The sequence below is a fragment of the Bos mutus genome, chromosome 18 (assembly GCF_027580195.1).
Source record: "Bos mutus isolate GX-2022 chromosome 18, NWIPB_WYAK_1.1, whole genome shotgun sequence".
Classification (NCBI taxonomy): domain Eukaryota; kingdom Metazoa; phylum Chordata; class Mammalia; order Artiodactyla; family Bovidae; genus Bos; species Bos mutus.
The window spans coordinates 54,860,994-55,004,553 of record NC_091634.1 but is presented as its reverse complement, the minus strand read 5'-3'; the positions used below and the strand labels follow the sequence as shown (position 1 = coordinate 55,004,553).

The window sequence follows — 143,560 nt, the reverse complement described above, 5'->3', positions numbered from 1 at the left end:
GAACTGGGAGGTGGGTCATTCAGAGGCTTCTTACTGGTGAACCTTTTGGAGGCAACAAGTGCTTGCCAGGGACCTCCATCGTGCAGTGGAACCCAGCAATCTAGAAGGTTTCAGGCCCAGCTGGTAAGGTCAGGTTTGAGGCAGATAACAAACAGTAATAAGTGAAACCCAGCTGTCAACTGAGCTCCTCCACCACCCTCAGTGCATGTGTCCTATGACATCGCAGATGCTCTTGCTTTTCTGAAAGTATCCACACTCACACCCTTCCTCAATCTCCTTTTAAAAGCAAAACTAAAGAAATTTGTGTGCTTAGAGGAAATGAAAGTTTAGGTGGGTGGAGCAAAGCAGAGAACTTAAAATTAAATGTGGAATATCTTTTAAGATTCCTTTGCCTAAGTCAGTAACATGACTCCACCAGGAGCCCCATGCTGAGACAAATCTCTGGTTCTCCTTCTGCCTTCTTCTTTCCATTTTTCTCTCTCACCTCCTCACTTCTTGATTACCCTTGGGAACTTCAAATTCTCTTCCTTCTATCTTGGAAAATCATGAACCCTCTCTGGTTTCCACTCCCTAACATATCATTGGATTCACTATTGAAAAGCATGTTGATCTGAACCTGGCAATTGCCACAATCCTTAGGCAGAAGTGGTTGGTTAATGACATCATTTCTCTTCTCATATTAGGATCAGTTATCATCTCTTGCTGGGTCTCTCAATCTCCAGACTCCTATCAGTCCAAAACCAGCCGTCCTGAAACGTCACTTTTATCTGCTCACTTCTCAGGCATTGAAGGTCAAAGTTCATCACCTTTTCCCAAATTTTATTTTCTGTCCACATTCCCAGTCCCGCACACACCCATCCAAATGACCAAACCAGAGTATCGGTATCTTCTACTCTCTTCATATCCAGTTGGCCACCAAGACCATTAGGTTCTCCCTCAGAAATGTTTGGTCAAGAATAATGTTCCAGGGGCTTCCCTGGTGGTCCAGTGGTTAAGACTCTGACTTCCACTGCAGGGGGCGTGGGTTCAATTCCTGGTCAGAGAACTAAGATCCTGCATGCTCTGGAGTCCAAAAGTAAATAAATAAATAAAAATAAAATACATTAAAAAAAAATACCATTTAAAAAAAGGATGGTCCAGATGGGTGTTCAATGGAGAGAAGGCAGATGTTATGACTAACCGTTCTACTAGAAATACATGGAATGAGAGAAGGGAGGTTTCCCAAAAGAAGTACGACGGGCAAGCAAAACCCACAATAGCATCTCAGCGAGGAATTCAGGAGCTGTGATGTTCACAAGTCTTGAGAGCTGGCTTCAGAAAAGTATATATAGAGAATCAAGCGACAATCAAATGACACCAGCCCCTGAGAAAGAGGAACTGGAAAGACCAGACTGGGGTAGGCACTGGGAGATGGGGGTATGTCCTAGAGAAAGAGATTGAGGTACCAGTTCACTATCAGAAGTAGGGCAGCCATAACTAAGTACCAGACTGGGTGGCTTAAACAACAGCAATTGATTTTCTCACAGCTAGAGAGGCTGGAAATCCAAAATCAAGGGGTCAGCAAGGTTAGTGTCTTTTTTTTTTAATGCTCACTGAGCTTTCAAACTCCTTGTACCATTTTTTAAAAATATTTATTTATGTGGCTGCATTGGGTCTTAGTCGCAAGCTGTGGGATCTTGCGTTGTGGTGTGTAGGCCTGATTGCCCCATGGCGGGTGGGATCTTAGTTCCCCAAGGATAAAACCTATTTTGAAATAAATTGAGCCAATGGTGCACTGGGATGACCCTGAGGGATGGGATGGGGAGGGAGGTGGGAGGGGGATTCAGGATGGGGAACACATGTACACCTAAGGCTGAGTCATGTCAATGTATGGCAAAAACCACTACAATATTATAAAGTAATTAGCCTCCAATTAAAATAAACAAATAAAGCTGTCCAGGGAAAGTTAAAAAATAAATAAATAAAAGACTTTGTATGGCAGAAAAAAAAATAAATTGAGCCAAGATATTTTTTAAAAATACTATTTAAAAAAATAAAAAGAATGATGGTCCAGATGGCTGGTTCAATGCAGGGAAACCTGCATGGAAGGTGGATTCATAACCACTGGACCACCAAGGACACCCCAGGATTAGCATCTTCTGAGGCCCCTCTCCTTGGACTGTAGTTGGCCACCCTTGCCCCAAGTCTTCACATGGCCTTCCCTCTGTGTATATCTGAGTCTAAGCTCCTCTTCTTATAGGGGCATCAGTCATATTGGACTAGGACCCACCCTAGTGGCCTCATCTTAATTACCTCTTTAAAGACCTGTCTCCAAATACAGGCACATTCTGAAGTGCTGAGGGTTAGGACTTTTGAATTTGGGGGCTGGGGGGTGGGGGACGGACACAATCCAGCCCATTACAAGGGACCACAGTCAGAACCAAACTGTCAGCAGCAGGATGACTTGATGATGAATCTCAGAGAGGAGAGGCCAGAGCTGCTCAGGAGCCTCCAGTGGCCTTGAGCCAAATACGCTCCCCAGGCCCTTCTCATTTATGACACTTTTGTGTTTTATTGACCGACTTCTGAGATGGAGTTGGTTAGGGGCTTTGAAGCATCATCAATCATTAAGGCAGAATTAACTCAGTCACAGCCAACTACACTCCATTCACATTTTAAAGACTGAAAAACCTTTCCGGATCATCTAGAAAGCAGAAGGGCGGGTTGCTTTGGCCACGTTAGCAATTTACCAGGAACTGAAAGCTTGGTTTTTATATCATGAAACTCCAAACCTGGGTAAGATACAGTCTTTCTCCCTAAGACAGAGAAAAGTATAACTGAAAAGGGCAGGTGGCTTTTTCAGGCCCTTCATGATTTTATAACACAGAATTAAGTCTGGTGGAAGAACAAAAATGAAGAACCATCATTTTTGTAGGCCTCTTTGCTTTCATGGGTAGCGCAAACAGGGCCACACTCTCACTGAAGGCTCTAGGAGTAGAATTTGCTCCAGGCCTCTAGTCATCTGCAACCTGACACTTACACATGAATTGCATTTCACGTGGGATGTGGGTACATTTTATTATGATGGATGGGTTGTAAGAAGGTGCATCACAAAGTAGGAGTGCCTAGGGCTTCCTGTGCACATCGGGATTTTAAAACAGCCAGCCTTTGCAGCGTGGCCTCCACGTCAAGAGACTCTACCCACAACACCCCACCTTGTAGAGCTTTTGCATTCTGTGGATTTCAAGGCCTCTATAAAACTGTGCCTTCTGTGGGCTGCCGGCAGACAGGGGGCCCTAATTCACCTTGCCCTCGGAGGCCTTAATATGGATTTCCTGCAAAAATGCGTCCCATTGGAGTACCCCCAGGCTGGCAGCCAGCAGCCTCGCAGGTGCAGAGGAAAGTGGGCTGTAACCGGGTAAATGGCTCTGCCAGGAGCAGCTTGTGGCCCTTGAAGTCAGAGCTTCTATACACCTCCAGGAGGGAGGGAACAGGGAGCCTGGGATGCTACGTTCCCCTGTCAGTCACGGGGAAGCAATTCTTTAGGTCATCAGTCAAGAGTCTCCTTGGAAATGAGAAATGAGCCTGAATACCAGGCCATTTAAAAAGATATTTATTGTGAAATGTGGAGCCAGCAGCGCCTTCCCAGAGTCGAGACAGACGCTCAGCATGAATTACGCCGGCTAAGTCTGCAGAAGCAGGCAGCAGGTACCCGGGCAGAAATCAGATATGACCTCGAAACCATCATGACAAACAAAGGCCTGAGAGGAAAGAGCGCGCGTGTGGGGGGCTCAGGACATCAGGCCTTCCCTAGGCCTGTGGGGCGGAACCATGGAGACCCCATAGCCCAGGGCAGATGGCAGTCTTGGTGGCACTCCCCAGAGGGTCTGCAGCCCTGGGTGAAGTGTGAGGCTAAATTCATTACAGTGCAAATGGAAGATAACAGCTGAAATGACTTGTTGTCTGGAATCTGCTTTGAAATACTCCAGAAAGAAAAATATTGGGGGATGAATAGATAAAACAAGATTTTTCTCCCAACAATTTTTTTTTAATATTGTTTTGGATAAAGCAAGATATTGATGATATTTGTGCTGTGTGCTCAGTCGCTCAGTTGTATCTGACTTTTGTGACCCCACCCACCAGGGACTCTTTGGGACCATAGCCCACCAGGCTCCTCTGTCTGTGAGATTTCCCAGGCAAAAATATTGAAGTGGGGTTGCCATTTCCTTCTCTAGAGGATTTTCCCAACCCAGGTATCAAACCCACGTTTCCTATGTCTATTGCATTGGTAGGCAAATTCTTTAGCACTGAGCCACCTGGGAAGCCTGGTGAGTATTTGGGGTTCATTAATTTTTCTACTTTTGTATAGACTTTGAAAATGTCAATATTGAAAAAAGATTGGAAGCAAATGTGTCTTTATCCTACATTCATGGATCTTATCTCTCTGCAGATCATTTTTGGATCATCATTTGGCCACATCATATATCCTAGGTGCTACAAGAACTTGCAAACTGCAAAATTATATTTTGGAATATACATACACACATATATATATTGTACATGTGAACACATCAATATTATAATTACTATATCTGTAGTATACAGCAGACCAGGTAAAATATCCATTCTATGTGCATGTTATTTAATTTTCATGACAATCACATGAGGCAAGGGACTGAGTAGGTAATCCAAGGTCAAAGAACTAGTAAACGGCAACTCCAGATTTCAAGTCAAACTCTGTCTGCCTTTAAAGTCTGGAATGTTCCTTACCCACCCTGCTATACTAACCCAACTAACCCATGCTCAACTGTGGCTAGGAAAAGCTTCAGGGTACAATCACAAGGCCAACAGAAACAAGTGGCTTATGTCAGTGAGGTCAGGTCAAAGGAAACTCGGCCTGCCTAAACGCTTCTACTTCCCTTTCCACTCCTTGCTTCAACCCCGCCTTCAGTCCTTTAGGCAAATCTGTGCGCCCCTAAGGCCACCCAAAGAGGGCCACGGCACTGGCAGCTTCTGCATGAACTGCTGCTCAGCTTTAGGGTGGCCACTCGCCCTCATGAATCTGCATTTGGCTGTGCAGCAGGACCCCTGAGCTGAGTTTAGGGGCCAGAAATGGGGAGAAGAATGGAGTTATCTTTAAATATTAATAAAACTGGCCATGTTTGATTTTCTAAAGATAATTGGGTTCCACCAGAAGCAGACTTTGACTTAAGAACTTGAGTGCAACCAGTTTGGGGGACTGTCATCATTGGCTGAATGCTGCTCCTGGTGTGAGAAACTCCACCCACATTGGCTGAATACTACTCCTGGCCTCAGTAACTGTGTGGCACTGCTAGCCCCTCCCTTGAGCTTGGGGCTCTACTGACATTTTAAACTGCATGATTCTTTGTGAGGGGGCTGCCCTGGGGAACTGTAAGCTCTTCATCAGCATGCTGGGTCTCTAGCCACTAGAAATAAAACAACAGCTCCCTCACCCTACTGTGTCCACCAAACATGTCTCCAGACATTGCCAAGGATTCCTGGGTGCTGGGGAGGGGAGTGGGGAAAAGGGTAGCAAAATCACCGCATTGTCGAGAACCACTGAGTTATGGTGGCCAACCATCCAGGTATGCCCAGGACTCTCTGATTTTAGCACTAAAAGACACCACTCAAGTCAGTTGCCCACTCAAATATATTCTCTTTGAGAGCTAAGAATAGCTTATGCGCCACTGAAAAGCCTTGTGTTTTTCCAAAAACCTAAGCCCAGACCCAGACAGTGTAGGGAATCTTGGAATGGAGCCATGGATAAAACGGTTTTTGAGACATCCCACCTAAGGGATCAGGGGAGGTCTGAGCACACACCCCACTAGACTGACAGCTCCATGAGGGCAGAAGATCAAGTGTCTCTTTCCCCAGTGATACCCTTAGTGCCCAAAAGCACATGAAACATGATCAGTAAGTATTGTGGTTGATCGAGTGGTGGATGGATGGATAGTTGGATGGATGGGTGGATGATGGATAGATGGATGAGTAGATGGTTAGATGAATTGGTGGAAGGATGGAGAGATGTACAGACAGATGTATAACTCTAACTAAGGGATGACAATTAGGTTGTCCAGCCTTTCTAAACCTCAGCATGCCTCCACCCATCAAATGTAAAAAATAACACCTTCTGTGTAGAGTTGCTGGGAAGATTGAATGAGAAACTGAACTGCTGTGTGTGGCTTCCAGCATCAACATGCTTAATATAGTGCCTAGCACATAGTAAATGCTGGCTCGCTTCTTCCTTTTCTGGCTTCCAGAGAACTAGTTAAATTTAATTAAATGATCTGAAACATGAGGAGAGGTAGGAGAGGCCTCCGCAATGCTCACAACACAGACAGGCAGGGGCAAGGATGATTACAGATGCTCTTATCTTTTATTTTTATCTCATGGTCATCATTTCAAATTGTTCCTAATTCAGATAATGGATCCAATAAATGAGATCCCACAGTGTCCTGCCAAGTGCACTCTGTCTTGCCTGTCCTGGCATCTGGGAACCCTTCATAACCAGCCCTCTATGCATCAGGCCAGTTCTGCCTCTGAGTCATTCGGTCCCTCTCATCGCTTGGATCACAAGGAGTTAATCCTCCCACCCACCTTGCGGTCCAGAGAAAGAAGAGCGCAGAAAGCAATGGCTCAGGCTGTACTCAGCATTTTGAACCTGGGGACTTTTGCCTTGGTTCAGCCAGGGACCCCAAACCTATGTCCTTCTCAAGATCAGCAGGTGACCTTGGACTAAAGACCTCCTTGAACCCTAGCCCCGCCCCCCCAGAAAAAGAGTGGGGGCATGAAGGAGAAAGAGGAGAAGAAAGAAGAGAGAGAGAGATTTGTATGAACTGATTCCAAGTCCATCACTAGGCTGCCGCCCACCCTCGAGCCTTCTCTGGTTTGTGGAACACCCCTGGCTCCTTCCCACCTCGGGCTTTCCTATCTGCTGTTGCCCAGCACAGAGCAAGTGAAACGAGTCATCTCCTCAAGGGAGCCCTTTCTGATTCCCACCTGACCCCAGACTAGAGACCCAAGTACTTTTCCATTGTAGATTTTGTTGTATTATAATTTTAAATGTGTGTGGAATTACATGCTTGATGCCTGCTATGGGCTAAATTGTGTCCCTCACAGCCCCGCAGATTCCTATATTGAAATTCCTAGCCCCCAGTGTGATAGTGTTTGCAGATAGGGCCTTCCGGAGGTGATTAGGTTTATAAGAGGTCACGAGAGTGGCGCCCCATGATATCCTTATAACAAGAGGAAGAGAGACTAGAGCTGGCGGTCTCACATGTGCTTTCTTCAAGACACGGTGAGAAGGTGGCTGTCTGCGAACCAGGAAGACAGCTCTCACCAGGAAATGAATCTTGATCTTGGATGTTCAGACCCCAGGAATGTGAGAAATAAAGATGTGTTGTTTAAGTCACCCAGTCTATGGTATGTTGTTCGGGCAGCCAGAGCTGATTAAGACAATGTTTGCTGACCTCAGAGACACCAAGTCTGTCTTGTGACTGTCCCTTGATCACTCCCGGGCCTCCCGGGAGACCGACTTGATAAGCAAAGGAGGGTTTATTTACCCAAAGGAGTGAGTGTAGGGGATGTAACCCAGAACTTACCACCTTAAGCCTAAAGGGAGGAAGGGAGGGATCATTGGGGGTGCCATGAATGGGAGAGCTATGGCAAGTCAGCCTCCTAGAGAGCAGCAGCGATCACCAGTCATGGAGCTGTACAGGGACCAGAGAGGGAGCCAGAGGAGGAAGCGGCTGACTCCTCCCTTGCTCCTCCCCCCAGGCTCGTGCCAGGATCCCCTACTGTCCAAGCCCAAACAGAAGCCAGGGGGCACTGGAGCCCGGTGCCTCCCACATAGGTCCTCCTTCCGGGTCTGGAGCAAGGTGGGGACAAGTAGAGCACAGGTCTGAAGGGACAAGTGGAGGCTACCTGGAGCATTCCCCTCGCACTCGGCACAGTTATGAGCACAAGTGTGAAATCAGTATTGTGAATGAGTGACCATTCTGACCCCGGTCTTCTCTCCTGTGCCAAGTCTGCCAGTAAAGGCAGGTCTTACAGGTTTCATGTACCTTCCTTTGCTTTAAAGGAGAAGTGCAGACCTGATTCCCATACTCCAGTCTTGCTACCCCATGCCTTTTGACAATCAACACCGTTTTGGTGAAAAACCACAGGAACTGCCACTTGCTCCAAAGCCATCTGGTTAGTGTTCCCGATTTAGACGAAGATAGACACGTTTTCTTGGGTACCTGTCTCTGAGTCAAGGTCTCCCATATGTCTGCTCCACATGAATGTCATCTAAAGAGGCCAAACTCTCTCCTTGGAGAGATCTGATTTCTTCCCCTCCCCAACCACCTATTCACCCCACACGTATTTATCTAAATACATTTCTCTATTCAGGGCATAGTGGGTGAGGGCCAAGCTGGGCTTAAGGGTATGATGACCATGGAGACTCAGTGCTCAGACCTTCTGCTGTGGAGACAGTTGACCGACAGCTCCAGCAGCCACCTGTGGAATGTACCATGTTCATCTTGAGGCCACACTTTTCCCAGGCTATACCCCCAATGACTGGGCGCAGCACAGTGCAAGCCCTTTCCCACAGAACATGCACTTTATCTGGAGGATTCCTTACTGGCCTGGCCTAAATGTTCTTAGACCTGTACTGTGGTCTGGGGCTCTTCCTCCTAATTCTCCTCTCAAAGGTGTCAGTCTTAGACATCTAACCTGAAGGTTCGTCCTACCTCTTACTGCTTCCTCCCCTTGTCACACCTTCCATGGGCAAGTCCCCCACTGAAGCTTCTGCTTGTCTGCTGCTGCTGCTGCTGCTGCTAAGTCGCTTCAGTCATGTCCGACTCTGTGCGACCTCATAGACGGCAGCCCACCAGGCTCCCCACTCCCTGGGATTATCCAGGCAAGAACGTTGGAGTGGGTTGCCATTTCCTTCTCCAATGCATGAAAGTGAAAAGTGAAAGGGAAGTCGCTCAGTCATGCCCGACTCTTAGCAACCCCATGGACTGCAGCCTACCAGGCTCCTCCATCCATGGGATTTTCCAATCAAGAGTACTGGAGTGGGGTGCCATCACCTTCTCCGTCTGCTTGTCTAATCCCATCTTAATATCTGCTTCTTGGAGATATTGGGTTGGCCAAAGAGTTCGTTTGGATTTTTCCATAGCATCTTACAGAAAAACCCAAATGAACTTTTCAGCCAATCCAACACAATTCATCACATAAGGTCTGGCAGTTTGCCAAATTGAATAGGCTACTGATGCCCACAGGCAGATGTTTGCGTGGGTTTTCAAGCCTGTCAATGCAAGGATGCTTTCATTTATTTTTAATTATTTTTAAGAAAGAGGATGAATGGGCTTGGGGCTTGGGAACTGAAAAGAGCAGGCTGATAGAGGAAACAACATGAGTACCATCTCTTTACCCAGCCTCAGCAGCTGGCTTGAGCCTGCTTGGAAGGAGGGGAAATGGCCAAAAGTTGAAGGAGCTTCATCGAAGAAAGATTGAGAAGCTGAGCATAAGCATGATCAAATGTGGGGAAGATGACAGTCACACACACAGTTGGTCAGTGACCACAGGCACTGGCAGAAATGGCTGCATCCAGGGGGGCAGTGTTTTCACAGAAGACTGTATCCGTTAGCTATTGCTGTAAAACAAACAACCTCAACATGCCCAAATTATTAATTTGTCCTTTTTTTAAGTTTTTTTTTTTAATGTGGACCATTTTTAAAGTCTTTATTGAATCTGTTACAATATTGCTTCTATTTTATTTTTGTTTCTTTGGTCATAAGGCATGCACGACCTTAGCTCCCCAACCAGGAATAGAACCCACACCCCCTCCATTGTAAACTAAAGCCTTAACCACTGGACTGCCAGGGAAGTCCCCTCATTATTTATTATCTTAAAATGACAATAGTTTATTATCTCTCATGTGTTTACAGGTCAGGTTGACTTTGGCTGATTTAGGCTAGGCTCCACTGAGGTACCTTAGAAGCTGGGAGAGGTCCAATGTGGCTGGAGTTCAGAAATCAGGTAAAGGCGGATTCATTTTGATATTTGCCAAAACTAATACAATTATGTAAAGTTTAAAAATAAAATAAAAAAAAAAAAAAAAAGAAATCAGGTAAAGGAGTGAGTTAAAGGGCCAGGGGAGTCAGGACAGACCATGCATGGCCTCCAAAGCCTTTGTAAGATGTTTGATTTTTATCCCGAGAGAAGATGGACTCACTGAAAGGTCTTTAGTGGAGATGTGACACAATCTGACTTGTGTTTTCTTCATTCTCAAGCACTTTGGTGAATGGGTTGGAGCTGATAAGAGTAGAAATGGCAGGCCTATAAGGAGGCAATAGCTGTGTTCCCAGCAAACAAAACGGGGACCTGGAGAAGAAATGGAAGGGACAGATTTGAGGGTTGTTTGAGAACTAAAACCAATAGGACTAGGTAGAAGATGAGAGGCTAAGATCAGGATGGTGACCTCTTAACTCCGGAAGCTGCTTTCCATTCAGAACATTCTAATTTTTCTACAACCCTTATCCAATAGTCCAAGGAAGTCATGGAAGACTGTCTTGGCAGCCAAGAAAATAAAACAGACTCCAAGCTAAAATCCACCCAACACTGACACAAACTTTTTCAATCTGCCAGCACACTGTGGGATGAACTACAAAGGATTGTGAAATCACAAAGACCAGGGTTCTGATTCCACCTCTGACCCTCATTAGCTGGAGAATGCGGGTGACCTATTTTAATTTTGTTGAGCTTCAATAGCTACATCCATAAAATGGGAATTAAAATTCCCACTTCTTGGGGTAGCTTTAACCTGATTGGGTCAGATGATAAATATAAAAATGTTTACAAAGCACTATACATAGACTATAAAATGCTAGTTAATTTGGTACAATTATAAGAAAAATCATTCTCTTAAGAGAGTACATTTATCTAGAACACTGGTTTCTGGCAACGGCTAGTTCTATATTTACTCATCCCCCCAAAAAAGAGATATTGCTCCTTGGGTCTTTGTTGTAATGTTACATACTTAAAATGTAGGGGACAAAACCTCCCTCTGTGACTTGATGGTAAAGCCATTTCAAATAGAAGAGCACAAAGTATCCTATTTTGAGGACAGTTTTCTCCACTCAGAAAACCTGTCACTGGTGACCTGTCGCCTCGTCTACAGTCCCCTTTGATAAATTACACAGGTGTTGGAGCCACAGGAGAGCAAATGTTCAATGCAAAATGGGATCAAAAGAGGCCAAGCGAGGGGCAGGGTTGGTCCTGAGCGTAGGCATGGTATCAGGAAGGGAGCACTTCACTTACAGATGACTCATAACAGTTAAGTAAAAAAGGGAAATTCATTGACATGAAATAGCAAAGACAGGCATTGCTGAATTCTGGGATTTGAACAACATCACCAGCTTCTCTCTATCCTTTACTTCTGCTGCACTGGCTACAGCTAAGACTTTGCTCTCCCAGGGACAAGCCCAGCAGAAAAGAGAGAAATTCTCTTCTAAGGGACTTCTGGGCAAATCCTGGGCTTCACTCTGACTGGACCAACTTGAGTGTGAATCGTAAGTTGGTGAGGCTAGAAGATGCCTCAAGCTACGATGGCCCGCTTCCCCATGCGCAGGCAGGAGTCCTCATTTGAGGTGACCCAATGGATCTCCCTTTCAACACACTTGTAGGCAAGGGACTGCCTTTAGACTTCCAAACCAAGTACCACAGCCCATGTGCCACACCACATGCTGCTCTCTGCTTCCTGAGACTGCCCACCTGCCAAGCATCTCAAGTAATTCTAGAGTTAGAGAGATGAGTGCACTTATGGTTTTGTTTTTCCAGCACCCTTCACACTTCTTGGGGGTAAAGACAACCCCAGTTTCCCTTTAGAAGGATGCATTTTTCTGATTCTCAATCCAGGGGCTTGGGAGAGGTGGACCTCTGCCACCCTCATTCCACTGCTCATTCCCAGAAATGAGAACATGACACTGGTCTGATTAATTATTGTAATGCCTGCCCCATGCTGCAGTGATTAAGTCAAGGATGGGCATGAACCACGTCAGTCAAGGGAGCATCAGCTGAAGACCTTCCTTGAGATTATGGAACAAGAGTTTCTTTCTGCTGAGCCTACTGTGGGGTATTAGAGGACTGTTCTCAGGTTTTCATTCCCTTTTCTCATATGACTTCGTAGTGTATGAGTGACTGAAGTTTGATTCTTCACCTCCAGGTGACTTGTTTTGGTCAAAAGGAAGTGGTCAGATGTGACAATGTGTTTGCTCTAAGCCAAAGCCTTGAGAGGTATCACGTATTTCCACTTGCACTCTTGGGCTCCCACCCTTTGCCATGAGGAGAACATTTCATGGATAGATGCAGATCCAGAGAGAATATGAAGACATATGGAGTAGACCTGAGCCCAGGAAAAATCCCCAAAGAGCAGAGCTGTCTCAGTCAACCAGCAGAAAGCTGTGAGCCAGAAAAACAAACGCTTGTTGTAGAAAGCCACTGAGTCTTTGGACGTCTTGTTACGTAGCATTGCTGTGGCAATAGCTGACTGAGATTCTTGTCAAGCTGGTAAGATATAAACCTAGACTTGTTAGTGGTCATTGCCCCCCAGATAAGAGAAGAACCTACCTGAAAATGAAGTCAACAGAAAGAAAAAGTCAATAGGTAGAAATGAACAGTGTTTGTGTACACATTTAAATAGGGACTTCCCTGGTGGTCCAGTGGCTGGGACTCATGCTCCCAGTGCAGGGGGCTTGGGTTTGATCCCTGGTCAGGGTTTTAGGTCCCACATGCCACAACTAAAAGATCCCATGTGCCCCAACTGAGACCTGGTGCAGTCGAATAAATAAATAAAATATTTAAAAAAAAATAAATTCAAATAACAAATTCTAGGTACCTCCGTGGAGGTCCAGTAGTTAGGACTCCATACTTCCAAAGCAGGGAGCATGGGTTCAGTTCCTGGTCTGGGAATTAGATTCCACATGGCAATCAACCAATGAATAAAAAATTTTTTTAATAAAATTACGTGATCAAATGAGTCCACTCTTAGACAATTCAGTTTATTAATTCAAAAAATTTCCAACAGTTTTATCGGGCACTCAAAACAGGTACTATTCTGTTTTGAGTGTTGGGAAGAGAAGAGTGAACAAAACACCAAAAATCCTGCCTTCGTGGAGCTTACCCTCTACTGGCATATGTAAACAAAGAAAACAATGAAATATATAGCATGTTAGAAAGCGATAAATGCTAAAGAAGAAAATATAAAGCTGAAAAGGGGAATATGAAATCCAATGGGAGGAGTTAGGTTTTTAGAGAGGGTGGCCAAGAAAGGTGTCACTGAGAAGGTAAACATTTTAGAAAAGACTTGAGTAAGTCAGCAGTCCACACAGAGGGAAGAGACAATGCAAAGACTGAAGTGACACCAAGCCTGGCATGATCAAGGAGCATGAGGAGGACAGTGTGGATGAAGCTGAAGGTTAGAGAGAGGACGAGGGTGAACAGCGCCTCCCTCCAAATTTCACGATCACCCAGAACCTCGGAATGTGACCATATTTGGAAATGTATTCAGTTAAGATAGGCCACACTGGATTAGGGTGGATCCTTGATCCAATGAGTGGGGTCCTTAAAAAAAAAAGAAGACACACACAGGGAGACCGTATCAGGATGGAGGCAGAGATTCGCATAATGCAGCCACAAGTCAAGGAACACCAAGAACTGCTGGAACCACCAAAAACTAGGAGAGATGCATGGGACAGTTCCTCCCTCAGCAACTTCAGATGGAGCTTGGCCCTGCTGACACCTTAGTTTTGGACTTCTGGCCTCCAGAACTGTGAGAGAACAAGTTTCAAGCCACCCAGTTTGTGGCACTTTGTTATGGCAGCTCTAGAACACTAATACAGAGAGGGGAGAGGAGACACAAGTTTGGGAAGATTTGGGACACGGGAGTTACATAGCCTGACTGACATGTTAACAAGATTTCTCTGATCATTGTGCGGAAATTACCTGCAGGGGAAGCAAGGGCATAAGCATTCAGAAGGCCACTGCAAAAATCCGAGCAACAGAGAGATGACAGCGACCTACAGGGAGTGCTGAGAATTGGACTCTGGATAGATCCAGAAAGCCAGCCAAGAGGACTTGCTGCCAGTTGGACGTGGGACATAAGAGAAGGAGAGGCATCAAGAATGAAGCCAGGGTTTTAAGCCTGAGTTACAGGATTGATGGCCCTGCCATTAATCAAGATGGGAAAATTGGTCAGAGAGTGAGCTGATGCACAATGCGGGGGCGGATGCATCAGGCTCTGCTGGGACTTGTGTTTAAGAAACCTATTCAGCATCTAAGTGGAGACAGTGCAGAGGCCAGTGGGTACTCCAGAGTGGAATTCAGGGGAGAGGCCCAGGGTGGGGAAATAAATTCAGAAGTCAGCAGTAGCATGTGGATGGGATTAGAACTGTGAAGTTGGATGAGCTCACATAGGAACAGAGTATGAATAGAAAAGAGAAGGTGCCCAAGGCATGAGTTCTGGAGAACTTCAACCTTTAGAGAGCAAGCGAGTACGGACACTCAGCAGAGAAGACTGGTGTCCGGCAACGGGAGGAGGATCAGAAGAGGAGGCTTCCCAAGAACTATGTCAAGGACAAGGGGATCAACCGTGTCTGGTACTACTGATGGAGCACATCAGATAAGGACCTAGATTTAGCCTCAAGGAGGTCACTGCAGACTTGGAGAAGGGCAGATTCAGTGAACAGAGGTAGAAAAACCTGATGAGGGTGGGTTCAAGAATTGAGTGGAATTGGAAGACAGAAAGTACAGATGTGTCTTGAAGGAATTCTTGAACCCATCAAGTTTTTCTTTTTCATTACTGTGAATTGCTTATCCAGGCAAAGGGAGGAGGGATGCAGGAGGCAAAGGAAGGTGGGATGCAGGAGGCAAAGGAAGGTATGGAATACCTATGTGCCAGGAACTACACATACATTATCTTATTTAATTTTAATTTAATAAATGCCCAGAATAAGGATGATTATTAACAGAGTTGTTTATCCATTCATTAGACAAGGTATTTATTGAGCACATACTATGTTCCAGGCATTGAGCTGGGAGCTGGGGATACAGCAGTGAAGAAAGCAAACAAAAATTCCTGCCCTCTTACAGCTTAAAATTTGGTGGGAGAAATCAGACAATTAGTGAAAACAATTATTATTACATGACATTAAAAAGAGCTCAGTTTGTTGGGCAGCAGCCAGGAGGTTGCAATTTTCAAGAGAATGTTCAGGCAATGGCCTCCTGGAGGAAATGTTCTTTGGATAAAGACCGGAAGGAGATAAAGAGGTGAATCATGAAAACCCTTGGGCCAAGAGTACATAAGGCAGAGAGAACAGTGAGCACAGAGGCCCTGAAATGGGGCTTTCTACATGGGTTTGAAGACTAGCCAAGAGGCCACTGGACCAGTGCAGAGTGAATGAAGGGGAAAGGATTAACAATGGGGTTAATTACGTGTTTGTTTGTTTGTTTGTTTTTTTAACTTAATGAAAGTTACATGCCAAAGGTAACTCGCAGCCGCTCTGTCAGCTCACCTGGTGGAAGGAAGCTCACCTAAATGACATTTTTTAAATAACTGCAATATTTTACACATGACACAAAAGCCCTTTGTAAGCCCATTTAAGGGATTGAATCTTTCCCTTTATTGCCAACCGTTATCAAAAGCGACTTCCAGTAGTACCAGTAAAACCCTAATTCCCCAAAGGTGGATCTGGAAACGAATCTCGGTGCACTGTCATGTGGGAAGGAGGGGCTGGATCTCCAGTTCCAACAGACCAGCCTTCCTTTGGCGGTCTGTCCCAGCCACCGCCATGCTGGCCGCTAGGGTGCGTTGCTTCCCACTTAACGCCCTCCTGATCTCTTAGCACAGGAGTCAAGGCCTTTGCAAAGGCGCGAAGGCAGAGCAAAGGGGAGACGAAACATAGCGGACCTGTTGGAAACGTGATCACGTGGGGCCCTGGGCCAGCCCTAAAATCCAGGTCTCGGCCTGCCTCCTTGAAGTAGGCAGCTTGCAGGGTGTATGTATTGACCGAACACATCTCTACTGGGTGAAGACCGCGTGCCAGGCACTGTGCTACGCGGTGGGGATATATTTTTAATAAAAGAGGCATAGATCTTACACTTGAAGAAGAAATCAATACGTAATCCCAAAGTGGAATAGGCCAAATGAAGGGAATCAAGTGGTGTGGAGACGGAGAACTTCAGAGCTTGTGTCGGGCGGCCAGGGAAGACCTCCCTCAAGGGGTCTTCAACCTGAGACTTGAGGAGGAGCGGCCAGCCTTGCAAGGAAGGAAGCAGGCAGGTGGGAACCGGTGTCAAGACGCTGACATGATGGAGAACCAGAAAGACCAGAGGGGCGTCTCGGTAGGCGAGGCAGGGGGCCAGGTTCTCTGTCTGACACAGGAATCTGGACTTGGACCTAAAGGTGCGTTAGGGAGTGCGTGCTCAGTCACGTGGAGAAGGCAATGGCACCCCACTCTGGTACTCTTGCCTGGAAAATCCAATGGACGGAGGAGCCTGGTAGGCTGCAGTCCATAGAGGTCGCGAAGAGTCGGACACGACTAAGCGACTTCCCTTTCACTTTTCACTTTCATGCACTGGAGACGGAAATGGCAACCCACTCCACTGTTATTGACTGGACAATCCCAGGGACGGGGGAGCCTGGTGGGCTGCCGTCTATGGGGTCACACAGAGTCGGACACGACTGAAGCGACTTAGCAGCAGCAGCAGCAGCAGCTCAGTCGCGACCCTTTGGCCAATGGAATCCGGAAGAAGGTCCTTAAGCAGGGAGGGTGCCTCAATGGCCCCCAGACCTCCATCCCACACACCGCCCCACCGAGAGGCGGGGTCCACGTTCCCAGCGCACCCCAGCTCCGAGGCCGGGCAGGGCCTGGGACCGCTCTCTCCGGCGCCATGAGGGCGGGGCCCTGTGAGACTCTTCAGGACAAGCAGCCGAGAGCACACAGCTCCCGCCTGGCCCCCCGCCACGGCGGCGGGCGCTTGCTCTGGGGAAGACAGACGACACGCTGCGACGCCGCGCAGAGGAGCCCAGGTAGGAGCCCGCGTGGACCGATCCACGTGGAGGGGGGCCGCGGACCCCCAGTCAACAGCCGACGACAGCTGCCAGACGGATGAGTCACGACGCCTTCAGAGGACTCGGGCCGCCAGCCTTGGGGAGCCGCTGGAATTCCTCCCGCACAGAATCCATCAATTCAAAACAAACAAAAAATGCTTGTTTGACACCACTGAGTTGCGGAGGAGAATGCATTTACGCAGCTTTAGGGAACCAGAACAAAGGTCTGTGTAGTGCGTAAACTGGCCGGAGGCATAAACACTTCGACTAGACGTTTCCATTTCCTTGAAGTCTAGAGCCAAAGAACAGGACCCTGAGATAATGCAGAATCCGTTTTCTCCCCGGCCTGAGAGAAAACTTTACTGTCCGAGGACGCCCCCCACCCCTCACACTCGGGCGACTGACCGGCGGAAGAACCTCAACGGCCGTCGGGAGCCGCCCCGCCTCCGCTGGGGTGGGCGGGCCTCGCGGCGAAGGCCCAGGCGCTCCAAGCACGACGCCGTTGGCCCGGTGGCCCTGCACTGCGCGTGCGTCGGACGGGAGTCTTTCACTCGAGCGCTTTTGGTTTATTCGTCCAAGGACGCGTCCACCTTAATTTCATATAGGTAGCCAAGCATTTTTCAAAAGTAATTCTTTTTTTCATGATATGTCGCTTTTCGTCCCTTCAGTGTTTTTGCTTCCTTTTAAATGTCGTTTGCTATTTTGCCTGCTTTTAGCATTTTAAAGACTTTTTTTTAACGCCTTTTCATCCAAATACATCCATCTTAATGGGCTGAAAATCCTTGAAAGGCTGAAATGTAGCTAAGCAATACAAAAATACAACCAACATAGAAGGCTGTTGCTGGCCTTCAAGGAGCAGCACCCTCCTTCAATGTCTCATCTCTGGGCCATAAAATTCAAAACCCAGAATGCAAAATTCATTCCTGGTGGTGATAAGACAAATTAGTCACTTTTTTTCCTTCTATTATTACAAAAAAATGCATGTTGATTGTAAAAACTGTAGAAAATACATAAGCTAAAAGATAAACGAGGAAGAGAAGGAGAAGGGCAGCAAAAAAAAAAAGAACGGCGGGCGAGAGACTAGCCAGAAAGATATTAATTATTACCCAGAAAGATATAATTTCTCAGTAATACATCTTGGTAACCTATCAGGTCTTAACATGCTCATCTGGTGCCAAGCCAATCTCTCTTGTTTTTGTTCAGCCAACTGCTGTATAAATACTGATTAACCATCTACTAGGCACCAGGCTCTGTGTTAGGCAATGAAGCTACCACAGCAAACAGGCAATTATGATACAGCCTGATACCTGCCACGGGATGGGGGGTGGGCACAGGGCACAGTAGGGACACAGGGGAAGGCCCCCGACTCTGCCAGGTTAGGGGGTCAAGGAGAGACATCCATGTAGACTTCTGAGATGGGTAGGAATCAGCCAGCAAGGCAAATGGCAGAGGTGTGGGGGCCAGGTTGGAGGGGAAGCGCAGCAGATGACCCCCACACTGGAGGAACTGAAGGGGGATCAAATGGCTGGAGCCTAAAGGAAGGGAAAGCTGGACACATGGCTGGAGAAACACACAAAGGTGAGATCATGAAGGCCCTTCATCCCGAGAGAAGTCAGGAGGACTCTTCACTCACCACCCCAGCCAGAGATGCTAGAGGTCCATGGAGAGAAGGGAAGAAGGGACAGACTGCAGAGACATTAAGGAGGCAGAATCATCAGGATTTGATGAGTGATTGGATGTGACTGGGGGTGAAGGGAAGAAGGAAGTCGAAAGCGACATGTGGGTTTCCATACAGAAAGTGAAAGTGAAGGTAGCTCAGTCGTGTCTAACTCTTTGTGACCCCATGGACTATACAGTCCATGGAATTCTCCAGGCCAAAATACTGGAGTGGGTAGCCTTTCCCTTCTCTAGGGGATCTTCTCCCCCCAGGGATCGAACCCAGGTCTCCCGCCATTGTAGGCGGGTTCTTTACCAGCTGAGCCACAAGGGAAGCCCATAGAGACATGTAGATACGTGTCCATACAGACACATACATATATATTCATGGTCTTAGTCACTAAGATAATGGACACCAAGGAATGGGATGGGGGAGATTTTGAACACTGGGAGCTCCAGGTCTCTGTGGAATTCCAGCTGGAGCTTCACAGTGGGAAGGTGAAGGTAGTTTGAGTTTCTGTGCTTTATGGATGGTTTTCAGGCCCCCTGCATAGCATTTGTCCCTGTCAAACTTCTCCACCTGGGTAATTAGCTGTTTCTCTGTTTGGATACTGGGTTTGGATTCTCACCTAATTCCGAAGCAAATGGTTGCAGAGGTAAAGCTAAACAACTTACTGTTTTATCCACACAGTATCAACATTCAAAACAAACAAAATCTAAGTACTGGATTCACGTAGGTATTTGATATTATAGACCCTCCACGCAAGGCATCTGCCACCCCAAGGACATGTCCCTCTCCCCTTATTCAAGGAACCCGTGACCAATGGATCCACATCACCAGGTCGGAAACACGCTGGGGCTCAGAAAGCCCCACTGCTTAGTGTCATTCAGGTTAGGCTGAGAATAACAGTCCATGAGGACAATATCCATGTTCTACAGCCGGCTGAAGACTCAGCTCCCAGTGGCTACAGGCATCTTACAAAGAAGAAAGGAAGACTAGGATGTGAAAAGAGGCTGTCAGGACTCAGGAAATGGGCTCTGATGATGTGACAGCGTTTTACTCAAATAGTAGCCTGGGAATGGCACCTTTTTGTGCCAAGAAGCTGCCCTATGTCTGCTCTTTTGTTTCTCCCCTCCCCACCCAGGTGTAGGAGAGACCACAGAAGATTCGTGTTCAACTTTTTTTGACCCCAGGGACTGTAGCCCACCAGGTTCCTCCGTCCACGGAACTTTCCAGGCAAGAATACTGGAGTCGATAGCCATTCCCTTCTCCAGGGGATCTTCCCAACCAAGGGATCGAACACAGGTCTCTTGCATTGCAGGCAGATTCTTTACCATCTGAGCCACCAGGGAAGCCCCAAATATGTCAGACCCTGAGTAATTCAGATTTTGTGGGCACTTTAAGATCTTATAGAGAGATAATATAAATAGATAATTTATATGGGCCAATACAAGTGGTAAAAAAGCCTATGGAAAAAATCCATACTATTAAATTTTAATGCAGGCTAAAGCAACCTTGACACATTATTTTAAACCTGCCAAATTTGGCAAAATTTCACAATACAAACAAGATGTAATTCGGGCCAAGTTGGAATGAAAGTAGAACCTCATTCACTAAGAGTGCCATTATAAATTACAATGACCTCTTTGGAAAGCACTATTATAAGACATTCCTGGAAACTTAATCTAAGCAAAGAATTCAACAAAAGCAAAAAGCTATATGCCACAAATATGTTTATTACTTTTTCAGCTATTACAGGAAAATAACAGCACCTAAACCATCTAAATGTCCAATGTTAGAGAACTGCATTGTAAATTGTGACATATCCACCAAAAATGACATCTGAAAAGCTGAGGAGAATTTTTAAATGCTAATGATGTATAGTCTTGGGGGGAAAAAATGGGATACAAAATTATATGTACCATGCTTTCTCACCATAAGCAAGAACTAAATTTTGTTCCCTATGAACAAAAATGTCCCATATATTTCAAGACAGCAGGAACCAATGATATCTGGGAAACAAGTAGAGGTTTGTGTTGAATTCCATTTCTCTGCTACTTTTTCTCCCTTGCCAGCCATGTAAGAAAGTCACACATTCTAAATCTTGGTTCCTTCCTTAGCAAATTGAAGGGGAAAATGAGTGGAAGAAAGGAAGGAAAGAAAGAAAGAGAAAAATTAAAAAGACAATAAGGAAAACACTTTCCAAACTATAAAGTACCATACAAACAAAATGTTCCAATGACATGGAAATAACAGAAAGCTAAGGGGTGGTACAACAGGAAGTTGGAAGACTAGTAAATAGCAGGGCTGAGGACCTAAGATTTCAAATAACTTCAGGGTGTGTGCATGCGTTTATGATGTAGTTTTGAAGTGAACTTTGCTGGCAGAGTTTTTAAAATTGAAAGACTACATTTAAACTTAATCTGTCCCCTCCAAGGTATCTTTTAACAATGTGAAAAAAGTTTCTTTAATTTCCTATGTTTTGGGTAGTTCTTACATGGTGGCACAATATTCTCAATCAGTTAAACTGTCTGAATAAATCTGATTTAGGGATGTGCAGAAGGTGCAGTTTGGAAGTGAGAGTGAAGAAATAGTATAATTATTACAGTGTCTTAACTCAAATGTTGTTGAATGAATGAGTGAATGAAGGAGCAAATAAATAAATAATGCATGAGGGCCAGGAAGGATTTTTTTTCCTTCAAACTCTGAACTGTGGCCTGTGGGATCTAGTTGCCTAACAAGGGATTGAACCCAGGTCCCCTGCATTGGGAATGTGGAGTCTTGGCCCTAGACTACCAGGGAAGTCCCCCAGGGAGGATTTTTTTAATCACATTGGTGGTCTTATGGATAACCGGGTGTCATGGACAGAGCACAACTTCAGAAATTCCAGGTTAAGATGGTGATTGAAATTGCATCTCAAAAATTCCCAGGCCTGACAATAAGCAAAAAAATAAAATAAAAATTCCCAGCACTGACATCTAAAACAATGAGTAAAATAGTTAAACAAGCAAAAAAAACAGAGTCATCAGTAGTATTCAAATAAGACCAAAGGAGTAAACTGATGAAAGATAAATTAAGAAAAGAAACAAAAATTATGGAGCAGAGCAGAAAGGACAACAAGGCATGGCTCTCAGGCCCCCATCGCCCAGAAGTTCTACCTGTAAATCAACCAAATCCAGGGAAGTTTTACTGAATCCCCTAATTCATACCTTTTTCTCTTCTGATACAGAAGTAGGGGAAAGAGTTGCTGGGAAGAAATAGGGAGACGATAAGAAACAACAGAGGAAAGTGAACAGAGAAAGGAAGGCTCTAAACCTATATGCTGAATTGGAAAACAAAACCAAGGATATTCTAACCCCTGGAGAAATGGCTGTACACCACCACCATCACCACCATCGCCACTGAGAGGAATGAATCTTGATCCAGGATGTTTGGCATAATTTAGAAGAGAGACTAGAGTCCAGACAATTCTAACAGACAGCATGTTTGCTCATCTCTCTCCCTCATCCCCCCCCAGGCCACAGGTAAGTGGATAGAACACAAAATACCTTGCCCTCAAAATACAACTTGCAGAGGAAACAATCTGGTTTCAGATAGGATAAGGAGAAAGTCAAAATGTCATCTACACTTTATAACTGCAAACAGAATGTCTGATTAGTGCTGCACAAGCATAAATAAAGGCTTCCCTGACAGCTCAGTTGGTAAAGAATATGCCTGCAATGCAGGAAACCCTGGTTCGATTCCTGGGTCAGGAAGATCTACTGGAGAAGGGATAGGCTACCCACTCCAGTATTCTTGGGCTTCCCTTGTGGCTTAGCTGGTAAAGAATCCACCTGCAATGCAGGAGACCTGGTTTCGATTCCTGGGTTGGGAAAATCCCCTGGTGAAGGGAAAGGCTACCCACTCCAGTATTCTGGCCTGGAGAATTCCATGGACCGTATAGTCCGTGGGGTCGCATAGAGTCAGACACGATTGAGCGACTTTCACTTTCATTTTCAAGCATAAATAAAACGAAAAGAAATGTGATAGAAAGTGTGCAGACTTACTGCAAAAAAAGAAAAGAAGGAAGAAAGGGAAGAAGGGAGGGAAGGAGGAAGGACAGAAGAGAGGGAGGGAGGGGAAGGAAGGAGGAAGGAGGGAGGGAGAAGGAAGGGAGGTGGGAAGGGAGGGAGAAGGAGGCAGGAATGGGGAAGGGTGGGAGGAAGGGACATGTAAATACAAAATAAAGAACTCAGCCAAGAAGAAAGCATTACTCAAAAAAGAGAAGGAAACCCCTTACAACTACTTCATGCTATATAGCAACAAATAAGAAAATGAATGTCAGTAAAACAAGAGCACCAAACAAGAAAATAAAACAAGTGGGATGCTCTCGATGGAGACTGAAGAACTAAGGGAACAAATTGAGGACTCAGACAACAATATTATGGAACTAACACATAATTCAGGACAGCAAAGAAAAGCAGATCTTGTGCTGAAAATTGAATTAATGAAATAAAAGACGTGCTACAATTAAAATGACAAACATCTTAAAACTGTTACAGAGAAACTAACAGATATGGAAGACAAAAAATATCCAACATATGGATGTTTGATTCCTTAAATTGATAGCCCAACATTTAAGATGTACTTAAAGACCACACGGTACAAATAATTTTCCTGTGATAGAGGAATGATTTTTTAATCTCTAAGAGCACAATCCATGGCAGGAAAGTTTTATTCAGAATGCTCATATATGTTCCAGTTAAACGGGAATTATATAGAATCAGAAAGAATTGTTCCAATAAGTAATGAAGTAAACTACCCACAGTGAAGAAAAAAAAATTCTAGCTATCCTCAAAAAATTCCATAGCAGCACTCAAATGCCAGAACACAATAGGATCCTGTCTATAAAGTTTTAAATGAGAGACAGTGTGTCTTAAGAAGGTTGCACCCAGTCCACGATGTTGTTCAAGCAATACAGAACCCATAAGTCATTCTTGAAACAGTGACTTCAAAATGAAATTTAGACAATTGAGATGACCATAAATAAATTATTGAGGAATGCAAAAGACATAGGAAAGGGGGCTAGTCATAAGCATTGAATCTATTTAAATATAGAACCAACAGTAAATGTGCTTTACTATGGTTACTATTTACTATGGTTTTACTACACCCTGCTTCTTTAACTTACATGTAGAGTAAATGCCAGGCTGGATAAATCACAAGCTGGAATCAAGACTGCCAGGAGAAATAGCATCAACCTCCGATACAGATGATACCTCTCTAATGACAGAAAGTGAAGAGAAACTAAAGAGCCTCTCGTTGAGGGTGAAAGAGGAGAGTGAAAAAGTTAGCTTAAAACTCAACATTCAAAAAACTAAGATCATGGCATCTGGTCCCATAACTGCATAGCAAATAGAAAGGGAAAAAGTGGAAGCAGTGACAGATTTTATTTTCTTGGGCTCCAAAATCACTGCAGACAGTGACTGCAGCTATGTAATTAAGACACCTGCTCCTTGGAAGGAAAGCTACGACAAACCTAGACATAGCTAGGTCTGTCATTAAAGAGCAGAGACATCACTTTGGAACAAAGCCTTGAATAGTCAAGGCTACGGTTTTTCCAGTAGTCATGTATGGATGTGAGAGTTGGACTATAAAGAAGTCTGAGTTCCAAAGAATTGATGCTTTTGAACTGTGGTGTTGGAAAAGAGTCTTGAGACAGCAAGGAGATCAAACCAGTCAATCCTAAAAGAAATCAATCCTGAATATTCATTGGAAGGACTGACGCTGAAGCCGAAGCTCAAATACTTTGGCCACCTGAAGCGAAGAGCGGACTTACTGGAAAAGACCCTGATGCTGGGAAAAACTGAAGGTGAAAGGAGAAGGGGGTGGCAGAGGAAGATGGTTAGATAGCATCACAGACTCACTGGACATGAATCTAAGCAAACTGCAAGAGATAGTGGAGCCTGGCTGCAGTCCATGAGGTCACAAAGAATCAGATATGACTTAGCACTCAACAGCAATGGTTACTATGAGAAATGGATTTATATAAGTGAATATATAATATATAAATACATATATTTACTGAGCGTGAAGCTCAGAAAATTAAAAACAATCATAGTGTAATGTGTTAAAAATCAGGAAGCAGGGGACTTTCCTGGTCGTCCAGTGGCTAAGGCTGTGCACTCCCAATGGAGGGGCCTGGGTTCGATCCCTGGTCAGGGAACTAGATGCCACACACAACTAAAGATCTAGCGTGCCAAATGCTGCAGTGAAGATCTGGTGTGGTCAAACAAATTAATTACATAAGTAAACAATAAATATTAAGAATAAAATCTGGAAGCAAAAGACGTGATAGGAGAAAATGCACAAATATTAATGCTCCCAGCTTTCTTGATAAGGATTAATTATATTAGTTACAATAAAAACCAAAATATGTAGTTTTACAAATCCCCAATCACTTAATTTACATTTCTTTTCTCTCCTTCCTTACCTCCCTTTTTAAAGGAATATTTTATTCTATCTCTTGAAGTAAAGACATGTTTATTTAAAATTCAACAGTTCTTTCCATTTCACTATAATCTCTTGCATTGAATTTAAATAAAGTAAATTATAAAATTGAATACTCTCAATAAAAATAGTATATCATTTTAATAAACTGTATATATGCTCTACTATATACATATACATAATACATAAAAATATGTGCATATATTCACTCTGTGTTCACTAAGGTTAATCCTGAGTGATAGGATTTTGCGGTTTTTCTGCGACCTTTGATCTCTTTAAAATAAGCATGTTATCTGTTTTTGAAAGACAACAGATTGGTTGTATTCGTGTTCTAAAACCTGAAGTGTCAGAGGCGGAGAGAGGAAGCAGGGGAGGATGTCGGTGGAGAGAGAACAGAGGCGAGAAAGGGGCAGGGGGCCAGAAGGAGGAGAGGGCAGGAAGGAGGGATGAGAGAAGGGGAGCCGCAGGGAGCTCAGACCGGGGAAGAGCAGAGAGTGCGGAGAAGTGGGGAGGGCGCGGAGCGGGGCGCTGGAGACCAGCAGGAAGTGCCGCTTGGCCGCAAGCTGACCTACTTTTCTTGGGCCGATTTGTTTGCCGCCAAAGCTACTGTGGAGACAGCCCGGTGCTCGGTGAGACTCGCAGGAAGCCAAGCCGGATGCCGGCCTCGGCCTCCTCCTCCCTCGGCGCAGAGGGCTGTCAGTTTCATCCACTCTAGTTTCCCGGGAAAAGCCGGAATCCCTTCGCAGAGCTGAGGCCAGGCTTCTCTTAGAGATCACGGCTGCTGCTGCTGCTAAATCGCTTCAGTCGTGTCCGACTCTGTGCGACCCCATAGACGGCAGCCCACCAGGCTCCGCCGTCCCTGGGATTCTCTAGGCAAGAACACTGGAGTGGGTTGCCATTTCCTTCAATGCGTGAAAGTGAAAAGTGAAAGTGAAGTCGCTCAGTCGTGTCTGACTCTTCTCGGCCCCATGGACTGCAGCCTACCAGGCTCCTCTGTCCATGGGACTTTCCAGGCAAGAGTACTGGAGTGGGGTGCCATCACCTTCTCCGGGTTTCCTCTATAAACCTGAGTCCCAGCATGGGATCTCTGGCCAGAGAGCAGACTCCCTTCTCCCTGGGGCAGGACTAGACCCTTGTGTTCTGGGACCCTCACCTGATGTCCCCTCCAGGCCCATGTGAGGCCCACGTGGTGAAACGTGTACACACACACACACACACACACACACACACACACACTCTTCCTCCTGGTCCAGCCAGCTTCCCAGCATCTGCTGGAGACTGGTAGACTAACAAGTTCAGGTTGTCAGCTCAGCTATGCCATCTTCCATCTGTGTCCTTGGGCAAGTCACTTGACGCCTTGGAGTCTCATCTTTCTTGGTTTCTTTATTTATTTAGCTGCACCAGATCTTAGTTTCGGCATGCAGGATCTTTAGCCGTGGCTTGTGGGATCCAGTTCCCCGACCAGGAGCTGAACCCTGGCGCCCTGCCTAAGGACTGGGTCTTAGCGGCTGGACCAGGAGGGAAGTTCATGTTTAGAGACTCTTAGAATAAGCAACTCCTGTGATGCAGACGAGATGATGGGTGCCAGAGCTTTAGGTGAAATACCTCTGTTAGCTTCTCAGCAGCAGTCGCCAGGAGGAAAATTGAGACGGATATAAGCAACACAGCTATGAGTAGACATTTGTCATTTGGGGGGTCATACAAGGCAGGGGGGTTCCATGACCCCGTTTATGGTTAATATCTTCACTTCTTCTGGGGAAATTACCTCTCCTGCATTGTGCTGTCTTGGGTGACTGAAAAAGTCTCTCACCCTCCCCAGGCCAAGGAGTGCCCATGGCCCTACTGGCCAATTGGACTTTCGTCCCCCAGGACTTGGAATCACGAAGGGAACACGCAAGGACAGAAGAAAGCAATGATACCAACAATAGTAACAGTAATACCAACAGTGGGGCTTTTTTCTTTCTAGCAGTGGTACCCTGTCTCGGTTACCATTGCGTCCACCACCAGCACCACCATCTGGGTTAACGTGTGTTAGAGTTTCCTTAGCAAGATTCCCTATCTAGTGCAAGCGCTCTGAACCTGCAGTCCCAGGGCTGGGTTTCCTGGAACTTTGTGGCCCTCCGAAATTGTCTGTGCAACTGTGCATCTTTCAGAGAACAGTGGTCTGTAGTTTTAATCAGACTCTGAGGGGTAGATTACATCAAGTAGGTTAAGATTTGCTCACGTAGCAAGTGAAAGTATTTCAGGCATCCTAGTGGAGAAACTCTTCTGAAAACTACCCAAATTCTTTTGTATATTCCAGTCTCATTCTCAGGACTCTACCCTCTGTTAATCAGCTTTCCCGTGTGGCTTGCCTCCAGGGAGAGAATGCAGTGAGCAACTGATGGAGGTCCCTTGGCTCCACTTGAGATCTGTGTTACTCAAAGGAAAAAACAGGGACATGAGGAAAGGAGGGAAAGAATTCTCCTAGGCAGCCCCAGGTGCACAGATCACAGAACATGGGGGATAATAACTATTTGTATTTGTTGAGCCTATGTTCCAGATGCTTTCATATGTTATCTTATTTAATCATAACAAACCAGGGACAGGGAAATTATTACCCTCACTTTTATATGAGGACACAAAGGTTTGTAGAACTTTAAAAATTTCCTCGGGTTCACACAGCTGCATGGCTTCCAAGACCATGTGCTTTCATGCTGCCCAAAACAACCACAAACCACAGCCAAAGAAGGGTAGTCACGTGTTGGTCGTGTGGTAACTTTGGTTATGGTGCTACTGTCCTGATCCCCCTCTCATATTTCTAGCAGTGGACCTGGGTTCAGGACTGTGAACCCAGGCGTGGCTGTCTGGTATTCACCCCCAGACAGAGAGACTGACTGATGGGTGAAAACATGACCCATGTCAGAACCATCAGAGTTCTTCCCTGGATTGTGGAAGTGGGGACAGCCCTTTGCTTCTTGGGTCTTGGGAAAAACTAATCTTCAAGAAGAGAGAATAAAGTCAGTCAGAAACCAGAAGAGATGAGAGATGGGCAGCAGGACTCTAGTAGCTCTGGGCCTCCAGGTCCAGCTCTACAAGTTCTCCATGGCATTCTCCTAAAAGCTCGGACAGATGAGTCAGTCAGTGGAAGCACAATAACCATAAACTCCATAGTGGCCTATCACCACACTTATTCTTGGCATCAAAACTCTAAGGTAAGTGCTATTCTTTTACAAAAAGGAGAGAAATAAGGGACAAAGTGGTTAATCACATTTGCCCAGGATCACACAGAGGCGAGTGGCAGGGCTCCAACTTAATCTCCATGTCACACAGCTTTCCTTCAACATCATGGAGGTACGCACCAGTATCTGAGTCCTACCTGTGAAGGGAGGGATGTTATGCCTCAGTTCGGGGAGGGAGCTGGAAGTAGCTGAGATACCTCCACTGTGGAAGGTTTGTCCCAGAAGAGGGACTCCTCCTTGCTTTCCTAGAGAACCAATGTACTGGTCAGTATTCTGCTGGAATAGACCACTCCGAAAATTTCAGGGGTTTACGACAAAGAGTCCTTCTTGCATCAGGTTCACAGCTCCACTCAGCTCTGATCCATGTCTTCTCACTCCAGGACCCAGGCTGAAGGAGCGGCCAGCATTTGGAATGTGATTTGATGGTGACAGGGCAAGCCAAATTGGGCGAGATCATTGAAAGCTTCTGCTTGGACACAGCCTGGGTCATGTCCACTCACATTCCACTGGCCAAAGCAAGTCACATGGCCAAGTCTGACAATACATTCCATGCACTGGAATAACTCTTGGAAGAAATCTCTTCCACTCACGGGCATCACTCCTGGGAGTCATGTGGCAAAGGGTGTGGATGTATAATACTCTCCTGGGGAGGAGGAAGATGGTTACAAACAATAACGCAATCAGTTATACCGAGAAATGAGCATGTGCTAGAACAACAGAAGACCTGACCAGTCCACCTTCCATCACTGGGAGCCCTCCAGCAGAGCTGATGGGGGGAGGCTCAAAGCTCCCGGACTTCTGAATTGAGCAAAGACAGAGTCTCAGCTGCAGACAGACCATATTTCAGTGGCAGAAACAAACAGTTCCTGAAAGCTAAACTTTCGACATCTGGAGCCCAAATAGAGGCCTCACAAAATGCCAGAACACAATGGCCCAAGGCATGCCTGATGGATGCGTCATAAGAATAATCATTGTCTCAAGGCCTTGGGTTATGAGTAATTTCCCCTTCTGTTTTCTATTGTGTTATTATGCTACTTTCTTAATTATAAAAATGAGAATTTTTTTTTTAAAGACACGTACCCTTGCTGAAATCGAAAACAGCAGGGGCAACAGAGGCAACTGCTTTTCAACACCAAACCTTACCATGTTGAGGAAGGTTTGCATGTCAGATGACGCACCAAGGGTGTGTAAATTCAATCCTGTGGGGCAAATGCTCCTGCTGTCCACAGGAGAAACTGACAAATAGAAAGGTGGTGATCAGATAATCTTGTTCCTTGGGTTCTGTGTGTATACAAACTAGACTTCATTTGCAAAACCTAGATGTTCCAGATGCAAAGAACTGACTCACTGGAAAATACCTTGATGCTGGGAAAGACTGAAGGCAGGAGAAGGGGACGACAGAGAATGAGATGGTTGGATGGCATCACTGATTCAATGGACATGAGTTTCAGCAAGCTCTGGAAGTTGGTGATGGACAGGGAAGCCTGGAGTGCTGCAGTCCATGGGGTTGCAAAGAGTCGGACACGACTGAGCAACTGAACTGAACTGAACTGAGATGTTCCAGGAATTTTCCACTCAGATTCTATCTATGGTTGAAGAAAGAGAATGATCACCTGTTTTGTAGTACTTGGAGATCCTGGATTTCTTTCTGGCCCAAGAAGGGAGATTAGGCAACAAGGGCATTAAAAGGTCTTCTTGTTGTTGTCGCTAAGTCATGTCCAACTCTTTGTGATCTCATGAACTGCAGCGAGTCAGCTCCTCTGTCCTTCACTGTCTCTTGGAGTTTGCTCAAACTCATGTCCATTGAGTCACTGATGCTATCCAACCGTCTCACCCTCTGTTGCCCCCTTCTCCTCTTGCCCTCAATCTTTCCCAACATCAGGGTCTTTTCTAATGAGCTGGCTCTTCACATCAGGTGGCCAAAGTATTGGAGCTTCAGGATCAGTCCTTCCAATGAGTATTCAGGGTTGGTTTCCTTTAGGATTCACTGGTTGGATCTCCTTGCAGTCCAAGGGACTCTCAACAGTCTTCTCTAGCACCACAATTTGAAAGTATCAATTCTTTGGCACTCAGGCTTCTTTATGACCCATCTCTCACATCTGTACATGACAACGGGAAAACCATAGCTTTGACTAGAACTGAATCTGTGAGAAGTCAGCCTTCTGGTTTTGTAAGTTAAATCTGAGTTTGAACCAATGTCAGCCCAATTTGGTGCAATATGCATATCAACATCAGCCATGGGCTTCTGAGTTATTTTTAAACCTTGATCGTGTTGCTTGACAGCTCTTTGAGTGTGGTTAAGTAATTTCTCTGTGCCTCAATTTTCTTCTTGAAAAAATAGCATAATAGTATCTACCTCATTGGGATGTGTTTTTAGGATTAAATACACTCATTTAAAGCTACTGGCACCGTACCTGACATATAGTAAGCAACTAACAAATTGTGGTTTTAAACACTAATGTAATAAGAACAAAAATGACTGATAATGTGTGAGGGGCTTCCCTGGTGGCCCAGTGGTAAAAGACTCTGCCTGCCAACGCAGGAGACACAAGAGATTCGGGTTCAATCCCTGGGTCGGGATGATTCCCTGGAGGAGGAAATGGCAACCCACTCCAGTATTCTTGCCTGGACAGAGGAGCCTGGAGGGCTGCAGTCCATGGAGACTCAAAGAGTCAGACCTGACTGAGCACAAGATGAGTGTGTGTTCATAGCTTTCCCTCTTCTACTGAAGAAAAACTTGGTCAACATTTCCTCCTGCCCCTCTCCACACTCTCTTCCATTCTTGGGGCTTACTAGGGAAATCTGGCTCATCAGTGTGAAAAGAACCAGAAAAATGCAGGTGAGAATTTATAATGGAAAACGGCTAAACAGAACAAAACCAAAATCAAGTAAACAATAAAGAAGAAAGAGAGAGAGAAAGGGAGGGAAAGGGAGAGAGGTGGGGGGAGGGGAGAGGAGGGGAGAATTGGGCTTGGACAGTTAAGAGTATTTGTCAAAATTTTGAAAAGTATAGAAAAATAAGAGAGTGAGAGATTTTGGAGTTGCTGTATAGTGTGAGAGAGGTGGCAACTGAGATCCATCAAGGAAGGGATTGAATTTTATTGATTGGTACATAATTGGTGGTGCTGGTTTAGTCACTAAGTTGTATCTGACTCTTGCAACTCCATGGACTGTGGCCTGCCAGGCTCTTCTGTCCATGGGATTCTCCAGGCAATACTGGAGTGGGCTGCCATTTCCTTCTCCAGGGGATCTTCCAGACCCTCGGATTGAATCCGGGTCTCCTGCATTGCAGGCAGATTCTTTACCAACTGAGCTATGAGGGCAGCCTTGGTACATAATTATCTCAAAATTTGGCAGCACAACACAAAAATGTTTTATCATCTCCCTATTTCTATGGGTCAAGAATTTGGTAGATGCTTAGCTGGGCTATTCTGACAAGGTCTCCAGTAGGATGCTGTGAAGATGTGAGCCAGGGCTGAAGTCCTCTGAAGGCTTTTTATTTTATCTGGCTGCTCCAGGACTCAGTTGCCGTGTGCAGGATCTAGTCCTCTGACCAGGGATTGAACCTGGGTCCCCTGCATTCAGAGCATGAAGCCTTAACCATTGGACCACCATGGAAGCTCCTCCTCTGAAGGCTTGATGGACTGGAAAGCCCTCTTTCAAGACAGCTCATTCATATCGCTGTGGGCGGGAGGCCTCAGTTTCTCACAAGGGCTCTCCCAAGGGCTGCCTGAGCATCTTCACAACAGGGCAGCTGGCCTCCCCAGGGTAGTCCAGGAGAGAGATCAAGGAGGAGTCTGTAAGGCCTTTCACAACCCAGCCTTGGAAATCAGGCACCATCCCTCCACCATAATCCAATCATTAGAAGTGAGTCATGGAAGCCAGCTCACACTGTCAGTTCAGTCAGTTCAGTTGCTCAGTCATGTCCGACTCGTTGTGACTCCATGAATCGCAGCATGCCAGTCCTCCCTGTCCATCACCAACTCCTGGAGTTCACTCAGACTCACATCCATCGAGTCAGTGATGCCATCCAGCCATCTCATCCTCTGTCGTCCCCTTCTCCTCCTGCCTCCAATCCCTCCCAGCATCAGAGTCTTTTCCAATGAGTCAACTCTTCACATGAGGTGGCCAAAGTCCTGGAGTTTCAGCCTCAGCATCAGTCCTTCCAAAGAAATCCCAGGGCTGATCTCCTTCAGAATGGACTGGTTGGATCTCCTTGCAGTCCAAGGGACTCTCAAGAGTCTTCTCCAACACCACAGTTCAAAAGTATCAATTCTTTAGTGCTCAGCTTTCCTCACAGTCCAACTCTCACATCCATACATGACCAGAGGAAAAACCATAGCCTTGACTAGACAGACCTTTGTTGGCAAAGAAATGTCTCTGCTTTTGAATATGCTATCTAGGTTGGTCATAACTTTCCTTCCAAGGAGTAAGCATCATTTAATTCATGGCTGCAATCACCATCTGCAGTGATTTTGGAGCCCAGAAAAATAAAGTCTGACACGGTTTCCACTGTTTCCCCATCTGTTTCCCATGAAGTGATGGGACCAGATGCCATGATCTTCATTTTCTGAATGTTGAGGTTTAAGCCAACTTTTTCACTCTCCTCTTTCACTTTCATCAAGAGGCTTTTTAGTTCCTCTTCACTTTCGGTCATAAGGGTGGTGTCATCTGCATGTCTGAGGTTATTGATATTTCTCCCGGCAATCTTGATTCCAGCTTGTGCTTCTTCCAGCCCAGCGTTTCTCATGATGTACTCTGCATATAAGTTAAATAAGCAGGGTGACAATATACAGCCTTGACATACTCCTTTTCCTATTTGGAACCAGTCTGTTGTTCCATGTCCAGTTCTAACTGTTGCTTCCTGACCTGCATACAAATTTCTCAAGAGGCAGGTCAGGTGGTCTGGTATTCCCATCTCTTTCAGAATTTTCCACAGTTTATTGTGATCCACACAGTCAAAGGCTTTGGCATAGTCAATAAAGCAGAAAAAGATGTTTTTCTGGAACTCTCTTGCTTTTTTGATGATACAGTGGATGTTGGCAATTTGGTCTCTGGTTTCTCTGCCTTTTCTAAAACCAGCTTGAACATCTGGAAGTTCACGGTTCATGTATTGCTGAAGCCTGGCTTGGAGAATTTTGAGCATTACTTTACTATATGCAGAGTTCATCATGAGAAACGCTGGACTGGAAGAAACACAAACTGGAATCAAGATTGCTGGGAGAAATATCAATAACCTCAGATATGCAGATGACGCCACCCTTATGGCAGAAAGTGAAGAGGAACTCAAAAGCCTCTTGATGAAAGTGAAAGTGGAGAGTGAAAAAGTTGGCTTAAAGCTCAACATTCAGAAAACGAAGATCATGGCATCCGGTCCCATCACTTCATGGCAAATAGATGGGGAAACAGTGGAAACAGTGTCAGACTTTATTTTTCTGGGCTCCAAAATCACTACAGATGGTGACTGCAGCCATGAAATTAAAAGACGCTTACTCCTTGGAAGGAAAGTTATGACCAACCTAGATAGCATATTCAAAAGTAGAGACATTACTTTGCCAACAAAGGTCCATCTAGTCAAGGCTATGGTTTTTCCTGTGGTCATGTACAGATGTGAGAGTTGGACTGTGAAGAAAGCTGAGCGCCCAAGAATTGATGCTTTTGAACTGTGGTGTTGGAGAAGACTCTTGAGAGTCCCTTGGACTGCAAGGAGATCCAACCAGTCCATTCTGAAGGAGATCAGCCCTGGGATTTCTTTGGAAGGAATGATGCTAAAGCTGAAACTCCAGTACTTTGGCCATCTCATGCGAAGAGTTGACTCATTGGAAAACACTCTGGTGCTGGGAGGGATTGGGGGCAGGAGGAGAAGGGGACGACGGAGGATGAGATGGCTGGATGGCATCACTGACTCGATGGACGTGAGTCTGAGTGAACTCCGGGAGTTGGTGATGGACAGGGAGGCCTGGCGTGCTGCAATTCATGGGGTCGCAAAGAGTCGGACACGACTGAGCGACTGATCTGATCTGATCTGAGATGAGTGCAATTGTGTGGTAGTTTGAGCATTCTTTGGCATCGCCTTTCTTTGGGATTGGAATGAAAACTGACCTTTTCCAGTCCTGTGGCCACTGCTGAGTTTTCCAAATTTGCTGGCATATTCAGTGCAGCACTTTCACAGCATCATCTTTCAGGATTTGAAATAGCTCAACTGGAATTCCATCACCTCCACTAGCTTTGTTCGTAGTGATGCTTTCTAAGGCCCACTTGACTTCACATTCCAGGATGTCTGGCTCTAGGTCAGTGATCACACCATCCTGATTATCTGGGTTGTGAAGATCTTTTTTGTACAGTTCTTCTATGTATTCTTGCCACCTCTTCTTAATATCTTCTGCTTCAGTTAGGTCCATACCATTTCTGTCCTTTATCAAGCCCATCTTTGCATGAAATGTTACCTTGGTATCTCTAATTTTCTTGAAGAGATCTCTAGTCTTTCCCTTTCTGTTGTTTTCTTCTATTTCTTTGCATTGATTGCTGAGGAAGGCTTTCTTATCTCTTCTTGCTATTCTTTGGAACTCTGCATTCAGATGCTTATATCTTTCCTTTTCTCCTTTGCTTTTGGCTTCTCTTCTTTTCACAGCTATTTGTAAGGCCTCCCCAGACAGCCATTTTGCTTTTTTGCATTTCTTTTCCATGGGGATGGTCTTGATCCCTGTCTCCTGTACAATGTCATGAACCTCATTCCATAGTTCATCAGGCACTTTATCTATCAGATCTAGGCCCTTAAATCTATTTCTCACTTTCACTGTATAATCATAAGTTCACACTCAAGGAGGAGAGAACTGACCTCCATCTTTTGAAAGAAGGAGTATCAGAGAATTTATGGACATATTTTAAAGCCACCAAAAGGATTTAAGAGTGTCACTGTGGACTGTGATTTTAATTCCCTTGAATACTATTTGGGGACTGCTTTTTTTTTTTTTTTTCCCTCTGACTACACAAGTTTTGTTGTTTTGGTTGCTTTAATATGACATGGTCCTTGGATTGGTCTGTATATTTGTTTCATTTTCTTTATGCCTGAATGACATCCCTTGGCATTTTTTGTAATACATGTGTGCTGGAGGTGAACCCTCTCAGCCTCCTCCTTCTGGGACTCTAATTGCACATAGATAAGATTATTTGATATTGTCCCACAAGTCCCTGAAGCTCAGTTCATTTTTGAAAATCTCTTCACTCTTTTTTCTCTTCAGCTTTAAAAAAAATCTCTGCAATAATGATTGAATCATTATTACTCATCTGCCTTCTAGTTTCCTGACTGTGTCTTCTGCTATCTCAAATGTGCTGTTAAATACATTCAGATATTATTCATTCCAGTTTTTACTTTCACTTGTAGAATTTCCATTTGTTCTTTTTTATAGTCTTTACTTCCTTGCCAAGATTATCAGTTTGCTCTAATTTTCTGATATTTGTAATAGCTGCTTTAAAGCTTTCATTTTCTAAGTCCAATATCTGGGCTACCTTGGGTTTAGTTTTTAGTGCCCGCTTTTTTTTTTTTCTAGACTAGAAATCACATTTTTCTATTTCCTTGTATGTCTAGTATTTCTGGACCAAAAATCAGACATTGTGACTAATACATAGTAGGGTATATATTGTAGACTTTTTTATTATCTCCTGAAAGGTGTGGCTTCTGCTGTGCAGTTACTGGCAAACCATTACTTGTTCAAAAAAAACTTGAACTAGTGCAGGTTTAGTTTTACGATGTTAGTGTGGATCTGTGGAAAGCCCAGCCCCTCCAACTCAGTAGGACTCAACTCACATACTCTGCCTTCCAGACTGCAAATCTTGTCAGGACATTATTTTGGGTTTTGTTAGGAAAAGTACAAATTACATCTTACCCTAGGGCAGTGTTCTCAACTAGGATTCTGCCCCAGGGGACGCTTGGCAACCTCTGGAGACATTTCTGGTTCTCACCAGGTGGTGGAGCACTCCTGGCATCTACTGGGTAGAGGCCAGGGATGATGCTTACACACCCGACATGCACTGGATAATCCCACACAAGAAAGAACTAAGGTCAATAATACCAGTGTTGAGAAACCCTGCTCTAAGTCTTTACTCCTAAGGCCTGACCTTTCTAACATCTCAGCTGAATGCCAGGGTATTCACAAGCCATTAATGAAATCTCTGTTCTGGCAGGACTAATATTCAATGATCCCCAGCACTCTTTATCCTCTAGTACCTATTTGTTGCTTGTTGTTGCTAAGTCACTTCAGTCGTCTCCGACTCTGCGACCCCATAGACGGCAGCCCACCAGGCTCCCCCATCCCTGGGATTCTCCAGGCAAGAACACTGGAGTGGGTTGCCATTTCCTTCTCCAATGCATGAAAGTGAAAAGTGAAAGTGAAGTCGCTCAGTCGTGTCCGACTCTTAGCGACCCATGGACTGCAGCCTACCAGGCTCCTCCGTCCATGGGATTTCCCAGGCAAGAGTACTGGAGTGGGGTGCCATTGCCTTCTCCGTCTAGTACCTATATTCTCTAAACCCTGCGGCTGCTATTCTCTGTGAGCATCAGGTGGACTTGTTTGCACATGTGTTTCTCAACCACAGATTCAAAGGGGAAGCCCCCACACCCAGCTCTCCCTGTATGGCGCCCTCCTCTGCAACATCCTGCCCCGTGGATTCCACTTCTTCAGTTGCCCTGAACTCTGATCTCTGCTTCCTTAAGTCAGTGGGACCCCTGTGCTCTGGTCAAATTCCAGTTCTTCATGCCACAGTCAGAATAATGTCCCCAGGCAGAGTGCTAGATGATTATGGGACTCAATCCTCGAGTTTCTCAATTCCTGACAATTCCTGTCTCTCAGGGATCACGTGATTGCTATATTTGTTGCCCACTGTCTGACAGAGGTTGCCTCATACATTTTTGTATTTGCTTGTGGTGGCAGGTTTAATCCACACCAGTTACTCTGTGACGGCTAGAAGTCCAGTCTGTTTACCTTGGCCTTTCTATTTCCACCTGAAGCCCTGTAGAAACTGATGAATCTGAAGAACTATGGTAATACACCCATGCTGTAGGTGTTCTTCACTGGCCGCTCACTGAAGACACTCATAGTTCAGATTCTCATGCAACAGACATGTCCTGAGCCCCGACTATGGGCAAGGTTCTCTTGCAGAGGACAAATCAATTTATCCTCATAACAACCCTGAGCAGTGAAAGTCGCTCAGTCATGTCCAACTCTTTGCGACCCCATGGACTACACAGTCCATGGAATTCTCCAGGCCAAGGCAGAATACTGGAGTGGGTAGCCTTTCCCTTCTCCAGGGGATCTTCCCAACCCAGGGATGGAACCCAGGTCTCCCACATTACAGGCAGATTCTTTGCCACCTAAGCCACAAGGGAAGCCCAAGAATACTGGAGTGGGTAGCCTATCCCTTCTCCAAACAATTCCTGGTCGATTCCTGGGGTTGAACCAGGGTCTCCTGCATTGCAAGCGGATTTTTTTTTTACCAACTGAGCTATCAGGGAAGCCCAAACCCTGAGAGGTATGCATCATCATCCCCATTTTTTATAAAATAAAATTGTATTGGGAAGTGCAACTTTCCTAAGATTAAGGGGGAGATGAAACAGATCCAGGGACAGGATATTACTTCCGCAAGATCATATGGGAACATGTCAGTAGTGCAAATCAGGTCTGTCTGATTCCAAGTTCAAGGTCCTTTCCTTCCTTTCCAACATCCACAGCTGTCTTTCGGGGACTTATCATCTCTCAGAGGAGATCAAATGGTCTCAAAACGTGACTAGCTTGTCCCTTCTCACGCTCATCTGTGGTCTGCTAATTTTATTCACACTTTTCCTTTCTGGGTAACCTGTGTGTGGTGCCGGGTTTCTTTGCTCACATTTGTCCTGGGACATTATCTGAGGCGGGACACCGTTTGTCTTCCAGGGAGCCAGGAATTTACAGTGTCAAGAATGTGTTGTCCAACATATATATCATGCAACTTCATTTCCTCTGTTAAAATCTTTAAAACAAAAAAACAAAAAACCAACTCTCAAATGTTAACCTAAGCAGTTACCTAACTTGGATGAGAGAAGATTTAATACTTTCTATAGAGCACCAGTAACTACTGATCTATTTATTCCTATGTTTTATGAATCAGGAACCACTTTTTAGGTTGCAGATAAAACCATGTCATCTGTTTGCTCTGTAAAATCCCAACAAACAGGGTTGAATGTTGGCACACACAAAAAAACCTATGCCTATGTCCTTACTCCCCAAACCTGTGAATGTAATTTTATCTGGGAAATGTGTCTTTGCAGATGTAATTCAGTTAAAGATCTCAAGATGAGACCATCCTGAATATCCAGCTGCCCCAAACCCGGTGACAAGTGTCCTCATGAGAAACAGAAGAGGAGACACAGAGACCCAAGGAGGAGACTGTGAAGATAGAGGCACAGACCAGAATGATGCCAGCAGCCGCCAGAAGCTGGGGGAGCCAAGGAACAGAGCCTACCCCTAGAGCCTTTGGAAGAAACGCAGCCCTGCCAGCATTTTTATTTCAGATATCTGGCCCCCAAAAGTGAGAGAGAATAAATTCTGTTGTTTTAAGACACCAAGTTTGTAGTAATTTGTTACAGCAGACACAGGGAACTAATACACATGTTCTCAAAAAAAAGAAAAAAAGACAATCACGATCACACTGTGATTTTCCATTAATATTTGGTTTCCTTCTTGTTCATGGGTTTCCTCAGTGGCTAACCTCGCTACTACTACAAATGTTTATAGTACAAATAGGAGAAAAGCTTAAAACTGAGTAAATTAAGAAACACTTAACTTTCCTGATTAGGGAACGATTGCCGTGTGCTTCCATAGCAACCTGTGTGGCACAGAGAGAATGCTTTCAGTGCAGCTTAAACCTCAAGAACATTTACTGGCTCCCATTCTGGAAAAGCAGAAGTGGGATGGGCTTCAGAGCCAGTGTGATAGTCAAAGGATTTAATCATCTCTCCACTCTGCCATTTACAGAGGTGGTTGCTTTTTAAGGCTGTTCCTCTCACTGTTGGAGGAGGGCCGCCCCGGCAAGCAGGACTATGTGCTTCCTCTCTGGAGTCCAGGAAGAGAGTCAGAGAATGACAGAGAGGCTTCCGTAGCCCTCTCCTTAGAGAAGGTGCTCCCCAGAAGACTTCAGCAAACCTTGCCGAGTTTAACTGAACACAGCTGGACCACAGGCCCTTTTCTAAACCAACTGGTGGCTAACAGTGATGAGTCCTTTAATGAGTCCATGCCCCACAAACCTGAAGGTGGGTCAGCTTTCCGGAGGCCCCCATAGGATGTGTAAAGGGAGAGTAGATCCCTAAGTAAAGTGGAGGTTTCGTCAGGAAGGACAGAGGGGAACAGAAGATGGGTGGGCATTAAAGATAAATAATAACAGAATACCGAAGTGGCCACCATCCCATCCGCCTTAAAATAGAAAGTACAGCCACAGGTGAAGATCCCTGCAGTCTCATGCACAATTACATTCCCTTTTGCCTCCTTACAGTTACCTGCTAGTATAAATTTAGGGCTTATAATTCCCATTTATTTCATTCTACTTTTACTATCTACGCATGTATGTCTAACCAATATGTTGCATTCTTTTGTGTGTTTTTATTTTTTTTTTCTTAAGACCCGCAGGGGGTACTCTTACTGCCCCCCCCACCCCCACCCCGCCCCAAGTCTCCTTTTGTGTGTTTTTAAACTTAATACAGGGAATTCCCTCAGGGTCCAGTAGTTGGGACTCCACTTTCTATGCCAGGGGCAGGGGTTCCATCCCTGGTCGGGGAACTAAGATCCCGGTGTGGCCAATAATAAAATAAACTTAATACAAACGGGATCATACTGTACATACTATTCCGTAACGTGCTTTTATTATTCATGATCAGATTAGGGAGACACATCCACAGGCATATGTGAAGTTTCAGCTCACACATTTTCACAGATGTATCCCAACACATGATGAACGTACTCCTTCATCCTCCTGTTCACCACTTCCGATGCTTTTTTTTTCCTTTCACCACTGCAGAGAAAGCTGCTGTGAACATGCCATTGATACCTGACTGGGTGTATTCCTAGGAGGGTTTCTTTGGGGTGCATGAGCAGGAGTGGCGTCACTGACTCATAAGGTACATGCATCTCCAGCTTTCGCTGTTCTCAGCAGAGGTCGTACTGAGCTGTATCTCCACCAGCTGTGCACGACGATTCGGTCCCTCCACACTCTTGCCAACCACACGTCGGATCCAACTTTGAGATGAGTTGGCCCTATAAATCTTTTTTCAATGGCCTGTCGCTCCTGCTGGTCTCCAAACTCTGTGTAGGCCAAGGCAGTGTTTCCGTCATTCACTCCCAGCCCCCAGACAACACGTGGCACTTGGTAGGTTTCATGAGGGAGAGCTGGGCTAGATGCTGAGTTTTTTGAGGGCAGGGTCCCGGCCTTCTTCTTCTTCTCAGTGTAAATCCTTTGCTCTGTTGTTCACAGAAAGGGGGGAGGGTGGGAGGGTACAGTCTGGTGATCGGGATAATCTTGCTGTGGGCTGCATCAGCACACACTCCAGGGATCTGGAGGATGGGGAGAGGATGTCTTTACCTGTGCCCTCAGGCTGCTCATCAGCCTTATGGAGGAGTCCTCCTACTCGCTCCCCCCACCATCCACGGTGCTCAGGGTCACCTAGCCCCTCACTGTGCCTCTTCAGGCTCCCCCTCTGCCTCTGGCTTAGGCTCAGTCACTCAGGCCCATCAGGTATCCCCTTTGATGGAGACAGGGAACAGGGTAGTGGGTGGGAGACCGTGGAGAGGAGGTGAAGGAAAAGGAAGAAAGCGGCTTCCTGGTCCCCACCTCAGCAGTAGCATCTAAGGCAGCAACTTCTCAGATAAAGGGATTTGCTTTTCCCTCTGCTTTTTAAATTCCACCATCTACTGTCCTAACTTACAATGGGCCAAACTCCTAGAAAGGAAGACAAGTGTGCACCACACCCAAGACGTACATCTGAACTTTCTCTGCTTTGTTCCAAATCCATCTTCCTTACAGCGGTTCTCAACCAGGGGCAGCAGCGCCCTCTGGAGGCAAATGGAAACGTGCCGTGAAATTTTTAGCTGTCTTCCTGCTAGGAATTTAGTGGGTCAGGGCCAGGGATGCTGAAGGCTCTTTATGAGCAGCACAGACCCGCAGAGAGGAACTATCTGGCCTAAAATGCCCGTAGCACTCTCGTTGAAAACTCTGTGGGCTCTGGGAGGCTGAGGACAAGTGTGTCCCCAACACTTGGCCTGGGGCCTGGCCTAGTGGGAGCCCCATAAATGCCTGTTAAGAAGGTACTTGTGATCCCAGTATTCTATGGCACTGGTCCACAGAACTCAAGAACCTACCACAAGCACACTTGGGAAACCAGAGTGTTAACTCATCAGTCAGAACCAGACAGGAATCTAAAGGAAAAATGTCCTCCCTGTCAGGAAGCCGGAAGTCAGTGAGATTTTCTCTAGGTGTGGGAAAAGACTGTGTTCCCTGTCCTTGGGAAACTATTAGCCCTATTATAGGACTACATGAGGACTAAATGAGATAATTCAAGTAAAGCATGCTGCCTGATACTTAAGAAATACCTCATCATTATTGGTGAATGGGAAGTAATAAAGCCGCTGACCACCTGAGGGAACAGAACAGATGCTTGTCCACTGATTTAATCCAAGGACTTAAGCAAACCAAAAGAACTTTGTGTTCTTGAGACACAAATGAAGTGATTTTATTCCGCCTCTAAGTCATTTTGTTCCTTTTTGAATAATACAATGTTGTGACTCATGTTAAATGATAATTGTGTTTCTCTATCTCTGTGATGATAAATATTTCACTTTTAGGCCTCTTATGCAAAAAAAAAAAGAAAGAAAGAAAGAAAATGAAGGTCTTTCAGCCAACTTACTCTTCCTTCAAACTTCACAAATTCATTTTTCTTCTTCTCCTCTCCATCTTTTCCCCACCCCAGGGCATTGTTGGCATCTTGCTGTTTCAAGGAGGATGCTGCTGCTGCTGCTAAGTCGCTTCAGTCGTGTCTGACTCTGTGCGACCCCATAGACGGCAGCCCACCAGGCTCCCCCGTCCCTGGGATTCTCCAGGCAAGAACACTGGAGTGGGTTGCCATTTCCTTCTCCAATGCATGAAAGTGAAAAGCCAAAGTGAAGTCGCTCAGTCGTGTCCGACTCTTAGCGACCTCATGGACTTCAGCCTACCAGGCTCCTCTGTCCATGGGATTTTCCAGATAAGAGTACATCTGTGGTTTATTTCAATAACTTTGAACATTGATAATACTAAAAACACTTGGCATCTGTTCTCTGTTGAAATGTGAAAGCTTCAGAGCAATATTTACAAAACCAACTTCCCCAACCACTGCTCTCAGATTTGATTAAGTAACAGTAAAACATGATGTCCCAAATCAGTTACAAGCTGTTCCTGGTCTGTGTTAGGGCCAATCCTTTATATTTTCAAATTTATGAGTATGCCACTAGAGAAACATCACTCACCCAGCTGATCCAACAAGCGTTCTCTCCTCTCACCCCGTACAATACACTTTGGGTCTTCTTGACTCGAATTCCTGTCAAAGCCCCCTGCCACACAATTTGGAGGCTGCCAGTGATGTGGGCATTGCTTCAGTATTGGTAGTATAAGAACCGGGGCATATGCATGAGTCAGTCAATCTTTTAGTACAGTTGTTCTGGCATAAACAAATCAAGGTGGGAGCAGGGAAGTGTGTTTCATACCGAACTCAAGTCCCTATTCTGAAAGCTGGGACAATTTCCCCTGGAGAGCATGTGGGCAGGTGGTAATGCTCATGCATCCAGTTGTAAGGCTGCGTTATTTTGATTGGAAGCTAACCCAAATTATTAAATAGTACTGTGTGTTAGGCTGAAGAGCAGCCCCCAGAGACATTGGGTCCTAATACACGAATGTTGCCTTATATGGAAAAAGAGTCTTTGAGAATGATTAAATTCAGGATCTTGAGATAGGGGGATTACCCTGGATTGTCTGGTGGGCCCCAAGGCAGAGTGAGATCCAAACACAGAAGATAAGGACATGTGGCCAGGGAGGCAGAGCTTGGAGTGATGCAGCTACCAGCCAAGGAGTGTCGGCAGCCACCAGGAGCTGATTTTTCCCTCAAGCCCTCCCCTCGAGTCTCGAGACTGTGTGGGAACACAGTCCTTGCTGACACCATGATTTCAACACAATGAAACCAACCTTGGAATTCTGGCCTCCCAAAACTAAGAAAATAAACTTCTCCTGTTTTAAACCCCTATGTCCATGGCATTTAGTTACAGAGGTGATGGCACAGTAATAAACCACGCGAATAAAAAGCCAATCACAAGAGAGTCCAGAATTTAGCAATGAAAGAATTTAATCCAATCCTTCTGTTCTTGTTTTATAGATGAGGAAGCTCAACAGAGAGGAGGCCAAGTACCACAACCAATCCACACACAGTGGGAGGCAGAGCTAAAATCAGGTCTTCTGAGTGATACAGCTCTTTCCTAAGGGAAATCAAACCTTTGGTGTGCATGGGTACCGTCCTAACTTTCTCAGAATGCTTCCAGCGCTGTATAATACTGTCCAGTATGGTAGTCACTGGCCACATGCGGCTATTCAAATTAATTAAAATTAAATTTAAAATTCAGTCCCTCAATCACACAAACCACATTTCAAGAGTCGAAATATCAATATCCTCAGATATGCAGATGACACCACCCTTATGGCAGAAAGTGAAGAGGAACTCAAAAGCCTCTTGATGAAAGTGAAAGTGGAGCGTGAAAAAGTTGGCTTAAAGCTCAACATTCAGAAAACGAAGATCATGGCATCCGGTCCCATCACTTCATGGGAAATAGATGGGGAAACAGTGGAAACAGTGTCAGACTTTATTTTTCTGGGCTCCAAAATCACTGCAGATGGTGACTGCAGCCATGAAATTAAAAGACGCTTACTCCTTGGAAGGAAAGTTATGACCAACCTAGATAGCATATTCAAAAGCAGAGACATTACTTTGCCAACAAAGGTCCATCTAGTCAAGGCTATGGTTTTTCCAGTGGTCATGTATGGATGTGAGAGTTGGACTGTGAAGAAAGCCGAGCGCCCAAGAATTGATGCTTTTGAACTGTGGTGTTGGAGAAGACTCTTGAGAGTCCCTTGGACTGCAAGGAGATGCAACCAGTCCATTCTGAAGGAGATCAGCCCTGGGATTTCTTTGGAAGGAATGATGCTCAAGCTGAAACTCCAGTACTTTGGCCATCTCATGTGAAGAGTTGACTCATTGGAAAAGACTCTGATGCTGGGAGGGATTGGGGGCAGGAGGAGAAGGGGACGACAGAGAATGAGATAGCTGGATGGCATCACTGACTCAATGGACGTGAGTCTGGGTGAACTCCGGGAGTTGGTGATGGACAGGGAGGCCTGGAGTGCTGTGATTCATGGGGTCGCAAAGAGTCAGACACGACTGAGCGACTGATCTGATCTGATCTGATGCTCACATGGGGTAAGGGGCTACTGAGTTGCATGGCACGCATGCTGCATACTCAGTCATGCCCGACTCTTGGACCTCATGGACTGTAGCCTGCCAGACTCCTCTGTCCATGGTAATTCTCCAGGCAAAGACACTGGAGCGGGTTGCCATGCCCTCCTCCAAGGGATCGTCTTGACTCGGAGATCAAAACCATGTCTCCTGCATTGGCAGGCGAATTCTTTACCACTGAGACACCAGGGAAGCCCAGATACATAAATATTTCCATTATTATAGAAAGTTTTACTGGACAGTGCTGGGCCAGGCACATGGAAGACCCAGTGGACTGCTCATTGAACTTACAACCTCCACGGCTGTTGGTTCATGCTACGTTCCCAGCACTTTACACACTGGCCGGCATGCCCTGGAGATCCCATTATGTTCTATATGAAGGTGCAGAGTGACCCTAGGGACTGTGACCCCTCATTCCTTGTCCTTCTGAGTAGGGGTTTCCTGGATGCTCTGAGGACACTGCAACTTGGACCAAGGACCACATCCTGGGCAGCTCCCTTGTCTGGGCCCAGGAGCAGTACAAGGAGGCTGAGAACCAGACAGTGGGGCTAGACTCTGCTTCAGACCCTCCCTAGGCCCAGCTCGCGCTCCAGCAGTCCCTGCTTGTTCTGATGCCGTTGGGATGCCAACAGAAGCTGGACACTCTCTCGAAAATATCAGTGAGCGTATGCATGGCACTGTGTAGTTCAAAAGCAATGCCACTGTCTTTGATCCGCCCAACAATGGGCGACGTAGAGAACTCCACTTTATAACTGAGAAAATTGGGGTTCAAAGGACAGAAGAGATGACTTGCCAAAGATATGCAAGAAAGCCAAGATTCAGTGAAACCTTGACTCTAAAACTTGCCTTTCACACCACCTTCCTTCTTCTCTCAACACACAGACACACGTTTGAGGCCCTGAGGACACAGGCTGGGCCTTGCTCATCTGTGTAGCCCAGGCAGTATCTAGCAGTGCCCTCCTCAATCAAGAAAACGGTCTTTAAGCTTAGTTTTCACATCTCACTCTCTTCCCCTGGGGGAATTTGAGAAGACAAGTCCAAACGAAATGAGACAAACAAACATGTGGAACTGCACTTCTGAGTTGTCAGCTCCAGAAAGAGGAATTTTGTACAAATGCACTTCAGAGGAGTCAATGCCTTACAGTGACACAAGAAGTTATGTGTTGCAAGTGAGATGGAGTTCTACAGACAGACAGGAGGCATCTGTCTCCAAAGGGCCGTGTTCCTGAGTTTCTAGATTTCTAACACATAGAAACAAGCTAGGATTCTATGGACACTCACAGCATTCCAAGAACATGATCATTTAAACTCTCCACATGGGAGATACAGTCATTTAATCCTCACTACAACTCTATGAGGTAGGTCCTGTTTGACAGTTGAAGAAATCAAGGTTCTGAGAATTTAAGTAAAATTTCCCTTTATCACCACAGTTCATAGGTGGCAGAGCTGGGGTTTGAATATAGGTGTGTCTGATTCCAAACTCCTGATCATGGCAGTATTCTAATAACTCAACAAAGTCTGAAATACACATTTTGGGATTATGGGAATTTGTCACGGGAAATAAAGCCCTGGGGAGAAAAAAAAGCCTTCGGAATAGTTATGAGTAGGTTTCTGTGTGGGCATATATAACACTATGTGAACACATTTCTATTTCACTCCTAGCATTTCCATGGTCAACATTTGTCTTTCTTGAAAGGCTGTCCTTTGTTTTCAGCAGAAAAACCCAGAACCTTTCAGAGTCAAAAAATTTAAGATAAATCTTAAGCATTTAGGAAGAAAAGAACCAATGATACTGAGTCCTTTTCTCAGAAAAGCACATATTTATGACAAATCATACTTCTTGCTGAAATTGCTTCTTGACTCTAAAAATCTAGGACTCTTAAAAACATTTTTTTATTATGGAAATTTTCAAGCATTCATTAAAGAAGAGAGAAAAGTATAACACAATCTTATGAATCTACCATTCAGTTTCAATAGTTAGACTCATGATCAATCTCATTTTTACCTAATACCCTCAAACTCACTTTGTTAACTGGTATTTTAAAGTAAATCCCACACACCCATCACTCCCACTATGAACACTTCCAAAACCCATGTTTGACTGAAAAGGACACTTTTTAAAATATAATCACAATGTCATTATCACACTTAACAAAATTACAGTAATCTCTTAACATCATCTGAAATCCAGTCATACTCAAGAGTTCTCCAACTATCCCCCCAAATGGCTTTTTTTTTTCAGTTGGCTTGTTCCCATCAGAATCCAAGCATGACTCATACTTTACATTTGGTTCTTATGTTTCTTAAGTCCCTTAATCTTACACCACTCACAAATACACATTCAAAATGAATTAAAACCTTAAACATAAGACCTGAAACTGTAAAGTTCCTAGCCAGAGGGGTGGGGGGCAGGGAGAAACAAAAGCTGCTTGAAACCGTTTTCAAAAAATTGAAACAATTTTTTGCATACAGTATCGAAAGCATAAACAAAAGCAAAAATAAACGAGTGGGACTACACTGAACTAAAAATCTCTGCACAGCAGAGGAAACAATCAGTAAAATGAAAAAACAATCAGAATGAGAAAAAAACATTTGCAAACCATATATCTGATAAGAGGTTAATATCTAAAATGTAAATACATAAGAAACTCCTATAACTCAAAAGCTAAAAACAAGCAACTTAAAAATGGGCAAAAGAACTGAATATACCTTTTCCCAAAGACATATGGATGGACAAGTATACAAAAAGATGCTCAACAACGGTAATCATCAGAGAAACACAAACCAAAAAAGCCATAGGGTATCACCTCACATTTGTCTGAATGGTATAAAAAGACAGGAGACAGTACATGTTGGTGAGCATGTAGAGCAAAAGGAGCAAATTATGAATCCTCCATGTGCAGAGCAAACACACCAGTGAAAGATAAAAGCTCTCTATACAGCTCTACAGCCTTCTATACAGAACGCTCCACTTTCTCAATTCTCTACCCTGCAGAGTTGAGTAGAAAGCAAGTACCCTGAGAATTTCACAACGGCTTTGCTCCAGCATTAAGATTTTGCTGTCATAGTCAATATGACAGTCTGTCACATTAACACTTCCTCAATATATCACCAATAGGAATGTTCTCAAAAACCTCAATACAAACGTCATTTCAGGAAAGTGTTTAAAAATTAACTGGAGAAAAAGATAAAGCCAGAGAAGTGGTCAACAGGAGTGGAAGAAGGTTTTTGATCTCAAAAAAATAGCCATTTTATGGAAGGTAATTAGATCAGAAATAGTCTAAGTCAAATTTGTATGTGCACACAAATCACCTGGACATTTTTATTAAAATGCGGAGTCTCAGGAATTCCTTTGTGGTCCAGTGGTTGGGACTCTGCTCTTCCAATTCAGAGGGCATGGATGGGTTCAATCCCCAGTCAGGGAACTAAGATCATGCTGCATGGTGTGGCAAAAAAGAAAGTAAAAATAAAAATACAGATTCTAACTTGGTAGGTCTGGAATGGAGCCTAAGGCTCCGTATTTCTAACAAACCTCCCAGGTGATGCTGAAACTGATCATTATGGACCAGTTAGGCAGCAAGAGTCCAAACATCAATGAAGGCACCTGGAAAAGAAGGCTCTCTTACAATTCCTCTCTTTGCCATGCTCTTCTCACTTTTCCTTTCCTTCCAACTCCTTACTCTCTCGACTCACCCTCTAGGAAAAATTAAAATTTTATGTGTGGGATATCAGTTCTGATAACATGGCTGATTATATCATCTGAAAACCTTCCCACTAAAAAGCTATTATAAAATACCAGAAAAGAGGGAATTCCCTAGTGGTCCGGTGGTTGGAACTCTGTGCTTCCACTGTGGGGAGTCCTGGTTTGATCTCTGGTTGGGGAACTAAGGTCTCACAAGCTGATCAGCATGAACAACAACAAAAAAAAAACAGAGAACATATTTCATTGGGAAGTGGGTTCTTTACCACTCGCGCCACCTGGGAAGCCCCAGAAAACATATTTCAGATGAGGTTTTTAAGTATAGTTGAGCTCACAATAAAATAAAGAAAATTCTTGGGGGTTGAAAGCATTGTTAAACTGGAAAGATAAGAGCATCAGAAGATGCTGTGTATCCTGGACCAGTTCCACTAACCTAGAAATAGGTTTTCATTCATACATAAAAAAAGATGGAAGACACTGGGTCTGTATGAGGAGTGGTGTAAGAAGTAAGAATACCGTATTCTACCAGGACCACCAAAAGGGCACTCACCTCTAAGAAAAGGAAACTAGAATACATTCACTCAGCAGCAGAGGGAGATAGGGGTAAACCCTGACATATCTTGGGTTCTGAGCAGAAAAATTTCACCTAGAATTCATAACACTGAGTCTAAACCTGAACAATTTTCACTACTCAAGTGACCCAGAATTCCCGACCAGAAAAGTTAGCCTCTGAGTCAGTAATACCTCTGGGGCACCTAGTAGAAGCAAATACAGTAGACTATAACCTCAAGTTACACTGTACAAGTTCAGTTAAATGAACCCTGCTAAAGATATGCAGGAGGAGACGGGGACGACAGAGGGTGAGACAGCTGGATGGGATCACCCACTCGATGGACGTGTGAGTGAACTCCGGGAGTTGGTGATGGACAGGGAGGCCTGACGTGCTGCGATTCATGGGGTCGCAAAGAGTCGGACATGACTGAGCGACTGAACTGAACTGAACTGAAAGATATGCTAACAATAATGAAATTAAAAACACACAAAGAAACAATCAACCATGAGGAAGAGATAGCAAACAGACAAAAACTTCAAATAATTGAACTACTGGATTAAAACTATTAAAATAAAACTATTTAAAATAAAAGAATTGAAAAGATAAGAACTATGTTTATGAAAACAGAATGAGTAAACCTGAAAATATATCAAATAAAACTTCTAGAAAGGGAAAATCAGTCACTGAAATAAAAAACTTGATGGATTGTTTGAACAGTGGAGAAGACAAAGCAGAAGAGAGAATTCATAAACTGGAAAACAGATTTAAGAAAATTACCAAGTAGGCAGGACAGAGAGGTTCGATGATAAAAAAAATTTGAAACAGTAAGTCAGAAGATAGTAAGAAAAGTTCTTGAAAATGATGAGAGAAAATGATAACCTAGAATTCTATACCCAGCCAAAATACCATCCAAGGTGAGCACAGAATTAATACATTCTCAGACAAACTCTGAAAGAGTTTACAACTAGCAGACACTGACTAAAAGAGCCTCAGAGGTTTGTTTTTCAGAAGGAAAGTAATTAAAGTTAGAAGCAGTGGGATAGAAGATGGAATGACAAGCAACCCATGGCAAACCTAAACACACACTGAAGTCAAAAACCAAAACAATCACCACTTTAAGGGCTAAAAAAGCTAGAGACATCTCGGGATAGAAAGTAACAGTAAGGTTAAAGTACATTCTACTCAGGAGATACTGATTAATTCCAGCCTTTGTTAATCAGGTGTACATGATGGGTAATGACAGGAAATTCTGGAAAGATGGTGGTGGCTGTGGAGCAAATTTTTTGTAGATCCTTCCAAACCCCCACATAAAAACAGAGAAACTAGATAAGAATACCAAAACAAACAAACAAACAGGCCCATGAACAATATTGACAACAAAACTAGATAAACAGGTAACCCACAAAAACAGAAGACAAATCAAGTGCCAGAGTGCTGTGAGGTACCAGCATCTACTATATGGTAAGAAGCACAGAGAGGCAATAGGGCATCTGAAGCACCCAAAACAGTCAACGAATATTCATGGCAAAGCTTGACAAGCCAATCTGAGACTAGCAGTTGCAACTGCGTGAGTTTTCGCTTACTTCAATAGTGGGTGAGTTAAAAGGGACCCATGTGATTCATGTTGATGGTCGGTAGAAACCAACACAATACTGTAAAGCAATTATCCTTCAATTAAAAACAATTTTTTTTTTTTAAAAAGGGTCCATGGATAGTGTGAAAAGGGGTGGAGCAGTTTAGCCTCTGTGGACTTTCAAAACCCATCCTCCAGGGTTTCTTTCCAGGGTAAGATCCCACCCTGGGGAGGAAATGCAGGAAGCAGGATAAAAGCTGAGCACGATAGAACAACAGAGACATGGAAAAGTGAGGGCTCAGATAAAAATGGAAGAAAGCCAAGGAATCTCAGAAAGCATAGTATTTGTTTAATATTATGCAAAGGCAATGAAGACTTCATACTAAGTCAGAAAAACCATTCGAATCAAGACTCCTTCTTTAACAGTACAGACAAACTGTTATCATCATGCCAAAACCTGGCGAGTACTGTTTCCATGAGACCTTCTTGAGGAATCTGCAAGAACATGTTTCAGACAACAAAAATAACTAGAAATATATTAATAGGTAAGACTAGCAGTGAGCATAAAACACATAACTTATATAATAAAGTACATTAAAAAGGATAGAGGGTAGTATGTGATGGCAGAAAAGGATTTACTACAAGGAAGGTATTAAGTAACACTACTTAGCTATTGAAGGAGATGAAGAAAACTCCCTCCTCTCTCCCTTGCTCACTGTGTGCCAGCTCCAGAGCATTTTTTCCTTCACAAACTCCCTTCCTAGAAGGAGCTGGAAAACTAGAAAGGGTTCATATGGCCAAGGCCTTACGTGTGCATGTTACTGTACAGAAATTAGGAACAGCTGGAATATTCAGGGCAGGACATGAAAAGCACTTCCCCAGCAGTAGAAAGAAGGTTGGTTGTTTAGAGGGAAGTCAGACCAGAGCAAGGAGAGGAGTTCTGAGCGATATTTGTGACCCTCGATTTAGCCTCCATACTTTTGAGGGATATGACTTAGTCCCATGAGTAAAAGTGGTGCCTTATAGCAGTCAGAAAGAGAAATGAAGGTAGGAAGCTGAGATCTAGATGGGATGGAACTTTAAAGGGAAAACGACACAAAACAGCAAAAACGCCCTGGCTAAATTTCCCCTCACAGTCATAGCATTTTTTTAAATTACAAAACAAAGTTTTCTCCCACTGATTACTTGTGCTTTGTCGGCTTGAGGTAAACAGCACCGTATACTAGTCTGAGAACCTCGTTTTAAAATTAAGAGTTGAAATTCAGGCTGAGCACTACTTGAGAAGTCACACAGCCAGGAAGATCCCCAAAGTCCTTGAGATGGCTATCACGGTGTGATTATGGAGAGGAGGGCTGAGGGCAGGAGGCATCTGAGCTCCTGGGACACAAACCCAACCCTCAGGGCAGAGGCGGGTCTCATTTCCTTCCTGATTCACCTGGCAAATGGTTATTCATTCCTCTAAAAACGGCATGCCCCGGACACTCTGGATTCCAGGAGTCCTGGACTGAAGTTACCCTGCCGCAGAAGTCACAACACTCTTGCTTCAGCGTACACCTCAGTTACAGGTACTTTCAACTCGCCAAACACTGGAGGTGGGAAAGGTGACAAGCAGGGGGCAATCAAGGGTGATTCCTTCTGCGGAGCAGTGGATGTTGTGGGGGTGGGTGTCAGCTCAGGAGGGACCCCCGTGCGCACCTCTCTTCCCTACGCCACCTTCAGCTAGGTCAACTGGGTACCTTAAAATCTGCCATGGCAGGACTTTACACCATGGAAAATGGCAAAAGCTACAGATGAGTGGTTTCACTTGTTTGTTTCTTCCTGAGAGTCAGTTATGAAACGTTTACCAGCTTATCACTGGCGACCATGTTAGTGTGTCTGAGCTTCTGGTGCTCAGAAAGAACCTCTTAATTCTTTGTAGAAGAAACAGCACTGCATCCTGCATAAATAGGTATTTATTGCTCTGTGAAAAGAATACTTATCATTTCCTATAGTGCTTCAAGTTTTCAAAGTTTCTAATTTGCCTTCTGGAAAAAAATATTATCACTGTCAGCCTGAGCCCTGAACCTCATTCATTTTCACAGCCTCAAAGAACTTTACTCCACAAATGAATCCTTCTTTTCTGGCATTCTTTCAACATATATCCATTCCCAAGTGCCACTCCCCACCTTCTTCTGATTTTTTTGAAGACCATCTTTCAATACAACACTGCCCTTCTCTTCAGAGCCAAGACTTTTCAAAGGTGCTTGAATCCTCAGCTCCACCTAGGCTTCCACCCACTTCTCCCCACCCCACACTACACTGTTCTAAGGTCACACAAGACAGAGGAACCAAATCAACTGGCACCTCAGCCCTACTTTGACTCAATGAAACTCCCTCCTCCATAACGCCCTTGACAATCTGAGGCACATTTTCCTATGGTTTATCTTCAACTCTATGCCTACTCCTTCTCCGCACACAGGGCTTCTCCTGACCTGAAATATCTATGTAAATGTATAGAGGAAACTCACCCAACTGACAGCTACAGAGACGTCTGGGGCGTCAAGTAATATTGGGGTATAAAGGAGGATGCCTAACTTTTACTCTGTAAAACTTACAAATTGCTTGAATGCTCCATAGAAAGCTGCTACTTATACACGTTTTAAAAAATTAAGTGACCCCAAGGTTTCATTCTGCTCTATAAACATTCACAGTTCACTACGGACACTGGCCAACGGAGCATTAGCTGCCACCTGCATGCTGCCATCTCCCCATTCTGCTCTAGTCTGTGATCCTAATAAGCTCTAGGTTCTAACACTCAGAAGTCTAAAAGCATACATCTCCACCTGGATCCTACACACACATACTGCAAACTCAGCACTGTACACCACACCTCTGTTGAACTCCCTCCCACGCAGGGCAGGGACCATCGGGATGAAACATAAATCAAATGCTGAGGCTGCCCTGGACTCTTCTTAAACTGTCCACCTAGTCAGAAATGCTGATTCTGGGTCCAAATTTCCCTCAAAGCCCTGATCCCCAAACCCTTAACTCAAGCCCTAATTTCTCATTTATGTTGGGGCAAAACCCAAATTGGTCTTCCTGGGTACAATCTCCCATCTCTTTCAATTTATGTCCCAAACCATAACCAAAATATTACTGAAGTACAGAGTTAAAACACATCATCCTTCCAACTAAGGCCCCCCATAAATCCCTAATCATCATTTCTAAACCCCCACGTGGTTATCAGAGCACTGAAGATAAAATTGCAACAGAATTCAAAGCTGTCTGTGGTCTTCCTTTACTAATAGTTCTCGTATTCTGTTCAGGTTAAACAACTTTAAGTTCCTGAGAATGTATTTCATTTTCACTGTCTGCCAAAGGTTATCTTTGCTAAGTAGATTTCTTAGAATGGCTTCTTCCTAAAGGCTGGGCATGGATGCCCTGTGTTTCCATGACACCTGACTAATCATGGTACTTACTATACTACTGTTCTTGTCAGCTTACTACAACCATCTGAAGATACAACGTCTCACTTCTGTACCTGTACTTGTCCTCAGGGAGGCTGGGAGGAGAAGGGGTGATTGAATAAATACTCATAAATCTGAACCTTAAAAGGGACTTCAGAATTCTGCTTCTTCCTCCATATCTTCATTGAATCTCTGTTACCCTGTTTAACTCCCTTGCTAAATGAATGTCCAGCCTTTTCAATGCCTCTTGCGATGGGGAAATCACTAGTAAACACTGATGCTCAACAAGGCCTCCTACCATACATGTACACAGAGTTCACTACAAGGAACTCAAGGCTCAGAGTCTGCTGAAACCTTATCCAACAGGAAGTTCAAGCCCCTGCTGTGGCCATGACTGGAAGCTGGCTTCCAGATTCACAGGTCTCAGAAACACTGCATGGCCAAAGGAACACTGGCAGGATGGCTGCTAGAAAATGAATCTGGGAAGAAGAACCCTGCCCCCAACAAAAAGGAAGCACACAGGCCCAGGAAATAACTGGCACCCAGGGTGGGCCCTTCAACCAAATGGAGAAGCTAAGTCTGCTCAGACTTAAATCCTAGCCAGAAGCAATTTTATCAGTGTTAAACATGTAACCTTTTGGAAAACAGCAGTTTAAAAACAATCAAGTTGGAACATTTTCATAGAGTTAACACAGCTAGGATTTCCCCAAACTCTTGCTGTGCTTTCAATGTTTAGGCTCCAGAACTGCCACACTGCAAAAAGAGAAGTCTAATGGCACCATTCAGCCCTAATTCCAAGAGTCTAAAAGAACAGAGGAAATACGATCAGAATCAATAGTTTTATTGAAGGTTAAGGTACTCAAATGTTAACAGGTCATAGGCAAAGGGAAGAAACAGAAGTCTCAGATGCGTTGGTAGAGGAGGGAGGGTACAAACAGCTCTGCCCGACAAACATTCCAGATCCAGGGTTTCCATACTTCTCCAAGGCTTGATTTCTCATGGGTCACTTTCCATGCAAAAGATTTTAGAGACCAAATGCAACAGGATTCCTTCAGTTACCAACCAAGAGTCTTTGGGTCTTCTCTCAGGCAAGGCATCCAGTGAAAATAAGATCTAGTTTTCAGATTCCTCTGGAGGATTAAAAAGTCTCTTTCGCATTGCGTTGCCAAGCTCCCTGCTCTTGTTCCTCTTTTCCATGTACTAGAAAATAAAAGGAAGGGGAGAGAAAAGAGACAGCAGATTATGTTACTATTTACATACTAAGCTTAGAATATATACACCAATAAAGATATATTTTAAAGGTGCAAGAGGGGTTCTTAGGTAGAGTGGGAAAAAAGTAAAAGCAGATTCAAGTTGAAAAAACTGAGTGTGTGTAAACAGCTGGACATTAAAATCTTTCAGTCATCAGGTATAGAAAGAAGCCAAAAAAACAAAAGATCAGTGGCAGAGCGCTGACCAGGAACTCCAGCTCCCGTCCCCTGAGCCTGACATTCACATCTTTGAGGTACTTACTTGATTTTCTGGGCCAGTTAACCTCAAATATAAGGAGTTGGGCTGGATAATCTTTAAGAAGTTTTCTAAGTCTAAAGTTTTGACTCAAGAGTTCTAACATATCTTCTAGAATAGTAGCAATTTTCAAACTTCTTTTTTTCCTCATCAAAGGGCCACTTCAAATAACAGATGAAGCACCAGGTCTCTTTAACAAAAGCATTCCTTTTATCTGTCCTACATTAATTTTCCTCATAGACTGCTAGGGGGAGAAGGGCATTTTACTGCTTTAAAAGGTTAAAGAAGAAAATTCTAGAACATGGAGGGATACCTGCTCTGAAAAAAATATTTGATATCTCTCTTCATATCATAGGAAGCCTCTAAAATCAGCTTGGAAAGAGGATTCTAAAGGTAAGTCTTCAGAAGACAGTATTTTGTAGCCAATAAAATAAGTCATAGAGCAAATTGAGACAGAGCTTATATTAAAATATATGTTATAAAATCTCCAAAAGGAGTCAAGATGGCCCCTGAATAAAAAAAAAAAAAAAAGATACAAAGAGTGACTATTATGTTATTCACAAAATGCCACCAAACAACGCAGAAACCAAACCAAACAAGTAACAGGAACAAAAGAGGACACTGCAAAAGTAGTATTAGTGATTATTTCAATAAAAAGGACAAAAGCAGCAACACAGCAGCAAAGAGAGGGTCAGAAAGAACTGGCCAGATCCTTTTTCTAGTTAAAAGCTTCTAAGAATGAAGTACTTAAATGACACATGAAGGAAATGGTAGGAGAGCATTAGGAGCAGTAAATGGGAAACTGGGAAGCATTAAAAGCAGAGAGGAAATAAATGAGCACAGGTTTGGAGAACTGGAGGATGAAAGAACAGATAGAAAACAATCTATAAATCAGGAAATGAAGCAACATAAAAACCACAGAGAGGATTAGAAAGTAGTCAAGGAGAAAATCTGAAATTTATACAAAAACAAACTGGGACAAAATAAGAATTTAAAATTTAAAGGATTAAATCTACCAACATTCTTCTACCAAATAGTTCCTGACAGTTCAGGACCACCTGGGTGGGAAATTTTCATATGAAGATATAATCACCAAACCAATGACAAAAATCACTAAACTGTGAGGATAAAAAAATCTAAACTTAGGAAAAAGGCTATCTTACACAACTGAAAGCACGTAAGAAATAAATACCTATACCAAATAAAACAGTATGGGCTTATTTTTCCATAATCTGATTAAAAAAGGAAGAGAGCCCTAGGTTTAGTTTCCATACAAAATACCCTTTACATATAAAGAAAAAGTGTTTCAAAAATTAGTTTAAAACATATACCCATTTGTGCACATGAAGAAAATTATCAGAACTCCAGGAAGTTCTTCAAACAGTAAAGATGCTGTAAAGGGATTCCAGAAAGGAAGGAGGAAAAAAGCCCCAAAGTAGAAACCAGGAAAAAATGATTAAAGATAGATGCTGAATGTCTTCAAATATCTAATACCTTTTGATATGAGGCTCATGGGGGGAGAAAATTCAAAAGTACAGAAAATGAAAATTGGAAGGCAGATTTTTAGTAGTTACATATTTTTAAAGGTTCTGGACAAAAAATTTCTGATGAATAAAACAGAAATGGAATTAAATTTTTTTTCAAAGATTTAAAATGCATTCTGTTCAGTCTGCGGTACCTACAAAAAGACAATAAACTTTGGCTATTTGCCCAAGTCCAAGTCATAGCCTAAAGCTATGTTCAGGAAATGAGTCTTTCCAAACAAGTCAAACTAGATCCCTATGGGCTGTATATACTATAATTATAAAGAAATTCCAAGTTTTAAGGCTGGAAAGAGCCTAAATCTAGCCTCCCATGTTATACAAGGAAATTGAGGCCCAGAGAGTTTTAGTTACCTGCTAGAGCTAAAAGCTGATCAACAATTCTTTCTGCTGTACAGATTCAACTTCTCAAACCTTAAAATTTATCCAGAGGAGTTACAGTGATTATTTTAAGATAGTTGCTTTCATTTATGTGCATGTAAAAAAATCAGCAGTGTTCCAAAAGATTGTCCCCAGAAGACGCTTTCATTTCTCCTCTTGACTTTAGGGGAAGACATACCTATAAAGTCAAGTTTTGGTGTTATATGAAAACTTGCCAAAAAAAAAAAATTAATAATGGTAGTAATAAATAATATTGCTCCAAAATAGTCTTTTCTACTGCTCAACCATTTCCATCCTTTAATGTTTTCCTTACCTCATTCTTCAAGCATTTTCTCATCTCCCGATCAAGATCATTGCAATGACCAAAAAATTTCAGAATGCTGTGCTAAAAGGAAGAAAAGGGGTAAAATATTTCATCCCATAATATGCTAAGGTCTCTGGCTCAGAATTGAAATATTTAATGTGTCACCTTGTCAATAAGCAAATGGCTAATAGTTAATAAAACAGTTAACCCACAAGTACAAAATATACAAATAAATGGGCTTACCCTAGCATTCCTACAAAAAAGGAAGAAATGTTCTATAGGTAGAAATGAAAAATAAAAAAAAGACTTTTCTTTGATAAAAGAGAAGCTTATTAACCTGCCAAAACCTCATAATGCCCTAGTGAAAAGCATTTTATTACCTAATATCTTTTCTTTAGGGGCATGTTATCCATCCTCTATTACAGAGTGATGTCCAAATGCAGTGTAGCCATATTGACAGTAACTTCCTTCATGAGCAAACACTCCTGTCCCATAGAAGAGTTACCTATGAAACGCTTGGTGCCAAAGCCATTTTTCATTTGCCTCTATGTCATCAAAATAAATTAAAAACACATTAACACTAATATTACACAGCCTGTATGGGCCATATAAACAAGTCACTAATTCACAATAAAAGGAAATCAATGCTTAATATTCAAAGTCTGCTCTGCTTTGCCATTAGTGTGTTTGCACATCGCCATTTTCAAGGCCAGGTCAGAGAGCATGGTGATCTCCTTTAATGACATGCCATAAATGCTGAACTTGTAACAATAAGCACTTTTTCCCTTTTCTTTCTAATTAAGGCTTTCATGGAAACCAGACAACACATAATTAGTAATAGTCATGCTATTAGTAATAGTCATGCTATTTCTTTTTTCCCTATTTCTTTACCACTTTAAATGTACTTTTCTTGTCCACACTGAGTAAATGATCAGAGTTTTTCTGGCAAGGATTTAAGGTTTCCTAGTGATTACCTAATGACCTTTTCAGGATAAATAATTCCTGTGCATAAATTACCTCCTTGACAATACAAAGGGACAATGCTTTTTCATACACCTTCTGGCCAAACAGAAACAATAGACAGGATTAAATTTTTAGAATGTAACACAATATTTCATATTTTACTTTATATTTATTGATATCATCCCATATTCATACATCTTATTTTAAAAATTCAAGACAACAAAAAAATTTTAAAAAAAATTCAAGACAAAAGCTAATTTATACTCTCACTTTCACCTCAACATTAAGCCCAAATGAGAATAATACTCTGTGATGTTACATGAAAAACAAACCCACAAATGCCCCAGTGGCATTGATAAAAGAAATATCCATGAATTTGGAGGAAAATGGATACATGTATATGTATGGCTGAGCCTCTTTGCTGTCTACCTGAAACTATCACAATATTGTTAATCGGCTATATTCCAATATAAAATAAAAAGTTGAAAAGTAAAAGAAATGCTCTTGGACTGTACCTCTTTTGTATACCCATGGCATGAGCCTCCAGTGCCTGGTGTCTATTTCTAGAGAGCAAACTGGCAGAGCTACTGATTGGATAAGTGAATCAACCAGGGTCTGGAGGACAGTGTCCCAGCCACTAGGGACACAATAGTGAGCATGGTGGGCCTGGGCCCCACTCTCATAGCTCAGAGTCAGAAGGAAGAGACAAAATATGAAGTGATCACCATACAGCAGCAGTTCTCAAAGTGCAGTCCCAGGACTACTCAAAACCTTTTCAGAAGGTAAAATCCATCTTCCTAATAACTGATGATCTTATTTGTTTTGTTCACTTTCATTCTCTCACAAGGGTACAGTAGATTTTTCCAGAGGCTACATAACCTGTAATATCACACAGATTGAGCAAAGTGGCAGATATGAGAATCCAGCTGTATTCTATTAAACCAAACATTAAAAAGAACTGCAAAAATGTAAAAGCAATGTCATTCTTTTCACCCTTTTATTGTTTTGGAAAATAAGGTCTTTTTTTTATGAAAAATAACTATGAATGTATAATGGTTTATTATTGTCATTTTAAAATAAATTAATATTTTTCAACTTCTCAGTTTTAACTTCTAATTCAACAAATATTGATAGATACAGCCCACATAAACAAAAGTTCTTTGGGGGCCTCAATAACTCTGAAGAATGTAAAGGAGTTCTGAGACTAAAAAGTGTGAGAGTAACTGCCATAAAGTTGGAAATAATACATAAAGTATTACTGAAATATAGAGTAATTATACCAAGGGAATCCAGGCCAAGAAAGAAAAGGAAGAGGAAATGACAAATTAAGCAGAATAAAGCCTGGAGGATGATAAAACCTTATCAAGCAAGTGAGAAGTGGAGACAGTGAGAAAACCTTTAAGTTAAGCAAAGGGAAAAAACAAGTAAAAAAGCCTAGAAGACAGAAACATGCTCCAGTACCACTGCAGACAGAGTGAGCAGGAAGGATGCGGGGCAGGAGGGTGGTCAAGCCCAAGTGTAAGTAGGGGCCAGTACATGAAGGCCTCAAAATACAAAGAAATGTAGAATTTATTCTACAGGCAAAGGGAGCCATTAAAGGGGAACAATGATTAAACTTAGGACTGAGAGATCGGTCTACATGCAGTGCAAGTGAATTAAGACAGAGAAGAGGACAAAACAGTCATGGGATCAGGTGGCCCCAGTAAGATAATGTCAAAATCAACTGTGTTAAGAATAAACATATAAATCAGTGGAACAGACTAGAGAGCCCAGAAATAGGCCCATTCACATATGGGCAATTGACTTTTGACAAAAGCACCAAGGTAATTTAGTGGGGAAAGAAAGCTCTCCAACAAGTGGTGCTGGAATAACTGGGTATCCAGAGGGAGAGAAATAAACCTTGACTCATACCTCACAACATACACAAAAATTAATTTGAATCACAGACCTAAATTTAAAAAACTAAAACTATAAAATTTCCAGAAGAAAAAATAGGAGAGAACTCTTTGTGACCAGGAAATTGACAAAGATCCCTAGAACAACAAAAAAAAACATAAACAATGAATGAAAAACCTAGTAAACTATTACTTATAAGCTCTTTGTAAACACATCTTTAAGAAAATAAAAAAGGACACCACAGACTGGGAGAAAATATTCACAACACACTTTGTATGCTGAATGATAAAAAGAATTCTTACAACTCAATAACAAGACAAACACCCCATTTTTAAATATGGGCAAAAGACATTATGTTAATGGCCAATAAGTACATGAAAAGATGCCTAAAGTCATCAGCCCAAGGGAAACACAATTTAAAACCAAATAATATATTATTACACATCCACAGAATGGCTAAAGTTAAAAAGACTTACAATATCAATTCTTAATCTAGATGTATGGCGGAAATAGTTTGTTGAAAGTGTACTGTCATCAACAACATTCTTTGAAACAATATAAATATCAGACTTCACAGGTCATCAACATTCCTTACTACCTCACTTTTAGTCTTAAAATTTTACTCATTTAAATAAGAATCTGATATATCTACAGTTTATGAAGAACATGAAGGAAATAATGCATCATGCAAAGTTAAAGAAAAACACAAATGCTTCTTATAACTGTCTCATACACCAAATATATTAAAAAAAAAAAACTTTGACATCTGTGAAAGCATCAAATTTAATGCATTGCAAAAATGGGCTTATTTTCTATTTTGGTTTTAAAAATGGAATTTTATTTCCATTCCATTAACCAGGAGGGCATGGCAACCTACTCCAGTATTCTTGCCTGGAGAATCCCCATGGGCAGGGTAGGCTGGCTGGCTACAGTCCATGGGGTCACAAAGAATCGGACAGGACTCAGTGACTAAGTACACAGCAACCATTAAGTAAACCTGCTAAATGAGGCCAGTCATAATTTAAATCTAGTTAACAGGTAATTGTAAAAAATGTTTCAACTTCCTTTAAGCACATAATGATAGATGTCAAGGAAGATAGACTGTAACTACTATGTATCACTTCAGAAGCTCCCTAATAAAACTAACAGGCTTGATTTCTACTCATCATAAAAAGGAAGTAGTTTCTAAAAACAAATCACAAGCATCAACTGCTAATCTTTACTAAGCTAAGATCCATAACTAAGAATTATCATTTCCTTCTATTAATGGAGATAACGTTTTACATTAGTGTATTGTATCTAGGTTTCATTGTTGTTTCAGGGTTATTTTCTGAACTCTTACATTTTTGTGACATTCCTTAAGCAAGTTAATCAAGACGTTGCATTCTTCAGTGTGCAAGTGTGGAGATAAATCAGGATGCATCTTTAGGAGGAGATGGAACACAGCAGAGCAACCTGTGGATACAAGAGTGTCTTGAATATGTGTGACTGTATTTGTTAATGCAACCTAAAATTATTTTCTGTAAGAAACTTCAGTGACCTTTATCAGAAAAGAAAGGTGACCTTAGGTAAATTAAACCTGAGCCTCACCTTCCTATCCAACAACTTAGATTCCGTGGGTTATCAGGAGTATTTAGAGAACACGCAGGTTCAGAAAAAAGCAGACTCAAGAGACCCGATCCTCGAAATAGGTGCTTAACCAGAAACAGCTTGCCTATGTTAACAAGCCTGACTTCAATTATTTTTCCCATACTCCTGAAATAGATTACAACCCATTTTATTCAGGTAAAATCCTACCAATGAAGAGAACTGGCCTATTAATCCTTTTTAAATGTATAAGGGTTAAAGGGCCATTAGTCAGTCTCACATTAGTGTGAATTAATATAGACTGCTTTCTTCCTAAGTAACATCTGGCTGAGAAAAATCTATCTAAATCATGAAGAGAAACAAGAAGCAGATGTGGATTTTTTTTTCAAATTTAGCAGATCTATCCATAAAATGTAATTATTACAATGAAAACAAGAAGCTAAAAATCCCTGAAATTAGGTTTAATTGGTTCATTCACAAAAAAGAAAATTAGCATCCAAGGTCTAAGATAAAATATTATTTTGAGGTATTTGCTATAGTTACATTCACCTATTTCTCTATTCACCCATTTCTCTCTTAAACCAATTCTTTATGACCCAGAAGAGATTACCAAAGGAAAGAACCAATTAACTACTTTAGTCTTTTAAAAGTTCCAAGAAAGAAAACCTAGGAGAAATCATGACAGTAGGTTGAGCAAAAGTGAGTGAAATAAAGTTGCTCAGTCGCGTCCGACTCTTTGCAAGCCCATGGACTGTACCCTACCAGGCTCCCCCGTCCATGGGGTCTTCCAGGCAAGAGTACTGGAGTGGGTTGCCCTTTCCTTCTCCAGAGGATATTCCCGACCCAGGGATCAAACCCAGGTCTCCCACACTGTAGGCAGACGCTTTACCATCTGAGCCACCAGGGAAATCCATTAGGTTGGGCAAAGATACATTAAAATTCATAAAAGAATAAATTGGTTAAAACTTATTAAAATTTTCCATTTTCAAAATTAAGAAAATGAAAAGACAAGTCACCCTCTGGGTGATGACATGTCAATGCAGGCTCATCAACTGTAATTAACATACCACTCTTAGAGGATATTGACTGTGGGAGAGAGGCAGGGTGTGTGTGGGCAGAGGGGGCCTAGGGGGTCTGTCTCTCTGTACTTCCTGCTCAAATTTGCTATGAAACTAGCTCTAAAAAATAGCTAAAAAATAAAACTCCTAAAACTGCTCTAAAAAATAAAAGTGTGTAGCTCCTCTACAAGCTACACACTAAAGGAAAATATTTGCAAATCATATATGACAAAGGATTTGCACCTAACACATATAAAGAAAGTTTACAAACAATCCAGTGTTTAAAATATATCCCCAAAATAAGCAAAAGATTTAAATAGATATTTCACCGAAGAGGATATAGGAATGGTTAATTAAGCACATGAAAAGATGCTGAACATCACTAGTCACTAGGGAAACAGAAATTTAAACCACAATGAGACACTACTATACATCCACCAGAATAGCTATAATCAAAAAATGAGACAATAGCAAGCACTGCTTACAATGTGGTGGAAAGGGATCTCATACAACGCTACTGGGAAGGTTAAGTAGTACGGACACTTTAGAAAACTATTTAGTAGTTTCTTAAGTTAAACACAAACTTAACATATGACCTAGAAATTTCTCTCTTAAGAACACACCCAAGAGAAATGAAAGCATATATCCCCACAAAGATTTATATATGAATGGTCATAGCATTATTCATAGTAGTCAATACTGGAAACAATCCAAATGTCTAACAACCAAGTACTGGATAAACAAATTTGTGTATTTATTCAATGGGACACTATTTAGCACTAAGAAGGAATAAACTTATACATGTGCCAACATGGAGGAATCTCAAAAGCACTAAGCTAAATGAAATAAAGCAGACTCAAAAGACAGTACTGTATGATTCTATTTACATGCAATGTCTAGAAAAGGCAAATTTGTTGAGGCAAAAGCTGATCAATGTGGAGGTCCAAAGGTGAGAGTGAGGATTAATCTGCAAATGGCAAAAAGAAAACTTTGGGTGACAAAAATGTTCTAAAATAGGATTGTGGTAATGATTGCATAATTGTATAAGTTTACTAAAATCACTTAATTCACTTAGAATGGGCAAATTTTACAGTATGTAAATTATGCCTTAATAAAGCTGTGAAAAAAGTTTCAAGAAATTCAAACAGCCTGTCCACGTTCTACTCCTGACAAACGAAATCCTTAAAAATGACTAAACAAATAATTGCAGAGAATTATACCTACTACTTCAGATTTCAACTTATAAAAGTATCAAATCACTGTTCCACTGAGTGACTAATAACCTCAACCCCACCCCCTGCCACACACACAAACATACCACAGCTAAAAATCACAAATCAGGCCATTGTGCCAAGTGAAAACACTTGAGTATTTGAAACGGAAACTGAAAACGCAGCCAAGTTCAAGTTTTGTTTGCCTGTCACTGACTACAATCTTTTTAAATGATATAAAAATTCTGCCTCAGAAAAAAGAGGTCTCATACAGTACAGCAATGTAAGTCATCTATTATACCAATATTATACACCTACACTTATATATAGTAAAGGTTATCTGGCTTCTGCCTTGCTTATTTTTTCTGAAGAAGACGTACACTGGTTTTAGTCATCTAGAAAATGTCTTTAATAATTTTATTTTGTAAGTATATTTAACAAAATATTTTTGCATATATCTATGAACCAGCCCTCAAATGTGTGCTTTTACAGTTCAGAAACAAACTTCTGAGGTACTGAAAAGCCCTCTCTAATTGGCAAAGTAAACACTTAAGAAAACACTTGGGTACTGAGAAAAACACACATATGCACATTGTGTATAAGCAAAAATATATACCATGGTACATGTTTTTCTTTCCTTCCTTAAAAGTTTACTTCAAATATGTATGCTACTCTACACACAGCCATGGTGTACTTCTACCTACTTACCTTCCCTTCTACCTACTTATCCTAGATGATTATACCAAATAAGAAAATGGTTTCATATATAGGAGTTTCCTTTTCTTGTTCTTAGTGAAAGCTACTATTTAACTTAAAGCTCTAAACACTTATCTTATCCCTTACCTAACAAATTCCTCGTTTTATCAATCATTCCCCTCTTGCCTCTACCCCATTTTTTAGTTAGATATTCTCTTCCTCCCCCTTCCTTCCATCCACCAGCTTCGGCTAACTGTTGGTGTATACGCATATGTACTGGGGTACTCCTGGGTATAATATACAAAGTATAACTATAAAATAATAACATTGTTCTTAGAGCACATTTAAATGAGTGCTGACACCTTTCAGTAGTCATCTTTAACAGCCTATTCTAATAACACTATTATAACTCAAGTAACACTTTATGAAATGAACAAAAGTCAAATATATATTCCATATTCTTATTTTCAAAATTTGTTCAAAGCCATAACAATATATTATTACAATAGAAATAATTTGTTGAATACTTACCATGTGCAGGCACAAGTCTCATAATTCTTCCAATAACTGTAGGAAGCAGGTACCTTTTTAAATTCAGTTAAACCATAAGAAATTGCTTTTTTGTAGGTCAAAATATGTGTTACTCATATTTTCATAGCAAAACTAAGCCCCAGGTCACACAGTAAATAACAGAGTTACTACCCAATGTAATCTCTCACTGTGACAGATTTCTCCCACTTTCAAAATAAGAAAGATATGCCTTCCCAGCAGTTTGTGAATGAAATAAATTCAGATAGAAAAAACTACTCCCCAAAGAACCTCTGATTAGCTACAAGTTCAACAGGGACTAATTGCAGGCTGAGGTTCAAAGAAGTCAATTTAATACTATCCTGTATTACTAGAAACAAGAGTATCTGTCTACATCAAGAAAAAGAAAAGTATTGTGCTTGTCCTGATCAGCCATGTCCAGAACACTGACAATTTGAATATCCCTGGGACGAATGCTCAGGAAGGAGATGGCTCTGACATTAGGTTTAAACAGGAAGCCATTCATGAAATTGGGAACATTTACTAACTAAGGGAAACCCACAACAGAGAAAATAGATAAAAGGAACAGCCAGGTTAAGTAGGACAAGTAATGGATTTGAAGGCAGAAGATGTGGGTCTGAAGGTAAAAACTGTGGACACAGCTATTCACAAGTTATATCGTTTTAGCTACTTAATCTGAAACATAAGTCTCTTCTTCCATAAAACAGAATTAGCTCTAGATCCATATCAAGAGTAAGTGTGACAAATGTAGTATCATTAGTATATCTGAAGTGTTCTGTCACCTGATGGGAAAGGCTGAACCGAACTGACTCTGAGATGTGTCCGAAGACAGGACTGGAAATCAAAGTGGAAGTTACAGGGGCAGATGTCATTTTCCTGGAGCTGTCCAACATTGAAACAAGCTGCTGTGTGAACTCATTTATCTGGCCTCCTGTGCCCAAGAGACTGACTAAGTAAGGATGTCACAGAGTATATTCTTACATTGCACCCTTAAGTTTTTTTCTCAAATCTAAGTTCACAATTAAATTTAAGCCATTTCGCAAAACAAAATTTGCACTCAAAGGATAAACACTTGTTACTGTTAAGAATACAGAAAATAGTTTCAAAAGGTAGCACCAAGATAATTACAGACAGACAGACTGTATTAAAAAAAAAAAGTGAAGGAAACATTCATTTGTGGTAAGATTTAGTGTAAGGGTGTTCTAATGAGAAAGAGAGGGATAACTCTATTCAAACAGTTATTATTTAGTTAAACACAAAACTTCAGTTCCATTTGTACACTGGCATTTAGAAACCATCAGAACAGTTTACTTCTCACAATTACAACTCCTCTCTCCCCATGCCAATCCCACCCACTTCCTCAGGTATGCACAGATTGATACCAAAACAGTCTGCCTGAACTCTTAAAAATGTTCATCTGTGACATCTGATATTTTTATAACTGTCTAATAGGTCCCTGCAAAGCAATCGTAACTTTTACTTGGGGGTGAGCTGGGAGGGTCTAAGCAATAGGGAGCTCTTGCTAAAGATAACAAAATTTATAGTTTTATTTTATTCACTGCTTCACCTTATTCTACCAAGACTCTGAGGTAAAATCTAACAAGTAGTCTATGATAGATGTCAACCACCAGGTGGCACAATTTTAGAAGAAAAAAAAGCACAAGCAATATATGAACACTAGTGTAGAAAAGAGAGGAAACATTCTAATAACACACTTCAGCAGATCTATAATCGCAAGCGGGAAACCCTATATTTTAATGCCACTAAGGCTTTCTTTAGAGACATTTTGCTATTGTGTGACCTCACCAGAAAGAAATTCACACTACAGTTACAATTTCTAATGTCATTTTAAAACAAGGCCAGAAAAGTCTCTTGTTCAGAGCCTAAAGAATCTGTTCTCCAGGAAAAAACTGCTCTCTAAAACATATATTTTTTAAAAGTCTAATTTCAGAAAGCTCTGGAATTAGTTAAATTAGTATCTCTCCACTTCACACCTCACTGTATTGAGCAGAAGTAGCAGACACAGCAGGGGACGACCTTCCTCACCCACTTTTACTTATCACAGCTGCAAAATGACCAAATCTAAACAGAGGCTTCTGATTAGGTGACAAGTGCTCGAAGTACAGACCATGCCCCTACTGCTACTGAAGAGCAACCTCACGTCATTTCTTAAGGCATGGGCCCAGTTGTAGCGTTCCCTGAACTAGGATTTATCACCACTTTCTTGGTGCTGAGCCCTCTGTCAAATCACGTGAAGTTCAGAGCAAAAAAAAAAAAAAAAAAATTAGTCCATAACCATCAAACACCACACAGGCTAGTAGGGGAAGAGATATTCTCCTAAATGCACATAGTATATGGCCAATAAATGTTTCCTGAATGCAGTACCATCACAGATTTGAGCACTGATTCAGACCTTAATATAGTTTTTCTTTTTTAAAAAAGGTGGGAAATGAGGGTCGTTTTAAATCAACCCGACATGTGCAGCAGCCTGTATGAACAGGAAAGAAGACACAACGAGTGTCTTACAACAGAATTCCTTTGTCATTGCACACTTCCTTTATGCATTTAAATCAGTACTAGGATTTACTTAACTCTTCATAAACTACTTACGTGAAACAAGCTCGGTCATCTTTAAACCCGATAAAAGGGATCTGCCTGTCACTTTCCTTGAAAAGTCTACATGAGGATCTTACTGGATTCTCGCATCGCAGGACGGACTGGTGGAAAATTTCACTGCAGCTGAGAGGCGCCCTAACAGGCTCCCACAAGCAAACCCTGAACGCCTGGATCCCCAAGAGCAGTAACAAGCATACACCGTAGGAGCGCTCACCGCGTCGGACACGTAGTTAAGCGCTTCTCACAACCTAGGCGCTGGATTACACCCATTTCTCAGGCGAGGAAACCGAGGAGGGAGGAGCCTGCCCAAGGTCACCAGCTCGAGAGTTGTGGGGCAGAAAGCGAAGGTCTACCCCAATCCTGCGCTCAACTACCAGCGCATCCTCAGAGAATGCAACCGGACTGAGTTTAGCCTATCCCGCCCCGGGAAACCCAGTGCGGCGGTGCCGACCCTGAGGGACCTGAGGGGGGTGCCGGTGGGTGTCCCGCGGCCTCCCCGCACTACGCGGCCAGGAAGAGAGCGCGCCTCCGAACGGCCCGGACCCCCGGGACTCACCCGACTCGCGGCCACACCCGGAAAGTGGAAGCGGTATTCCCCGGCGAAGACGCTGCGCCTGCAAACTCGCGGTCTGGGCGCCGGAGCCGGGCCAGCTCCGGGTGGCGAAGGCACGGCGCCCTCCACGGCTGACACCGCTTGGCCGGCCCCCGCCGCTCGCCACCTCAGGCGCCTGCGCCGCCTTGCCTGGACGGGCCCATTTTCAGGCGCTGTGAGGGGAGGGAGAGCAAGTCCGCCGAGGCGCCGCAGAGCCTAAACTTGAAGGGGAACCGACAAGCCAGATTTTGTGGCTGGGATTAAGGCACTCAAAAAATATTCTCTGCTGAGAAGAGTGAGGCGGGGGGCTCGGCGCGTTTCACTTCTGTCGCTCTCCTCACGCGGTCCCCTGTGCCGAGGGTACAGTCCAGAGTTGGCGCCCCCCGGTGGGCGGGGCTCCAGGACGGCGGGACCTGCAATTGGTGGTTTTGAAGGTGCAGCGGGCGGGAACAGTCGATGAGGAGAGAGCCGGCCGGCGATGTGGGTACGAGAACCCGGCGGCGTGGGATCCGGTGGGATGTGGCGGGAGCCTAGAAGAAGCCACGTCCCACGACTCTGAGGCGACTCTCTTGTGACTGCCACGGGTCCCAAGGTGAGGGACTGGTCCTTGCTCTCGGGCCTGAGGCGGGGAACTTCGGTTGAGGCTGAGGCGAAGAGGGCGGAGACGCTGGGTCGTGACGTCACATCCGCCCTGGTGGGGCGGGGTCTTACGTAGGGCCTGCGTCGCGCTGGCGCCGCCCAGAGCTGTCAAGGGCTAAACAGTCTTCGGTTGCTCCTTCCTTCAGAATTTGGTGTTTTGATTTTGGGATAACCTTGGCGTCCGTCCTTTTTAGTCTCGCATTACTCCTGCTCCTTGTGGCAGCTCTTCGGCGGTGTATATTTACAGGGACCTTTTTGGTCATGCTTTCATTCAGCTGTTGTATCTCGTGTACGTACTATATGCCAGACACTGTGCCACGCGCAGCGAAGTAGAGAGAAGTTGGATAATCACAGGGAATCAGAAGAGTTTATTCAAGGGTTTCCAGTTTTATTGATGAGGTTGCATTCCCTCCATTCCCTCTTTCTACCAGAATTCTTTAGAATGACATTCCCATACTTTAGCCAGAATTAAGACTCTAATTGTAAAAATGCAGAAATCTCAAGCACTTCCCCAGCATTCCCCTCCCCTAGTTTAAATCATTGGGCCCAGGAGTCTGCGTTTTGACAACCACCTCCACCTCCAGTGTTTTTGATGGGGGACGTTGGTTTGATATTGTCACTGGCCAATCCTTCCCAGGTTGTTTATCTCCTCAGGCACGGCTTCTTAGGGAGAGTATCTAATACTTTGAGGCTTCCTATTCAACAAGTATTTCCACTAAGACAGTTCTTGGGCTGAAATTGTTCTAGATCCTAGGAAGGCAGGTGTGAATAAGACAAACATAGTTCCTGCCCTGCTGCCGCTGCTGCTAAGTCGCTTCAGTCGTGTCCGACTCTGTGCGACCCCATAGACGGCAGCCCACCAGGCTTCCCCATCCCTGGGATTCTCCTGGCAAGAACACTGGAGTGGGTTGCCATTTCCTTCTCCAGTGCATGAAAGTGAAAAGTCAAAGAGAAGTCGCTCAGTCGTGTCTGACACCAGCGGCCCCATGGACTGCAGCCCACCAGGCTCCTCCGTCCATGGGATTTTCCAGGCAAGAGTACTGGAGTGGGGTGCCATTGTGGAGCTTAATCATATATAATCATATAATATAATCATATGCCATTCAACAAACATTTAAATGGTAGAAATAATTCATAGCCACGATCCTTTTAGGGGAATCTCTTCTGTTTGTCCTTGTGTGTCCTGTAGTCTTGGTGGAAGCGGATGAGATTGACAGACTGACTTCTGCTTCTTGTCATAAACACGGCCCTCCTCACCTCCTCCTCTGTGCCTTTTCACTCTCCTCTCTGGCCTGTCTGGAGGCCTCCTTCTCCCCTTGATGGCTGCAAGGCTTTTGTGCTTGCTGTTCCGTCTGCCTGGAGAGCTCCTCCAACAACCAGCCACATGGCTCACTCTTCCTCCCCCAAGAATTGGCTGGAATGCCGCCTTCTCTCAGGCCTGCTCTCCATTCCCCTCTTCCCCCACCCATTCCCAGCCTGCTCCATATTCACTGCTACTAGCTTCCTAACATTGCTCCCTTTTCTCCTCAGCGCTTACCAGTTTTAACATTTTTTGTGATTTTCCTGTTACCTGTCTCTCCCAGCTAGGAAGGACACTTCCTACTGGCAGGAATTTTTGTCATTTTTGGTTAAAGCTCTATCCCCTGTGCCTAAAAAAGTGCCTGGCACTCATGGGTGGTTAGTAATTTGATACATGAATAAGTAAATGAGTGAATGATTCACTTACTATTGCTATCAAAAGATCAAAATACTCTAGCCAAGAAAGGAGAGAGAATACTAATTTTTAAAAACCTTAAAACATGTTTAAATGTACACTTAAGAGAAAATCCTCTTGTTGAAATACTCCGCAGAATGGCTGAAAAATTTGGGTGTTTGACATACAAATCATAATTCTGGCTAAAATTATGATGCTGAAAATTCACTAACTTGTACTTTTGTGTTTGCTTAATACTTTGTTGTACTGTTTTTATTTTTATTAAAGTGCCAAAGAGATGGATGAAACTCTTGCCGAGTTTTTCAGGAGGACCATCTTGAAAATCCCAATGACTGAAATGATGACAATCCTAAAAACCTGGAATTTTTTGTCTGAAAATCAACTGCAGACCGTAAACTTTCGGCAGAGAAAGGAATCTATTGTTCAGGACTTGGTTCTGCTTTGTGAGGTAACAGTGTTCAAAGTGATTAACCTTGAATATCACGCTACCATTTGGTTTTCCTCTCTCTTTCCTTTCCTTAGTCCAAAAGAGATTTACGTAGCTCTAGGCTGTGACTGAGGAGGGCTCTGTCCCACTATAGTGGAAAAGGTGCTAATTTTTAATTGGATTTTTCAACTTACAAAGAATGCTTACAAACTAGTGAGAAGAAAAAAAGTGAATACCAAGGAAGAAGAAACAAAGAAGTTAAAATAACGAGCAGTATTCTTTTTTTAAACTCTCAGATTGTCAAAGATGAAAAGATAATACTCAAATATGTTGATCAAGTTATGCAGAAAGAGACACTCTCTTTCACATGTATTTATTTACTTATTTGCTTTTTATTTTAAAGTGATTTCAGGCTTTCAGAAAAGTTGCAAGTATAGTACAAAGAATTTTACTATACCCTTATATACCCAGTATACCCTTCCCTCATTCATTTTTAAATAAATATACTTTATGACCCAGCAGTTCCACTTCTGGATATTTAAATATATAAAAAATATAAAAAATAAGGAGGTATATATGATATTATAATTGATAAACATTTATATATCTAGTTATATATAAATGGTTACATATAAATAAAGATGTTAACTAGCATTATTTACACACAAAAAATTGGAACTAACTATACTTAGGAGATGAGATAAAAAATGTTGCATCCACTTAACAAAATATACTATGTGAACATACAAATGTGTATATATAGAGTAGTAGTTCTCAGCTGAGATGGTTTTGCTCCCAGAAGACATGACATCTGGAGATGTTTCTGGTTGTTAAAACTGGGAGTGGGCGCTGCTGGCTTCCAGGGGATAGAGGCCAGGAATGTTCCTTTACATTCTAGGACAGCTTCCACAAGACAGATGTATCTGACTCAAAATGTCACTCAAGCCTGGTTGAGAAATGCTGGTATAGAGGAGGTGTGGAAGGATACCATTGATTGAAAAAACCAAACAGAAAGTTAAAAGTGATCAATGAAGAGTAGATGGTGGGAGAACAGTTGTGAGAGCCCGTACTGGGACATGAATCGGAAGCCATATTTGTTACTTAACAGAAGAGCATAGTTGGGAGACACGTTGTCAGTACAGTATGGAGAGGGCCCTCGTAGTTTGTCCTTAGCAACCCTAAAATGTGCTGTAGATGGAGTGGAACCAAACCTGTCACCATAATTACTAAAAGTATTATTATAATCTCTTTCAGGAGAACCGTGCGAGTCTCAATGACGCAGCCCATTTAGACATCATTTGTAAGTCTTGGTGATTTGTATTTACACTTAACCAGTCCAGTTTCATCAGAGAGGCAGTTTTGTATGTGATGGCTCAGATTTTAAAGTGAAGCTGACCTGGTTTCATATTTCAGCTCTGTCACTTACCAGTCTGTGTCCTTTGCCAAGTCATGTCACCTTTTTCTAAGCTTCAGACTTTTCCTAAATCAAATGGACATAATAACAACCTGTATTTCACAGGATCGTTGTGAGGGTTAAGTAAGATAAGACTTGAAAAGTTCTTATCACAATAATTGGCACATAGTAAATATTTGCTAGGCTTTGTATTATTGCTAACAGAATTTGAAAATATATTTCTGAGAATTTGTTATAATTACAGTGCCGCTTGTAAGGATAAAACTGACTGGACTTGCACGTGGTGTGGTCAAGGGGGTACTGAGTGAGAGAGGCAGGCACGGCTCCGGGGTCTGCATGTGCCACTAGAAAGAAAGTGGACCCCTGACTAAGACAGTGGACACTAGAAGTGGACCAAGCTTGTCACAAAGATCATGGGTTAGTCTCAGATATGTACTATTCAAGGAAATGTCAGCATTTGTACTTAATTCTTTGCCATTTATCATGAACTTCTGCATGGTGTTTAAAAGAATCATTATCAACAAAAAATGATTCATCTCCATTATTAATATAACAACCTTATTCAGAGATCATTTAGCAGGCCATCTGAATTCTGAAACACAGAACCAAGGAAGAATATACTAGAAAGAAACAAAACCCTTTGGATGCTGTCTTTAAGGGCAGACATCATATTGTACCTGATTACACCTGTTTTAGACAAAACTAGATAATGAAGATTTCTCAGGCCATCACCATAAACAGACTGGATAGGGAGAGAACACTAAGGCACCAAAAAAGAAAAAAAAAAAAGACACAGGGCAAGAAAAATAATAGTTCAAAGGCACAGCAGGTTGGTGTCCTTGAGTGTTGGAGCCCACAGTCCCTCTTTTTGGGGTGCAGAGCACCTTGGTCCTAGGTCCAAAGACACGGATGCAGATGGGGGTCAGCACAGGGACCGAGTAAAGCCAGGATGATGATGTGCTAGGACTGAGCTCAATAACTTACTGGATCCATTTTTAATCCAAGATACTCTTAAGTTTGTAACTCCTAAAGGGTGCCTTCTGTATCATACATTCATCCATTCATTCAGTCAGTCATCAAGTACATATATTTAATGCCAGCCAGTACTCTTGCCTGGAAAATCCCATGGACAGAGGAGCCTGGTAGACTGCAGTCCATGCGGTCATGAAGAGTCAGAGACGACTGAGCCACTTCCCTTTCATTTTTCACTTTTCACTTTCATGCATTGGAGAAGGAAATGGCAACCCACTCCAGTGTTCTTGCCTGGAGAATCCCAGGGACGGGGAGCCTGGTGGGCTGCCATCTATGGGGTCACACAGAGTTGGACACGACTGAAGTGACTTAGCAGCAGCAGCAGCAGTGGCTAGACACTGGGAATAAGATGAACAAGACTAAGTCCAGTATGAACAAGACTAAGTCCAGTATCCCATGTGTACAAGCAAGTGTACAAATGAACATCTAAATATATGCTGTAATGTCAGGTAGTGATAAGTGCCAAGAAGGAAACTAGAGCAGGGCAGAATGTTGTTATTGTTGTTCCGTTGCTAAGTCACGTCCGACCCTTTGTGACCCCATGAACTGCAGCACACCCGGCTTCCCTGTGCTTCACCATCTCCCAGAGCTTGCTCAAACTCAGGTCCATTGAGTCGGTGATGCCATCCAACCATCTCATCCTCTGTCGTCCCCTTCTCTTCCTGCCTTCAATCTTTCCCAGCATCAGGGTCTTTTCTAATGAGTTGACTGTTTGCATCAGGTGGCCAAAGTATTAGAGTTCCAGCTAAAGCATCAGTCCTTCCAATGAGTATTCAGGGTTGATTTCCTTTAGGATTGACTGGTTTGATCTCTTGAAGTCCAAGGGACTCTCCAGCGTCTCCTCCAGCAGCACAGTTCGAAAGCATCAATTCTTTGGTGCTCAGCCTTCTTTATGGTCCAGCTCTCACATCCATACATGACTACTGGAAAAACCATAGTGGGATGGGGGCTTCAATTTGGGTAGAGTGCTCAGGGAGGCCTTTTTGCATGGTGGCGTTTTAGTAGAGACCATAATGAGGTGCCTAAGGAGCTAGGAGAAAAGCGCAAAATAAGCAAAGTCGATGGAAACACCAGTGCCGGGAACATGTCATCGCTGGCTTGCTGGAGAGATGCAGCACTCTGTGGAGTAGACCTGTATGGACAGAATAAATGGTCTAAGAATAAAGGCTAAATCTCTACTGTGTTGAGTAATTCATTATAACTTATTTTATTGGAGTAAATTTAACCCATTGAAAATTTATATTTCAAAGAAAAATCTGCATAACTTAATTTGTAAATTATTGTTATTTTCTCCACTTTCACATTATTAAAAATATGTACTTATAAGCCCGTTGCTTGAAAGTTTTCTGACATGCAGTAATAAGCTGTTTCTTCTTCCCTCAGATACTCAGTTTCATCGGCACCAGAAAATTTGGGATGTTTTTCAGATGAGTAAAGCACCAGGTGATGTTTCTCATTTTAAACCAAACACTTGTATTTGATATTTGGGCAATTTAAAAAGGAACAGCAGCATATTCCTCTTAAGTCTCTTCTTTCCAAATGAAGTGATTATTACTCATGTATAGAAAAGTGAGAACTATATTTGGTGATGCTGAGTCAGAGATACTGGCAGTGTTTGTGTGATTCGATCATTATTGTTCTTACCTTCAGGGTCTTTGCAAATGTATTGAAGACAGTGTAGCTCCCCTGATTTTTCTTGATTTTTCTTTTCACTTTGACAGGTGACGACATTGATCTTTTTGATATGGAACAATTCAAAAGTTCATTCAAGAAAATTCTTCAGAGAGCATTAAAAAATGTAAGAATAGAATTTATCTGAATTTCCATGAGATTCAATTTCACGGCACCCATGCACTTAAAATTCATCACTACCTTGTTTTTTTAATTTGCAAGAATTTCAGTTAGTAATATTCCATACTATTCTACTCAATATCAAAGACAAACTCTGCTCATTGTAAAAACTTTCTGCTCGCCTTAGCTTTCAGTTCAGGGGTTCTGCTTCTTTCTCAAGAGCAGCACTGCCCAGTAGGACTCTGCATTGATGGCAGTGTTCTAGATCAGAGATGTCTAGCACCAGCCAAGCAGCTATATGTGGCTGCCAAGAACCTGAAGTGTGGCTGGTTTGACTGAGAATCTAAAAATGATCATCTTATTTAACAATAATGAATTTTACTTAAATGGCCCTGGGTGGCTCATGGCTGCGGTTTGGTCATTGTAGCTCGAGAGCCAAGCACCACTTCAACATCTTGTCATAGGCTGAGGTGATAGCCTTCTCACAGCCTCCCCTGCTTCATTCCCTTCCCACCTGACTCTGCCTTAGTCCTCCTTGCATAGAGGAAGACTAGCAAATGCCCCAAATTCTGTCCTATCCACCTCACTATGCCCATCCTCTGGCACATTGGTGTTCCCTTTTGGAGCATATTTTGATTCTCAAACCCCTTGACTTGTATCTCCATCCCCTTTAGTCCAGTTTAGTCACTCAGTCATGTCCAACTCTTTGCGACCCCATGGACTGCAGCACAACCAGGCTTCCCTGTCCTTCACCAACTTCTGGAGCTTACTCAAACTCATCCATCGATTCGGTGATGCCATCCAACCATCTCATCCTCTCTAGTTCCCTTCTCCTCCTGACTTCAATCTTTCCTGGCATCAGGGTCTTTTCCAATGAGTCCTTTGCGTCAGGTGGCCAAAGTATTGGAGTTTCAGCTTCAACATCAGTCCTTCCAATGAATATTCAGGGTTGATTTCCTTTAGGATGGACTGGTTTGATCTTGCAGTCCAAGTTACTCTCCAGAGACTTCAACACCACAGTTCAAAAGCATCAATTCTTCGGCGCTCAAATTTCTGCATGGTCCAGCTATCACATCTATACATGACTAATGGAAAATCACAGCTTTGACTTGATGGACCTTTGTTGCTAAAATAATGTCTCTGCTTTTTAATATGCTGTCTAAGTTGGTCATAGCTTTTCTTTCAGGGAGCAAGCGTCTTTTAATTTCATGGCTGCAATCACTATCTGCAGTGATTTTGGAGCCCAAGAAAATAAAGTCTGTCACTGTTTCCATTGTGTCCCCATCTATTTGCCATGGAGTGATGGGACCAGATGCCATGATCTTGGTTTTCTGAATGTTGAGCTTTAAGGTTTTTCACTGTCCTCTTTCACCTTCATCAAGAGGCTCTTCAGTTCCTCTTTGCCTTCTGCCGTAAAGGTGATGTCACCTCCATCCCCTTTCCTCATCCTTTAGTCTGGAACTGGTCCTGCTTTCTACTTATCCACCTGTCACCGAACATGTGCCCTCATCTCCTTTCTTACAAGGACCCTTCTGTGTGCTCTGCATTCATCCCCTGCATCCTCATCCAATTTTTCTGCTCTATTTTTCTCTGTTCTCTTTTGTATCCTTACTCCCTTCCCTCATCTGCTTCCTACTCTACTGCTTAGAAACATGCTTAATTCTCAGAGAAAATACATCCTTTCCCCAGGCTTATCCTCAAGCCCTGCTTTTTCTGCCACAAGACTCTTGGAGGGAAATATTTCTTCTTGTTCCTGCTGTGCCCCCCACATGGAAGGAATCCCACCGGCCCCTCCCCATTGCCCCCTTCACTTGTCTCCAGCAGGAGCACAAGCTTAGCCTGAGTTAGCAGCTGCCTGCAGAAAGCACCTACTCTGGTCTACTCCTCCAGGGGCCAGCTCTGCCCTAGCAGGGAGACCACTCACAGTGGTCCTGCCAGTGACCGTGTAGGCAACTCTTCCTGCTTCTGGTTTTGGTATCAGGGGGATCACTTGCTTGGAGCAAACTCCCCATTCCATTAATCATTAGTTTTTAAAACATTTTCATAACCTGTAAGACAAGTCAACCCTACCCCTACCCCCAATTATTTTTCTTTGTCAAAAATGTGCTAACCTTTCCTCCAAATGAATCTTAGAATCATTTTATGAGGTTTACAAAACAAAATCTTCAGCCTTTTGAGGGGGAACGTATTTATAAATTAATTCAAAGAAAACTGTAAACCAAAAGAAGATTTCTCTTTTTTTTTATTATTATTTAAATTTTGTGAATAAGTTGTTATTTTGGATTATATTATTTGAAAACTTGTTACCATGAAATTGTGAACTCTGCAGAGGTTATAGGAGAGTCCCATCTGGACTGTGGGTATACTGCATGCACCTGCTTTTTTTTTTTTTTTTTTAAAAAAAACACAAAGAGCCTCATAATTACAGAATCCCTGGCCAGTTCTCCAGGAATGTTGTAGATATATGGTCTGGACCCTTCTGGAAGCAGCCTTCTCATGAAGCTCAAACTGACTGGCTGACTCCTCTTGCAAAACTGCAGCCAGCACACCCACCCTACTTCACCCAAAACAAGAAAGCTAGAAAGCGTCTCCTCTCTCGGGTCCAGTTCAGAGTTTATGTGCATCTTCCTTCCCAGCACCTTCACTTGACGCCTTCACTTCACTCCCAGCTCCTCACTTGACGGCCTTTCCTGTTCCTCTTTTGGGCAGCAGGGATTTCTGTTCTCTGAACCCCAGGCCACCCCTACCATGCAAGGGGAAAAAGCATCTGAAACACACATTTCCTCCTACTTTGATGCCCTTGTATTTCAGTTGTTAGATCTCTTCTCATCTCTACCATGGTCCGAAAGGTTTTGCCTCGTGAATGAATTTCAGGCACGCTAGCAGGGGCTGGTGGAGAAGGAAATGGCAACCCAGCCCAGTGTTCTTGCCTGGAGAACCCCACGGAGCCTGGCATGCCACAGTCCACGGGGTCGCGAAGAGTCAGACATGACTTAGAACAGCAGCAACAGCATGGCGCTGGGGCAACAAAGGGGCTTTTTTACTGGTCACATCTGTCCTGCTTGAAAGGCCAGCCGGAGAGTGACATGCTGTGTGCGCTGCAGGTTTTAGATGAGGATAAACAGGTAAAGGCCTTGGGTCTTCTCTGTCTGCCCTGTCCCTTTACTCTGAGCTGACCAGCACGTCCTCATCCCTTTCCTCAACCAGCTGAGGTCTCCTGGCTTATCTTTACCTTCCTCTGCATAACTTAACTAGTGGCTAGTTAACCCCACTTTCCCAAAGGCTGATGATGGCGACATCATGCCAAGTAGTATCTCCCGGTGCCCAGGACTGAAGAGTGACTCAGTGGCTGCTCTAGGACAGGTGTCTTAACCTTTTTGTGGCAACGATGTTTTCGCTGTTAGTGAAGCTTATGGACCACTTCTCAGAAGTGTGTTTTTAAATGCTGTAAAATAAAATCTACAGAATCACAGGGGAAACAAATGATAGCTACTGTAAAGGCATTAAGATGGCAAACAGATACAGTAATGCATGTGCTTCTTTATTAACACAATAAATAATCTCATAATGGGTCTAAAAACAACTAGCTTCAAAGTGCTAATAAGTGTAAATGATATTCTTAAGGCTCATGCAACAATTGTAATGTGATAAAAATACTTGAGATTTCTGTGGACAATAAAATAACATCCTAAAATTCTACTGTCTTGATGCCTACTTTCACTCCCTACTTGAAGGGAGATGCTAAATTTCACTTACGAATAAGGGATTGAACCCAGGTGGCCTACATTGTAGGCAGATTCTTTATTGTCTGAGCCATCAGGGAGGCCCACAAGTAAAGATGAAATAACTCCCCCCCGCCCCCACCAAGTCCAGAGATGCCCTGAATTCTAACCATTGACTTCAGGTTAAGAACTCCTTCCCGGAACCATGGGGGAGAGAAGCTGGTATGAGAGGGCACAGGAAGCGTAACTGGGGAGTGCTGGGTGTAGTGTGTGTGTGTGTGCGCGTGTGTGCGTGTATGTGAGAGAGACAGGATTAACTGCACATCTTATCAGATAAAACTCTTCAAAATAGAAAGTTCTTGGGAAAACTTACAAAGAGACAAACTAAAAACTATGTTTTCCAGTTATTAAAGGTAGCCCATTTTCTGTCCCTTTCTACTATTTTTTTCAGGACAAAGCCCAAGAAATTATTGAAAATTTGTGATGTCATACACTGATTGTGGGATTTAAATTCTTTTTTTTTCCTTCCAAAAGACTTTGCAAGGCATGGATGTATCTTTACAAAGCAACCATAAAACACTTATCCAGAGATTTCCCAAATCACTGTAATGAGAAGTAAGAGAAAAACTGCCAGATTTCAGCCAGACAGTGACATCCTTCACCCCTAAAAAGCATCAGTTGTTGGTACAATATGATATGTTAATTAGGGAACTTATGTCTTTTTTTTTTTTTTAAGGTGACAGTCAGCTTCAGAGACGCCGAGGAGAACTCGGTATGGATTCGAATTGCCTGGGGAACACAGTATAAAAAGCCAAACCAGTACAAACCTGCTTACGTGGTATACTATTCCCAAACTCCATATGCCTTCACTTCATCCTCCCGACTGAAGAGCAATCTACCCCTTCTGGGTCAGGTATGGAACCAACCACTATAAGCGGTATTGTTGTTGTTCAGTTGGTAAGTTGTGTCCGGCTCTTGGCAGCCCCACGGACTGCAGCACGCCAGGCTTCCCTGTCCTCCACTATCCTGGAGTTTGCTCAAGTGCATGTCCATTGAGTCGGCGATGATGCTATCTACCCATCTCATCCTCTGCTGCCCTCTTCTTTTGCCTTCAGTCTTTCCCAGCATCAGGGTCTTTTCCAATTGAGTCAGCTCTTGCATTATCCTTATCTCAGGGCCATGTAGGTTTAAACTCCTCAATATCATTTGATGTAAAATACCACCCATAATTCTTGATCTCCTAAAATAAGGAGCAGGAAGTACTATTATTCTGCAAGTGAGAGCACGGCATCAGCATTGGTTTAGAACTCTTCATTAGTGTCTCGAAATCGAGAAGTAATGCACAATTGAGGTAAAAATCCAACCAACGAAGTCTCTAAACAATCTTTTAAGACTTCATACCCCTTTTCCCAATCCCACTCACCCAAAGTAACTGCTTTTAATTGTTTTGCTGGTTCCTTTCGGAAGATGTTTTATTACAGAAACCAGAGTGGTACATAGGGTCTATAATTTGCTTTTTCTATTTGCATTTTTGCATGGCAGTGTCATTGTAGTATTAACAACTAATCATCAAAAATGGTAACATTTGCATATTCATCCTTTATTCTTTTTTTTTTTTTAAAGTGTCCGATCTTCGTGGTTCAACCTTCCTGGGTGCTTTTCTGAATCCACATTTTTGCTGAATAAAAAAGTTAAACCCACAATCTCTTTTTCAATGTCACCCCCTCATCCTTTATTCTTAACTCTCACCTTAATTTATCACAATTCCTAACTTTAAACAGGATCATTCTGGGACTTCCCTGGCAGTCCAGTGGTTAAGACTCTGTACTTCCACTGCAGGGGGCATGGGTTCAGGCTTTGGTTGGGGAACTGATATCCTGCCTGCTGTGTAGTTTGACCAAAACAAAAAAAAATAGAATCTGTTTTCTAAAAATGGTACCAAAGATCTTGCCTTTCTGAGGATCTTAATGCCACTAGCCACTGTTTTTGTTTTTCAAGCTGAGTAACAGACCATGAGATTTAATTGTTCTGGATTTCTTTTCACTTTTAAGTAAAAATTATTCACTGATTACAACTCCTACATTTTGTCTGAACAAGTATTATAAATAAAGAGATAGACACAGTAATGTTATTAATAATCTTGCTAATTTTCACTTCAAGGCACTGACAGTTGCTAGCAAACACCATCAGATTGTGAAAATGGACCTCAGAAGCCGGTATCTGGACTCTCTTAAGGCTATTGTTTTTAAACAGTATAATCAGGTGAGCCCATCTTTGACTCTATTTAAACCTGAGTCTCCATTTTCTCTTTCATGCGTAATTTAGAAGTTAAGCAGGTAGGAAAGTCTACCTCCAACAACAGGAGATCACATTAGATGTCCCTGAAGTGGAGAAAGATTTCAGCAAACATGATAGAAAATAAGATAATTCCTCACTTTCATCTTTTCATAACTGTATTGTTTATACTGCCCATTGGTCATTGGAGTGTATGTTATAGGGCCCCTGTTTCCTAATCAGCTATTCCAATCAGAATTTATTTTCTCTTCAGAGTAACTTGACATTATCTTTTGAAGCTGATTATATTATTCTTTTATGCAAGAGAGAAGCAGAATTTTTTGTCCCACTAGTCAAGTAAGTGATATAGGAATTAAAAGAGGAAGCATTGGTTTATGAATTCCCACAGTTTATTTGTCAAAATTATTTGAGTGTATTGACAGAAAACAACAAAATCCTGTAAAGCAATTATCCTTCAATAAAAAAAATAAAAAAAGTTTTATTAACACCTTTCAGCTATTTACTTTTCACTTGGCAAACATGAAACATTTTCAATACTGAATTTTACTGAGGGCAAATTAATGGTAATTTGTTCAACTGAGTTTCAATAAAATGAGCTTTGCATTTGAATGTTAAAAAAAAAATTATTTGAGTGTGGAACTTCCCTAGCAGTTCAGTAGTTAAGACTTCACTTCCAAAGCAATGGGCATGGGTTCAATCCCTGGTCAGGAAGCTAAGATCCCACGTGCCATGCTGTGTAAGTCAAAAAAAGAAAAAATGTTCTGGTCAAATATCAAGGCATATTATCCTGGGCCAATCTGGTACAAAGGGTATAACCATAATTCCTCATAACTTCATGAGGTGTGTCTAGTGTACTAGGAGTAAAACAAACAAACAAAAAAACCTATGAAGAAAAAAAATTATTTGAATGTATTTTTTCCTTTTAATGATAATGGATCTGGCCTTGCTCCAAGGCTCAGGGTTGTTGTTGTGTTTTTTTTCCCCCCTCTGCATGGCATCTGTGTGCTCATATGTTCAGACTCCTATAGAATTGTTAAGACTGTATATCTTCGAGCCCCTAGGTATGTTCTACTTATGTATTTTCATCTGTTCTAAGTAGAAAGAAGTGATGGCTTTCTGCAAGCTACTCTTTAAAGAAAACAAGCTTAACATTAAGAAGTTGCATACATATACGTTCCCATATGTAAAACAGATAGCCAGTGGGAATTTGCTGTTATGATGCAGGTAGCTCACACCTGGTGCTCTGTGTCAACCTGGAGGGGTGGGATGGGTGGGAGGTGGGAGGGAGGGTCAGAAGAGAAGGGACATATGTATACCCATGGCTGATTCATGTTGATGTATGGCAGAAACCAACACAATACTGTAAAGCAATTATCCTCCAATTAAAAATATTTTTTAAAAAAGTTAGATAATGATTTTCCCCCATAGCACCTTCCCTCTTACCTACCTGCCTCCTACCAAATTGCTATTAATATCAACAGTTCTGCTATGATTAGGTGCATTTCTAGAAAAACTCATCAAATACTTGATTATAAAAACAGTGCTTTCAGTGGGGGAAAGTGAGTGAAGGAGTCTGGGAGATTTAGACTTACAGCAGGAAAGTTATTTTTCTGTAAGCAATGTCAGTGAGGTTTTTTTCCACAGTTATAAAGACATAAAGCTGCAGCATCACATTGTAAAGGCTGCCTTTGATTTCTCTAGCTTTTGGCTCAGCAGCTATAGTTCTTCCAGATACACTTTTATGTTAACAAGGTACAGAGTTCCTCAAACAAAGCAGCCTTGTTGCTGGCCCCGGCAGCCTCTGTCAATATCACTCTAGGAGAAATGCTCAACTCAGTCTGCATAGGGCCTCAAATATCTGTGTTGGGAAAAACGAAAGATAAGATTCGCCATACTTTTGTGCACTAAAACTAATTAATATCTATACTTTGAGGTGATAAAATTAAGAAAGCATTTACTTTTTTCTGTTTTCTTTTTCCTAGAGCTTTGAAACTCACAACTGTACTACATCTCTACAAGAAGGAAGCCTTGGGCTAAATATAAATAGTATGTGTATTTTAAGATAAAAACTGAAATTTGGAAGGACATTCCTTTTCAGATTTCTCTCACCCAGTAAAACATTTCTGTACCAGGATTGTGATTCAAAAGTATCTCCTGTTTTCAGAAAACTGAAAAGTAAATTTCTGTTGAAGTGGGGAAGCTAAGCTAATATAGGTCTCCTTTAGAATTTGCTAGAATGGCATCTAATCATAATCACAACCAAAACAAACAATTAAATAATTTAACTGAGCATTTCTTCTGTGCCAGGCACCATACTAAGGTGTTTATATGTATCATTTCCTTAATCTTCACAGCAGTCCCATGAACAAGCTCTTTTCATGAGAAAAGAGGGGTAGAAAACTGGGTTTCAGAGAGGTTTAGTAACTTGCTGAGCAGAATCACATAACTAGGAATCAGCAAAGCCAGAAGAAAAACCGAATCTGAGCCTGGAGCCCAGGATCTTAATGCATTGGGTAAATTGCTTCCCAAGTACTTTATTGCACTTCGTGGGTATTTCGCTTTTTACACATTGAAGGTTTGTGGCCACCCTGTATTGAGCAAATCTGTGGGCACCATTTTCCCAGTAGCACTGGCTCAGGTCGTGTCTCTGTCACAGTTTCTCGCAGTGTTTCAGACTTTTTCATTTTTGTTACGGTGATCAGTGATCTTTGATGTTACTATTGTAAAAGATTACAACTTGCTGAAGGCTCAGATGATGGTCAGCATTTTTTAGCAATAAAGTACTTTCTAATTAAGCCATGTATATTGTCCTCTTAGACATAATACTGTTGCACATGTAATAGACCACAGTACGATATAAACATAACTTTCATATGCACTGGGAAACCAAAAAACTCATGTGAGTCACTTCATTGCAGTGGTATAGAACTGCACCCACTTATTTCTGAGGTGTGCCTGTAATCAGAGTCGTGACCATATCACCATTCATAGTTGACACGAGTCCATCCATAGAAAACCCAAGAAAATAGAATATGAAACTACTAATGCGGATCAGAAAGTTCGAAAAAAGTGGTGGGGTATAATATACTATAAAAATGGAAATGTTCCTCTTTCTTGGCAGTGACTTAGCAGTAAAATGAAATGGTGCAGCCATTATGAAGTAAACCATGCCTTTCCAATGGCATAGGAACTGCTATTGATTTCATGTTAAGTAAAGAAAGCAGGCTACAAAATTGTGTATATTTTATAAGCCCAGCCTTAAAAATACATATCTTTATTCACTGAAAAAAAGGGTTAGACAAATGTATTAAAATGTTAACAGTATTTATCTTTGTGTGGTAGGATTATGGGTGATTTTTATCTTCTTTCTTATCAACCTATATTTCTAACTTTCTACTTTATAAGAAATGATTACAATCAAGTGAAAAGGCAGTAAATGTTACTTCAAAATTATATGAGCAAGTTGAAAGATTAGGAATGAAAGGATGATACTTTGTGGATGAAATACATTCCTAACAGCTGGTTTCTCTTAAAATCTTCCATCTATAGTGGATTCAAGGATCATTCATGAAAACAAAGTTGAAAAAGAAAGAGTGCAGAGAGTGACTCAAGAAATTTTTGGAGACTATCCTCAACCAAGACTAGAATTTGCACAATATAAGGTAGGATGTTGCTATAAACTAACTACAAGCTATCAATATTTTTTAAAAAGAACTAAAATTTCAAGTGGAAAACAATTCAAAGAAACTTATGTCATTCGTCACTTTAATTTTGTATAATCTATGAGTTAAAATAGACTTCTTTATCGTATTTAGTAAGTTCCTCTGTTGCAAAGGACAACCTTTGGAAATTTTGAATCTGCTTTTTCATTTCACCTTTTATATTAATCCAGTTATGTGTAACCAGCTGTGATCTATATTTTTGAGGGAAAAACAGATTGTATCCTTCTAGCCCATCCACACCTAGAATAGTGTTTGTGCATGGTCAGTGCTCATAAATACTCATTGGACAAAAGATTGAAGAAATCAGTCATTATATAGCCCAGTTGGCATCACATAGGGAAAAAAACAGTAGCCTGCAAACCTGGCTCATTCCAGGAGTGAGTCACTGCCCACCAGGAAAGCCAGGTGGGGGGCAAGCCCTTGGCCACCATTAGCAAAATTCAAGATTTATATCATGACCACTCTAATCTAATAGTCATATTCATATTCATAACACTCTCCTCCCTTCAAACCTTCCAATAACATTCTTCCTGCTTAGAATTTTCTGCAGCTACAGGCCACACTTGAAGTCCACCAGTGATCTGCTTAGTCAGGCCCAACACCTGTTTGGTTTGGTTTGTTTTTAGTGGGAAAAGTTGATTTGACACCTTTCAAGTTAAGTTCCCTGAATGGCGGGTTTTAACCCAGTTCTTTTAAATATACCCTAAGACAGTCATTCTCCAAGTGTGGTCTCTGGGTCAGCAGCATCACCATCACCTGGGAATGGGTAAGAAATGCAGGTTCTTGGCCCCCCATAATCCTACTGGATAGGGGACTCTGGAGGTGGGTCCCAACCATCTGTTTTCACAAGCCCTCAAGCTGATTCTGCATAGAGAACCGCTGATCTAGGACACATAAGATTTAATCCACAAAACTTTGCTTTATACACATCTGAGAATGTGTCTATTCTATAAGTCAAGGTACGCATTTATTCATACCCGCTACTAAATTTCCCCTACCTCTTCTATTTTGAAAAATGCCAAACCTTCAGGAAACATGCACGAATACTTCAGTAAGCATCCATTTCCCCTTTGCTTCAAAATGCGCTCGTTGTTACCATTTAGCCACATTTGCTTTCTTTTCTCTTTCTTTGTTCTGAGCCATCTGAATTAGCGGCAGACATTACTCACCCTCTGCACTGCTTCATGCATGAGTGCTTCAGCATTCTGCCTCTAAATTTTAAGAATCATTTTAAGCAAAAAGCAAAAAGTTGAAGTTAGAGTCTAAGAGCCAAGTACCTATTGAAGTAGCAATACTTGGATATTTGATGATATGAGGAACTGTTAGTAATTTTCTTAGGTGTGCTAATGTGGAGGTGAAGTTTAGAAAAAATCCTTTTTAGGTATATATGGATATTACAAGCAGGATACTATGGTGTCTTGGATTTGCTTCAAAATAATCCAGTGGATATGGGCAGTAGGGAACAGGAGGTGGGGTAATAGATGGAACAAGACTGGTGATTGTTTCAGCTGAGTGATATGTATGGGGGACTCCTTACACTGTGCTCCTTCTATATGTTTCTTAAATTTTCTATAATAAGTTAAATTGTGGTAGTGACCCAAAACACATGAAATTTTTTTACATTGAAATGACAGATTACAAAAAATAGTGCTCATTTTCCATTAAGAATGTAAACCTAATGCTCAAGTAAAGGACATCCTGAGGGCAGGATCTCCTGCATGTCAGGCACTGTGCACCCTCGGCATTTTGTGTGCGATATTGCTGATATCCTGGTTTCCCCCAGTGTTTGCAATTAGCAATTTAAATGGTCCCACTCCCATTCATCCCTGTGTTTCTTGATAACAAGAATTAGTGAAACACATAATCCTGTCTCTTTATATTTTGCCATTGCAATTGATGTATTTAATAGTCATTTATAAATATATCTGATGACAGCTTGAAACGAAATTCAAAAGTGACTTAAACGGGGGCATCCTGGCTGAGAGAGAAGAGCCCCTCCGGTGCCTGGTAAAGTTCTCTAGCCCGCATCTTCTGGAAGCGCTGAAATCCCTGGCCCCAGCCGGTAAGTGGTCAGCTTATTTCACCAGTGGGAATTAACAACACACTACATTTGACCCTCTCTGTGCTGACTAATTGCCTCTCAACTTTCTCATGGCTCCAGCCTGCTATTCCGTCATGCCTCGTTTTGAAAATATTCTGTTTCATTTAACGAGGGTCCATGATCCACCCTCTAATCTTGGCCATTTTTAAACTGATGTTTCATTTTCTTTTCTTTTTTTTTTAATTTTAGGTATTGCAGATGCACCACTTTCTCCACTGCTCACTTGCATACCCAATAAGGGAAAGAATTATTTTAAAATTAGAGATAAATAAGCTATATGTGGTTTTTGTTAAGTACAGCATCCTTGACTGTATTGCATATGAATTTTAGTTAATGACTAGCTGGAGAGCTTCTATCTACAAAACCTGTTTTAGAAATTCATCCTTGATATTGAAGATTTGGAAATGTTCAATGTAATTCTTGGGACTGATTCTTTCCTCCTGCCGCAAAGCATAGCAGTTGCGGGACTAAGATGTGACAGGATGTCTTTTCTTTCACTCCTGTCTCTCCTCAATCCCAGAGAGGTCTGGTTCCATTGGGATTTTCTCTTAAGACTTGGATCACAGAAAGAAGCACCAAGAAACTACACCGAACTCAAAATTTTCTAAGAGAAGCATAAAATTGGTCCATTCAAAGGGCACATTTGGGCCCATTAAGTTATTATTGCAAGAGGTAGCCTACTAGGTGATTCAGTTATACAAAATAATGATTTCATTGTAAATATGATATTTCTCATAATCTATTTTATCACACATATGGCATTCAAACTGACTGGTAATATACCAATTTGTAAATAAAGATATTTAAAAACTGGTACATGAGTCACTTTTAGTGAAAATCCTTCAGTGATCATCACTAAATCACATGTCCTTTTATAATAACACTTTAAAACACAGTACCTATCTTGATCCACAAAGGATTTGGTGTTAAAACAACATATGTTACAATTACGATAGAATTAAAAGTGAGGAAATCTGGGCAAATGAAGGTCAGAAAAAGAAACAGGAGGACAAAATAAAACCAGAGGTAAGATTACCATTGGGCTTCCCTGGTGGCTCAGTGGTAAAGAATCTGCCTGCAATGCAGGGGACCTGGGTTTGATCCCTGGGTCAGGAAGATCCCCTGGAGAAGGAAATGGCAACCCACTCCAGTATTCGTTCCTGGAGAATTCCATGGACAGAGAAGCCTGGCAGGGTACAGTCCATGGGGTCACAAAGAGTCAGACACAACTGAGTGACTAACACTAACTAACTAACCCAGGCAGTCAGACTCAAGTCTGCCCTCTTGGACACCCAGCTGGAAGAAAGAAAAGCCTTATGGATGCTGTCTCACACGTGGGGTTTTTTTTTTTTTTTGGCACACAATACTTTTAAAATCAGAATTAGTTACTCTGGTGAGCAAAACAGTACCCTTCTCAAAGATGTCCACATCCTAGTCCCTGGAATATATAAACCTGTTAACTTTGCAGATGGGGAAGTTATCCCAGGTTTCCTGGAAGGACCCAATGTAATCACTAGGTCCTCAAAAGTTGGAATAGAAGAGAGCAGAGGGAGATGTGAGTACTGAAGAAATCAGAGTGATGTGAAGAGGGCGCGACTCACCATAAATGACTGAGAAGCTGGACAAGGCAAGTAAACAAGATTCTTCCGTAGAGCCTCCAGAAAAAAATGCAGCCAGGCCCACACCTTCATCTTCACCTAGTAGACTTATTTCAGACTTCTGACCTCCACAACTGTGAATAACAAACTGTTTCAGATCACCAGGTGTGTGTGGTAACTTGTTACTGCAGCAGTAGAAAACAAGCAGAGCTGCTAATATATTAAAAAGTTGGGAGTTGTCACATAAAAATCCTGAAAAATAAACATGGCAATACCAAAGACTGGTAGCAGCTGCTCCAGTTAGGCTAGATCTCATTTCCCTGGGGTCCTCACCCCTCCCTTTTAGGTACGCCTGGCCTTCTACACTCATTTACTTGACCTATCTGGTCCCTCTTCCTACTTCGTTTTTGGAGCCCGGCCCTGAGTTACACTGTCTCCCAAAGAGTAATCAGATTTCACCAGTTAAAATACAGGCAAGTAAATCTACCGTCTCTAAAATTATTAACTCTGTCAATTATAACAGTTCTTTTGTTTGTATAATGTGACCTCAGGCTAGTTACTTGCCTCTCTGCAGATGAGGAAGAACTCATAGTATGTACCCGCGAGGGCTGTTTTGAGGACAAAATGAGATACTGGATGAAAAGTGCATTCCCCATGTGTGGTAAACAGATCATTCATTGTAATTAACAAGGTTCGGCCTCTGCTGCTCTTGAACACCTGGTTTATTTCTAATCTTTGGGAAGTAAAGTTCCCGAACGCATTGCTTTTTCTTGTATCCAACTTTTGCCCGAGGTTCAGATTTCTAGGAAGGCGAATGAGGCTCAGAGGGACCTACACGTCTTACCTGTTCCCAGGACCCCCTGTGAAGTTTTACACCCCGCCCGCCTCACCTGGCTGCGCTCCGCCGCAGACGTGCCCTCCGCCTCCGGCAGGGGGCGCCGCCGCCCGGGCTCCGCCGGATGCTAATAAGGCCCCGCCCCCTGCCGGAAGTCGCTGCGGCGGGAGGCGGAGCCGGCTGGCTTGGTCCGTCCGCGGCGCGAGAGCCATGGCGGCATCTGAGGCGGCGGCGGCGGATCCCGCGGCTCTCGCCTCGGGCGCCCCGGCCGTCCCGGCGGCCGCGAGGGGAGCCGCCGCCGCCTCGGGCCCGTGGGTGCCCCCCGGGCGGCTGAGAGGCAGCCGGCCGCGACCGCCGCCGGCGAGGCAGCAGCCCGCGGGTTCGGCGCCGCCGGCCCGGGAGCTTATCCAGCCGTCGGTGAGCGAGCTGTCCCGGGCCGTGCGGACCAACATCCTGTGCACGGTGCGCGGCTGCGGCAAGATCCTGCCCAACAGCCCCGCGCTCAACATGCACCTGGTCAAGAGCCACCGCCTGCAGGTGAGCCCGCCGCGGGCCGCGCCTCCCGGGGCCTGGCGCCACCGAGCGTCTGACGCGGGCGGCGAGGGCCACGGACGTGACCGCCCCGGGGTCCGGCCGGCGGCGGGGGTGCGGGCCGCCGCGGCCCTCAGAACGGGCCGGACCGCCGAGGGGGGACCCGGCAGGGAGAGTGGAAGCCCGGACGCAGGAGGGCACGGCGGGAGGAAAGCCCTGTGTCACGCGCCAGGCTGTCGGGCTCCGACCCGCGGGACCACCGGCGCGCACGCGGCGGCGGCCCGGGCGTTTCTCACGGTCGTGTCGTGAGCTCTCAGGGCACCTCCGTCCTGTTGCAGAGAAACCGGTGACGCTGCCCGCGTAGTGCTGGGCTTTAAACGCGGGCTCGGCTCTATGCCGGCGCTCTTTGCACCACACCCACAAGCACCTCCTTCGGGCCTTTGGGTGCTGCCCAGTCATTAGCAGGGAGCTGCAGATTTGGCAACAAGTTCCACCGCTTTGGTAATATCAGCTTTGCTCAGGAATGAGAGCTAAGGGAAGTCTCCCTCTAGGATCTTAAGAGGGGACATTGTATATAATTACAGGACAATAATCCTGAACGTCCATTCCACCTTACATAAAATGGGGAGGTGATTCTTTTTTCAACCCGAAGTGGCCGTCTGTGGAAAGCTTATTAAAAACCCAGAGGTGCAGCCCCACCCAATACCTCTTAAATCATAATTTCTCAATCATTACAATAGGACATTTCCTTCCACCACTTCTTAAAGTCTTTCTAAGCCAACAGTGGCTTATAACGTAATTTTAAAGTGTGTCATTGAAAGCTACGTTGTGAGTATGTAGCTTTTGATGGTCTGACTTGATTGAGAAGCAAGTTTAAGTCACCTAGTCTCTTGCATGGTATGTCTGCCCTTCAGGTAAAGCTTCCTCAGGAATGTTGTTAGACTCAGACTTCTGATAAGAATTTAACAGAAAGTTTGAGGTTGTCTTCTGTAGTAGGGTAGATACGATGACCATGAAGAGCTGTCCACTTCCAACTCCAGCTGATTAGAGAGGCAACAGGATTCTTAGGAAGATGAGGGAGCCCAATCTGGAAATGTACTGTGGAAGTAAGCTGAGGTGGGTCTGTATTTTCCCTGCAGGTGGAACTGCAGTATTCCATGATAGTTCTGGGTTGCTTCCACACACAAGTGCAGTGACTCTGGAAATGGTTGTTCTCCTGTTTCCTCCTTCATACTAAATTTTAATTAAACACTTCCCTTCCTTAATCATATTTTAACTTGAGTGGATGAACTATATATTTGTAGGAATTCTGCAGCCTAATTGCTGTGTTCTCTTCAGCTCATATATAACAGCCATCACCCACCTTCAGATCATCCCCTCACTGATTACTAAGGCAGACATTACATCTCTAAGCACAACAGAAGCGGCCAGTCTGACGAGGACTGTCTTTACCTTGTTGGCCTGAACGTCATTCTGGCAAGCACCTTTTAACACTTTATATTGTTTTTTGTGGAACTGCTGTCAGGAGCTATATCTCTCCAGATCTTGTGAAGAATCCGTTAAGCAAAAAGATACCATTTATCAGTACTTCTCAGGATTGGTTTGATAGTATACAATTGTTGTTCATTCCCTTTGTCGTGTCTGACTTTTTGCAACCCCGTGAACCGCAGTGCTCCAGGCTTCACTGTCCTTCGCTATCTCCCTGAGTTTGCTCAAACTCATGTCCATTGAGTCAGCGATACCATTCAGCCATCTCATCCTATGTCATCCCCTTCTCCTCTAGCCCTCAATCTTATCCAGCATCAAGGTCTTTGCCAATTAGTTGGCTCCTTGCATCAGATGGCTGAAGTACTGAAACTTCAGCTTCAGCACCAGCCCTTCCAATGAATATTCAGGATTGATTTCCTTTTGGATTGATTGGTTTGATCTCCTTGTGTGCAAGGGGCTCTCGAGAGTCTTCTCCAACACCACAGTTCAAAAGCATCAATTCTTCGGCGCTCAGGCTTCTTTATGGACCAACTCTCACACCCATATATGACTACTAGACAAACCATTGCCTTGCCTAGACGGACCTTTGTTGGCAAAGTAATGTCTCTGCTTTTTAATATGCTGTCTAGCTTGGTCATAACTTTTCTCCCAAGGAGTAAGCGTCTTAATTTCATGGCTGCAGTCACCATCTGCAGTGATTTTGGAGCCCAAGAAAATGAAATCTGACACTGTCTCCATTGTTTCCCCATCTATTTGCCATGAAGTGATGGGACTGGATGCCATGATCTTCATTTTTTGAATGTTGAGTTTTAAGCCAGCTTTTTCACTCTCCTCTTTCACCTTCATCAAGAGGCTCTTTAGTTCCTCTTCACTTTCTGCCACTAAAGTGTGTCATCTGCATATCTGAGGTTGTTGATATTTCTCCCAACAGTCTTGATTCTAGCTTGTGATTCATCCAGCCCAGCATTTCTCATGATGTTCTCTGCACGTAAGTTAAATAAGCAGGGTGACAATATGTAGCCTTGACGTACTCCTTTCCCAGTTTGGAACTAGGCCATTGTTCCATGTCTGGTTCTAACTGTTGCTTCTTGTTCTGCATGCAGGTTTCTCAGGAGGCAGGTAATGTGATCTGGTATTCCCATCTCATTAAGAATATTCCACAATTTGTTGTAACCCATACAGTCAAAGGCTTTAGTGTATTCAGTGAATCAGAAGTAGATTTTTTTTTTTTTTAATTCCCTTGCCTTTACTATGATACAGTGTATGTTGGCAGTTTGATCCCTGATTCCTCTGCCTTTTCTAAATCCAGCTTGTTCATCTGGAAGTTCTCAGTTCACGTACTGCTGAAGCCTAGCTTGAATAAGTTTATTTCTAATTGTGTTTTTAAAATATATAAAGTTCAGGAATTCTGAAGCATACAGTAGACTAAGAAGCAGGAATGTGTTTGAAGCAGGAATGTGTTTGAGGCAAGTGCAGATTTTGACAGTCAGGTCTTTACTTGAACTTTAGCCCAGCTGAGTATCAGTAGCCTCTCCTGCTTAGAATCTGTGTGAAGCCATTCTTCCAGTTCTAGTCATTTCTCAGATTTCTCTTGTCTGAAGACAGCACAGTGCATTCAAGATCTCTTTCTGAACTGAAAATTGAACAACCCCAAAATGGACTCTCCTGAGTTGCCTTCCTAGGTCACTAGAGAGACCTGTTTCAGGGGAAATTTGAGAAACCTCACCCTGAACCATCATTGTTTTTTTTCTTATCAAACAGGCTCACTTTGCTTCCTTGTTCTGTCTTTCTAACCATGTGGCCCCTGAACATCTGCCCTCTTGGTGTTTTAAAATAAAGGTGGCCTATGTGACAAAACAGCCATATCTGCATAGTGTTGCCCAGTGTGGTGAATCTACACTTAGTCAGGAGCCAAAGAAGCAGGCTCTTGAGTTCACACACTACTCTTGGACACGATGTTCTCCACGTGTCCAAAAGAGGCCTCAGCACAGGAGCTGATGGGGAGCTCTCTGTGGCCTTGAAAGGGTTCTGTGTTGGACCAGAGACTCCAGTGTGCTCCTTCTGGCCCTGAACCTGAGTATGTCCGCTTGGAGATGTGCATAGTATTCCATGGAGATTTTCCCTTTCTTCTGTTGATTAGAGCTACTTACGTAATTCTAGTTTCTTTCCTAGTTTTTTTTTTTTCTTTCCTATAGTTTTTTTCTTCCCTAGTTTGTTTTTTTTCTCCTAGATTATGATAATCTTTTCTTCCCTTCCCCATTGGTTGCTGAGATGTTCTTTATTTTATTCTAATCTTTGCTCAGAAGGTATCCTGCCCTCACTGAACTATTCCCTTACAATTAACAAGTTCTTCTGAATGATGATGGATAAAAGTGGAGATAAAAGAGTTGTAAGTTGCAAGGTACATGATACCTTGTGATTTTATGTGGGTTCCTGGTGATTCAGGGGGAAAGAAGAGTAGGAGTAGATGAGCATTTCTTGATTCTTTTATCCCTCGTGTTTGAAAATAGTGAAAGGGACAGGAGGACCATTAAAGAACACCTTATCCAGCAACACACATTTTTAAAGCATGGCTTAGTGGATAAGTCTGCTAAGTTTTATTCTAGAATGTATATAGCACTTAAGAACGAAAATACCACTTTTTACTGCAGTTCATGTTTTACTGTGCCATCACCGTTTCTTTTCTCCCCTGTTCTCAGCTCAGAGCTTATTGTCTCTAAACAGAGTTGGGAAGAAGGTCAGGAACTGGGTAGAGAGGTGGTGTTGGGATGGGCCGAGGAATTGGCCCTAAGAAGGCGGGAAAGTGAACAGCGTCAGGTTGTTGCCACACCTGTAATGACAACACCAAGATGTTGACATCAGCATGGCTGCCTTTAGTGTCTCATCCTGGTGTGTGATACAACTTTGACTTAGGTGACCATAAACATTTACTCTTCAAAAAGATTCCTAAGTGCAACAAATATATATTCCTCCTCTTGAAAACTTTTGGGGAATGTTAAGTAGTTCCATTAGATAACAGGGAAATGACAGAAAAGAAGTGTAGTTTGAAGCTGTTTAGTACAGGACTTTGGATGTCCCAGTGGCTAGAAGAATTTGGAGTGCTCTCGAATATGTTTGAGTGAGGTAATGTTATAATCAGAGCTATATTTTAGAAAGGTGAATCTGGCAACATGTGAATGAAAAGAAAATTGAAGGTTTAGAAATTAGGCTAGTGACAAAGTCCAAACAAAGTCAAGAATACTTGAACTGTTGATGGTAGCAGTGGAAAAGGAAAGATGAGCAGGTGGTAGGAGACAGTATAAAAGAGTAGCTAGCAAAACTTGGAAGCAACCGAGATGTCCTTCCAGAGGTGAATCAGTAGGGAACAGTGATACATCCAGACAGTGGAGTGTCAGCCCTGAAAAGAGATGAGCGGTCAGTCAGTGGTTGTCCGTGCTTACAGAGAAAGGTGTCATGAATAGGCGGAGCACAGCTTTTTAGGGAAGTGAATACACTCTGTGTGATATTGTAATAATGGATAACCATCATTATCGTTTGGCAAAACAAAAGCCATAGAATGTGCAGCACCAATAGTGAATTCTAATATAATCTATAGACTTTGGGTCATAATGATGTGTCAGTGTAGTTTCATCAATTGTAAACAAATGTACTATTCTGCTGAGAGATGTTAATAGTGAAACAGGCTATATTGGAGTGGGATGGGGGGGCTGCATATGGTGTATGGCAACTCTGTACTTTCCACTCAGTTTTGCTATGGAATAAAACTCTTAAAAATAAATTTTATTAATTTTTCAAAAAGGGAAGTGAACAGGTATATGAGAACATGATAGGGAGTTTAAAAAGGGGTAATAAAAGGATTTCTAAGCAAATTGAGAATGTTTTAGAAATAAGCATGAATTTCGTGGTGACCCTGTAAGCAGAGTTTTATAGAACATTTGACAGGCTAAAACACAGAAGAGGGCCGTCTCCTTGGTTGTAACTAAGAAGAATTTGGTAATGGTCAAGTGAATTAAGGCTTTTAGGGTCTTTCTTAATATCTTGTCCACATTTCATTTTTTCTTGCATATTATACACTGCTGCTGCTGCTAAGTCGCTTCAGTCGTGTCCGACTCTGTGCGACCCCAGAGATGACAGCCCCCCAGGCTCCCCCGTCCCTGGGATTCTCCAGGCAAGAACACTGGAGTGGGTTGCCATTTCCTTCTCCAATGCATGAAAGTGAAAAGTCAAAAGTGAAGTCGCTCAGTCGTGTCCGACTCTTAGTGACCTCATGGACTGCAGCCTACCAGGCTCCTCCGTCCATGGGATTTTCCAGGCAAGAGTACTGGAGTGGGGTGCCATTGCCTTCTCCTATTATACACTAGAAGGAAGATAATATAAGTTTAAAAAGTATTTCCTTTAAAAAAGATAAATTGGTGAATGGGATGAGTTTGATGACAGTGTTATTGTCATTTGAGCCTAGCAGATGTCCTTGTTTTAACAAAAGGAGCATTCCAATCATACTTTCACAAGTATAATATTTTCTTTAAGATGAGTCCATAGATTTTCTTTTTTAAATCGAAGTATAGTTGATTTACAATGTTATGTTCACAGCAAAGTGATTCAGTTTTACATACATATACTTTCTTTTTTATATATTTTTTTCTGTTATGGTTTATCACCAGGTGTTGAATATAGTTCCCTATAGTATACAGTAGAACCTTGTTGTCTGTATATTCTGTATATAGTAGTTAGAATCTGCTAACCTGACTCTCAGTCTGTCCCTCCTCCTTGGCTACCCACAAGTCTGTTCTCTATACCTGTGAGTCCACTTCTGCTTCATAGATAAATTATTTTGTGTCATATTTCAGATTTCACATATAAGTGATATCATATGGTAGTTGTCTTTCTCTTTTTGACTTACTTCACTTATACGATCATTTCTAGTTCCATCCATGTTGCTGCCAGTGGCGGCATTTCATTCTTTTTTATGGCTGAGTTGTACTCTATTGTATGTATATACATCACATCATCTTTGTGCATTCATCTGTTGATGGACTTTTGGGTTGTTTCCACGTCTTGGCTATTGTGAATAGTGCTGTTAGGAATGTAACGGTGCATGTATCTTTTTGAGTTATAGTTTTATCTGGATACATGCCCAGGAGTGGGATTGCTGGATCATATGGCAGTTCTATTTTTAGTTTTCTGAGGAACCTCATACTGTTTTCCATAGTGGCTGCACCAACTTACATTCCCAGCAACAGTGTGGGAGGGTTCCCTTTTCTCCACACCTCTTCAGCGTTATTGTTTGCAGACTTTAATGATGGCCATTCTGACTGATGTGGAGTGGTAGCTCACTGTAGTTTGGATACGCATTTCTCTAATAATTAGCGGTGTTGAGTGATGTTTCCTGTGCTTGTTGGCCGTAGGTATGTCTTCTTGGGAGAGATGTCTATTTAGTTCTTCCACCTGTTTTTTGAATGGGTCGTTTGTTTTTTGTTGTTGAGTTATATGAGCTGTTTGTGTATTTTAGAGATTAAGCCCTTCTGTGTTGCATCGTTGCAAATATTTTCTCCCATTCCACAGGTGGTTTTTCCGTTTTATTGCGGCTTCCTTTGTTGTGCAAAAGCATGGAAGTTTGACTTGGTCTGATGTGTTTACTTTGCTTTTATTTCTGTGCCACAAAAACAGTGTTTAATGTATAGGATGAGTTTAGATCAGCTTATTGGCAGAAAGCAAGAGAAGCAACAAAAATCTCCACAGCAGATAACCAGTAGCTGTAATAATGGAGTGATTATGTGATAGCCTTAGTCACTGAGTCATGTCTGACTCTTTGGGACCCATGGACTGTAGCCCACCAGACTCCTTTGTCCATAGGACTTTCCAGGCAAGAATACTGGAGTGGAGTACTTTTCCTCCAGGGAATCTTCCCAACCAAGGATTGATCCTGCATTGCAGGTGGATTCTTCACCTGCTGAGCCATTGGGGGATTATGTGATAAGCTCTGTTTTATAGTACTATTAACTATAATGCTACTGAGTCCTCATCACAACCCTGAAAGTGAAAGTGAAGTCTCTCAGTCGTGTCTGACTCTTTGCGACCCCGTGGACTGTAGCCCACCAGGCTCCTCCGTCCATGGGATTCTCCAGGTAAGAATACTGGAGTGGGTTGCCATTTCCTTCTCCAGGGGATCTTCCGGACCCAGGGATCAAACCCAGGTCTCCCACATTGCAGGCAGACGCTTTAACGTCTGAGCCACCAGTCCTCACCACAACCCTGAAGTAGGTCCTATTATCATGCCTACTTCACAGATAAGGAAACCAAGACAGTTAAGTTTTTCAAGGTTAAAGGAAAGGAGCAATTCAAACTACAGCAGTCCATATTCCAGAATCCATGGGTTTAACCACTGCACCGTGCTTCTTAAGCTCAGCTACACATTAGGATCATCTACGGAGATTGTTAAACCAAAGGGAGTCTTAGCCACATGGTTGTTCATTTCCTCTCTAGGTACACACTGATGGTAGAGGAGGAGGTGGCATGTTCCAAAGGTATTGAATCCCAAACAGCACCTAAGGACTCAAACATCTAGGTGCTGCTGCAGGCCTGCACGCATGTCTGGTTGTTTCCAGTGGCCCGTAGAGAGGCCCTTCATCACTCCAACCCCCACACACCTTCCTCTGGGGCCAACTAGGAGTGGCCAATTAAGAATTAGACTGGAGGCCAGAGGTGTTTCACTCCTGAGGGCTGTGGATTCCTCAAGGGCAATAAGATAGTACTTCAGGCTAAATTAACTCACCAGTTATTTTAAAAACCCCAGTCAAAATGTCAGTCACATACTTAATAACAAAGGATTACTCGGATGAGTTCATATATATATGAGGTGCTTACAGCAGTGCCTGGCACAGTAGTAAGTACTGTGTTAGCGCTGGCCATTATAATGATTACTAAATTTCAGATTAGAGCATGGTGCCTGTATTCATGCTGCCGTAAAAGAGCTGTGTCAGCTCGCTTTAGCTCTGTTAGGGGGCATAGTGGTGATCAGAGAAAGTCACTGTGCTCTTTATCAAGAAGACTTTGATCATAGTCAAAGGAGGTTTCTTTCAGAGGCTCACCCTGATTCAGTGGGGGTGAGATAAAAAAGAAGGGAAGACTTAAGGATGACACTAAGTCTTGAGCCTGAGAAACTCTTACAATTAAAGACATTGGATTAAGTACAGATTTTTAAATCTAGAAGGAATCTTAAAGGAATGGATAGAAGGTTTTTAAACAACATAGTTGTTTTTTGTTTATGTTGTTTTGAAAAATTGTAACACATTAAGTTATAGTTTATGCGCGATAAAATTTATCCATTTTAAGTGAATAATTCAGTTATTTTTAAGTAGATGCACAGTTCTGCAACCACCACTGCAATCCCAAACTTCAGAACATTTTCATCACTCTATAAAGATCCCTTGTGCCCATCTTTAGTCGTTCCTTATTATCACCCCCAACTCGCTCTGATGGTTTTTAAAGATCATTATTTCATTTTTCTTTTGCAGGATGGCATAGTAAATCCAACAGTAAGAAAAGATTTGAAAACTGTACCGAAATTCTACTGTTGTCCAATTGAAGGATGCCCTAGAGGCCCTGACAGACCATTTTCTCAATTTTCTCTCGTAAAACAGGTATTTTACTTGTCTTAACTATATACTTCTCTAGGGATGAAATGCAGATGTCATAAACCCAATGTATTGTAATTACTTGCCAATCATACAAGAGAATTGAGCAGAAAGCTGCTTATAAGGACAGACACCCAAGTCTCTCACTTGGGGAAAAATGAGTGGGTGTGAGCAAAGGCTGGCTGGTTCTCGGGGGGAAGATGTCCAGAGTGGATTTGAAGAGAAGACCAGGTCAGCAAAGTATGATAAATTGGGTGTGCTTCCAGATCTCTGGTGTGAATCTTTCCAGGTCAGAGGAGCAGAGGCATAGGGAGATGTTCTCCCAGGGAGGAAGAAACTGTAGGAAAAGAATTTCAGAAGCAGCTCCTCTAGAGAGGAGCGAGGGACCCAGTCAGTGGGGAAGGTGGTGATTCTGGACTGGAAGACTCTGAAACACTTCCCTGAGGGTTTGCTGGAGGGGGTCCTGAGAACAGCACTCCAAGACTTGTTCTGCTTGCAGCACTTATTTGTAAATCAGAAGTAGGGGTGGATACCATGGATTGTTTCCAAAACAGTCTCAACTTTTCACAAAGATGAGGCATATGTTAAAGGGCAGCTGGCCTGCTTTTACATTCTTTTGATTTGCACTGCTATATTTTGTCATGTAAAATCATTGTTATTTTATGTTGATGACTTTTGAAAGGTTTTGAGCAGTTGCAGATTTTCACTTCGGTCCTTTTGTGTTCTTCCTAGCACTTTATGAAAATGCATGCTGAAAAGAAGCATAAATGTAGTAAGTGCAGCAATTCGTATGGCACTGAGTGGGACTTGAAAAGACATGCAGAGGATTGTGGCAAGACCTTCCAGTGCACGTGTGGGTGTCCCTATGCCAGCCGGACTGCGTTACAGTCCCACATCTACCGAACTGGCCATGAGATCCCTGCAGAACACAGGTAAAGGGCGGGGGGGGGGTGGCCCAAAAGCCAGCAGCTGTGGGGAGAGCTTCAGGCGAAACTTCCTGGAGAGCCGTTAGGCTGAGGAGAGAGGAGGAATGGTAGAGAAAAGATGAGACATGAAGAAGGGACCTTTTGGAAATGGCAGCAGTACTAGTAAATAACCCACATCTACTTGACCCAGTTGTGCTCCTTACGCATTCACCAACTCCTTTTAAAGGTCCCTTATTATTCCGAATTGAAAATTTACTGGGATTTCTTTTTTTTTTTTAAGATTTCTGTATTTATTTGTGGCTGATCTGGGTCTTGATGGCTGCGTGGGCTTCCTCCAGTTGCAGTGCGCGGGGGCTGCCCTTGTGTGCGATGCCAGGGCTTCTCACTGGAGGCTTCCCTTGCTGCGGCGCACAGGCTGCAGTAGTTACGGCGCAGGCATTCAGTAGTTGCGGTGCACGGCTTGGTTGGTCTGCCAGAGGCAGGATCTACTCGGACCAGGGATCAAATCTGTGTCACTTGCATTGAAGGTGGATTCTTGACCACTGGACTACCAGGGCAGTGCCTATTGAGTTTTCAGTTCTTCCAGAACTTTCATCGTTTTCTATTAGAGGGATACTGGATTGTTGAAGAGTTGTTTAAATCATGAAATCGCTTCATTTGAAAGGTCAAATTTATATTTGGATTAATAGCTCCCTATTTTAGACATGATAATCACTGCATTGTATAATATGTTAGCTTCCTGATGCTTGCTGATCTAAGCTGAGTTCTAGTGCTTAGAGCTTTACCCAAAGGTGTGCTTCCTCCTTTCCTGTTGGCATGTTTCTGAACTTCTGTGTAATGGGCCAGGTTACAAACGGGATTTCTTTTCACCGGGCTGAATCTGACCCCTGCTGTAGATGTGAGACATAGAGCTTATAAGTGAAGATACAGTGCCAGGGTTGATGAAGAAAGCCGCAGTTTAAAATCACTTTTCTCTTTTTCACTCTGTCGTCGTTTTCAGGGATCCACCTAGTAAGAAAAGGAAAATGGAAGGCTGCCTGCACAGCCAGAAGCTGTCCAGGAAGACCGTTGAATCGCTGAGCAAGCAGCCGATTCCACGGCCAGACGCTCCACAACTAGAGACTTCAGAAATAAAGCTGGTGGCTTCCTTTGAAGACTCTTGCAGCTCTAATGCCAAACAACAGACTCTTCCAGCAGCTCCAAGGTACCCTCAGAAGTTGCTTTTACCAAAGCCCAAAGTGGCTTTGGTTAAACTCCCCGTCATGCAGTTTTCTCCTGTGCCTGTCTTTGTGCCTACAGCCGACTCCTCGGCCCAGCCTGTGGTGTTGGGTGTCGACCATCAGGGCTCTGCCCCCGGTGCCGTGCACTTACTGCCCTTGTCCATTGGAACCCTGATCCTCAGCCTGGATTCGGAAGCCTGCTCTCTCAAGGAGAGCCTCCCTCTTTCAGAAGTTGTAAATCCTGTTGCTGTTGAGCCAATTAGCACAGGTATTCAAGTGAACTTGGGTAAAAGTCCATTTAGCCCGTTACAAGAACTCGGGAACACATGTCAGAAGAACAGCATTTCTTCCATCAATGTGCAGACAGACCTGTCCTACACCACACCGCAGTTCATGCCGACTGCACAGTGGGCCAGCCCTGACTCCTCTGTGTCATCCTGTTCGCAAACTGATTTGACATTTGGTTCCCAGGTTTCCCTTCCCATTAGTGTTCAAACTCAGACTTTTTTGCCCAGTTCTAAGGTAACCTCATCCATCGCTGCTCAAACTGATGCATTTATAGATGCCAGTTTCCAGCCAGGTGGGATCTCCAGAGAAACTCAGACCAGCGGAATGCAAAGTCCAGCAGATGACCGAGTACAGATGGACCAAGCTGTAATGTGTGGAGACATTTTTGAAAGTGTCCATTCATCATATGGTGTGTCCACAGACAATATTATAAGCAGCAGCTTAGTAGCAGAGTCTGTAACTCATGACTTGTTACCTCAGAACCACGCTAAAACTTTAACTCAAGATATTGAGAAATCCACACCAATAATAAACTTCAGTGCACCAAACAGTATGCTTTCGTCACAGAACATGACAGATAATCAGACCCAAACCATGGATTTACTAAGTGATCTAGAAAACATCTTGTCAAGTAACCTACCTGGTCAGACGCTGGACAATCGTAGTCTTTTGTCTGACACAAATACTGGACCTGACACCCAGCTCCCATCTGGCCCAACCCAGAATCCTGCAATTGATTTTGATATCGAAGAGTTCTTTTCAGCCTCAAATATACAGACACAAACCGAGGAGAGTGAACTTAGCACCATGACCACTGAGCCAGTCTTGGAGTCACTGGACATAGAAACCCAAACTGACTTCTTCCTTGCAGACCCTTCTGCCCAGGCCTACAGTTGTAGGGGGAATTCGAGCTTCTTAGGCCTTGAGATGTTTGACACGCAGACACAGACAGACCTGAACTTCTTTTTAGACAGTAGCCCTCGTCTGCCACTGGGAAGTATCCTGAAACACTCCAGCTTTTCCATGAGTACTGATTCATCTGACACAGAGACCCAGACTGACGGAATCTCCACTGCTAAAAACCTGCCTGCCCTGGAAAGCAAAGTTCAGTTGAACAGTGCCGAAACACAGACCATGAACTCTGGCTTTGAAACTTTGGGGAGCTTATTCTTCACCAGCAATGAAACTCAGACAGCAATGGATGACTTTCTTCTGGCCGATCTGGCCTGGAACACGATGGAATCTCAGTTCAGCTCTGTTGAAACCCAAACGTGTGCAGAACTACACCCAGTCTCCAACTTCTGAAAGCGGAGTCCACATGGGGGATGGATTCACAGTTCCCTTCTGGATTTAGAAGATGAAGAACAGGGACAACAGTATTAACTCTATTGAATGTAGTTGACGATACAGTTACTTCGATTCTTTGAGGTTCTTTGCCTTTTTGTACTTGTAAACATGAAACTTGTGTAAAAATTTGTGAGTGTATTATAAAGTGTAAGATGTTGATCTGAACATGATTGTTTTTGTGTTGCCGACATTTGCCCTTTCAGTGTAGTCTTCCCTTTTTTAAAAAAAAATGTATTTCACACCTTTAAAACCCATCTTGCCATTTAGCTGAAGCCAAGCTCATCAGGACTTAGGGTGCAAACCTCAGATCTTCAAAACATGTTCATCAAAGCATGACTGACTTAAATTGCACCTAAAATACTCTTACCAGTGCTTGTTAAGAGAGTCCTATTCCCTGATAACGTGTAAAGAAGTCTGACGCTGCTCCGTCAGATTTAAACAGCAACAGCTTCGCCTGCTTTGACATCTTACTCTTCCCTAATTTGAAGACACAAAGGAAAACTACTGTTGTCTTTAGCTTCTGAGACAATTTGCTTATAGCCAATGCCATCCCTCTACGTGAACTGTTACTGGTAGGAACGTAAGTGTATAGTACTTTGCTCACAAGACATGTTGCTGTACAATTATTGCTTAAAGTAGTAGCAGCAAGCACTTAGTGTAAATAGTGATCCTTTCAGTCTAAGTGACAGTAAGTCACCCCAACTATGGAAACGCTGGGCTGTAGAATCACACCTGTTAGCTCGTCCTGGAGTGTGTCCTACAAGCCATCCCTCCTGCACCCTACCGAAGGCCAGGGTGGTGCTCCAGAGCTGCTCAAGGTGCACCCCACCCGCTGAGTCTGAGTTTTGTCGCTCTAAATGTTAAAAAAACAATAAAAATAGTAATGTAGGGAGAAAAGGGTATTCCCTGTTACATTTCAGTACTTTTCATAAGCTTGCTAGGGCAAGAGTGCAATCAACTACTAGAGTAAAGTGAGTCTTTTCATCCACCTCTCATTTTTTTCCTTGAATGAGGAAACACATTGGTCTAGCAAGAATAGTGTTTGTGCCTTGAGGATAGCAAGTCTAGAATAGATCCGTCTAAAATACGGCATTCTGCATTATGTTGCTTTGTTTGTTTAGAGAGGGTAATACTGAACGGTCTTCAGAGAAAATGAGGTGAAGATCCAGCACTGCAAGAACATAATATGTTTTGAGATGGCTGAACAGTCAGGTACACTTGGAGGGTTTTTTGTATTTAGAAGATCCTGAGTTCTTGATTGTTGGCCAGCTTTCAGGCAAGTAAAAATGCAGTCTGTACATTTTTCTAAGTTTACCCAAAAAAATGCTCTTTTCCTTATGTGGCACATGCTTTATGCTGCTGAAGACTAAACCCTCAAAATATAACCTAAGGAAGGAACTAATAATTCATTAGAGAAAATCATTGGTGTTGCTACTGATTCCTATCCCATAGAAGAATTGGTGGTAATGGATAAATAACATGTCCTGGGCAGATGAACTCAACCTGGTAGATTAAAGTTTGCTTGGGTCACAGTTGCCTATGAATGTGGGTTTCAAAACAAACATAAAGCCTTAACTTAGTATTTCATTATGTTTCAGAATCATCACTGCCTTAACGTTTCAAACATCTATTTCAGTTCTCCTAGTAAGGAGAAGTGCATGTTTGTTTTGGCTTTTTGTAAATATATATGCAGTGATCTATGGCTTTAAAAAAAAAAAATCTGTGTGTCTGTGACAATGTTTGTTAATTCAGCCAACTGAATTATTTACAGAAAATTGAGCATGTAATAGTTCATGTACCAGTAAGAACTGTCCCCCACCCAAACCTTAGTTCCCTGAATTGTTCTAAGATTATTTGTAAAAGCTGAAAACTCAGTGATTAAAGAGAAGTGAGAATTCTACCTTTTGTGTGAATTCTTCAACGTACTCATAATGTGACTTTGTTGCCTTAACTCTTCACAAATTCATCCTCCTCTGAAAGTCACATGATGAAATGACTGTGCCTAGTTATTTCCATTACCTTTGTTCATGAAAATATGCTAACAGTTTTCCCAGTAGAAAAGAGAAAGACATTCCATTACCAAAGCTGCTATTTTGATGTAAAGTTTTTATTTTTATAAAAACTACCATAAGTTTTTGGAAAATTTTTTCAAAGGAAATTACCCATTTTTTTTTCATCCAAATGTCACCATTTCATAATGGGGTGTCTTTTATCTTTGTAAGTAATGTGGTTCTAGCTTAAGAGCAAATATGTGAGGGTAAAGCTATATGAGTAGTTCTTTGCTCAGTCACCAGCTGTAGGAAAGCCAAATCAGTGTGTTCGATTAGAGATAAAGGGAAATAAAAGAAGAAATTTTTTAGACTTACCTGAAAGATGCAAAGTTTGAAGCTACTTTTGATTGGAAGAAAACATTGTTTCAGTCTAGTTGTGAAGTTGAATTGTTTTAATAGTGGTAACTGACAGGGTGGTTTTTCATGTAATCCTTTATGATCTCAGTTTTAGAATGCTTATCTTAGTTCCAGTCCAAACTTAACCTAATACTGACACTGAAGAGCGCTTACTACTTGAATATTTATTTTTTTTATGTATTTATTTTTTTGTGTGTAATAAAGTTTTATTAAAGTATAAAGGACATAGAGAAAGCTTCTGACATAGACATCAGAAGGGGGTAGAAAGAGTACCCCTACTTGAATATTTAAAGTAATGCTTCTCAGATTTGTCTTCAGAAGGCTCTTAAACAAAGACTGGGAGGAATGTGTAACTTAGAAGCATTTAGGAATGATTCCTTTGGTTCAGTTCAGTTCAGTCGCTCAGTCGTGTCCGACTCTTTGTGACCCCATGAAACGCAGCATGCCAGGCCTCCCTGTCCATCACCATCTCCCAGAGTCCACCCAAACCCATGTCCATTGAGTCGGTGATGCCTTTGGAGTCTCAAATATTGTTTTATATCTCATATATGTGTGTGTGCTTATCTTACATACATTAAAGTGTCACTGATTAGATCTGACACTAGGAAAGGACACAGTCTTTTGACTTACTGGTTACTCCCAACACCTAAAAGCCTTAAAACACATGAATGTTAATTAGTTTTTTCAGCAAGATGTAGGCTAATCTAATGTTCTTGATAGTCAAGAAGATAGTCCTTTAAATACCACTGTTTTGCAGTGCCTAAATCCAAAGTTTCTCACAGTTGTGTGAACTGTATTTACTAGACTACATATCCATCAACAGAGGCAGACTAAAGAGCAAATGGAAAGGACTCAGGTTGTTGGTGTCCTCAAATTAACACATTTGGGCTCTTTATTTTAAAACATGCATGTGTGGGGACTTGCCTGGTGATCCAGTGGTTAAGAATCCCCCTGACAATGCCATGGACACAGGTTTGATCCCTGGTCCAGGAAGATCACACATGCTGCACGGCTAAGCCCATGTGCCACAACTACTGAGCCTGTGCTCCACAGTAAGAGAAGCCACTGCAGTGAGAAGCCCACATGCGGTAAAGGAGACCCAGTGCTGCCAAAAAGAATAAGTAAGTAAATAATACATTTTTTAAAATAGGATAAAATATGCATGTTTGAGAGGAGCAAATGAGGGAATAAGAGTTGTCTATAATACACGGGAAGAGTGCCGGTATTCATTCAGTTCCTTCAACTTGAGGGGGAAACATGTAAATCTATATATTGCCTTACTAATTAATAAGCACATTTGTAACTTTGTTCTAAATCCACAAAATCAGAAATAGCAAAGATTGTCACATGAGAAACTCATTATCAAGGCCCTTCCATTAACTTGGTTCCTTCACCATCTAGCAAGTTAATATTACAGGACATAAAGACTACAAAGAAGAAACAACAGAATTTATAACTTTTAGTTTATCATTGAAACAGTCAAATATTTCCGAAAATAAAAATTTTTTAAAAATTTATCTCCATAAATTCTGAAAGATGTATATATTACCTATGTGAACAAAGACTTTTTTTTTTTTTAGCCTAAAGAAGTGAGATTAGCATAGTATGTGTCAATAAGACCTTGTTCCAAGCTTGGCATCTTCTCACTGCTTTTCTTTTTTTTTTTCACATCTTCTTTCAGCTTTTTACTCTGTTTTCTGATGATCCACTGCTTTTTCCTTGTCCCGGGTGAAATATTTGGTTTTATGATTGCATCTCAAAAATGTTGCTGCTTAGGGCTGAATTTGAAACTGATACTTCTCCTACTTTATCTTCTTTTTCCTGTGCTGTAATGAGAAATTTAGTGACTTCAGAAAATGTAGAGCTTGTGCTGCAATAAAAATTTGGCAGAAGTCAGTGCATCTGAGTTAACTTACCACAAAAGGATATCTAACCTTAAAATGCTCCTTAAAGACTTCCCTATTTAAAAAGTGAGCTCTCAAAACTTAAGATTTTATAGTTTGCTTTTTGAGAAGCCATCCAAACTTTGGCAAATGATATTTTAGGAACTGTTTATATTGTCTTAGTTCAGTTTGTGGTAATAGTTTTTGTTTAGCTATATTTGAGAGTCTAGTACTTATTAATGAGTTGTAGGCTGGTATCTTTTTTTTTTTTTTTTTTTTCCACCTTTTCTTTTGGTAAGATATGGTATATTTTAGAACCGTTTAAATCCCGTTTCTCTGATGACATATGTGTCTAAGGAGTAAGTTTTCAGATTTCAGGTTCTCCCATTAGCTACTATAATGGTATCTCCCTAACATTCCATTTTCCTGGGATTACATTAGAAAAGTCCATCATGAGGATTTGGTGAATGGCCACAAAACAGCCCGAGCAGAGTCATGAACAATATCGGGACCAGTGGTTTTTATCTTGTTAGTTAGATTTCTACTTCTCTTCAGAGCACATGCAGATGTTAAATGAAATTGCTAACAGTTCTTTCACATTTTACAGTAAATAGTCCTAACCCTCCTGTGTTGCTGGAAATAAGGCTACTTTATGTTATATCTTCAAGTTAGCACTCCTCAAGTTTAAGTAAGTGAGAAATTGTTTCATTTTAAGATACATAGGGAAGCAAGGCTTGTAGTTTGAGCCATATGGGAGGAAAAAAGCCATTTTCACATATATAAAGTATCAATTTTCCAGTGGCTATTAAGGAGGGTCATACATACTGGGCTGCCTCTCAGTATTCACACTGATTTAGTGCAGTGAATGTGAGGAGAGTACTGGTTGAAAAGTAGAGAATTCTGAATTATGCCATTAAATGTAAACACATCAATTTAGCATCTTAGAATTTTCTTGAAAACCTTGCCAAAATAATGCACATTCTCCTAAAGAGAATCAGATTATGCCTACAGCTGTCCCTGGCTCTGACTAAATGAGCCCTACTGTTAACTCTGAGAGAAATGGTCCCAGAGAAAAGCAGGCCTGGAGGGAAATGGAGCAGGTGCCCCCAGGAGGCCCTGAGGGACCAGGTCAAAGCCAAGAGCACTCGTGCTGCCCAGGATGAGGCAGGCGGAACTAATCCCACTTGCCCTTTGCCTCTGTGCCAAGGCTTCTGCTCACTCTGGAGCAGAAAGCAGAGCTGTCAGAGAAGCTGCAAACAGGTATTGGATTCTAGATGATTAATTCCCTAAAGCACCTATTCTCACCTGGGCCCTTGTGGCACTTGGCAATGTCTAAAGACATTCTTGATTGTCACAACTGTGAGGGGACCATTGGCATCTAGTGCATAGAGGCCAGGATGCTGCTGTTTCCCTTTATGCACAAAACAACCCCACACAAAGAACTACCCATCCCTAATGCCAGTAGTGCCAAGGTTGAAAAGTCCTGCCCAAGGGATAGGGCCGGTTGGTGAGGTGGAACTTTAAGCATTGCTGTGGATGCAATGCTTATTTCCAAAGATGCTCGGCCACTGAAATCTTTAAGAAGTGTGTATATTGCAGTGTGATCCCTGGCCTAGGAAGATCCCAGATGCCTCGGGGCAACTAAGCCCATGCGCCACAACTACTGAGCCCGTGTGCAGCAACTACTGAAGCACACCCACCCTAGAGCCTGTGCTCTTCAACAAAAGAAGCCACAGCAATGAGAAGCCCCTACTTGCCGCAACTAGAGAAAGTCCGCACCCAGCAACGAAGACCCAGCATGGTCTAAAATAAAATAAAGCTTGTATGCTGTTTAGAAAGGATATATTAGAAAAGTTGAGTTCTGGTGGGTGCTTAGTTATATCTCTTTGCAACCCCACGGACTGTAGGCTCCTCTGTCCATGGGATTTCCCAGGCAAGAACACTGGAGTGGGTTGCCATTTCCTCCTCCAGGGGATCTACCCAGGGAGCGAGCCCACATCTCTTGCATCTCCTGCATTAAGGAGGGTTCTTTACCACTGAGCCACCTGGGTCTTACGTAAAAAAAAAAAAAAAAAGTCTCTTTTAGGACTTCTACTGTAAGCAACTTTTGAAATGTAGAAATTGAAATTCACTTAGATTTTACACTACAAGAGCCAGCATCCAGAGTCAATCTGATCACAAATCTGACAGAAAGAACTGTTCACATTTTGAGTGTCTAGTAATGTTTACTCGGAGAAGGCAATGGCACCCGACTCCAGTACTCTTGCCTGGAAAACCCATGGATGGAGGAGCCTGGTAGGCTGCAGTCCATGAGGTCGCTAAGAGTCGGACACAACTGAGTGACTTCACTTTGACTTTTCACTTTCATGCATTGGAGAAGGAAATGGCAACCCACTCCAGTATTCTTGCCTGGAGAATCCCAGGGACGGGGGAGCCTGGTGGGCTGTCGTCTCTGGGGTCGCACAGAGTCGGAGATGACTGAAGCAACTTAGCAGTAGCAGCAGTGATGTTTACAGGCAAGTTAACTTCACTAAAATGACAGAATCAGGAAGTACCTTAGGTATTAATTCCCTCAATTTTTCCCCCTGACCAGGAATCGAACCTGAATCCCCTGCACTGGAAGCACAGGGTCTTAACCACTGGAACATCAGGGAAGTCCCTAACCCCTCATTTTATAGGACAGAGTCAATTTAAAAATGTCTAGTTTTCAGCTCCTAGGGAAAAAAAAGATGATGGTGCTAGTTTTAGTTATTGAGTTACTTTAGACTGTGTTCAGGAAGATATACAATAGCTTTGATCTGCTAGATTAAATTTGAGAAGTAAATTTTTTGCTGTAACACCTCAGGATGACACAACATCAGTCTGAGAGACATGGCATAAGTCTGGAGAGCAATCATGTTTAGACTGCTGCGGTGGAAATTCAGGCAAAACAGGATGAGAAGAAGGGCCAGGCAATGAAGATGGCCCATGAACTGATGGACAGGCATCCCAACCAAGGACCCCCAAGTTGACAAGTTAGGGAGGTGAGCTTTTTAAAGAGTCCACGTGACAACTGGCCATGCCCACAGGATTTCTAAATGATTCTGAACAGCCAGGCATTCATTAAAGGGAAATGATCCAGCTATCTGTATTTGATCCGATCACGACATTCTGGAAAACCACAAATCTCTGTGAGCGTTTTACATACATTACCTCCTCGTCTTCACCACATCCTGTGTCTGAAATTATTCCCATCTAACAGGAAGGAAAGACATTCCGAAGTCCTCCTTCCTTGCCCTACACGATTCTTTCCACCCAGCACTCCAGCTATTTCTTCACCTTGGAGATAAGTTGGCACCTTCAGATGCCCAAGCTGCACACCTGAACCCAAACTCTGTTGATGAGTTTCTTCTTGGGTCACAGGAGAAAATGAGCCCTGAGCCTCATGAATTTGCTCAGGATAAAAGGAGGCAATACCCAGAAGAAGCTCTCAACACTTAGAATAGTGCCTTGCCAATTCAAGTGGAATTACTGTGTCACGTGATGGGTTAGTGGTACTCGGGTCAGAGTTTAGCCTGGGCCTCAAGGGCACGGCACAGAACCTCTCCTGGCTCCAGGGCCGCAGTTAGCCTGGCAGACAGTGGGTGAGTGTTGCCTGTGGTATCAGCAAACTCCCTTGTCTGCCCACAGCCACGGGAGCCCCTGTTTCTTCCTCATCTGGCTTCTCAGGAGCCCCTGAACTGCAGCACCAAGGCTGCACTTGAACCCAAGCCCAGACACCCCAAAAAGTCCCAGGTGTGAGGACTCCAATTGTGCAGCTCAGCCTGCTTGGCCAGCCAGGGGAGCCTGCATAGAGATGGGCTGGGGCTCCAGCACTTAGGAGAGGGAGAGATTGAAAGCAAAGTAGATCTAGTCCAGACTAAAAAGAACAAAGCTAAAAATGAGAGGAAGTCTCCTCGAGTAGCCAAAGCTCGCCATACTTGTCCAAACATTGCCGGGTCTTATTCTGACTTAATCTTCCCCTCGCCCTTGTCCCCCCATCACTGTCAGATCTACACTCTCCCAGGTGTCCAGTCCCTCCGGCCCGGCACTTGCTCAGCAGCACTCCCAGAACTCAGTGTGGCCTCCCCTAGGAGGTGAGGCTCTGCAGAGGAGCCCTGTGTTGGGAGCAGCCACACTTCCACTCGGTGATTTTTTAAATTTCCAGAAAAATAGGAGTTTGGAAAGTTTTACTAATGATACAAATTAACAGAATAAAAGATGAAACACAGAGCCCTCCATGTTTGGCTTGAGAATCGATCCCTGGGTCTGGAAGATCCCCTGGAGCAGGGAATGGCAACCCACTCTAGTATTCTCGCTGGAGAATTCCACGGACAGAAGAGCCTGGCAGGCTACAGTTCAGGGGGTGGCAAAGAGTTGGACACAACTGAGCGACTAACAACAACACATAAGAACCAAAACTTAATTTGAGGTCATCACCTGGAGGTAGGAAGAGGGTGATTGGGACTGAATTATAACATGTTGACTCCTTAAAATGGAAGGATTTTTGTTACTGGCCTAGATTTTTGTTATTGCATTCTAGTAAACATTTAGCATTTATCTAGATAGACTAGGATATCAAAGACCAGTTTGAACGTCCTGATTCAATCTGACTAAAAACTGGGACAAGGCCTAAAGTGACTTTGTCCAGAGAAGCAAGCCAAACTTCCTCGGCCAACACAAATAAGATACCAGAGGGACTTTATCAGGTATTTGAATAATTACCTAAAGAAATAGACGCTTTCATAATTTAAAAAAATACTAGTTGATTAAAAAAAAATTTTTAAGATACTAAAACCAACACAGGGTGGCAAAGAGTCGAACATGACTGAACAACAACAAACCTTTAACTAAATCTCAATTCTAAATTATTATATGTTTATCCCCAAAGGTATAGAATATATAACCCTTATCTCAAGAAGTGAGTTTTTCTTAAGAAAAAAAAAAATTCTTTCTGTTGTCACTTGTATCAGTTCAAACTGTGGCAAGATCTCAACTGGTAAGTAGCCCTGGGCTGAGCAAGTGCGCTCTGTCCCTCGTTCATACTGGTAGATACTTTTCCCTCCCAAGCAAACACTTTGACAGGTGTATACACAGTGAGCTTATTCATTATTCTGCAGCCTACAAAGAAGGACTTGGAAAAAACCACTGACTCAGGTAGGCAGGTTGCCAGAGCTGGACAGTGCTCAAGCAGCACTGGGTCCGACACCCCCAGTGTGCAGACACGGGGGGAAATCGGGACCTCTTCTTGGACGTGAATTCAGATGGTTTCTTCATTCAGACGAGAAAGGGTGAGTAGAACCTGAAAAGTGCTTCTAGTCTGTAAAGTGTCCAACCTCAAAAGGCAAAATACACCTTTAAATGACTATTGTACTGTAATCATTCCTGCATTTCTGGTGTTTTGTAAAGACAAACCAACAGAACTAAACTTAAACAGACAAGACATTACAAAGACCAGTTATGGAAAGCAGATGTTTACAAATAGCCATATATTCTGTCTGCCCATCACTTAGGAAATGGAAAGCCTACAGTTCAAGTATAATATACTTTAAGCAAATGCAAACTATATAATTACAGAGCAGCTAAATGGCTTTTCACATTACAAAATTGTTCTTCACAGCATCTCTCTACATAGCATTGTCACTTCACATTTAAAAAATAACTTATTTACAAACGTTTAATTTATACACAACTTCAGGAAATGTGCACTGGAGTAAAATGAGGGGGAGGAAAGATGGAAGAAGGAAGAAAGTCACACCTCCATCCCATAACTCTGTCTGGGGACGTCAAGTTCCCAAATAGTAGATGTAAGACTTGAAGAAGCATGTGTGCTAACAATAATCACAGTGACATTTAAAAAATAATAATTATTCTCAACCTGCCTCTCACGATGAATTTTGTAGAAAGGTAGCCAAAACCTCCCAGACACAGAGACTAACATGAGGCTCTAAGTATATGAAATCTGGGACACATAAGATACAATGGATATGGCACATCCATCCATCCAATATCAATATAAGGATATGCCACCCTGGACACAGGAAATTCATCTGGACACAGGCTGGAATTTTATCTTACAACACTGTTTCAATTAAAGCAGATCTCTGTTGCAAGAGAAAATGTGGTAACTGATAGACCATCTGCCAGGTTCAAAAGATCAGGAAACGATTTGGTCTCAATAAGCCCAGGACGCCTGGCTTGAAGCACTGGGGTTCAGGGGCTGACCTGGGGGCCACCCCAGAGGGAGGCCCTCCAGCTTCCCCACCATCCGCTTGTCTTCCAGGGCACAGATAAGCCAGGCTGAGGCTGAGACTGGCACAACCAGTGTGCGTTTTGTAAATGGCTAAGCAACAGAAGCAGGTAACACCAAAATGTGGAGGTTTTGAGAGTACATCAAAATCCGTACTATGAGGTTCAGCTGTCCCTGATCTACCACCAAAAAAGGACCGGGGGAGAGAGGGAGAGAAGAGTGTGCGAGATGAAGAGGAGAAGGAGAAAGAGAAAGAGACTGGGGTGGGGCAGGAGGGAGACAGGGGAGAGAAGATGAACCATGTTCAGACGCTGCTTGTTCCCAGGGAATTATATTGTAGCAGCTCAAAGGAGTCTGTGAGTGGAAATGGGAATAACAACTCTGCTCACTGTGAGGGACGGCAAGAGAGGTCTTGAGAACACTTTAGTCTCCAACATTTGGGGCCTGTTTTCCTGCTTGGCCTCTGTGAGGACGCGCTTTGGGGTTTTCATGGGAGGTCTGGGCTCCCTGGCTTTGAGTCTGGCTTTGTAGTTCCTCGCTCCTTGTTTCTGCAAAAGCTGGAAGGTGGCGAGATAGCAGGGAGGGCACAGCAGGTTTTTCTCAGGCAGGCGGGACCAGTGCAGGCAGCAGGGCTCAGGCTCGGGCAGCAGCGGCGTCCGGGCCACCGGGGTGAGGAAAGGCTGCATGTCCTTGACTCTGTGGTGCCTGGCCAGCTCAGTGGGCTGCTTTTCGCCTGCCCCGTCAACCGCTTTCACTCCATAGGCATAAGCCACACACTCATCCTTTTCCACACTCAGCCCCTTCTCTTCTGGCCGCAAGAAAAAGTTCTTAGTCTTCTTACCCAGAACATCCAAGCCATCTGGGGGCGAAGACTTCAAGGGAGGGAGGACTAAAAGGGCTTTGGAAGTCAGGGAGTCTGAGGCAGGGAGAATTCTGTCGGTGCCTCTCCAGGGCCTTCTGGGGTCCTTGCCCCTAACGGTCTCCGGGGTGGCCCAGTCTTCCAGGCACCAAATGAACTCCTTTATTTGCAGACTTTTCTTCTCTCCCTGACTGTAGGTGGGAAAGCAGATTTTGTTAACTTCCCTGGAGGTCGTAGTGGAGCCTGGGGGGATGCCTGGGGTCTGGGAGAGGCTGCCTCCATCCTTCTCTGGGCCTGCCTCGGCTGGAGCTGGAGCTGAAGCCCCAGACTCCAACTTCCCGCCCTCTGACTGAGGCCTGGCCTCCAGGCTCCCATGGGAGAGATTGACACAGAGTAAGCAGCTGCTGGCACTTTCTCCCACCCTCGCCTTCTTAAGCTTCTTCCTGGGCCAGATGCAGGCAGTTGGAGAAATCTGTCCCCAGCCTCGGACCTGCAGATAAAGCAGTGTGTTACTCTCAGCCTAGCTGCCCCCACTGTGGACACATCCCCATTTTGACTCTCCTATTTGAATCAATATTTTTCTTCGGATTGACTTAATTTAACTTTTCATGCTTAGTTTAGCCTCCTACTACGCCATAGTATTTGTAATAGTATTTGTAAAGACTAAAATACTAAGCGATAGTATCTATCAGCACACTGATGTGCTGACTATATATATTTTTAGATGTGTATTAAAATAAATTCAGAACTATTAAAATAAAATCAAAACCATACTTGTCCCGCCTGCCAGGCTTTCTTGTACTGCAGGCTCTCTGCGCTTGCCTGCACCAAAGAAGGCTGTGTGAGGATATAACCAAGAATACGGTTCCCACCAAGAAACCGACCATGTTGGCACCCAGATCTCGAACATTCCTCCCAAACTGTAAGAAATAAATGTCTGCTGCTTAAGCTGCCCAGCCTACAGTATTCTCTTCTAGCAGCCCGAACTGAGACAGGGCTGGAGCATCTCCTGTGGTGGGAGCCACCCCGAGCATTCTACAATGTGGAGCAGCACCCCAGCCTCAACCCCAGTACATCCAGAGACACCCCTCTCCCCTCCCAGCCCTAGCTGTGACATTGCCAAGCAATCAGACCAATTCCCTTATATTTCATTATTGATTCTAAGAATAGTTTAAGAATAAACCACAGGATTCTGCATAGAACCACCAGGATAGAAATCTCTGGTCTCCTGGGGAGTTAAGTAGCAGGAGTTAAGTTAAGTAGCTTGAGTTAAGGGAACTGTGTTCTGGAGTCCAGAAAAGCTCAGTTCAAGCTCCTGCCTTGACCACCGCCTGGGAGATTTTGACACATTTCATTTTTGGTGCTTTGGTTTCCTTTTCCAAAAAGTGAGGCTATTCATAACACCTGAGAGGGTGAATGAATTGATGTATGTGAAGCATTTAGTACTGTGTATTTAGTATTTATGACCATACAGAATGGTCATAAATACTCAATAAAAGGTACTGCTATTATCATCATTAATATTCTACCTCTGTTTCAGAGGTTTCTGTTCCTTGCTTACACATTTTTTTTTTGGCAACAGTAACTATTTATGAAAATAGTAAAAGGCTTGTATCAAAACCCTAACATGCACAAGACCTAACTCAAGAAAATACTCACTGCTTCTTCCCATCCAGTTCCAATGACAAACTCTTTGGCTTTTTTATCTTGTTCAAGTGTAATGTCACTGATACTGAGAAGACAACAAACATGATTCTTTTCACTTCTTTCATCTGGACAAGTATAGATTAATTCAGTTTCTTCTGTGCTTTCAATTTCATAATTTTCACTATTTTCTAATTCAGTCGCATTTTTGTGACCGAAATCCATTACTGTGATGGTTGCTTAAAGTCTTTAACATCTTCTTCCTGTGGTTTAAAATGCAAATGGAACTTAGCTTTTAATACTGCTTTGTTTCTTTTAAAAAACCAATTCAATAACTCAGGTGAAACATCGTCAAGACATGTTCAGGAATAGACAGAAGAAATATTATGAAACCATCCATTGCCAACTATTGACATTATAAAATATAAAATATAAGGCTAATTTCAAAGACTTATGGATTTAGGACTTCCCTGGTGCTTCCACTGCAGGGGGTATGGGTTCTATCCCTGATCAGGGAACTAAGATCCCGAATGCAGAATAGTGTGGCAAAAAACAAATAAAACACCTGGATTTATTTAAAAGAAAAAAGATTAATTGTCCATTCTTATCTTCCAAACTCATGTAAGAGATGACAAATAGAAATGTGCAAAAAGCAATCAAAGGTCAACTAAAAGGGTGGCTATGTGATTTCTTACCAATTACATGCAGTTTTCCTTCTATTTGGAATGCAAAAATCTGCAGTGGTGTAATACTGATTTTCTGATGGTAAAATTATGCCTTGTTTATAGATTTAAAGTAAATCAGAGCTCGTGTTCTTCCACTTCTTGACTTCCACAGAGCTTTACAATCTGATTTGGTTTAAGAATCACTGGTATAAAACATACATCAAAATCCATATGTTTCTTAGAAAATCACATCAAGGAAACACAAGGATCACAGTGAAAATGCTCCCATGGGAAAATGCATTTGCAGATGCAACTAGAAAATTGGATTTGGAGTACAAAGCAGGAAGGCACACACATGTATGCCAGAAGATATTAAATTATATGACATACGCTATTGAAGTGGCTAGAACCAAAAAATGTACAAAGAAAAAAATGTTGACTGAGGTCCAAGCAAGCCCCGAAAGTACATGTCTGGATAAACAAGAATAAACCCAAAGAAAAGCTGATCCTTTTCAAGATGAAAAGGCCAAAGGAACTTAAGATATTTAGAAATGAAATAAAGAAGATGAATGAAAATTAAAAAAAGATGAGTGAGACTCTAAGAAACAGAGCCTATGGGAAATTCAGTGTGATACAGAAAATATCTTCTCTAGTAGCATTTAAACAGCAATGGAAGAAAATGATCAGCAAAAAACCCTGTAAATAGGGGCCTTCCCTGGCGGTCCAGTGGCTAAGACTCTGTACTCCCAATGCAGGGAGCCTGGGTTCAATCCCTGGTCAGGGAGTTGGATCCCACATGTTGTAACTAAGACCTGGCACAGCCAAATAAATAGATAAATAATTTTTTTCAAAAGCCTGTAAAATAGCTTATTATTTTACCAATTGAACATAAGTCATCATGATTTGCTTCAAAATAATCCTGCAAGGGGGTGGGGGTGGTTGGTTGTGGTTAGAGAACAAGGAAATAAAAAAAGCCACAAATTCTGTTTGTTGTAGAAGAGTATGAGGACATTGAGGTTAACTGCACTATTCACTGTACTTTTGGGTCACTGTGAAATTTTCCATAATAAAATGTGTTTTTTTTTCAAGCCATCATGTTAACAGAATGGTTCAAGAAATAAAACAGGATAACAGTGGAGGTGAGCAAAGCATGAATTTTGATCTTAAGCAAACTGAATAAATGTATCAAAGAACAGATTTCATGGTTTGGATAATTTAATTGGGGTAAAGACCTTGAACAGGGACTTATTTAAAGAGATGTACCAAAAGGTGGGGAAAAAACTCAGAAAAAAATTGGAGAATATAGTTAATGAAGATGATTTGGAAAAGTGAAAGTTCCTCAGTTGTGTCTGACTCTTTGTGACCCCATGGGCTATACAGTCCATGGAATTCTCTAGGCCAGAATACTGGAGTGGGTAGCCTTTCCCTTCTCCAAGGAATCTTCCCAACCCAGGGACTGAACCCAGGATTCACTCATTATAGGTGTAGTCTTTACCAGCTGAGCCACAGGGGAAGATTTGGAGACACTCCATAAATAACTGGCCAATTACTCTTTAAGTCAAAGGACTCAAGGCCTTCTCACTGAATTTACTGAATACAAAAGAAGGCATTGGAAATGCAGGAGGAAAAGAAAAAACACAGACATTACCTTTAGGATCTCCAACCCCACGTTGTGATGATGTCATTTGTTAATGAACTGAGAAGTACAGAGACTACCAAATGCCTCTTTGTTAGACATCTGGCAAACTCAATGGAGCTTTGACACCCTAACCAATCTGTAACTTAGAATACGAACTGCCCTGCTCCTGAAAGGAACAAAGACTTCATTACCACTGCTGCTGCTGCTGCTGCTAAGTTGCTTCAGTCGTGTCCAACTCTGTGCAACCCTATAGATGGCAGCCCACCAGGCCCGTTGTCCCTGGGATTCTCCAGGCAAGAATACTGGAGTGGGTTGCCATTTCCTTCTCCAATGCATGAAAGTGAAAAGTCAAAGTGAAGTCGCTCAGTCGTGTCCGACTCTTAGCGACCCATGGACTGCAGCCTACCAGGATCCTCCGTCCATGGGATTTTCCAGGCAAGAGTACTGGAGTGGGGTGCCATTGCCTTCTCCACTGGTCAGTGGCAAAGACACACCAATATTACAGCAGAGGCCAGAGAAAGGACATTATCTTCTGTTGCTACTCTTACAGATATGTTGTATAAAAGTTAAAATGAGGACCAGTTTTATCATATGTGGGTTTGGTTTTGTTTTTAATGGATTATGTTTTTGGTGTCATGTCTAATAACACTCTGCCTAACCACAGGTCATAAAGATTTTCTGTATTTAATTTTCAAAGTTATATAGTTTTATGGTTTATATTTAGGTCTATGATCCATTTTGAATTAAGTTTTTGAATATAAACAGCCAGTGGTTGCAACATTCTTGTTCAAAGATTATTCTTCCTGCATTTAATTTTTTTTTTTTTGGTCAAAAATCAATTGGCTATGTTTATTTGGCAAGAGAAATATCAATAACCTCAGACATGCAGATGACACCACCCTTATGGCAGAAAGTGAAGAAGAACTAAAGAGCCTCTTGATGCAAGTGAAAGAGGAGAGTGAAAAAGTAGGCTTAAAGCTCAACATTCAGAAAACGAAGATCATGGCATCCGGTCCCATTACTTCATGGGAAATAGATGGGGAAACAGTGGAAACAGTGTCAGACTTTATTTTTCTGGGCTCCAAAATCACTGCAGATGGTGATTGCAGCCATGAAATTAAGACGCTTACTCCTTGGAAGAAAAGTTATGACCAACCTAGACAGCATATTCAAAAACAAAGACATTACTTTGCCAACAAAGGTCTGTCTAGTCAAGGCAATGGTTTCTCCAGTAGTCACGTATGGCTGTGAGAGCTGGACTATAAAGAAAGCTGATTGCCAAAGAATTGATGCTTTTGAACTGTGGTGTTGGAGAAGACTCTTGAGAGTCCCTTGGACTGCAAGGAGATCCAACCAGTCCATCTTAAAGGAGATCAGTCCTGAGTGTTCATTGGAAGGACTGATATTGAAGCTGAAACTCCAATACTTTGGCCACCTGATGTGAAGAGCTGACTCATTTGAAAAGACTCTGATCCTGGGAAAGATTGAAGGCAGGAGAAGAAGGGGACAACAGAGGATGAGATGGTTGGATGGCATCATCGACTCAATGGATATGAGTCTGGGTAAACTCCGGGGGTTGGTGATGGACAGGGAAAGCCTGGCATGCTGCAATTCATGGGGTTGCAAAGACTCGGACACAACTGAGCAACTGAACTGATATTTATTTGGGTATATTTTAGAACACCCTATTCTGGCCCATTGACCTGTGTCTCTCCATTCACCAATATCATATTGATTCCTATCAGAGATCAGATCAGATCAGTCGCTCAGTCATGTCCGACTCTTTGTGACCCCATGAATCGCAGCACACCAGGCCTCCCTGTCCATCACCAACTCCTGGAGTTCACTGAGACTCACATCCATCGAGTCAGTGATGCCATCCAGCCATCTCATCCTCTGTCGTCCCCTTCTCCTCCTGCCCCCAATCCCTCAATTATCCTGCTCCAGATTCATATCTTGATATTCAACAGTTACTCCTCCAACTTCTTTGGGATTGTCTATCTATTCTTGGACCTTGTATTTTGTATTTTCATAAATGTTTCTGAATCTAGAAAACTGAAAACAGTTTTAAGAAAATAATTATAATGTTTTAGTTTTATCTTCAGTTGCTAAGTCGTGTCTGACTCTTTGCGACCCCATGGACTGCAGCACGCCAGGCTTCTCCATCCTCCACTATCTCCTGGAGTTTGCTCAAACCCATGTCCATTGAGTCAGTGATGCCATCCAACCATCTCATCCTCTGTCCCCAAATCTAGGACTTTTCCATTCCCATAGCCCCTGGACTCTATTTTTAAAGACCACAAATGTTCTTATTTTAGGTAGTGACATTTATAATATACGTAAAGGTCATTTGCTTCGTACATCACCTCTGATGATACCAGACCAGTGTGGTACCAAGATGCTACTATTGGTCCCCCAAATCTTTCTTCCTTTTCCTTTTGGAGATAGAGAAGCATTATCTACATTTCTCCTTGAAGTTAAGCAGTGCCTTGTGACTTATTTCGGCTAATAACAGGACTGAAATCATGAGTCACTTCTAGGCAGAAGTACCTAAAAGCCAGTGATTCCCCACATCTGCCATCATATTTTGCCATCACAGTTGGCAAAAGAGTTGGACACGACTTTGCACCTAAACAACAACAACAGTAATACACACATTTGGGCACATGCACTTCAGAAACTGCAGCACAAGGGCTCAGTAGTTGTGGTTTACCGGCTTTAGAGCTCAGGCTCAGTAATTGTGGTTCATGGGCTTAGTTGCTCTGTGGCTTGTGGGATCTCCCTGGACCAGAGATCAAACCCCTGTCTCTTGTATTGGCAGGCAGATTCTTATTCACTGTACCACCAGGTAAGTCCCAAGGACCATTCTTCAAAAGACTATGTAATTATGGGTACCAATTGGTTGACCCGATGACAGGGAAACAATCTTGGTTTACTGGGATGGGCCTAATCTAAATGATGTGCTGTACTTAGTCACTCAGTCGTGTCTGACTCTGTGACTCCATGGACTGTAGCCCACCAGGCTCTTCTGTCCATGGGGATTCCCCAGGCAAGGATACTGGAGTGGGTTGCCATGCCGTTCTTCAGGAAATCTAATGATATGTGTCCCTTAAAAGCAGAGAGTTTTCTTTGGCTAGCAGCAGGAGCAGCAGCAGCAGAAGTCAGAGAGCTAAAGCATGAGAGAGGAATTTGAGACATCTTACTGACTGAAGAAGGTGGGCATTCTTTCTTTTTGCCATTATCTTTGCCACATTTCTGCTATCACTCATCCTTATAATCAGACTACAAATGGCTATCCTCAATTCCTATACCTCATAGCTCAGTCGGTAAAGAATCTGCCTGCAATGCAGGAGACCTGGGTTGGATTCCAGGGTCAGGAAGATCCCCTGGAGAAGGAAATGGCAACCCACTCCAGTATTCTCACCTGGAGAATCCCTTGGACAGAGGAGCCTGGCAGGCTACAGTCCATGGGGTCACAAGAGTCCGACACAACTTAGTGACTAAACCACCATGTTAATTATCTGTGCTTTATTCTTCTTACATGCCCACAGAGCACAGCAGCTTTGATTATTCATAGAATGATTCCTAGAAGCACAGTTTCTACAACCATCCCTCCCTATCAGAACATTTCACTCCAATCCCAGTCTCCAACTCTTCTGCTTTTTCCAGTCACATTCATTACTCATTAAGTGTTCATTAGCACTGGTGGTGGTTGTTCAGTTGCTAAGTCCTGTCGACTCTTTGTGACCCCTCCATAGACTGCAGCATGCCAGGCTCCTCCGCGCTCCACTATCTCCCAGTTCAGTTCAGTTGCTCAGTCGTGTCCGACTCTTTGCGACCCCGTGGACTGCAGTATTCCGGGCCTCCCTGTCCATCACCAACTCCCGTGGTTTACTCAAACTCATGTCCATCGAGTCGGTGATACCATCCAACCATCTCATCCTCTGTCTCCCCTTCTTCTGCCTTCGATCTTTCCCAGCATCAGAGGTCTTTTCATGTCCATGGAGTAGTCGTTGCTATTTGACCATCCCATCCTCTGCCACCCGCTTCTCCTTCTGCCTAGCAAGGGTAGTAAAATGGTAAAGCAACCCCAGTCTTCCCAGCTCTCACACAGCATACAATGTACAGGAAAATTCAAGTCTTCAAACACGCAACTCTTGCCACCTGTTTCCAAAAGCCCAGGCACTTGACAGCGTGGCTCCCTACCCTTCTTCCAAGACCTTTCTTTCTTCCTCCTCTCGGCCCTTCCCTTCCTCCAGCATCCTACCTGGCCACAAAAGATGCCTCCCCTTCTTTCAATAGCTATGCCCTCCAGCGAGGCGCCCCCACCAACCCTACCCCTTCCTCCAAGGGCCGCTCTCTCATAGGGCTCCGCCCTTTCAGCGGCTCCTCCCACTGCCCCACCCACTCCGCACCCCTCCCCCCCAGGCCCTGCCCACTCCTCTTCAGGCCCAGCTTCTCCTCTTCCTTTTACCTCCCCGCCTCAAAAGGCAGCTCCCTTCCCAACTGGGCAAGGCGTCTCGCTCTGCCGCCGGTGGAGCAGTCTGGGGCCTCGACCCGGAGGCGGGGAAGCGGCCCGGCCGCTCACACCCTCCTGAGGGGCCAGCGGGGTGGAAGGACCCGGGCAGGTTAGTCCCCGCCGGCGGGCTACAGGGGCGGTTGCCCTGCGTTACAGACGCGCTGGGGGCGGGGCGATGGGCGGTCCCTGGAGGGGGAGGGAGGGGATTCGCGGCGGAAGTGACGTATTTTCGCCCCGCGCAACAAAGCTCAGCGCGGGAAGCGGCTCTGACTGACCGCGGTTGGCGCGTGCTCCCGACAGCCTGTGCGCGCCCGCCAGCCTTCCACCGGCGCGTGAGGCGCTCACAACTCGTGAGCGCGCGGGAGGTCACATGGCGAGGTACTGTGTCCCCTTAGGCGCCCGTCAGGCCTTGGAGTTAGAAAACGAGGACTCAGCTTCCCCTCAGAGAGCCAGGGTCTCGCCCTCAGCACCGTTGCTCGTGGCACGGTTGGTTCTGTGATGACGGGTGGATAGTAGCATCCCTGGCCTCTACCCACGAGGTACCAGATGAACGAAATTGTCCCCAGATTTTGCCAACTGTCCCCAAATTGCCCTTCCCCACATAAGGACTGTGCCGGGGCGGTACAGGCCAGAAACTTAACAGTCGGCGTTTAAGCCGCTTACTTGACTGGGCGGGACTAGTTTGAACCCAAGTCTTGTAGTAGTGCAACCTGTGAAGTGGGCGCTGGCGTATTTTCTACAGATGTCAAAAATAGCCCCACGTCGTTAAATCAGCTGAGGAACTCAGTGGAAGGTCCCCTTCTACTCCCCTCCCACTTTTGGTGCTAGTACTTTCGAGCATCCCAAGGTGCAGCCAGGAATGGGAAACTGCCCCAAATCAGGCATTCATGGTGGTTCAGTTCTGGTTCCAAAGCCTTTCTGCTTTTAAAAGTGTAACTGTTACTGCTTGAGAAATATCAGCCTTTTATACCACTGTGATTAAAAGCTGTTTGGGCTACCCTGATGACTAAGATGGTAAAGAGTCTGTCTGCAGTGCAGGAGACCCTGTTCGATCCCTGGGTTTGGAAAGAGCCCCTTGAGAAGGAAATGGCAACCCACTCCAGTATTCTTGCCTAGTAAAATTCCATGGACAGAGGAGCTTGGCAGGCTATAGCCCATGGGGTCTCAAAAGAGTCCAAGGTGATTGACATACACTATATTAATTACAAAGCCTATCAATTGTATGGAAAGACCATTTTTATGATATAAATACGACATTCTAAGACCTTAGAACAACATACTTTTCTAGAATATGATTACTTATTAAGGTATTCTTTAACTAAAAATATACTTTTGGATCTTTTGTATTTTATAACCTGTAATTAATAGTATTTCTGCATACTTCTAAGAACTATGCAAAACTGCATGCCTCATTCCACATTTTTTGTGTTAAAACATAAAGTTTTCAATTATATTTTCTTTTTTACGTGACTGACCCACATGGAATATCACTTCTTTAAACCAGGGATTGAACCTGGGCCCCTGCAGTGAAAGCCCAGAATCATAACCACTGGGACATCAGGAAGTTCCCAATCATAAATGTTAAAGGATGTAACATCCAGATGATCAAAATACATGAAAAAAAATGGATAATTTTGTGCTCACTTTGGCAGCACATATGCTAAAATTGGAATAATAGAGATATTAGTGTGGTCACTGCGCAAGGATGACATGCAAGTTTGTGAAGCATTCTATATATACTTTTTTAATTGTAAAGGAAAAAAACTATATAAAGTGAAAGAAAAAAATGCAAATTTTTCTTTTGATTTTTCCCCTTAAATTCATAACTGTATTTTTATTTTATCCACATAATTTCATCCTAACATAACACAAAAATATAATTTGAAAATGAAATTTAAAAAATTTTCCTAAGACTGTAAAGCTAAAACAACTAAATTTGTTTTCAGATACGTAATCACCTTTATTTCTACTCAGCAAATAATAGGAGTGTATTCCTTGTGTTTACAAATAGTAAACAAAAGATGTTACTGACAGTGTACAAAATACGGGGCTGTTCTCTCATCAATTCATGTATCTATAGGAAAATATTACATATTACCAGAATGAGAGATTCAGTCTCAATTTTATTCATTTTTTTTCATAGATGTAAGCTGAGTGAAATAACTTGTTCATAGGAAGACACACATGAAAGGGATTTTGTCATTGCCGTATCTCTTAACTTCAGCAGACAGTTTGGTTAGGAAGGACCTCGAGTTGTTGAAAATGGAAAATTTGAAACCACCTGACTAGCAGGATTTGTTACCCCACTCATTAAAACTATATTCTCAGTTTCTGGGAAGTATACCAAAAGTCTTTTAACTAAGATTTATTAAATGACTGTTAATTAAACATGTTGACTGAAAGCACCTTGCCCTAAGTACATGTGGAAGTTGGAAGATGTGGCAACTGATGAGCTTCACACTAATTATGCCTGCATACCCCTTTTAAAGGCTTGTAATCACCACTGAGGCCTAGCAAGTAGAAGTTTGATAGCATGACTGAGCAGAAACAAATGGATAAGTGCGTTTAGCTAGTCATGTTTATAAAATGCCGAAGTAGAGATGGAATCAAGATACAAAAGTTCTTGTAGAATAAGATCTCAGAGTTGGCAAAGGGGTGTTTTAAAAACACCAAAATGGTGGCAGGAGGTATACAGAAGCTTTCCATTCAGTTTTGAACCTATATCTAACCCTAAAAAAAAAAAAAGTCCACTTAAAACGGGTGGAGGAAGTAGTCAATAGTAAAACCATGTTGCTGGTAAGAAAAAAGTTCATCACAAATACAGATGTATGATTAGGTCTGAAATAATACAGTGATTGTTGAGTAATAAGTTATATACTTAGCATATTTTTAAAAACCGAAAGTGGGTGGTACCCTGACATGTTAGCAGCCCAAAACTGCAGAAATTCAGAAAAATTCTGAAGTTGATTATGCTGAGGTGATCTGAAGTACCAGCCTCATTTTCATACTAGCACGCCTATAGCGAGCCCTCTAGTGGTTTCTTTATTAAAACTTAAGGCTGTCAACTTCGGGGAAATGAAAAAAAAAAAGAAATTTAACCTTCAGGGTTATCGGTTTCATTTCTTGAGTTTTAATTAGAGAGCATTATTCAAAACATAGGTTAAGCTTCTCTATTAAGACCAAAATGATTCAAAGGAATGAGGTCTGAGAAACTGAATTCTTTGTTGATTTAGTCCATTTGAAGGGCCATTCAACACCTATTATTTTCAGCAGCACTATAACAGAATTGAATTGGCTCTATATTCTAAACTGTGAAAGACCAAGTTGTGATAGCTGTTCTTTGATCCCATCCCCTTCCCCCATCAGACTCCCAGTTCAGTTCAGTCATTCAGCTGTATCCAACTCTTTTGACCCCATGCATTGCAGCACGCCAGGCTTCCCTGTCCATCACCAACTCTTGGAGCTTGCTCAAACTCATGTCCTTCGAGTCAGTGATGCCATCCAACCATCTCATCCTCTGTCGCCCCCTTCTCCTCCTGCCTTCAATCTTTCCCAGCATCAGGGTCTTTTCCAATGAGTCAGTTCTTCGCATCATGTGGCCAAAGTATTGGAGCTTCGCCATCAGTCCTTCCAATGAATATAATCAGGACTGATTTCCTCTAGGATAGACTGGTTGGATCTCCTTGCAATCCAAGGGACTCTCAAGAGCCTTCTCCAACACCACAGTTCTTCAGCACTCAGCTTTCTTTATGGTCCAAGTCTCATATCCATACATGACTACTGGAAAAACCATAGCTTTGACTAGATTCCCATTTAAATATATATATTTGGCTACGTCACACATGTTGTGCAGTCTTAGTTCCCCAACCAGGGATTGAACCTGGGCCCCAGCAATTAAAGTGCCTAACTTTCATTGCATAGTGAAAGAGTCCTAACCACTGGATCTCCAGGGAATTCCCTTGTATTTTTATAGTAACATACATTTGTAAAGGAACTGATAGTGAATCAGGAAATGTGAAAACCCTAACCATAACTTCCAGCTTTTATCCTTTCCATCACCTCATCTGTGAAATGGTTGTAGTTATGGATATGCCCTACCGAGCTCTGGCTATTGTAAAGACCAAAGAAGGTAATACAAAAGAGCACCTTTAAAACAAAATTTAATTATTTAGACTAAGATGAGCAATTATTACTTATCCATTTCTAGTTCCAAAGGAAATAGATTATTAACAGACAGCTCAGCAGTGATAGGGCTACTGGCTCAGTCCTGGAAAGAATGCATCCATTTTGCACAGGAACAGGAAAGGCTTGTATGTTACTTATCTATCTACATACTCTATGTTCTTGTGTTTGCTCTTTATTTATCAGAAGACAGTAATCCCTAAATACTTGCTTTCTCCTCCAGTATTGGGAAAATGATAGAAGAGTTTGTTCTTAGTGTATGCTATGTTGGCCACAAGTTTCACTGTGTCCACTTCTATTCCCATTACTTATGTGGCTTAGCTTTCTTAAGGTTGTCATGTGCTAGGCTGGTCACAATTTCACCTTTTCTTGTTTTTACTCCACTCTTCTAATTTAGCATGACAGAAAAACAAGGTCAGTGATTTCTTTTTCAATACATTAAAGATAATCAAAAAATAGTACTTGATGTTATCAGGCAACTAGATCTTTGCTTAAGAAAAGCCAGGTTTGTGACTAAAAGGAAACATTTTCTTGGAACTTTCTCATTGTCAGGACTTAAATTTCCTTTAAAAAAAAAAAAAAGACTTCCCATAAGTTAAAATTAGCATCTTTATAAATACTAGGAAACATACTATGAAATATTAACAGCAGAACAAAATACATGATTAAGAAGTTGAATATTTTATTATTAAATTGTTTATTCTCCTGCAAGGCTGTTGCTTCACTGTATAAAAATAGCACCAGCAAATACAGTGTATTGCAAAATTAAGATAGTAATATTCTTCACTGGACACTATACAACTAACAAACTTTTCTCCACTGGCAGTTATTTCTAGTGGAAAGATAATTTTGACCCAAATCCAAGGATAGCTGTAAGCAAGTTACAAGTCATATAAGGTTTAAGATAACCATGTTATCCTTGAATTACATAATTTTTGTAATTAGTTTTACCAGAGATAATTTCAGGAATTCTGAATATTATAACTGGAGCCTAGCCTAAAAATCACAGGATGCTGTGGAAAAAGATGCAGTGTTTATCTGAAGTCATTAGAAAGTTAAGGGGTATTTTCTTCAGGAAACATTGTTACAAGTAGTTTCTTTTGCTAAAAGTTGCTTTCTAAATATCTATCTACCACTAATTTAAGACAACTATGCTAGATTAAGTTGTTTCAAAGTAGTTTATTTAGGGGTTCCAGTTTCACTCCTCAATAGATTTTATGTATTTCTCATATGCTTCTTCACTCATTAGTTCATCTAGTTCTGAAGGGTTACTGAATGTCATCTTGATCAGCCAACCTGCAACCAAAAAAATGTATCATATTCCAAATCACCTTTTAAAAGAGAAAGTCACATAAATTTTAACCTTAAGAATTAGTATTTCTTACATATAATAATGATAAAGAACCAGAAGAAATTGTACCATCATGGATTAAGAAATCTTAGGTTGTAGTTAATAAGCATTAACAACTTTACACAGGGATCCAAATATACAGGTATATAAAATAAAGAACACCAACACTGGAACTACTGAAATCAATGGCATTAGAAAGCATTAGAAGAGAGAAGCAGGCAATAGGAAATAGAAAACTACAACTTAATGCTAATTTTGCATTTTATTGGCTGTTTGACCTTACCAAAGAAATCCTTTGAGAATTTCATCTATGAAAGGGAAAAAACTACTACTAGTTTACCTTACTACATTATTATGAAGATGAAAATATGAGAAAACTGAATGCAATAATTACTAACCACCTTTACCACAAAATGTGATTAATGCTTTATGACTGAAGAGGTAAGTACTTTGAAGTTTATAATGAGTCTACAACTACAATACTAAGAACCCTATAAAATTAGGCAATGCTTTTATTGACAGAGATCTAAAATATAACCTAACCTGTGTTTTTTCTTTTTAAAGCAGAATGTCTTTATTATAATACCAAGAAGTACAAAAAGAAATCACAATCAGTTAAAGATTGCTTTATAGTCTAGATTAAATGTTAACTGCAGCAAACAATCCTTAAAAAAATTTTCACCAACAACTTACCGTCTTCGTAACAAGACTTGTTGACAAGTCCTGGATTTTCTGCTAGAGCTTTATTAATTTCAGTTACTTCTCCTGATAGAGGAGAATAGAGTTCACTAGCAGCTTTCACACTTTCCAAAGCACCAAACTCCTCTAAATTGAGAAAATTAAAGAAAATATGAAATGTCAAGTTAGTGATCCCAAAATACAAAATAGAGAAAAGTGATCACCTCTATAGTCATGATAAAAAGATCTAAATATCTTTAAATAAAACCATAGGTTTTGTCATGCAAGATCTTCATTTATACAATTTGTAGCCTGACAACACTGCCCCATCCAAACAGCACAGTGTAACTAGAACAAGTAAAAAACCATAGTCTTATTTGCTCAAGGGGTCAGAGGATTGAGTATGGGGCTGCCAAAGTGGAAAAGTAGTCAGTATAAAGATCTCAAAATGTTCCACAGACCCACATATTGGAATTAGCAGAGAATCTCAAAACATGTTATAAAATCACAGTGAGTCAATGTTTGGGGGAATACCTGCAAAAAACTAATAATTTTAAAAATGGACATTCTAGAACTGGAAGGCCTATCTAAAATAAAATATTCACTAGATGGCACTAAGAGTTGACTGGATACAGAAGAAAGGATCAATGAACATGAAGAAAGACCATCGAAAATTGATCTGAACTGAATGTGAATGTAACATACCAGTTTGTGGGGGTAGAGCTAAAGTAGTGCTTAGAAGGAAATAATATCTTTTGTTCAGTCACCCTGTCATGTCCGACTCTGCAACCCCATGGACTGCAGTGCACCAGGCCTCCCTGTCCCTCACCATCTCCTGAAGTTTGCCTGAGTTCATGTCCATTGCATTCATGATGCCATCCAGACATCTCATCCTCTGACACCCTATTCTTCTGCCCTCAATCTTTCCCAGCATCAGGGTCTTTTCTAATGAGTCAGCTCTTCGCATCAGATGATCAAAATACTGAAGCCTCAGCTTCACCATCAGTTCTTCCAATCAATATTCAGGGTTGATGATTTCCCTCAAGATTGACTGGTTTGATCTCCTTGCTGTCCAAGGGACTTTCAGGAGTCTTCTCCAGCACCGTAGTTTGAAGGCAATTCTTTGGCGTTCTGCCTTCTTTACAGTCATCTCTGACGACCTTACGTGACCACTGGGAAGGCCATAGCCTTGACTATACAGACCTTTGTTGGCAGAATATTGACTCTGCTTTTCAACACACTGTCTAGGTTTGTCATAGCTTTCCTGCCAAGAAGCAATCGTCTTCTGATTTCATGGCTGCAGTCACCATCTGCAGTGATTTTTAGAGCCCAAGAAGAAGAGATCTGTCACTACTTTCACCTTTTCCCCTTCTATCTGCCATGAAGTAATGGGACCAGATGCCATGATCTTAGTTTTCAGTGTTGAGTTTCAAGCCAGCTTTTTCACTTTCCTCCTTCACTGTCACTAAGAAGCTCTTTAATTCCTCTTTGCTTTCTGCCATTTAGAGTGGTATCATCTGCATATCTGAGGTTGATGTTTCTCCCATCTATCTTTTTTTTTTTTTGACTGAACTGGGTGTTAGGTGCAGTACGCAGGATCTTTAGTTGCAGCATGCAGGCTCTTAGTTGTAGCATATGGTGATCTACTTTACTTGACCAGGGATCAGACCCAGGCCCCCTGCATTAGGGAGCAGAGTCTTAGCCACTAGACCACCAGGAAAGTCCCTTTCCCACCTATCTTGATGCCAGCTTGTAACTCGTCTAGCCCAGCATTTCTCATGATGTGCTCAGTGTATAGGTTAGTTAGACAGAGTGACAGTAGACAGCCCTGTCCTACTCCTTTCTCAATCTTGAACCAATCAGTTGATCCCTATAGGGTTCTAACTGTTGCTTCTTGACCTGCATACAGGTTTCTGAGGAGACAGGTAAGATGATATGGTATTCTCATCTCTTTAAGAGCTCTTCACAGTTTGTTATGATCCACACACTCAAAGGCTTTAGTGTAGTCAATGAAACAGAGGTAATGGTAATATCTTTAGGTTTTATTTAAAAATAACATCTTAAAATAAATGACCTGGCTTCTAAAGATACTAGAAAATGAACAAAAGAAGGCAGTTTAGAGAGAAGAGGCAACATTCGAAAGAAGAGATGACACTTTTGATTCTTAAAAAAAAAAAAATGATTTTTAGGGACTTCCCTGGTGGTCCAATGGTTAAGAACCTGCCTGCAGGGGTCATGGGTTCAGTCCCTGATCCAGAAAGACTCCCACATGCTGTGGAGCAACTAAGCCTGTGTGCTGCAACTACTGAGCTCATGAGCCACAACTACTGAAGCCCACACACCTAGAGCCCATGCTTCGCAACAAGAGAAGCCCTGGAATGGCAAGCCTGTGTACTCCAGCTAGAGGACAGCCCCTGCTACCCACAACTAGACAAAAGTCCTTACAACAACAAATAACCAGCACAACCAACAAAAAAAAAGCATCAAACTAGATTTTAGCTGCCACTCATTGCAAGGGAGATGGCATTTTACAGTACAGATAAAAAGTCAATTTAAGAAAAACTGTGGAAACCAACAAACCCACAAATTTCCAGAAGCGAGAAAACATTAAGTTGGAGGAAGAAAATAAAGCCATGAAAAAATAAATGAAATGGAAAACAGAAAATTTAGCATAGTAGAAATGAATTCTACACAGTAGAAATTCTTTCAAGAGATTGATAAAATTGATGAAGAGCTATCAAGACTGATGCACATTCTTTCAGAAAAACAGATGGGAATATTTCTAAACTTATTTTATGTGGCAGATAGAACAGATTCCAAAATTTGGCAAAGCCATTTTAAGAAAAGACCAGTATCTCTCATGAACATAATGTAATAAACAGCAAATCAACAGTACATTTTTAAAAAAACATTCTTTTTTATTTTTAATATTTTATTTTTATAATATAAATTTATTTTAATTGGAGGTTAATTACTTTACAGTATTGTATTGGTTTTGCCATACATCAACATGAATCCACCATAAAAAAACAATTCTTACACAATGATTACCAGGAATCCAAGGTTGGTTAAACAGTCAAAATGAATGTTTAACATTCAAAAATGAATCATCATTCATCACATAAACGAGAAAAACCCTTCAAACATGTCAACAGATGGAGAAAATTCAACAAACATTCAACATCCACAAATGATAATCTCGGCAAACTAGATATAGAAGGGAACTGCTTCATCTGATAGTGGGCATCTTTGAAAACTCCCACAGCTAAATATACCTAATAATGAAATGTTCAATCTCTGTGAACCTTGGTATGGACCTGAGTTGCCCATACCGTGCCCTTTCTCAGTTCATAGTGCCCTTGGTGGGGATTTCGTGGTAACTGCTGCTGCTGCTGCTGCTAAGTCACTTCAGTAGTGTCCGACTCTGTGCGACCCCATAGACGACAGCCCACCAGGCTCCCCCGTCCCTCGGATTCTACAGGCAAGAACACTGGAGTGGGTTGCCATTTCCTTCTCCAATGCGTGAAAGTGAAGTCGTGTCTGACTCCTAGCGACCCCATGGACTGCAGCCTACCAGGCTCCTCTGTCCATGGGATTTTCCAGGTAAGAGTACTGCAGTGGGTTGCCATTGCCTTCTCCTAGACCAAAACAAATACCTAACATTTCAATTTATTAAGAGGTCAGGTCCAAGCTACTTAGAAGGTTTTTATATCCTAACAACTGAGTAGCAATTTAAAAAAAAATACAGCAATTGAACAAAAATAGAATTTTCATTCTTAATTACAATTTACAGATATAAGTGTGTCTGCTGCATATTGTATAAGTTCTCCATCAGGGAATCAGGTCATATCAACCAATGCCCAACCTCATGTTCCACACCAACTGTGGAGTACTTGCTTCAAAGATACATTACCCAAAGTAATAAGAGTAAGATTCAATATTGCAATTGTTAACTTCACTGATTCTTAGTTTGTGCTGTGTCCAACAGATGTTAAAAATTAAAAATATCCCACACCACCTCATGTTACTGGGGTATATAATCTGGGAACTATGAAGACAGACAAAGATATCTTAAAGAAAACACAATGTTTTATACATAAATATGACAAAATATTCATAAAATACATATCTGAAAAAGGTTTTGTATCTAGAATTTATAAAAGATGCCTAAAATCAATGGTAAAAAAGATAGACTAGAGACTTCACAAAGATGTGAGTGGCAAAAAGCACATGGAAAGGTGAGTAATCTGTCACTAGGGAAATGCACGTTAAAACCACAATGAGATATGTTGTACATGGAACTCTGATACTGTTGGTGAGAATACAAATGGTATAACAACTTCAGCAAACACAATGGGACACCGCTGGCATAAAAAGCAAATTACTGAGCACTTAATATGAATGTATCTCAAACTCATGATGGTAGACAAAAGAGACTAGGCATAATATTGTCCGATTCCTTTTAAATGAAGTTAAAGAACAGGCAGAAGTAATCTATGGTGATAGAAATCAGAGAAGAGATTATCGTTTATCAAAACTGTTTGGATTATACAGTTAAGAGTATATAGTTAATGCCTAGATCTAGTTAAGATCTAGATCTAGGCATTTTCACCATATATAAATTTCATATCAATTTAAAAAAACACCTTTGGCAGAAAGTTTAAAGCATTCATTAGTTTAAGGAGGTTACTCAACATATTTTTATTTATGGAAATTTTTTAATTAAGCATAAAAAAGAAAACAACTGATGTACAGATAAAAAAAAAAGTTTAAACAAGATAAATGATAGGGAAAGTTTAAGCAGAAAAAGATATGGCCAATATTATCAAAGATATTAGAAAACAGATACTTAAATTCTCTAGCAGTATCTTATACATGTAAAGGAGCCCATGAATAACATGTGGTTTTACTGCTTGACATTTATCAAGTACTAATCTCCATGGTAAAGAATCCACCTGCCAATGCAGGAGACATGAGTTCCATGCCTGGGTCAGGAAGAGGAGGAATGGCAACCCACTCCAAGATTCTTGCCTGGAAGATCCCACGGACAGAGGAGCCTGGCGGGCCACAGTCCAAAGGGTTGCAAAAGAGTTGGACACAACTTAGTGACTAAACAACAACAAATCTTATGCTGGATATTATGCTAATTCCATTTAATCTTTATAACTACTATATGAGGCAGTTATTATTATCCTAACTCACAGATGAGGTCTACATTAAGTAATTTCTGCCAAATCACACAGCTGATATGTTGAGGGGCCTGGATTTAAAACCAGATTCTGACTCATGAACTCATGTTCTGATATTCGTTACTGCCTCCAAAGAAAAACAGATTTTATTTTTTAAACTTAAGAGACCTCCGCTGCTGCTGCTGCTAAGTCGCTTTAGTTATGTCCGACTCTGTGCGACCCCACAGATGGCAGCCCACCAGGCTCCCCGTCCCTGGGATTCTCCAGGCAAGAACACTGGAGCCTCAGCTATATCCCTAATGCATTAATGTGTGGCAGGGATGGTGCTAAGAGCCATTTCTCTCTACTTCCTACCTTCCATTATAAAATATGAAGATGTTCACTATTCTTTACTATCATCATTCCTTACAGCTAGGGATGGCAATAAGATGCAGACAAGTCATTATTCAAGATAAAACTCATGGCATGAGTCATGACATACCAAGAAGAGAAAAACACTCACCTTGTTTGTTCAACTTTGTCCCAACTTCAGGCAGACTACAGTAAACAACATCTCCCAAAGCTTCCTTTAAAAAGCAAAAACAAAAAAATCTCTAAGAAATCAAATTAAACCTAGTAATTAGGAACAAGCCAAGCATTTAATCCCTTTAATTCAAATAGTACATACTTTACACTTGAGGGGTCAAATTCTGTTTTTTATTATAACCCTTTAAAAATGCAAAATTATTCTTACCTCAGGACTTGCAAGAAAACATGCCATCAGCTGGCCCACAGGTGGCAGTGACCCTTGTCACCAACCACATGCCCTGAAAAGATGACTAGCTCCTTTAAGAACAAACACACTTTGTGCTTTTCCACTTCTGCAATTTTACTGAGGACATTTTTCCTACTGATTTGCTGACTAATCAATAGTGATCTCTCCATCAGGTGAGTGGGTTACAACCCCTTGTACGACTCAGGTCATCCACCACATATTGTTTTGCATGTCGTTTTCCATGTTAAGTGATTTCCCCTCATAAACTTGAGGGGAGGAGGACAATATTTATACAGTATTTCACAGAGCATTCTGTACTGGGCCTCAGTAGGTACACAGATATGCCCACAAAGATACGGCTGTCATTGATTCTCAGTACAAGAGATCCCAGCATTTCTGAGGAATACCATATCCTCCCATCAGTTAATATCCCCTGCTCCCTCCTCTCCCCACCCAAGTCGCTCAGTCGTGTCCAACTCTTTGCAACCCCATGGACTGTAGCCTAACAGGCTCCTCCGTCCATAGGATTTTCCAGGCAAGAATACTGGATTGAACCCAGGTCTCCCATGTTGTAGGCAGATGCTTTACCATCTGAGCCACCAGGGAAGTCCTGGTGTAGTTTTCTAATATTGTAGTTTTCTTTTACACAATATCAAACTGGAGGCTCAGTGGCAATAGTGGAATTAGTTGAGATAAACTCTAAATAAAAAGTTTATCTTTGTGTAATCTGTGCCATTCTAGGTGTTCCCTCTTCAAGTCCCCAGGTCATGTGTATATCACTATTATCCACAAAACACTAACACTCCAGCCCTTTGCTTGCTCTGCTGCTTTCCTTAACTGACCCAATATGAAACAAACATTTCTCTTGAATTTATTAACTGTTAACCTTTTACTCTCTTAAAACACTATACACTTTCCTATGTTTTTCTTTTTCCACCTATGACAGATGTTCTTCTAAGGGCTTTTAAAGGGCCCAAGATACTAAGGGGCAGAATAAACAATTTTAAAAGATAAAGACAATCCAATTTAGGCAAGAACAGACTGTTTTAAATATTTCAAGACAATCTAGTACCTGTGCAAAATTGCTGATTCCCACTGTTCCGACACCATTTTCTGTTGTTACCCATTCGTGTTTTTCTGTGAATTTCCGCACTAAAATAAAGACCAATATTTCAGAAAAGCAGTGGCATCACTTCTTTAAAAGCATTTCTCTTCATATCAATGCTATCAAAAGGCAAGGTCTTCCCAGTATTTGTTTGACTTATTGACACTGTCATTCAATAGTTTACTGCCCAGGACAAAACAGATCATATGAAAAGACACATCTCAACAGTGATATTATTTAGGCAAAGATGGCTTGATGTGAATACCTTTGGATCTTTTGGCAATTTGATTATTTGTACTCAACATTACTCAGTCTAAATCATACACACAAATACTGGAGCACATTTCAAATGTATACCTATCCATTACTGGTCTGTCTTACAGAAAGAAGTCTGTCCCTCTGAAGAGTGATGAAATTTTGGGAACATAAAAATGCTCATAAATGATTTAACCTAAAAAATAATGTGCCTGTTTAGGTAGAGCTGTGTCAGGAATAAAACTGACCTTGAACAATTATAACTTGACTAAGTTCTTGATTCTACTTTAACTGAATTCAAGTTGGCCCTTGAATAAAGTGGCTACCATCATTATGAGAAGCAAATTATACCATCAGAACTCAGTTGTCACCTCAGAGCTAAGACATTAACCGGTAGAAAGGCAAGCTCTGCTCAACATTCACTGGATAGGTTAGCCCTTGGCTTTATAACCTGCTTCTTTTCAAATACAAGGATGGCCAAACTACTCAAGGATTCCTGGAACAAAGACCTACCAAAATTTGAGTGATGTGAAAAAAATTACTTAGATAGTACTTGCTTAAAAGAATAAAATTTTTTATAAAGCATATCTTCTTAAATATATGCCACATTCTGAAATGAAGCAGTTTTCCAAAAGTACCGAAATTAATATGAAAATGGCTCATTAATTTCAATACTGTTTTAAAACAAGTATTGCTAGTTTACTCTTACCCCTAACCCAAAAGATAACTGTACTTAAAACATTAAACTGTCTTGATTACACAGCTCTGATAGATACCAGAATGTAAATAAAAAATATTAATTTCCACCCCCATCATTAAATAACTTGAATGTCATACTCCTCAGTGGAAGAGGTGGCAAAATCTCACAGTCAGTTGCTCCGCTCCACTTCAAATTACTGAATGCTTCAGGTCAATCTGATGTTTCCCTAAGGTTAAGATTTGTTTGTACTTAGTGTTCTGACTGCAACCCACTCTCCCCACTGCCTTTTCTTGACTTTCAGATCTCAGCTTAGAAACTCTTCCTGCCAGCAGCCTTATCTAGCCCTCCATGCCTGGGTTCCTGGGCTGTCCAGTCTGCTCCCCCAGCTCTCTGCACCTCTCCCAACATGGCGCTTAACATGCTACAGATACAGCCCTTCTGTCACCTTCCCCCAGGGAGTAGACCAAGCACAAAGCAAGCAAGAGCAGGGTTTATTGCATTTGTAGCCCCAGTTCTAAACACTGTCCTTGGCATATAGTAAGCAATCAAAAGTTGGAGGGAAGTAATTTTTTAAAGAAGATTCTGAGCAAAACATCTAGTATATAGTTATCTGGCTAAAGCACTCAATTCTCCCTAACATTCTGTGACAACTCTAGAACTGGCAGTTTAAACTAATACACTTTTTTATAGAAAGGACTGGACAACCATAAATATGACTTGACTGTCCTGACCTTGGTCTTGCCATCTTGCCTAATTGTAAAGATAATCTTGAGGAACAAGAGTACTCAACATTCAGTTTTAGCAACTGAGCAACCACAGTTTAGAGGAAAAGGCAGCAACACTGCTAAGCTAAATGCACCCAGGTCCTGTTGGCCTCAAAGGCCATTAAGTCTTTATACCAGGCCACGCAATTTAGGCTAAAAACAATGATTGGTACAATTCTCCTTTAACCCCTGGCCCAATGGGTGGAAAGGTGAACAGGAGATTAGGTAAATAGTTATTTTGAGTCTTGAAAACAATGGGTTTCAGCCCCCAGAAAATAAAGTGTTTTGAGTAATTTGAGAACTTTGCATTTTCCCCCTTTCAAAGTCACTGAATCAAATATACTAATATTTGATCAATTTTCTGCTGATTCTATACACTAACATTTAATAAGTAACATTATCAAGTACTTACTATGCATCAGGCTATATGTACAGCAGTTACATTCTTTCATTTCATCCAACAAGTGTGTAAAGTAGGGATTATTATTTCCATTTTTCCAGCGAGGGAAACAAGTGACCACCAAAGATAGAGGAAGCCAAAATTTGGAACTCAAGTCTCTAGAACTGAAAACTCAGGTGTTCAACCAGATCATGGCTATTGATATCTTGGGCAATATTTAACTAGTTAACAGGACAATGCAAAAAAGTAATACTGAACTAACCAAAAAAATAACAGGCTTGAAAGTCAGTTATCTGAGAAATGCTTTTCCCTTATATTCAAATTAGTAATGTATTGATGTATGTAAAATAGTAATGTACTGATATGTACCACCAACAGATCTGAGAGATTACGGTGGGGGGGGGGGGGCGGGAGATAAGTAAGCTTCGTTATGTTTGACTTTGAACTAAATTTATCAACTTTTCTAGTCCCAAACAGGTTTCTAAAACAACGAACTTAATGAGATAACAGCCACCAGACCTGCGCTCCGTGCAATAAGAAGCCGGAGTTCGCGAGGAGGTGCACTTAGTGCCTCACGTTTTGGTGCATGAAGTCCAACAGTTTTTCCTCTGCGTTCACTTGTGCTAAAGTAGCACAGATGGCCAAGATATTCACGGGCAAGTCTCCCAGTTACTTCAAGCCCGTGTATGTAAGGCCTCGTTTCAGCCACATTCACAACTATACTTTATATACGACGATACAGACTTTAGCAGAACGTCCTCAGTGGAACCCAGGAGACTTTATCGCACTGCCTTAGGAAATAGTTGTCTGCAAAATTATGCTAGCTTTAGCTGGTAAAACTAGATCCAGTGCTTTAAGTTTCAATAAATGCTCTTGCTTTACTTTTACTTCAGAACTTACAGTGACGATATGCATAGCAAAGTAAAACCTATTACTTGTCCTCACTCTTAGGGTGCACGATGCTCACAAATGCGAGGAACCTAAGGTCACGAAGGAGCTCAGCGACCTTGCCCGGGTCTGCAGCAGCGAACGGCCGACACTCCTGCCAGAACCACCCTGGACACGGCGGCCGCGCGTGTCTTTAGTCTCCCCGCCCCCTCGCCCCGGCTCCCAACCCGCATGACAAAGGCTGCGGGGCCGTCCCAGCAGCTCAGGGAGGTAGCAACGGCGCCGCAACATGGGGTCCCAGCAACAAAAAGCGCGCACAGAGGTCGCCTCGCTGGACCCGGGCGGCCCGCGGCCGAGGACCCGAAGTAAGGATCGAGGCCCAGCCCCTTTCCCCCGAGGCAGCCCGGCTTGGCCCACGTGCCCTCCAACACTTACCCGACAGCAGAGCAGGGCCGGTGCGCAGCTCCCGGACTGCACCCGCTCGCAGTCCCCAGGGCCGCGGCAAGCAGGGCGCGCTGGGTGCCGAGATGGCGCGCAGGCCGCCGACCGCGGCCCGCACGCTCCGCACCGCGCGCAGCGCCATGTTCGCACGGGTGCAGAGGGTCTCCGCGCGGCACCTAGAGCACCCCGGCCGGCGGGGGCGGGGCGGGACGGGGCGGCTCCGGGCCGGAGCGAGCCGGAGCGAGCTGGCTGGACGGGGGCGTGGGGGCGAGGCCCCGAGAGGGGCGGGGCCTGACAGGGCCGCATGCGGGAGGGGCGTGGACGCTCGGAAGGCCCTGAGGCCCGGAAGGGGCGGTGGCGAGGGGCGGGGACTGGCTCGTAGAGTAGGCGGGCCAGGCCGAGCTGGGCGGGGCGTCCCGGGAGGGGTGGGACCACGCCGTCAGGAGGTGCTTCTGGGCGAGTGAAAGCTGTAGGTCAGTTTATGTGACTTCCAAGACCCACCCAGGCTGTGAGAAGGGCTCCAGGCAGGAGTGGTGCTCTTGGGTCCTCGGGAAAGAGGATCAAGGTCACCCAGAGCAGTATTCATAGCAGATCCAAAGAATCATTCCAGCCAAAGTTGGTTGTTGGGCACTGGCCAAAGGTGCGCTAACACAAATGCAGTTTCTCTTTGACTTTTTGAAATATTGAAAACTTTATTACTTTGCATATTCCCCAAATCCTACAGTCTCCAAAGAGGGGAGAAACCGAATCATGAAGCTTATAGAGGGGCAAGGACTTGTTGAAGGGTCAGGAGTGGCTTCTGGTGGAGTCTATACTGCAGGAGCTACTGCAGTAGCAGTCAAAAGGCAGAGAGTTGAGACCCAGCATGATCAGCTCCTTACTTAAGCAGTCCTGTGACTGAAACTTTAGGAGAAAAGCAGAAGACAAGTCTCACCCAATCCAAGGAGACAGAAAATTAGGTTTGAGAAAAGACCTCGCCTTTAACACAGATTTTGTGGAGTAGGCAAGAATCAGCAAAGAAACACTGGAGTGAGAAACACCTCAATCTCCACACTGTCAGTATTACAGGGCATACCTTGAAGTATATGCGTGTGTGAGTATATGTGCGAATATGTGTGTGTTTGGGAGACCCAAATGTTGTGCTAACATTCTTCCTCACTTACAAAACTGGGGAAGTCAACACATCTGTGCAGTGGTTTGCAAGCGCTGTCATGCTCCTCTGAGTTGTCCTTTCCTCTGAGTACACTGAGCCTTCGTTATGTGCCTGGGAGGACGCACTATCTTTGTAATTCTCACCAAAGCCCTACTGGTAGGTATTATACTCATTTCATAGATGAAGAGCTGGAGGCTTGGAAAGGTTAACTAACTTTCCCAGGAGTGGAATGAGGGAGACATTCTATGGCTTAAGCATACTAGGTGTCAGTAGCATCACTTGCTCATCAGTCCAATTTGCAGTCAACTGCTCTTAAGCTCAGTTCTGTTTGGGATGCTGACTGATTCACAGTGCTGTATTCTAAACTCCAGATCTTGGTTAGTTTCCATAATATCAGTGTTCTATTTTTACTGTTTTGTTGCAAGTCACTTCAGCATAATGCAAGCCATGCCCTAAAATATTTATTCCCAGCTTCAATAACTCATTTGATACAAAGAACAGGGTCACTTATCAATCTGTGGGCTATGTCATGGGCCCTTATGCCAAAGCAGTAGGAAGTGTGTCTTTTTTTTTAATGTAACAAGCATTGGGGATTAAAATTTTTTTTCCATCTGATTATCTTTGTAGCATCCATGGCTTGAGATGTGAAAGGTCATCTCATTACACAATTGGTACAGGCACCTGAAAATTCAGGTGGTGATTTCTTTCAGGTGTCTCAAAGGGGTCTGCTCATCTCTTTGTGCAGATATATTTATTTCTCTCACAGAAATACAATGAAAGAAGTTTACAATTTGATATTTACAGTCAATAGAGAAGTGGAGAATAGTTGGAAAAAGAAACGAAGAATTTATAACTAATCTAGATCTTAGAACTTTTCCTGTTTAAAACAAACAGACAGTATGTGTTTGGGTTGATTTCTGTGCCATATTTTCAGAAGACATGTGTACACTTTGCTATGAGTTATTTGATGCATGTCTGCAAATATAGCTCATGACAAAATACATAAGGGATGATGGGTTTTGCGGTGGATAGAAGATAAACCCCCCAAGGTTTTATGTGCATTGTCATGTTATGTGTCTCTCTGTAAAGGATCCTGGCTTTTCATTGTCAGTAGTAGAGTGGGATCCTGGTTCAACCATCATAAAAGGAAATTTAAGCTCTCATCCAGATAGAAAGCTGGTAGTAGTTCAGCTTCCTTGTTACACTAGCTATTTAAAGACCTCACCAAGTATACATGTTCCTTTCATCTTTCTGCTCTGCCATCTTCAGATTGTACCCCATGGTCTCAAGGTAGCTGTCAGAGTTCCAGCAGTCTTACACCGAACAGTGTCCAGCAGCCCTTGAACTCATCTCTTTTTATTACCAAACTGACCTTTCCCAGAAGTGTCTCAGAGACCTCTTTTCAAAATTTTCATTGGCCAGACTGGATCATGTGGCCACCCTAAATGGATGGCTCATTGTCAAAGGCTATTATCAAGACAGATTGAGATATACTTTGAGGCGGCTGCAGCCTCACCTTGCTGTGTGTCACGTGGGGTAAGGGTAGTGGCTACTTGAATAAATCAGGATTCTGACAGCAAGGAGGAAAGCATGGAATGGATCTGGGGCAGGTAACCTAGAGTATTTGCTCCAATGGGTGTGTGAGGAGAGACAAGACAGGGTGAATTGGAGAGGATTCATCAGGTGCTTCCACTGTGCAGCAGAGGGGAAATGTACACTTGTCCTCACAGTTACCTGGAAGACTTTTATTATCTAGATCTGTGGTTTTCAGAATTTAAAGCATGTTTATCATATCTGACTGCACATTGGAATCACCTAGGGGGCGTAAAAAATATTGATGCCTGTGACCCAGAGATGCTGATAGATAAATTGGGGTGAAGTCTGGGGTTTCTAGCATGTAGG

General features: G+C 42.5%; 5 protein-coding genes, 1 long non-coding RNA gene and 1 other non-coding gene across 9 annotated transcripts; 4 read left to right on the top strand and 3 right to left on the bottom strand.

The window, feature by feature from the left end:
* Positions 1–55,109: 55,109 nt before the first annotated feature.
* On the bottom strand, positions 55,110–69,779 carry CMC2 (C-X9-C motif containing 2). The gene is made up of 4 exons (XM_005907875.2): positions 69,154–69,779; positions 62,223–62,335; positions 58,031–58,102; positions 55,110–55,489 (listed from the first exon to the last, which is right to left on the bottom strand). The coding sequence occupies exons 2-4, from the start codon at positions 62,301–62,303 to the stop codon at positions 55,403–55,405; spliced, it is 240 nt and encodes a 79-aa protein (XP_005907937.1). The 5' UTR covers positions 62,304–62,335; positions 69,154–69,779; the 3' UTR covers positions 55,110–55,402.
* CENPN (centromere protein N) lies at positions 69,642–88,862 on the top strand. The gene is made up of 11 exons (XM_005907876.3): positions 69,642–69,781; positions 71,810–71,990; positions 73,224–73,269; positions 75,799–75,858; positions 76,137–76,213; positions 80,665–80,841; positions 82,089–82,190; positions 84,206–84,269; positions 85,773–85,885; positions 87,881–88,007; positions 88,236–88,862. The coding sequence occupies exons 2-11, from the start codon at positions 71,820–71,822 to the stop codon at positions 88,316–88,318; spliced, it is 1,020 nt and encodes a 339-aa protein (XP_005907938.1). The 5' UTR covers positions 69,642–69,781; positions 71,810–71,819; the 3' UTR covers positions 88,319–88,862.
* A 1,792-nt stretch (positions 88,863–90,654) lies between these two features.
* On the top strand, positions 90,655–105,785 carry ATMIN (ATM interactor). Of its 2 annotated transcripts, none has more exons than XM_070388659.1 (4): positions 90,655–91,016; positions 100,013–100,138; positions 100,865–101,064; positions 102,059–105,785. In XM_070388659.1, the coding sequence occupies exons 1-4, from the start codon at positions 90,690–90,692 to the stop codon at positions 103,869–103,871; spliced, it is 2,466 nt and encodes an 821-aa protein (XP_070244760.1). In that variant the 5' UTR covers positions 90,655–90,689; the 3' UTR covers positions 103,872–105,785. The 2 variants fall into 2 exon arrangements, with proteins under 2 accessions (XP_070244760.1, XP_070244761.1); XM_070388660.1 differs by lacking the exon at positions 90,655–91,016 and adding an exon at positions 97,335–98,623 and having other exon boundaries at positions 102,059–105,778.
* Positions 105,494–137,084, bottom strand: C18H16orf46 (chromosome 18 C16orf46 homolog). 2 transcript variants are annotated; one of them, XM_070388661.1, is made up of 4 exons: positions 137,025–137,084; positions 135,701–135,764; positions 116,991–117,238; positions 105,494–115,821 (listed from the first exon to the last, which is right to left on the bottom strand). In XM_070388661.1, exons 3-4 carry the CDS (start codon positions 117,198–117,200, stop codon positions 114,817–114,819), a joined length of 1,215 nt encoding a protein of 404 aa, XP_070244762.1. In that variant the 5' UTR covers positions 117,201–117,238; positions 135,701–135,764; positions 137,025–137,084; the 3' UTR covers positions 105,494–114,816. The 2 variants fall into 2 exon arrangements, with proteins under 2 accessions (XP_070244762.1, XP_005907943.2); XM_005907881.3 differs by lacking the exons at positions 135,701–135,764; positions 137,025–137,084 and adding an exon at positions 123,754–123,953.
* Positions 125,435–125,538, top strand: LOC138991912 (U6 spliceosomal RNA). The gene has a single exon (XR_011467806.1). It is a non-coding gene; the product is annotated as a U6 spliceosomal RNA (small nuclear RNA).
* On the bottom strand, positions 127,239–140,808 carry GCSH (glycine cleavage system protein H). Its single transcript, XM_005907883.3, has 5 exons — positions 140,500–140,808; positions 137,025–137,104; positions 135,701–135,764; positions 130,025–130,156; positions 127,239–129,276 (listed from the first exon to the last, which is right to left on the bottom strand). Exons 1-5 carry the CDS (start codon positions 140,645–140,647, stop codon positions 129,179–129,181), a joined length of 522 nt encoding a protein of 173 aa, XP_005907945.2. The 5' UTR covers positions 140,648–140,808; the 3' UTR covers positions 127,239–129,178.
* Positions 131,103–139,970, top strand: LOC138991852 (uncharacterized). The gene is made up of 3 exons (XR_011467745.1): positions 131,103–133,612; positions 135,937–136,125; positions 139,644–139,970. It is a non-coding gene; the product is annotated as an uncharacterized lncRNA (long non-coding RNA).
* Positions 140,809–143,560: the final 2,752 nt, after the last annotated feature.

Coding starts and splice junctions, on each gene's coding strand:
- GCSH (XM_005907883.3), bottom strand. CDS start 140,647: ATGGCGCTGCGCGCGGTGCGGAGCGTGCGGGCCGCGGTCGGCGGCCTG. Junction 135,765..137,024: donor GAATCAGCAATTTTGCACAG/GTACTAGATTGT, acceptor TGCTTTTTAAAG/GAAGCTTTGGGAGATGTTGT. Junction 129,277..130,024: donor CAAGTCTTGTTACGAAGACG/GTAAGTTGTTGG, acceptor TTTTGGTTGCAG/GTTGGCTGATCAAGATGACA.
- ATMIN (XM_070388659.1), top strand. CDS start 90,690: ATGGCGGCATCTGAGGCGGCGGCGGCGGATCCCGCGGCTCTCGCCTCG. Junction 100,139..100,864: donor AATTTTCTCTCGTAAAACAG/GTATTTTACTTG, acceptor TGTTCTTCCTAG/CACTTTATGAAAATGCATGC. Junction 101,065..102,058: donor GAGATCCCTGCAGAACACAG/GTAAAGGGCGGG, acceptor CGTCGTTTTCAG/GGATCCACCTAGTAAGAAAA.
- C18H16orf46 (XM_070388661.1), bottom strand. CDS start 117,200: ATGGATTTCGGTCACAAAAATGCGACTGAATTAGAAAATAGTGAAAAT. Junction 115,822..116,990: donor GAACTGGATGGGAAGAAGCA/GTGAGTATTTTC, acceptor CTTTATCTGCAG/GTCCGAGGCTGGGGACAGAT.
- CMC2 (XM_005907875.2), bottom strand. CDS start 62,303: ATGCATCCTGATTTATCTCCACACTTGCACACTGAAGAATGCAACGTC. Junction 58,103..62,222: donor TTAAGGAATGTCACAAAAAT/GTAAGAGTTCAG, acceptor TCTTCCTTTTAG/CACAGCATTCTGAAATTTTT. Junction 55,490..58,030: donor GAAAATGCTTGAAGAATGAG/GTAAGGAAAACA, acceptor TTTATTTTCTAG/TACATGGAAAAGAGGAACAA.
- CENPN (XM_005907876.3), top strand. CDS start 71,820: ATGGATGAAACTCTTGCCGAGTTTTTCAGGAGGACCATCTTGAAAATC. Junction 80,842..82,088: donor ATCTACCCCTTCTGGGTCAG/GTATGGAACCAA, acceptor TTTCACTTCAAG/GCACTGACAGTTGCTAGCAA. Junction 82,191..84,205: donor TTTTTAAACAGTATAATCAG/GTGAGCCCATCT, acceptor TCTTTTTCCTAG/AGCTTTGAAACTCACAACTG.